The sequence below is a fragment of the Leptidea sinapis genome, chromosome 9 (assembly GCF_905404315.1).
Source record: "Leptidea sinapis chromosome 9, ilLepSina1.1, whole genome shotgun sequence".
Classification (NCBI taxonomy): Eukaryota; Metazoa; Arthropoda; class Insecta; order Lepidoptera; family Pieridae; genus Leptidea; species Leptidea sinapis.
Window position 1 is genome coordinate 15666491 of NC_066273.1, and position 144179 is coordinate 15810669.

General features: G+C 41.4%; 2 protein-coding genes and 1 long non-coding RNA gene across 10 annotated transcripts in view; 1 reads left to right on the forward strand and 2 right to left on the reverse strand.

Moving 5' to 3' along the window:
• Positions 1-6315: 6315 nt before the first annotated feature.
• On the forward strand, positions 6316-59057 carry LOC126965903 (b(0,+)-type amino acid transporter 1-like). Of its 8 annotated transcripts, none has more exons than XM_050809680.1 (9): positions 6316-6436; positions 39842-40082; positions 40173-40442; positions 47484-47609; positions 50533-50677; positions 51388-51615; positions 53909-54005; positions 55958-56279; positions 58858-59057. In XM_050809680.1, exons 2-9 carry the CDS (start codon positions 39851-39853, stop codon positions 58920-58922), a joined length of 1485 nt encoding a protein of 494 aa, XP_050665637.1. In that variant the 5' UTR covers positions 6316-6436; positions 39842-39850; the 3' UTR covers positions 58923-59057. The 8 variants fall into 8 exon arrangements, with proteins under 8 accessions (XP_050665637.1, XP_050665638.1, XP_050665640.1 ...); XM_050809681.1 differs by having other exon boundaries at positions 6332-6440; XM_050809679.1 differs by having other exon boundaries at positions 6361-6513.
• On the reverse strand, positions 34516-35974 carry LOC126965926 (uncharacterized). The gene is made up of 2 exons (XR_007729632.1): positions 35316-35974; positions 34516-35211 (listed from the first exon to the last, which is right to left on the reverse strand). It is a non-coding gene; the product is annotated as an uncharacterized LOC126965926 (long non-coding RNA).
• A 75765-nt stretch (positions 59058-134822) lies between the features above and the next one.
• Positions 134823-144179, reverse strand: part of LOC126966114 (uncharacterized) — a 22007-nt gene continuing 12650 nt past the window's right edge. Inside the window, exons 2-3 of the mRNA XM_050809988.1 lie at positions 135199-135273; positions 134823-134826 (exon numbers count right to left, since the gene is read on the reverse strand). Of these exons, the coding sequence (XP_050665945.1) occupies positions 134823-134826; positions 135199-135273 (79 nt within the window). The remainder of the gene's footprint in view (positions 134827-135198; positions 135274-144179) is intronic.

Sequence of the window (144179 nt, forward strand, 5' to 3'; positions counted from 1 at the left end):
TGTGTGCAAAAAGTCTTGCCCTGCCCTTTCAATCATATTCAATCGCTCTCTAAGTGAAGGTATCTTTCCACACAGATGGAAAACAGCATACATCGTGCCTGTTCACAAAAAAGGTAGCAGGATAATGATTGAGAACTATAGGGTATCTCAATGCTATGCACTGTAGCTAAGTTACAATTCAATTTATCATATAATTGCTAAATCCATTCCTCATGAACAGCACGGTTTTCTCAGGAGGCGATCGACTTCCACTAACCTGGCGTGCTTCACCAATTATGTACTTTCTAACATGCAACGTGGTGGTCAGGTTGACGTGATCTACACTGATTTTGAAAAAGCTTTCGATCGTGTGGATAATGTCATCCTTCTCCACAAACTGCAGCTCCTTGGAATTCATGGAGATTTACTTCGTTGGGTACAGTCGTATCTTTCAAATAGATCTCAAGCGGTTGTAATTGGTGGTTACAGGTCTGATCTCGTTGATATTCCCTGCGGTGTACCACAGGGTTCGCATTTAGGGCCATTGTTTTATAATGCATATCTCTATGATATCGGTTCCTGCTTAGCTAACTCTGAATATCTTATGTATGCTGACGATAAGAAGATATATCGTAGTATAAAATCTATAAATGACTGTCAGTTGATGCAAAAGGATCTCGACTGTCTTTTTGAATATTATAAAAGAAACAACATTACAGTCAACATACTCAAATGCGTGCAAATCAGTTATACGCGTAAATCAAAGCCCTTTGTCTATAACTACACCTTAAATGGCACACTTTTACAGAAATCCAAACTTGTTCGCGACCTCGGAGTATATTTTGATCACAAAATGTTACTCTGCGACCACATTAACAACATAGCAAAAAAAAGCATAAGAAATCTGGGCTTTGTCTTGCGCACGTGCAAACCATTTTCTGATATAGAACCTATTAAAGTTATCTACTATGCATATGTCAGGAGTATTCTGGAATATGCTTGTCCAATATGGTCTCCACAATATATAATTTACAATGAACGCTTGGAACGTATACAGAAAAAATTCTTAAACCACCTAAACTACCGTAAAAAATTACACACCGGCTCTTATTATGACAGTTGTAAGGCGCACAAACTATTAACGTTGGAGCAGAGACGCATTTTACTTGATATGAGCCTACTATTTGATATTGTGAACAGCTTTGTTGACTGTGATAAATTGACCTCTAAAATATCATACTGTACACCGTCAACCCGCACGAGGCACACGAATCTACTATATGAACCACTACACTATACAAACTATTCCAAAAACACTTTCATATCACGGGCAATACATACTTACAACACAACCTTCAGTCACGTAGATCTTTTCAGCATAAATAAATCTAAATTCAAATCAGAACTCATAGCTACTTTCAATGATACATCTAAGTAACTGATGCACTAACATAATATATTAATATGTTTATTTATTTTACCACATATAGTATACATATTTATGTATTACCTTTTATGTATATATTTAGTAACAGTTTTTTTTTTATGTATTGAAACGACCTATATAATCTCAAGATAAATCTCATTTTTGTTTAGTAGGTATCGCACCATGTTGAAATTTTTCGGAAACCGTAATTTAATATAATATAATATAATATAATATAATATAATATAATATAATATAATATAATATAATATAATATAATATAATATAATATAATATAATATAATATAATATAATATAATATAATATAATATAATATAATATAATATAATATAATATAATATAATATAATATAATATAATATAATATAATATAATATAATATAATATAATATAATATAATATAATATAATATAATATAATATAAGGGAAACCTGTTATTGGCATTATTATTGTAAAATATTATTAGTTATTTATCTAATCTGTAATATGCTGTTGGTTTTCTTAATAAAATAAAATAAAATAAAATAAAAATAAAATAAAATAATAAAGATTTATACAGATGTAGAGATCAAATTTCTGTAGAAAGAAAAAAATGATCAAAATCGAGTCAGGGGGATGTAAGAAGAGAAATAGAATAAGTCCCGATTTTTTTGGAATTTTTTGTTTCTCTGTCTGTTTGTACGGGTTAATCTCTGATTGAATTAATACAGTTACAAAAAAAGTCAGACCTATGAATGTTGGTCAAATGTTTTCCTCAGCTAGAAAAGAACTAATGACCTTCGAACGGCTGCACCGATTTTCATGAATCATAGCTAAAATCATTGTGGATCAATTCACCTTTCAAACAAAACCAAACTAAACCATAATCGAATTATCCATTTGATAGCTGTGATGTCACAGAGAGACAAACTCAGGTAAGACGTTAAACTTATAATACCCCTAATTTTATGCTGGGGGTTAAAAAGTCGTAAGTTAGAACCTTTTTCTTGGATGATCGAATCGAGTTCACTACATACACACTACACACTACATTACTTACATAACTTAAGGAGGGTAAAAATGTTAATTGAAGGAATAATTACATATAAATAAACTAAACCTTTGAAGGTGGACTCAGACCTGAGAAAAATGGGCGCAAGAAACCCAGTGGGCTTTTTTTTAAATATAAAAATATGGATTACAATGTGATATCGTACAATAAACATTCATAATTAAAGAGCCTGAGGGTGTTCGCTTTATTCCCAGTCCGTGGTGTCATTAAGAAAATCGTTCCCATACAAACGTTTTTTAACAATTCTTTTAAATTTCGTAACACATTTGTTTTTCTGGGATCATATTGTAGAAGCATATACATCGCCCAAGAAAATTCAAATTCAAATTCAAATATTTTTATTCAAAATAGGATGTGAAATCACTTATTGAAAGTCAAAAAAAACTACCACCCATTCCAAAGCCTCAGCATTGCCTCAGGCCTGAGAAGAATGGGCGCAACAAACTCAGCGGGCTTTTTTTTTTCATCAAAAATTTGTTTTACAATTAAAGTAACATTTACAAAGTAACATTGTACAATTAAACTTATTATTTAATAGCCTGAGGGCGGTCGCTCCATTCCCAATCTGTGGTATCATTAAGAACGTCATTTATGTTATAGTAACCTTTACCACACAAACGTTTTTTAACAATTCTTTTGAATAACGTAACACCTTTGTTTTGAACATTTTCTGGGATCTTGTTGTAAAAGCATATACATCGCCCCACAAAAGACTTACTAACTCGACTAAGCCGAGTAGTAGGCATCATCAGTTTATGTCTGTTCCTGGTGTTAACATTATGGTTATGACAGTTTCTGGCAAATTCACTTATGTGCCTATGAACATACATTACATTATCAAGAATATATTGAGAAGCAACAGTCAAGATGTTAATTTCTTTGAATTTTGCTCTCATTGATTCTCTAGGACCTAGGTTATAAATAGCGCGAATAGCCCTCTTCAGCAGCACAAATATTGTATTAATATCAGCATAAAAAAATCATCAAAAGTCAGCAAAAGACTTACTAACTCGACTCAACCGAGTAGTAGGCATAACTAGTTTATGTTTTTTCCTCGTGTTAACATTATGAACGTTTCTAGAAAATTACTCAATGTGCTTATGAACATACAGAACATTTTCAAAAATGTATTGAGAAACAACAGTCAAAATGTTTACTTCTTTAAGTTTTTCTCTTAAGGATTCTTTAGGACCTAGGTAAGCCAAAATACATAAGCAAGCTCTGACAAAATTGTTCGTTTTCTTTATACCAAGAGTGTGAATTCCATGCGGACGAAGTCGTGCGCACCACCTACTAACAGTTAACAATTAATAATAAGTAATAATAAGGACAGTTTGTAATTTAGCGTTTATAGTTTAAAGTTCTTTTTTTATGAAAATAAGGGACGAAACGAGCAGTACGTTCAGATGATGGTAATTGATACGCCCTGCCCATCATAATGTAGTGCCACTCAGGATTCTTGGAGAACCCTAAACATTCTGAGCGGCACTACAATTGCGCTCGTTACCTTGAGACAAGATGTTCAGTCTCATTTGCCTAGTAATTACACTCTCGCTCGGAGTGACTTCCCCTATTGCATAATGCTGAAGTCTATCCCTACCATTATACTCCAGCTATTCACGAAGAGGAACCTAAAATCGCCATCACCATCGGCTGCCGGCGTCATGTAGATCTTAATACCAGAAGTTTGAGTCATAGTTCTATCCCTGTTCTTAATATTTTAAACTTACCGCGTATGTTCAGGGTACTATTGTTTCATTGTTATTCAACCGGCTACCTGAAAGTGGACCAGCAGCTTTCTCACTGGGTGGAGTATTCAGGTCGTGGCTGATGGTTGTTGCTCAAACCTTAAGACAGTGAGCGCCAGTGTATCCCAAGGCTGGGTGCTATTTCCTACACTATTTTTTCTGCATATCAATAATATGGATGCATCAATCCAATATAAATTGTAATGCCGATGACACTTTTATCTTCAATTTAACCCTAAGAAGAATTAAGTTTGAGCATTAACTACTAAGAACTCCATTGAAATCTGTAAGGCAAACCAAATTCGGCTTCAAAAAAAACAGCGGGTCATGAATAGAACAACACAATACTTCAAGTCGGCCCACATTCTAACACTCTACAAAGCGCCACATATTATCGATTATTCCACTCATCTCCATTTTGATGCACCCCAGTATCATGATTGAACCATTCGACCTCGTGCAACCCAGAGCTACTGCATTTTTGTGGATCCTGTGCTCAATGAATGGCGAGATCACTTAGCGTTGCGTAGAGACGTCGTTTCATTGTGTGTCTTCTACCGTATTTATCACTGGAAGTGTTTCGAAAAGCTCTTTGACCTGATTCCCGCTTAGCAATTCACTTCATACTACACGCTATAAACATGTGTCACATTTCCTAACAGAGCTGTTTCAACTTTAACACGCTTGTCACGTCATGAAATTTTAACTCATGCCTTCAGCGTAGCCTGGAGCATCGCTTAGGCTTTATTTGATCGAAATAGATGCACGGAGGAAAAAGTTATATTGATCCAAAGATTAACGGTCGATGATTAGAGGTCGGGACAACATGAAATCTACATATCAATACCACAGTTACAAAAAGTAAGAATTCAGAAAAGGTTTTCCAAAAAAAAGAACTCGAGTTGTTACTCCATGAAACTAAAATATTCTAGACTTATATATTGGAAGTAATAGGTAAACTGCATTCATTTATCGCCTTCTCTCTCTGTGGTAATAGTGGGTTATCGTTTATGGAACAATTCCTCATCCTAAGCTTAGTGAATGTTAGACTTGTTAAACTTTGGAACTGAGGTATCAATATTATCGGACGACGTCGGAGGCAGCAGCTAGTACAAAGTAAATAAAACATTATCATAAGAATGTAGATCTAGAGATGTAAAAAGGCTACATGATAATGACGTGTTTATTTCGTGGTTTGCAGCTTGTTCGTTTTGTAATATAATACTTTATTATCAACTAGAGTAGTTATAAAATGCAACGCAATCGTTAGAATTTGTCTTTGCATTACTTACTAAATTACATCACTTTGTGATGCTTTCGTTCAAATTTATCTTTGCATTATTATGTTCTCATCATTTTTGCGGGCTTATGGTACTATACAAATTAGCTAGCTAATCTACGCGTAAACAACAGGAATTTGACGGCATAAGTCATTTATTTTTTCATAATTGCTTTCTTGAAATTTTTTTATACCAATTAATTTGCCTCACAATCTAGATTATCTGTGGTCAAATAATAAGATTTACAGTAGAACTATTTTGAAGCGAAGGTTTTAGGCGGACGTTTGGGCGGGGCATAAAAAGAATGGGGAAGGGTATCGTGAGAGGTGACTAAGGGCCTTTACCAGTGGGAGGCTTCTCTGTAGATGATGCGTGTTAGATTATGGGTAAAACAACGGCGCGTTTTTCCGCCTTGTAGTAGTAATGTGTAAGCATTATTGTGTTTTGGTCTGAAGGGCGCCGTAACTAGTGAAATTACTGGGCAAATGAGACTTAACATCGTATGTCCCAAGGTGACGAGCGCGAACCCAGAAATTCTGAGCGGCACTGCATTATAATGGGCAGGTCGTATGAATTACCATCAGCTGAACGTCCTGCTCGTCTCGTCCCTTAGTGTCATAAAAAATGTATTAGACTCGAGTGATTATCACCAATCACCACTCACCAGATGAGACGATTAACAGTCAACAAGCTGCTTCACATTGAGTTCAATAGGAGGACACAAATACAAACAATCGCATTACAGTTTATTGATTTAACCTAACGATGTTTGCGTTATAACAACAAACACGGACATTCAGTCTCCAGTCACCACTCACCAGTCCGCATTCGATATCTTATCGAGAAGTGTGTGAGATATTTATATAAATGAAAACGATAGTAGAAGCAGCACTCGAAAACGGATTACGGAGCAGTCCTTGATACTGCGTGAAGTGAGTAAGTCGTATGTTAGTATTATGATATACTTGGTTTACGTGAGTGTATTCGTTTTAATCAAATAACTAAAAAGGTAAGGATTTATTTATTTTTTACAACTGTGTCAAGGAACATTGAATTTATTATTACTAATTAATGGCTACTCTGAAACTGTTCGAATTTTTAAAATGAATAATTGTTTTGTACATTTATAATAAAATTGTACTAAGGTAAGAAAGAGTGCCTTGTCAGTACATGAAATTTTTTTTTCAATGAAACAACACTCGTAGAATACGTTGGAAAAAATTTATGGTTTACATATTATTTTCTGTTTGTTTGTGCAAGTAAAATCTCAGAAATGGCAAAACTAAATTATGTAAAAAAACCTTAACATTTATGTTTTTTTCCAATTACAGTCAGTTCACTGACGAATAGTTTGGTGTTAAATACGCGGACGTATTCATGGTCGCCATTACGTTTAAATAATTTACTTATTGGCACTAATTTAGAAAAAAAATCATTACCTTCTCGTACTGGTAGATAAGAAATAGTAAATACAGCGATACAAATTACAAAGTAATGCCACAAAATGTTAAAGTCTACAGTGAATGAATGTAAATTGTTGTGATAAGAGATTACGCGCCAAAACGAGGTAGAGCTGAATGCTTTAGGGTTGCCAAGTGTACTCTAAGATAGAGTATTGTGCTCTTTTTCTTCTATAAACCTTAAAAAGTACGCTGTAATACTCCTTGCAGATTGTTTGGGTGGTTTGGCACAAGCCAGACAAGCGCATTCCTAAAAAAATGCTTTTTTACATAACTAATATATAATATAAATATAATATAACACAAAGCAAAAGTTTTTGAAGGTAACAAATAGGTATAATATCAAAATCGACAAATTTTTAAAAACAAAATATAAACACGGTTATTTTTCACACACATTTACAATCTCTGAAAAACTTGTATAGAACTTTAGATAGCAAAATGATGATAGATATAGTGTGTATTACCATTACTGATGTAAAAACAAAATATAGTAAAAACTAAGATGGCAAATTCCAAGAATACATAAGAGTCATATCACATAAGAGGTACAAGATATACGTATTATACGAAACAGTTTTCGAACTGGTTATTGAATTCCTGCCTTAGACTACGGTATTCTATAAGCATTTAAATTGTGTAAATACTGCAAGTTAGTGGATATGAAGTGCTCGAATCTGAATATTATCAGAAAGGATCAAATCATTTTAAACATAACAAGATCGTATGTACACATTATTGTCAGCAATAAGTCTAAAAATAAAAGTGTTTCAAATGACAGAAACTCTACATAAATACGTTTTATTGTGGCTTGTGGTCAAACCTCGTTATTTATTTTATTACTTTTTAGTTATTACGCACAATGATGCCATTCCTTCAGGATTTTTATATAAGTAGGTATTTTTTTAAGATATTCATATTTAGCATTAGGTTCACCATAACTCATAATAATTTTCACCATTGATTTAGAATATACTTATTTGGACCTGTACCTAGATGGGATTTAATACTATTATGATAAAACCATTAGTCTCGGCTGTAGAGCGCAGCCAATTTGCATTTGCAAAAGCATTTGGTGAGAGCGTGGCATAAATAGTATACCTAATCAATCCTTTGACAGAGTACGAATGATCATGGTCAATGGTGCTGAAAGGTTCACGGAAGATGCTAATCAATCACATACATCAAAGAGTAGTTTTTATACGGAGAACATATTAGCTTTTGAAACTAAAAACGAAATATATAGTATAAACATGGTGTCCATTGCGTTAATTGTGGTGCGTGGTCGTAAAGGAATTTATTCAAATAGAAAAAATCATGAAAGTCAAACGGCACTAATTAATATATACATAATACACTCGATCACCTCAAGCGTTCAAAATTTGCCAACAAGCCATCTATTTTTTCAAAAAAGGATCCTTGAAAAATATTTTAGATACCAATTAAACAACTACCAGCATTTCGGAAAGAAAATAAGCTCTGGACTCTGACAGAAGAAATTACGCAAAAAACTGTCCGACTATTTTTATTTTGCGGTCTATTAATAAGAATACATTATATAAGTAACTACTAAGGGCAATCATAATCTTACTAGTCCCAGGCTGCCACATCGTTTAGATAATCTGTAGTTGAATGCAATAAAGGACAAACATATTACATGTACGTATCTAGCTAGTACCAATATATTATCTACCATATTACCAATCTTGATTCCTCATTAACATAGCGTAACCTCTTCAGATAGTAACATTACCTACTCATGTTGTTATGCGAAAGTATGAAATGGAAAACAACTTTTGGAGCTTTTTTATGAAATGACTTAAGGCGCTATAGTACTAAAAAGTAACATTTATAAAAATCTACTTAAAATACTTCTACAAATACTACGGTTCCAATTTTTTGACATGTTTATCTTCATTTTTTTATCTAAATTATCGCTGTTTCGAAAACACGATTACGAAAAAAAATCTCGATAGATTTATTTTTTTATAAATAGTTTTTTATTTGAATTGTTTATATTATCATAAAACTATGATAGCTATAAACACAAAACTTATTTTATTCAAACAAGTACAAAGCGGGAATCATAGTAAAAAAATAATGATGATGCGACAGCGTATTTGTTGAAATATATAGGTAAATGTAAGTCGGAAAGTACTAAAATAAAATTTACGTAATATTATTTTGAATATTATGCCACACGGGATTTTTGTATATATATGTACTTTAGGGAAGTTAGATAAATCCAGGATGACCGCCGCACAAAATTATGATTTCATCAATATGGATATCGTGTCCGAGGTTCTCGAGGGTGTAGAGACGATTTTGTGATCATTTTTGAAATCCAAGATGGCCGCCGCACAAAATTATGATTTCAGCAATATGGATATCGTGTCCGAGGTTCTCGAGGGTGCAGAGAACGATTTTGTGTCATTTTTGAAATCCAAGATGGCCGCCGTTCACGGTTCATATGATGCGTATTCTCGAACAATATCGAACGTCAGTTGTTGGGTGATGCTGGTCAGCAAAATCTTGACGTCTGGTTAAGTTGACGACTTAAAACATAACCCTTTTAGAAGTAGTAGTAATATTTTACATTTGGTAAAACAATATGGTAACTTCTAGCGAGGTTGTCGGTCAAATAGCGTTGACGCGCGCTCCGATCCAATTATGGTTCAGTTATCGTTCTACAGAAATTATAGATGAAAGAACGTGGATAGGATCGGAACTTAACATCAACGATTTTGAAATTACGAGAATAGCACCCAAGGAGGTTCATCTAATTGTAAGTGCTTACTACTGCCTGATGGCAGAAAGCCCATCTAATGCCCGCTGCATACGTAACGATATATTGTAGCGATTTCGGCATCGATCGTCAGTTCTCTGCAGAAGCTTGCGCATGAAACATGTCATCCATGATGGAAGTCGATGACGTACTTGCATTTATTGTTAAAAAAAAAGTCGCGGATTATGTGGTGCAAAGACGTAATTTTCTTATAACTACCAACTTATTAACGGCCGATCCCAATATACTTTCTACAGTCGGAGATAAATTACCACCTTGTACTGTCAGTAATTAGCTGTCAATAATCTGAAGCTGTCCCAATATACTCGATAAGTCATTCTTATCGCCTTATATTGGGATGCGTGAATTGCAATTTCCATATAAACTTCTATCGCTGGAAAGCTATATGTCCTCCCGTTGACTGACAGCGTCTAAGGCTAAGGTGAGCTACCGTCGATAAGTTTATTGGGACAGAAAAGTCTACCAATAAGTAGGCTACAACCGGAGATGACTGAATATAGGGAACGGCCGTAAATGAGTTGAAATTCGCTTCCAAAGATTAGCAAAACTATTTAAGGATAAGCGAGGATGAATACCACTAATAAAGAAACAAGACACTGTAATAAGAGATTCAATAAGTCCTCAAAATTATCTGCTACGATTTTTAGCTACAGGACGTCCCTACGAGTGTACGAAGTTTTGTGCAATAATATCATCGCAAGCTTACATCGACACGCGACGATAGAACTGTGCAAAGGCAATCGACAACGATTTATCTAATAGTAATTGAAAAACCGCTACGAACATTAGATCCGCCATGATTTGTCATACACACCGACCGATAGATCTGCGCAAATTGGTTTGCACAGATTAATCACCACGATATATCGTTACGTTTGTAGCAGCCATAATCGGTATGAAGGCATGCACTGGTATATGAATTATACATAAACTGATAACTACTTATTCAGATGTCTGTGAGTAGTAATTATCTACATAACATGGCTATAAATCTTTATTATTAAATAACATTGGCCAGCCACGTTGTTCACCTATCTGCTGATAAATAATTTTAAATAAATAATTAGAAGTGTGTCAACTGACAATTAATTATTATCGTATTTCTCTTTGTAATTACAATCAATAAAATATAATATAATAATAACGGATAACTGATAACAGTCGTAACAAAGTGTTATAATAAGCAACACTAAACTCATTTTTGTAATCACGTAAGCGTCCCAAACGGTCATTAAGTCTATCCTTTTTTTATTTTCATAATCTACAACTACGTGGTGTTTAGTTCAAATCTCCTTTCTAACCCTATTCTTGTTTTAATTTTATTATCTTCTTAACTTATTAGTTAAAATCTCTTTTAGAGGTTAAGAATAAAATATTTTATTCGCCGCCAGACGAGATGTCCTCTAGCGGCAAGCCATCCCGCCCACACAAAGGCCTACAAATTTTATTTTAATCTACAAATAAATTTTCATTCAAAGTCATAGCGTACAAATAACATTTGTATCATGTGTAAGTATTTTGAGAACATTCTAGGGTTCCTTACAGAAACTGTAACCAATTCTATTACTAAGATCTGTTCGTATATTGGTTTGTAAGCGGGATGTATGATCATTTATGTGAATTACGGCTATAACTTCTATAAAATTAAATGCCTTTTTTTAATGCTTAATGCTTTATAGTAATTGTATCACAGTGTAATCTTTAAATGTGAGTCCCTCTCGCACTTGGCCAGTTCTTTTTGTAGATCCGTTCAACAAATTGTTGATGAGGATACCTAATTATTTTTATTTCTATATCGATTTACCCAAACAAATTATTTTTTGCAGACTATGTATTCCAAGTAGGTACCTATGTAAACTTTTTATGTGTAAGGGGACAAAATATAAGCTTGTGGTGACGACGAAACTTGTCACATTGCTATTATATCTGGACGTACTATAATGAAATTGTGGCTGTGTTCAGAAACACTCAAGTTATTTCTACGATACTTACGCAAAAACGATTAGTTCTTTAGAATTCATTTTGTTTTACTTACAGAATTTAATTGACTTTAACACACACTTATTCAGTGTAATAATTTCATTCGTGTAACCACACTTTATGGCGATAATCCGAAATATAACACACATGTGCATAATAATATTACACACACGTGCATATAAGAGGTATCCCTACAAAGTTAAGTTAGTACCTAACTGCAAATTATTTGCTGCCACACAGATCACAACGTACAAAAACTGTTAATCCGACTATAAAGGAGGAAAACAATATTTTGTGTCTTGCCAGAGTTTCTGTTTTGTTTGTTGGTTTGGATGGTCACACTTAAATTGCAACACGTCAGTATTACACCATCGATAAGAAAATATTTCAACGAATAGAAAGAAAGCACACACACTTTTTGAAAAAAGCTGATATTTTGACGGGTGAATTTTCGATTGAAAATAAGGGTTCTTTTCCGATATTTGAGTCAAAATAAGGTGAAAAAATAAATATTTCAATTCAAATAAATCACAGTGTATTTGGGACATAAAAAAGGACCTTTTTACAATATTTTGTGAAAAAAAAATATTTTGTATAAGAAAGGCCAAGAATACCAAAAACTTGGTTTTTTTGAATTTTTCTCATAATCTTGGGAGGTTATGTGAAAAAAGTGTGAAAACAAAAGTTTTAGATATTTTTATTACCGTAAACTTTCCCATTTAATTTTTTGCCATAGGACTTGTTGTTTTCTCGGAAATCGAGGTAAACCATTTTTTATCCTAAAACACCCCCCCCCCCCTTTTTCCACCTCCCGACCTCAGATCGCCCGTAATTTATTTTTCCTTTCATTTTTGTTCCTTTTCCAATCAATTTCATCCTACTATTATTTTTTTTCACATTTTATCATTTTCAAAGGCTTCTGCACTGGTCTAAGGTGGTAATTGTGTAACATGTTGATACGTACTGAACGGATATCAGAAAACATAAAATTTCGTTAGCAAGTACGGTTTTTAGTTAAGATTTTCCTTCAGTTTTAAATACTTAGATTTATAGAATGGATAAGCATATTAATACGTGACAAAGAATACCATAATATTAGAAATAATGTGAAAAATGTTAATATTATCACTATAATCAGTAAAATCAATCAGTATCTAGCAGTAGTAAGTTCAAATTATCTCGGAAAAAAGGCCAAGCTATACCGCCATGTTCTTCTGCTTTTTAATTTGTCTGGGTTATAGGATTGTTCGATAAGCGATCCTAACAATATAGAGAACTACAGGCCTATTAGTTTACTGGCAAACATATATGAATTATTTTCCTTAATAATCTTAAAAAGGATAATACAACAAATTGATAACGAAGAACCTGTAGAACAAGCTGGATTTCGCTCAGGTTGCAGTACAATGGATCATATTCATACCTTAGAACAAGTTTTCGAAAAATATAAAGAGTAAAATAGACCACTTTACCCAGCTTTCGTTGATTTTAACAAAGCATTTGATAGTATTAGTCATGATTCAATTTGGAATGCATTTAAATGCCTTAATGTACCTAAAAATATCAGAACATAATAAAACAAACAACAAGCAAGTATCATTCGATAAAAATTTCAACGAAGAAGAAGTCGAAAGAAGAAGGAATATAACCTGGAAAAAATTTTGGTCTTTGAAAGAAATTCTAAAGGGAGATTTCAATCTAAAGCTATAGTTTACACATGCTTATTACCTTGTCTTCTATATGGATAACGAATAAAGTAAAACCAAAAATTAGAACGACACAGAGAGCAATAGAAAGAAGCATATTGAAAATAAGAAAAATTCAAAAGATAATAAATGTTCTAATTAGACAAAGAACAAAAATAAAAGATGCACTGACCCACGTTAAATTTATTTAAATTTAGCTTAATTATGTAATTTAGTATGGGAATAAAAGGCTTTTTTATTTTATTTTATTATAGGATTTATTGTCCCTTTCGGGAGTACTGGCGTGTTAGATACAATCTATACTCCATCGTAGCAAAAAGCAGTTAGGAAACAACAATCACAGATAAATAATTATCATCTACTCATAGGTAATATTTTGCTGTGCGTCAACTATTAAGTTGCATGTTAATACCGTGAATGTTGCCACATGGCAACTTATGTGCCGTGTTGCCAGCTGCGATTGTGACATACTTAGATAAACACGCGATATTATGTATTTAATTGTAGATTAAAATTGTTAAGATAAATTATTTTGGCAATTTATTACGTAATGTTTACTTGCGTCGAGTATTTTTCCGTATCGAAGGTAGATATTGTGGTCACGTTGTTGCTGGGTTACCACGATTTGTATTCGAGTTTTTGATCTCAACAATACTCTTTGCGATGCTTTCATTGGGCTCTCTCGCTGTAAGCTAAACTAATGCGCAATAGCAAATTGGTGACAGCTGAGGACCAGTCAAAATAAACGAATGCCTTAGTCTCCCACGATCTGTTACTAGATAAGCTTGAATTAGTCTGTATTCTACACTTCAGTGGATAGCATCACACCTAAGGAACAGGCAACAACATGTTATTATTGATAAACTAGATGAAAATGGAGATATGGTCCCTTTCTTGTTCGAATACAAGCACAATAAATGTGGCGTTCCACAAGGAAGTGTGCTGGGCCCTATCCTATTCTTACTATATATAAATGATATTATTAACATAACCAAACATCAATGTGTGATATTTGCTGATGATATCACAATCGTTGTAGCGTCAGAAAAAAATAATAACTGTATCAATAAAATTAATAACACTATAAACAAATTAATACAAAGGCTTGACATAAATAATTTAAAAATAAATCTTAATAAATCCATATACATCAATTTCAATAAATTTTATGATCCTAAATACAATATTCAACTAAATATAACAACAATTAAAGAAGTAGCACATATAAACTATCTAGGAGTAGTAATAGATGTGAATTTCAATTGGAAAGAGCAAGTAGATAATATATCTAAGAGAATAAATAAGTAAGTGTATGCACATAAACAAGTCAAAAATGTAACAAGCATAAAAACTACTATCATGAATTATTACGCACATGTAGAATCGCTACTGCGCTACGGGATTATATTATGGGGACACAGCACAGATATAAACAGAGCATTTATTGCTCAAAAAAGTGTATTAGGGCAATGTACGGGATGCATCCTGAGCAATCGTGTCGACCCATATTTAAAAAACAAGGATTGTTACTCTTGACCTCGCTTTAAATTTTCTAAATAATGTATGTTTGTAGAAAAAAATAAAGCATTTTTTAAATCAGCTAATGATTTAAATCCGCGGAACCAACGTGATCCACAAAGACTTGTTCTACATGATGTTCCCAATATTACTAAATACATAAATATAATATATTAATACATAATAAAAGTCGTGTATGCAATTGTGTTCGTATTTAATATATAATATTATAATAAGTTACCGAGTAGCATTAAAAATTTATATTCTAGATTATTTAAGAATAAGCTATATAGTTAGCTAAATGATTTTAATTTTTATAATGTTAAGGAATTAATGGATAAGAAATTCTGATTAAATATTTGCATGCTAGGAATAGTGCTAGCAAAACATATAAGCTCATTATTACCATATTTTAACACCATTGTATACTATGTTTTTTGCAAATTAATATACACAATTATTACGAATTCTACGTATTTCAAAATTAATATAGCTTTTCTTTATTTTCTTTATAGTTTCATTTTGTATTTATAAATTTTTGAAGTAAAACTTCTTTAGGCGCGACTTGAGGGTAGCTCAAATATTTTTTCTGACGGAAGTAACACTCCGTACAAACAAGTCAGTCAAACAATTTTTTAATCGTTAAAATTGAACGATTTGAAATAATATTTCGAGTTGCGAGGTAATATTTAATGAAAATCTCCAAGTTCATCTGTTTATTTATATTGTAATTAATAAATTATTTATAGAACTTCAGAAATTTTCTGACGATTTGCGACATTATTTATATACTTATTCAATTATCTTATTTACTAAGTGAAAATTTTTAAATTTTGAATGTGATATTGACGAATTTTATATACAGTATGGATTGCATACATATTATTTGAAATAAATGAAAATATAAGTCATGGTCCACAGAAGTATAGTAAAATTAATTAAGACACCTAAATTATAATATATCTCCTTATAATTCCTATTGTTAATTATTATTAAGTTTTACTTCAATCGCGCGTTAAGATTATACGAACACGCACACACTTGTTTGTATATATATATGTGTGTGTCAGTTTGTTTGTTTCGGCTACTCTCCTTTTCGGAATCAGCTAAATCGATTTTGCTTTTAATAATTTATCAGGCAACATAATATAGATACAACATAATACAGGATTAGCAATATCAATAGATCGCTTGAAGCGATAAGTAAGTAGATATTTACCTTTGGTACAAAACACTATAGCGTCTATCTACCTCATTTAATGTAAGTAACTGAAATACAAGGTAAGTATATATATTTTTGCTTAGACATTATGATTTACATTTTATACTATGCAAGTACTGTTTATGTACTATTTTGCAAGATTAACATAATATTAGAATGTCACCTAAATGCGGGAATGCTTATAAAGTCCTGAGTTATCAAAATAAATTGAATTAACTCTGACACTGTGAACCAATGACCGATTGTAGATTGGCTGATATATACAATGAGACAATTTGAGGCAATTTAAAAATAGAATCGATTCAACGATCTTCTAATTTAAGATATCTTCCGAAAATAAAAGAAAAAACTATTCCGTTCGATGTCATAGTAAAGTGGAACATTAGTAGGTAGAGCACACCAAATACAAAACACACCTTATTTCCATTAAATTGAGAGACAGTGACATTTCCACCTAAGTATGTGTTGATATATCACGATATCTTCGGAACCATAAAGCCCAGAGACTTGAAATAATAAAATTGGCACACTTTTACACAAATAATCTTGCCCCAAATTAGGCATAGCAATCTATGGGCACAAGACAACGATATATTTGATACGATATACTTACATATACGTACATAAATACATATAAACATGACTCGGAAACAAACATCCATATTCATTATATAAATGATTGCACCTAGCGGGATTCGTACCCGAGACCTCTAGCTTAGTAGTCAGGGTCACTAACCATTCGGCTATATCGGTCGACTTTGGTATAAATATTCTTTTCGTGGAGTAGAGGTTGACTAAGAACAGAAATTTTCAAAATTAGAGTTTTTTTTTATACTTACCAAATTTATAAGTTTTTTTTATTATGAACAGAACAACGCCTGTCGGGCTAGCTAGTTTTCTATATCTATACATATAAATAAAATTGGAGTGTCTGTTTGTAATATTGAAATAACCGTTTTTTTCAACATGTATATAAATAAATATACACCAAAATATATTTTTTTTAATTTTTGTCTGTCTGTTTGTTCCGGCTGGACCGATTTTCACAGGACTTTTATTAGGAGCTAACTGATGTAATAACTTAGGCTACTTTAGAAGAATTCTTTTGGTTTACAAAAATAATGTTGCAATGTCCATGAAACGGTCTCACTCTAAAAATGATTTATATGGCAAAACGTTTACCGGGTCAGCTAGTTATATAATATATTTAGAGATTACCACCTATGTATTGACTCATCACAATATCTCTGGAACCATACGATGTAGACGCTTGAAATTTAGAAGGAATATCCCTTTCGTCGGGTAGAAGTCAGCTAAGAACGGATTTTGCTAAATTCCATCCGAAAGGAGGGTTGCGAAGTGGGGTTAATACATCTATATATACATATACATAAGAAAGTCGTGTTAGTTACACTATTTATAACTCAAGAACGGCTTTACCGATATGGCTGAAAATTGGTGAGGAGGTAGCTTAGAGCCAGGAGACGGACATAGGATATAATAAGTCATAAAATATAAAAAAAAATACAAAAAAAATATTATAAAAAAAAATATTTTCTGATACATTTTGTATGGATTGACATTTTAATGACATCTCGAGAATAGAAAGAATTCAATAAAGTTTTTTGTTAGTTTCACGCTACATGAGTTATAAAATACAACTGACAGTGCACGTCATGTTATTCAAGTTGACCGGTTGGTGTGTTTGTTTCGAGTTTCTATTAGCTTATTGTGCCGATATTATCATTAACAATGTCACGACCAAGACGATCAAATTATTCCCGACAAAAATGTAATGCAACTAGGATTCGAAATATTGCGAATGAAAAGACTGAAGAAGAACAAGAAATTGCTTGTGAAAAGAACCGCGTTAGTATGGATCGTCTTCGTGCTATGATTCACAAGAGCAAATCGTAGCAGCCCGTAAACCGGATCGGCTGGCAATACGAAATCGTCCAGTAAAACCTCAGAGATCAACAACTTATAGATAATTTTCGACGCACAAGAAGAAGTTTATGAAGTACTGATTTGTATCAAGCAGCGTTTCGATACGATTGCAGTACTAATACTGTACTGTAGTACTGCTTGCATACTAGCTTCCGCATTGGGCCGATGGACGTTGTTTGCGAGTATTCTGCGGAGAAACGCAAGAATTGTGCTGCCATGTTCTAGAAAACACTCAAAAATACAATGTTTGTTTCCAAATGACCTCATTTGGGGCAGACATCTAAGAACGAGGATTTAATCCGACATTCAAGGTATTTATTTATTTACATACTTACACACAATACAGTAAAAGAATAACATATGTACTATACTTATTCCTATGTATTGTGTATGCTAATTCTAAAAAAAGAGTTTATAAATCAGTAATACGGGTTTTGCTTTTGATATTGTAGATATAAGGACAAACTCATCATCGTATTGGATCACTGCAACCTCTCGAAGATGCACAGCTTAAATTTTTACAATTATACTTCATGGGCAACATGGACAAATAACTTGATCGATGTCAAGAGATCAATGCAGCAATGATAATAGCAATTCTTCAGATCTGCAGCAACTACTTTATGAACATTTTGCATGACGAGTTAGCCCGCAAATCTTTAATATCCGATCCGTCTCGCATTCGCCCTGACCATTCAAATCTTAAGGCCAATTCTTGAAAGTTTGTGGTATGAATCAAGACAATCCATTTCCGAAGTTCAATCTATATATATATAAGAGATTTCCACGTATATAGTCACACATCACGATATCTCTGGAACAACTAGAGCTAAAGACTTGAAATTTGGTAGGAATATTCTTTTCACCGAGTAGAGGTCAGCTAAGAACGAATTTTCCAAAATTCCATCCGCAAGACTTTTTTTTATTATGAACAGAACAACGTCTGTCAGATAGTTCATTATAAAATAAATGTTTGCCAAATTCTTAATGATATAAAGATGGAGGTCTCCATTACTATTGTTTTGATATTTATTTATTTTAATAAATATGTCATATAAATGTAAGTATCGTAATTGAACTTCCAGTTTGAATTCACCTAATCATTTGTTGTAAACGCGTTAGATACACACCAATCATCTGGGACCATCAACTAAGACAGCACTAATTCAAGAAATATATTAAAGCTTCTATGAAATGGAAGGCTTATTATAGTATAGTAGATTTTTGTTCTTGTCTGCTTCTGTGCATGCTCTAATTTAAGAGATGGGCTGGGAATTTCTTATCAGTTCTTCTTCCCATGTCAACGTACCTTTACGAACTGATGTAGTTTCATAATATTTACCAAGTGTTGTTGCAATATATTATGTTATAGTCACTCGCTATGGTAAATAAATATAATTCTATTTAATGTTTATTGTTAATCTTCTGTGTACCCACTCCCACATCTGCTGGTAATAATATACCAATAACCCACGCGCTTACATGTACAATATGCATTTGACCGACAAGGGCCAGATAACGTCAACAAATAAAGTAACTGTATTCAATACGATATAAACTATCTAACCGATACGACAACAAAACTACATGATTGTATTTCCAAAGACCACTCAAGATGAAGTTTCAGAGACAATAAACACTATGGTATAATAACACTTTGATTATTTGTAGGCGTTTTATGTTCAAAACTAGTGAACCCGACATACTTTGATCTTTCTAAGTAACAATAAGTTTATTATGATTTACTTATTAAATTCCATCACGGTGAACCTATAATATATAGACGCACACACACACACACACACAACACATAAACACATACTATGTACTACTAGCTGACCCGACAGACGTTGTTCTGTATATAATAAATAAAATAATGTTTTTATATGAATTTGTCAATAATATATCATAACATCAAAAATTACTTCGTAAAATATGCACCTCGATCTACATCTCGAGTTTTAGCGAGACTAACGAACAGCAATTCATTTTTATATATACAGATTATGCGATAAAGTGTCTGTATACAGGATGCTTTTTTGAGAAGGTGATGGCCAAGTCGGAAACTACGAAACTTAGAGAAAAGTCGTAAAAGGAGTCATGCCCTCGATGTATAAGAAACCAATAACTTCATATTTAGTCTTTTAAAATTTATTGTACTTTTGACGGAATCAACCCGAATGATTTTTCAAAAAAAATACAGCCTGGGTTATTGAACCAATGGACTCTGTTGCTGCTTGAACTTTGGAAAGAAATGTATTACTAAAAATGAAAGGAAATACAAAATATTTTATTTTATTATTTTTACATGGAAGAAAACTCACCTCCTATTCAAAATTTTTGTTAGAAATCTTGATTAATTTTTGTTGATATTCTATCGAGGATAAATTCTGTCATGGTATCAAATGCAGTAAGGTCATTAGAGGGACGTATAAACTTATGCATTGGAGTCAACGGAAACCATGTTGAGCAACTTATTAATTAGGTAAAAGTGAGATATGAAAAGCAAATTGTATAATTTTTCCATTTCCTCACATTTACATATTAATTTATTTCTTCCACGAATGTCATTAATGTGAGTCAACTCGTATAAAGGGTTATCTCTACAATAGCTCTAGGACACGGTGGTTCAATCGTTACCTAGTATATCGTTGTAGCGGATGTACTGGCAAGCCTAGTCCAATGTCACTCTAGCCACTACCCACCAGCCAAATACTATCTCTCTTACCAATAACTTTCATAATATAGTTATTATTAGTAGTATAGTTACGATTAGATCGAAATATCGGCTTCAAATAAATAAAATTTATGCATAAATTGTGGTTATGGCAGGGCTGCGGAGGCGGCGAGAAACTCTTGTTACATATAATCAACACTATGATACTCCGTTTTGAAATCTGCCTCTCTGAAATAATTGGTGACCCCATGTAGAGACCCGTACATATTTCGAACCGTTCGAGAGATCGCGACCCACTGTGGCCATCGCACGGGCGCACGACTCGCTCGCCGTGCCCGCCTTAGGCTAGGGTTACTATGGATACGAGTTCTGACGAAAATTTGTTCTGACGCGTTCGTCGTTACCAGTGTAAGCACTGTCATTGGATACCAGGCATTTGTTTCTTCTGACGAATCCGTCAGAACTCGTCAGAACAATTTTTCGTCAGAACTCGCATCCATAGTAACCCTAGCCTTAGGCCCCCGTCACCGCGCATTCAGTGTGGACGCACACTAAGCCTTCAGATCGGTGTGACTTTGTCGCTCGCACAGCGTTCTGTCAAAGCGTATTATTTTATTTGTAGCAATAGATTACTTATAATTAGGATGATTTGAGTGAATGTATCAGAAAACTACTGAAACAAGCTTTAAGACTATCTTATAAACAAAATAAGGATCAGAACTTGACGAGGGAGTAGGGTGCCGTATGGAACACTCGGTTTTGGTGTATCTGAACAATTATGTGCCCTGGGGGCACTGCCGATGTGGGAAGGTGAAGAAGGAAATTGCCGAGAACGAATCCATGTTTTTTGAGTTTGCGACTCACGATTTTTAGTCGGAGCAGCCATAATTCTTATCGCACCGATGATTGTCTCGTCCTTGTGATTCCTTTGGTGCTGCAAGAGATCTTCGGCGAGTTTCGTTTGTCATCCTATTCCATAAACAATCGAACTAACAAGTGAATGTTAGGGTGAAGGTTTTACATTCAACAACAAGACACGCATTATAAAGTAAAATTAAAAGTACAAGTTACAACCTTTTGGTTGTCCACAATATGACAAGTCTCATTCTGAGCTATGTAGGTATCCTTGAGTAGCGAATGCATTTCGCATTTAAAATCGTATAATTTAACGATCATTTTATGATTTTGGCTAAGTATGTATAGTAGTAGTTTTACGCAAACAAGTTTAGTACGTCATTTACAATTTCTGTAGAGACATGTCGTAGAATATTTTGTGTATTATAAACGTGACAAAATAGTACAAATAATACGAGCCGGTAAGGCGTTTTCTCGTCATTCGTGATATTTTGATCATTGTATAGAACACGTACAGCCTTACAAACAAATAAAATAATAATAAATATGTTTAGTCAAAGTTATCCAGTGAACTACTGGATGTCAACAGAGTGATCCACTTGACTTTGGCATCATTAAGATTAGAGTATTGTCCCTCGACCTCTGACACTGGAGACAGCAGGTGCCTCTCACATCTCTTTTGGTATATAAAAAGCAATAAACAAAAGACGCTGTGTAATATGACACGATATAAATGAAAACTTTATCACGGCGAGGTGATAATAATACAAAATATAATTTCTTATGAATTTAATTGATCTGGTAAACTTTGCCGTGACTTATTTTTGTTTCATTTGTATTGTGCTCTAAGCATTAAATCATTATTGAAAAGTAACTAAAATATAATAATTATAAAACGATTGCCTTGCATTATAGATTTGTTAAATAAGTAACAAGCTCCGTCAACTGCATAGTTTGTGGTGCTTTCATAAAAAATTGGGTCATTCGACTCATTCAATTGTACTCGTAATGTTTACTTCAAACACCGAGCGAGTCGCGCTTAATAAAACCGAGCCGGCTAACGTATTAGTTGAGTGATCAAAAGTAGATTGTATCTCTCGAGCGCAAAATATATTCTGCGTAAGTAAAAATTGAAATTTAGTTTAGAATGAAATGTCAAATCACTGACATAAGTTTGAAATGGTAGTAATTATAGTACTAGTAGTATTCTACTTAGGCAATCCCACCTCTTATTACGTAGTATTTACATTCTTTTTGACAATAGTTTTGTATTCTTCTAGAATTACAAAGAATCGGTCAATATTAAAGTGAAACTTTTATTACATCGTCTCAAACTTTTTCGTCTGTGTGTTGCATGTCGCGTGACGGCTGGGCGGCGCCTATAGTGCATATCATATTGGATGCAATTGCGTTCGGGTGGAAGAGTAGGTTCGAACCCCACACACTTGATAAAGGTTTTTTTTATTTTATGAAAATGTAAAGCATATCTAAATTTGTTTTTTTTCTATGCTGATATTAATACCTATGTTATTATGTGAAATAAGTTTCACTTGCATCGTGGTTTCATAAAACCACACAATTACTTTTTTGTTTTTGTGTCTGTCTATTTTACTAACAGTAAATCATCCGACTGAGAATACTTTGGATTTTTTGGTTGGAATCCATCAGACATACTCTTCAGATAAGCTATTAATTTCGATTATGTTTCCAGTTTTACATCGTTATTAGAACTGACTGTTGATTTTAGCATAGAGTAGGTACTCCAAACAGTGAAAGGTTGTTTAGTTTTGGCTAAGTACTGGAAATAGGCCAAAAACACGGATTAAAAAAATTCTTGCCGCAATAGGCTTTCATATATTTCTTCCGGGATTTTGCAGGTAATAGAGTATCGATCACATTTCTTGCTTCTAATACTTTCAGGAGTTAATTATATACTTTCATTATCAGTTAAAGAACTTATTTTTCAAAACAAAACTATGAATTTCTAACAATCCGTGAAAATAGATGAAAACGCGCGCTGTAAGTCGCGCGTCTCTAATTTGGTTTTCTCTTTTTTTATTCATTTCCATTTGTCTTTATTTTTGACAACTGTTTTCCAATTTTTACCAGGTATTTTTATGCTATCCCCGCGAGTTACCGGTCTTTCTTTCTAACACCAGCAAGGCCCGCGTCAACAACGTCAGTCTTGAAGTCCATCGGTCATCGCTCATCCTGGCTCCATGGCCTGCCCAGCGCCACTTTATACGGCCTGTATTGTACGAGTATTAAATTCCTTTATTGTCCATGCCTTTATTCTTAGTATTTCGATTTGGATTTATTGGTTACCGTGTCAAGCAGTAATTTTTTTTGTCTCACAAAGTAATTTCTCTGACTTCGAGACTCGTCAGGTGTTGCTTGAGTTGATTATCGCTGTTGCAATCAAACTAACGAACGGCCGCGTCAAGTATTCGTCGAAATATTTTATTTTCATTTGCAGAATTTTTAGTATCAATGTGCGTCTGCATAAATCATTCGCAGCAGGCTTTAAAAAAAAAGAGTAATTCCACGCAATTGCAAAGCGGATAAATCAATCTGACAGTTTTGCAATTCGATTCCTGGTAGTGCAATTGTTAATGCTAAATGCATTTGCATCGTTAGTTAAAAACGAACCGGTTTATGTTGGTATGTATGACACGTGCTTCGTGCATTGAAAGTGTCATATTCAGTTATTACGCAGTAATTTAATCACTGACAAGATATATACATACAGGCGGGGACAGTAACGATTTGTTCAATATTCATGCTCGAACAGTCTGCTATTCTTTTCAAAAAAGATTTTATATTTCATTAAGTACCCTGTCGTTGATCACAAGATGGCTTGCTTAATATCTATTTTGATTTTTTTGATTTGATATTTTGAGTTCGTCATTTAATTAAATTAATGATGTGCCTTCAGCCTATTGCTTACGAGATATGATGTCATTTAATTGTTAAAAGTAATATTTCTCATTGTCATTTAAAACAGAAATAGATAGAACAGAAGCATAAATACCCACTATCGTATACAAAGGTATAAGAACTTACGTCAACTCACAGATTTACATATTATACTAGCTGACCCAGCAAACGTTGTATTGTCTGAGAATCGGACATCTATTTTTCATCCCCCTAAATGTTAAGGGTGGTCCACACATTTTTTTTTTTAATTTTTTGACATTTTATTTAAATTTCAACAGTTACTTTATCGCGATTTTAATATCGGCAATACAACTTTGCTGGGTCAGCTAGTAGTAATATATATATATATATAGTAGTTGAGAAATTAAATCACTTTTATGATTTTCTTATGAGTTTCCAGCAAACCAATCGTATTAAAGAACATAAACTAAGTAATACTTATGTGGCGGTAATATGGAATTTAATTAATGATGGATAAAGGTAAACGAATGGTGAGTTCGATAAATCAAGTAAAATTTATTTTAAAGAATTATTAATAAAAATTTAAGAAGTCTGTTATTTAGAGACTGATTTAGAATATTTATTATTAATTCGGAAGGGATACTTCCGATTAAAAAAAATCGGCTAAGCAATCTGATAATGGATGCTATGATTTATGGTTAAGTAAAATGGTTTTGGTTTTTTCAACACGAATCAAGCAGTCGCATACAGATGTAAGGTCAATTATTTGTACAGATTAAATTTATTTATTTAACACCATCAAGACAAACACTAACAAAAGTGTAATAATATTATTACAATAAATAATAAATTCTAAGTGTAGGCTTGATTATAGGTGTTACACACATTTCAAAAACAAAGACACAAACATATTTAATTAAAATGAATGCAAACATTATCGGAACATTTAGAAATTGAATTAAGGCGCTATAGTCCTAAAAAGTAACATTTTTAAAAATCTACTTAAAATACTTCTACAAATACTACGGTTCAAATTTTTTGACATATTTATCTTCATTTCTTTATCTAAATTATCGCTGTTTCGAAAACACGATTACGAAAAAAAATCTCGATAGATTTATTTTTTGAAAAATAGTCTTCTTTATTTGAATTGTTTATATTATCATAAAACTATGATAGCTATAAACACAAAACTTATTTTATTCGATAGTTTATTAGTATTTATAAGTTTTCATCGTGGGATTTATCAATACGCTTTGTGAATTATTTTATGTTAATTTTTTTCGTAATAAACCAAACGCGACGCCTTGGTTGCATGCTCGCTCAAGCCAGCAGTACGCCCGTGACCACTGTCAAGGAAGGTACTGCGTTCGTGTCTCTCGGGCTCACATTACGTAAGATTTTAGCAAACAAGTACAAAGCGGGAATCATAGTAAAAAAATAATGATGATGCGACAGCGTATTTGTTGAAATATATAGGTAAATGTAAGTCGGAAAGTACTAAAATAAAATTTACGTAATATTATTTTGAATATTATGCCACGCGGGATTTTTGTATATATGTACTTTAGGGAAGTTAGATAAATCCAAGATGACCGCCGCACTAAATTATGATTTCAGCAATATGGATATCTTGTCCGAGGTTCTCGAGGGTGCAGATAACGATTTTGTGATCATTTTTGAAATCCAAGATGGCCGCCGCACAAAATTATGATTTCAGCAATATGGATATTGTGTCCGAGGTTCTCGAGGGTGCAGAGAACGATTTTGGGATCATTTTTGAAATCCAAGATGGCCGCCGCACAAAATTATGATTTCAGCAATATGGATATCGTGTCCGAGGTTCTCGAGGGTGTCGAGGACGAATTTTGAGTCGAATCGTTATCTGCTGTCGATCATAATTTTGTGCTGCGGCCATCTTGGATTTCAAAAATGATCCCAAAATCGTTCTCTGCACCCTCGAGAACCTCGGACACGATATCCATATTGCTGAAATCATAATTTTGTGCGGCGGCCATCTTGGATTTCAAAAATGATTCCAAATTCGTTCTCTGCACCCTCGAGAACCTTGGATACGATACCCATATTGTTGAAATCATAATTTTGCGCGGCGGCCATCTCGGATTTCAAAAATGATCCCAAATTAGTTCTCTGCACCTCCGAGAATCTCGGATACGATATCCATAATGTTGAAATCATAATTTTGCGCGTAGTATAACATTTCTCTCATACGTCGATAAAAAAGATTTACTTCAAAAATGCATAAAAAATATTATCACAGTAATTCCGTACTCTAGCACAACTGTAAGTTTTAAAAAATATTACGCGGTCCTTCTGGGTCGGCGGTCGTTGACCCGCATCGCTCGGTTCGTTCTCAGCCATGCCCGTCGCCCGTGTCCATGCGTACCTATCGAATCTAACGTTCGCGCAATTTTTACCTAAAGTGTTGGGAAAACCTCGCCTTAAACGTAAATGAATAAGAAATCAATAATATTATATAATAATTAAAACATGCATCATTTCACAATTATATAAAACAGACTTAAACTTATCAGTATTTATAAATTATTTGAATAAAATATACTTTTTGCCTATAATTTACAAAAAAAAATAATATGAATATAAATGAAATGAATTATGAATGAATAAAATTTGTAACCAAAATTTATGAACGATGCGGCGACTAATACCCGCGTCGTAACTCGGGTATCGTCCGAGCGCTCTTTCCAACTGAGCCGGTTGGCTCAGGTGGAAAGAGCAGTTGGCTTAATTTTACGTTACAAATTTACTTTGTGTAATTAGTACCAGAAGTGAAGATTATCACTTTAAAAATAACAAATTGTATAAATCATTTGGTGAAGGTCTTATAAGTAGGTAACTACTTATGTATTGCACGGATCAAGACAAAAGAGTTAAGCTAAGCTAAAACCGACCAAACTTAAGAAGAGACCTTTTTCATATTTAGGTATTATAATTCTAGAACAACATGGTACCGTCGCGCTAACGTGGGCAAGACAGTCTTTAGTACAATAACGACAACAAATGACAACTGTAGCTCCGACACCGACTAAAAATCGTGGGTTATAAAACTCAATTTTCGCTTTTTGTCTTAGGTTTTACTAAAACCAAACAATCAATATTAATTTAAGTACGTACTAACAAAGTATTTTTGAATCACTTATTGAAAGTGAATCTAAAGAATAAGCGCATTAAATTCAGCAGGACTGTTTTTGGAATAACATTAATATTTAATAATTTTTAGAAATGGGAGAGTCACGCAGCCGTCTTTTGACGTCAGCACAATCGGGCCAGACTCGTCCGGGTTAATTACCACACTCGCACAGAATACCGGCGTGAAGTGCCGATATGTTTCGCATAGGTTAGTGTCGAGGACCGGAGGCCATTCCCCCCCCCCCCCCCATCCCCAACAAAGATTATGAAAGCGGTCCCTAAAGAGATAGTACCCCCAGGAGGGTACCGGCTCTACCAGAGTCGGAGAATCCCTCCCCGAGCACTCTAGCTCGGGCTGCCCTTCGTATTCTGGGGAGGGCACAGTACCGCGCATGACCACGGACAAACGAGGCAGTAACACCACGGCACCCCGCTCCACACTCAACGTGGACTTTTGCAATATCAGGGGAATTCACTCCAACTTAAACGCCGTCCACCACCACCTTGAGACGGCGAAGCCGGCCTTGTGTTTCCTTACGGAGACGCAGATATCTCGACCTAGCGATACGTCATATTTAACGTACCCCGGGTACAAAATTGAGCACAATTTTTTGCCTCATGCCGGGGTATGTGTGTACGTTAGGGAGGATATCTGCTGTCGCCGTCTCGGCAATTTTGAGGGTAGGGACCTGTCCACTCTCTGGCTCCGCGTAGATTTAGAGGACCGCGTCCGCATCTATGCGTGTGTCTACAGGTCCCATAGTGGTAACGTAGAAACCGATCATCTCATGGGCTGCGTTCAAGCGGCAATTGACGACGTGCTTGCACAGATCCCCTCCGCTGAAATCGTAGTCTTGGGTGATTTCAACGGGCACAATGCCGAATGGCTTGGATCACGTACCACAGACTACGCAGGGCGATCTGTGCATAATTTTGCATTGGCGTACGATCTATCCCAATTGGTTGAGTCGCCAACGCGGCTCCCGGATGTGGATAGCCACATGCCGTCCTTATTAGATCTTCTGCTGACTACACATCCCGATGGTTACCAGGTCATTGTCGACGCCCCTCTCGGAACGTCCGACCATTGCCTGGTCAGGAGTGTAGTGCCTATACGACGCCCACGTCGCAGACCACCAGCGATCCGCCGCGTTTGGCACTACAAGTCAGCAGATTGGGGTAGGATGCGTTCCTTTTTTGCATCCTACCCTTGGAGCAGGGTTTGTTTCCCTTCGGATGATCCTAGTGCCTGCGCCGTTGCAGTAGCCGATGTGATACTACAGGGCATGGATATTTTTATACCATGCTCTGTAGTACCGATCGGTGGCAGATCACAGCGCTGGTTCGATGCGTCAGTTAAAGCAGCATCTGACTGCAAAAAACAGGCGTATTGAACTTGGGTTGCGGCGCTGGGCACAAAGGATCCGAACTGCATAGTTCTAAAGAGGAAATACAACCGTGCTTCCAGATTTTTTAAGCGGCAAATCGCCCGTGCAAAGTCAAAACACGTCGTCAAAATCGGCGAGCAGCTTTCCAGTTACCCGACCGGAACACGCAAGTTCTGGTCGTTGTCGAAAGCTGCTCTTGGTAACGTCAGCCAGCCGTCCATGCCGCCGTTGCACATGAGGAATGACACCCTGGCCCATACGGCAAAAGAGAAAGCCGATCTCCTGTGCGCTCTTTTCGCCTCCAACTCGACTCTTGACGACAACGGAAAAACACCGCCGACCATCCCGCGGTGTCAGAGCTCTATGCCTGAAGTACAGTTCAGACAGAAAACTGTTAGGCGAGCTCTGTTTTCGTCGGACGTCAGGAAGTCGAGCGGGCCGGATGGCATTTCTCCAATCGTGCTTAGAACGTGTGCCCCTGAGTTGATGCCGGTGCTAACGCGTTTATTCCGGCACTCTTATTCCAAAGGCGTAGTCCCTGACTCATGGAAGTCAGCCCTTGTCCATCCGATCCAAAAAAAAGGAGACAGTTCGGATCCGGCAAACTACAGGCCTATTGCTATTACCTCCCTGCTCTCCAAAATCATGGAGAGCATAATTAGCCGTCAGCTCTTGGTATACCTAGAGGGTCACCAGTTGATCAACGACCGACAAAACGGGTTTCGTCATGGTCGGTCGGCAGGTGATCTTCTGGTATACCTAACACATAGATGGGCTGCGGCTATTGAAAGCAAGGGGGAAGGCCTGGCAGTTAGCCTGGATATAGCGAAGGCCTTTGATCGTGTATGGCATAAGGCGCTCCTCTCTAAACTTCCATCATTTGGGCTTCCCGAGAGCTTGTGCAAGTGGACCTCCAGCTTCCTCACTGGGCGCAGCATACAGGTCGCTGTCGACGGACATTGCTCGAACCCGAAGCCCGTGAATGCTGGAGTGCCCCAAGGCTGTGTGCTATCTCCTACGCTGTTTCTTCTGCATATCAATGATATGTTGGACACCTCCAACATTCATTGCTATGCAGATGACAGCACTGGTGATGCCGTATACACGGGCCATGCACGTCTCTCTCGGGAAATCGTCGACCAGTGCTGGGAGAAACTTGTGTCTTCTATCGAGTCCTCTCTTGAGAAGGTCGCGGAATGGGTTAAATTGAACCTTGTCCAATTTAACCCCCAGAAGACTCAAGTTTGCGCGTTTACCACTAAAAAAACCCCATTTGTCGCATCACCGCTCTTCGACAACACTTCCCTAAAAGCCTCGCCTAGTATCGGAATACTGGGTCTCGAAATCTCGAGCGATTGCCAATTCCGTGGCCATCTGGAGGGCAAAGCCAAATTGGCTTCAAAGAAACTGGGCGTCATTAATAGAGCACGGCAATACTTCAAGCCGGCCCACATTCTAGCGCTGTACAAAGCGCAGGTCCGGCCACACATGGAGTATTGCTGTCATCTCTGGTCTGGCGCACCCCAGTATCAGCTCGATCCATTTGACCGCGTGCAACGCAGAGCAGCGCGAATTGTCGGGGACCCAGTACTCTGTGAATGGCTGGATCACTTGGCGTTGCGTAGAGACGTCGCTTCATTGTGTGTCTTCTACCGCATTTATCACGGGGAGTGTTCCGAAGAGCTGTTTTACCTAATTTCTGCCGCCGAATTCCACCTTCGCACGACACGCCACAAGTTAGGATATCATCCTCACCATCTGGATGTGTGGCGGTCCTCCACAGTGCGGTTTACATGGAGCTTTCTTCCACGTACTACAAAGCTGTGGAATGAACTTCCTTGTGCGGTGTTTCCGGGGCGATACGACATGGGTAACTTCAAAAAAAGCGCGTACACCTTCCTTAAAGGCCGGCAACGCTCCTGTGATTCCTCTGGTGTTGCAAGAGAGTATGGGCGGCGGTGATCACTTAACAACAGGTGACCCGTAAGCTCGTATGTCCTCCTATTCCATAAAAAAAAATATACCAGTTGACCCGACAGACGTTGTACTGTGGTATAATAAATAAAATAATGATTTTTTTTTAAGAATTTGTCAGTAATATATCATAACATCAAGAATTATTTCGTAAAATATGCTCCCTGTTGTTGCAATGAAATTCTTTTACAGCAGAACTGTCAAACCGTGCGTCAATAAATTTTCTCATAGAAAATATGTCCATACAAAACAAATATCGGACGACGGGGGACACATCAAAGGAAAAACAAAGTTGTTGTTTTTTTTTAATTCCGAACACTTTCATATTTATTCACCTTTTAAACCTTCCCTGGACTTCCACAAATAATTCAAGACCAAAATTAGACAAATCGGCCCAGCCGTTCTCGAGTTTTAGCGAGACTAACGAACAGCAATTCATTTATATATATATATATATAAATAGATAAGTTATTTATCATTTATAATGTTAATATGAAATGGTGTATGGTATAATATAATTTAATAGAATTTGTGAATGAATACCTACTATGAGAAATTTAGTGACCGACCCAATACATACTTTGTACCTACCTATCTTGTTCAACAGTACCATTTCATGAAACTTTCCGTGTGGGTCTGATTTGCACTTGACTGAGTTTTATGAAACGAAAAAACGTCATGAGCTGATAGTTATAACGGCCATGATAGCGTGCCCGGTGCCGCCATGACCTAGCCCCTAGGTAGGCGATAGCTTTGTAGCTGTACCTACAACCAATAATATCAATTAATACAAATGTCTAATACCTAACTTGTAACGTAGCATTATAGATCGTAGAAATAGTAATCGTGCATAATAACTGTAATAAGCGTATGCCGAAATATTCGTTCTGACAAGAACATTTTATTTTATATAACGTAGTATTAGCTCTGATAAGAACCATTTCATAATGCTGTATATCAACTCATAGAATCATACAGATCACCAGTAGTCATCGCAGTGAAGTTTCAAGCATCGTACTTTCTCTCGACGATCGCAGACATACTCACGTGATCAGTCATATGCTCCGCGTTACACAACCGCACAGCAAGGCCGAGTGTCCTCGAATGACGCGTCGGGACTCGGGCGTCGATCGCTATTCATGCAATTTTAATCAATGACCAATAGCGTAGGTGCGGAATGCTCATTGACATCGTATGATCGAGGTTCGACGCGAGTTTACACAAACTGCGATAGCATTAGTTTTAGAGCGTGATAGAACACATAATATTATTCTCAAATTTTATTGAATGAAACGTTTTACTATTGGTTAAAATGTAAGCTCTAGTATTGGTGTGTATTTTCTGAACTTGTAAATATTTTTTAAGTAACCATTGTAATTGGGTAACTAGTTTTAAGGATTTTGTATATATATCGTGTAACTTTTTAATAAATCATATCTTCCATATATCTTCCACATATTCCTCACAGTCAAGCAGTTGTTTTATTTAATCGCCAAACGCTCAGTCTCTAAAGCTTCATTAAACTTCGTTTATAATATTACTTAAGGGCGCACCCTACGGCATATAGCATGGCGAGATATTGATCTATATCAACACTTAAGTATATATCAATCACGTTGAAACAAATATAATATGTTAGACTATCATAAACAGAAACATGATGGCAAAACTATTTCGTCGATTGGCAAAAAAATTACTCAAATCAACATTAATCCAGCATTTAAAAAAAATAAAAGTATAGTTAATACTTAATTTACCGTAAGGATCATCTAACGCAGATCTTAAAAACAACTTGTACCTACTACATTTATTAAATTTAAAATACTTCATAAAGGTCGGAACGCATCACTTGACACCTGATGTTGATTGTTGCGGAGCCTCTTGCCCGTTTGCCCCCTCGTAAATTATGTTACAACGGGATAAAGCAGAATTTTATGTCACGGGTGCATCGTGAGCGTAATAAAGTACTGTATTGTTAAATCCCAAGCGTTTTTGTACCAACTGCGTGAAAATAAGAACAAATTTATAAGAATAACTAAAACCGTAGGTAAACAACGCACGTGTCAATTTTAGTTGGAATTTGTAAAATTTTAATGCTTTTTTTGTTTTTATATATTATATCGTCGATTAAAAATAATTTATTTTCGGTTATTAATTTAAGACAGGTTGCAATAAACATTTTTGTTATTCTAGTGTTCCAAGTACTAACTAATTCAGCCCCTAGAGCCTGAATTAAATTCAGTACAATATTGTGTCAGTTTTTAGAGGCTTTGAATAACTTTTAAGTCGACATTACTGGTCTCTGATATGTCATTTTTGAGCAGGTGGTAAGAAATAGTAGATTAATAGCTAAGGGTTGTAAGGCATCAATTGCAGCCCGAGTGCGCTCGTGCGCCTATCGTCCGAGGGTGCAATTGATTCACCGCGCCAAATGTCAAAAATGTAGATGCGAATATTTTATTAAATGGAGAGGTGGTAAAACCAGTGGAATCTGCTATATTTCTTGGCATTACTCTTGATTCCAAATTGCAGTGGGGCCCCCATATTGAAGGATTGGCGAATATGCTTAGTTCTGCAGCATATACGGTTAAGAAAATTAGACGGTTAACTGACATAGATACGGCGAGATTAGTATACTTTAGTTATTTTCATAGTATTATGTCCTATGGTATATTGTTATGGGGCAGTGCGGCCGATATTAATACTATCTTTGTGCTGCAGAAGACGGCTATTCGCGCGATTTATAACCTAGGTCCTAAAGAATCATTAAGAGAAAAATTTAAAGAAACAAATATTTTGACTGTTGCTTCTCAATACATTTTTGATAATGTTTTGTATGTTCATAAGCACATAGAGGAATTTTCTAGAAACTGTGACATTCATAATGTTAACACGAGGAACAAACATAAACTTGTTATGCCTACTACTTGGTTGGGTCGAGTTAGTAAGTCTTTTGTTGGGCGATGTATGATATGCTTCTACAATATGATCCCAGAAAATGTACAAAACAAATGTGTTACGAAATTTAAAAGAATTGTTAAAAAACGTTTGTGTGGGAAAGGTTATTATAGCATAAACGATTATCTTAATGACACCACGGACTGGGATTAAAGCGAACACCCTTAGGCTCTTTAATTATAAATGTTTATTGTACGATATTACATTGTAATCCATATTTTATATAAAAAAAAGCCCGCTGAGTTTGTTGCGCCCATTCTTCTCAGGTCTGAGGCAGTCTCTTTTGAATGGGTGGTAGTTTTTGACGTTCAATAAGTGATTATAAATCCTATTTTGAATAAAAATATTTGAATTTGAATTTGATGCTTACACCCGAGCTCACAACTCTGCTTTACATGTCGATTGTGAGGTAAGTAGAAAAAAACTGGCATTACAAATAAAACATTTTAACTACGAGTATTAGTTAAAATTTATAGTGAAATGAGACCATTTTAAAATTTTAGGTACAGGTGTTTTTGGGTATGTTAATAGTTTGAGATTGTGATATTTGTTGGTAATGGACAAAATCTGATGGGATGAAGCTTTCTTCAGCAGAAGTTGATGGCTGCGGATCATCTCTTGAGAAAGATGTTTCATTTTTTTGGAAACTGAATAGTTTCCGTTATTTGGTTGGTAATTTTACTTTTATTTTGTATGGAATCTTCAATGAATCCTTCAGCCACCTTCCTGGATTTCCAACCACCGTGCCTTTTTATAGTGGTTAAGTTAGCCCCAGCATCAGCTAAAAGTGTAGCCGATGTTCTCCGGAAGCAATGACCTGTGTACAATTTGGGTTTGCTTACTTTAAATAACTTGCAATTTGCTTCAGCATACTTCTGATGGTATTTTTTCCAATAACTTGTTTGTAGCATTTGCCTTGGTACTTCAAACGAAATTGGTTGGTGTTTACATTTTCAGGACGAAGATTTCTGTATTTTTGTACGAATTCAGAGAATTCTTGAGGAACTACAAGTGTTCGGTGAATTTTACTTTTTGTGTTGGGTAGTTTAATAACTTACAATTGTCCCTGTTGTTCTATGTTTTCTATTGTTATATTTGTCAATTCAATACCTCGGCATGCGCCAGTTATACCGAAGATAAGAACCACCTAAAACAAGCGAAATATAAAAATAAGTATGTTTTATAGGATTGTAAGAATTTAAAAGATAAATGATAAAGTATTACCATTATGTAATTTGTTTTTTTAAGTACCTTAACAGATAAATATATGTCATCAGGGGCTTCTTTTATGAATGTTTCACGTCTTGCGATGTAAAAACCTTTGATTTTTTGCTTTTGTGCCCAGCTGATTGTCTTTTTAGAAAAGATGATTAAATGAACAATTTTAACATTGAATAAATGCACCACAAACTAGATGGCTGCAGCTTTTTTGATACTCACTAAAGTATGTTAAGAATACAGTCTCAGATAAAGACTTTACTCGTTTTTCTTTTCGCCATTTCATGAACTCGTCGTAAGTTTTCAAATATCCCTCTTTAGAACTTTCAGGCAAAATATTGTTAATTGCTGCTTCAGCTTCCATTTTCATTGAATCGGGAATGCAGAATATATCTTCATCACTTGCAGAACCCATGTTTTTTTCCTTATTATCACGTAATTATAAAAAAATCCCAAAAACAAACGTAATTTAAAGTAAAAGTTTTCTATTCCGCCTTTTTTCATCTTTTTTAAGTATTTTTAATTATTTTGTTTCAAGAACGAAATTGAGCTTCGCCGTTCGATATTTAAAATTCATGACTATTATACTTATACGAAGACAGGGCTAAATAGCGAAGCGACCTCTTTTGTCATTGGGCTGAATGCATGATGTCTATTGCCAGTATGATGGTTAGATGTACGCGAACTTTTTGAAAGAGTGAAGTTTTTTTTTAAATTACTTACCGCCCTAGGGCTTTTCTAGCTACATTATTACCCTAGAGCGCTAATTGGTCATCTACAAGCCCCATTTGGGGGTAATAAGGTCCTACTTACCGAATATGAGAAATGTAAAAATCTTTTATGGTGAAATCTGTACAACTTATATACTACTGTTTGTATGATGTCATTGGGGTCGAAACAAATTGAATACAAACTCCGTATTTTATGAATTATGGAATTCCTTTGTCAATGCGCAAGGCTTTCTTTACGTGAGATTGAGTTAATTGTCCTAAACTATGAATAAAGTAATGCCTGATGACAAAATGTGGGGCTGACCTAAATAGTATTTATCGTATGAATTTTAAGTAGATTCACTATGGCTACGTATTTCATTAGGTTTTTATCACTTTTACTGTATTCGATACAGTCGTGGCCGTTGGTTCATTATCAGATGTTAATTACTAATAGTTGATAAGTGATGTATCACGGGACTTTGATGTATATTCATGATTGGAAAATATAATTACAGATTCGCACGGAATCCTTATTTTTATACATCCACAGAAGATTTGAACCTGGTTTAATTGTAAAAGTTATTTCTATTAAAAATACTGCGCGAAGTGTGTTCTGAATCGGAATAATAATTGTTATTTGAACTTTCATCAATATTATTATTTTCTCTTTAGTGTGAACTCTTTAAAAGGAGAAACGAAGCCTTATTAGATCACCTGGTTTCTATCAGTCAAGATTCTTGAGCATAGAAATCTAAATAAGTTCCTTGACACTCTACAGGGCAGGTCATTCGAAACTTATAAAGCCTAGTACTAAACCTACTTCCCATTGACCTAGAATAATGTAATTTGACAAAACACACACAATCTCACAAGGCTTTTGTAATAAGTCGTCTCCATTAAATAAGTAATAAGAATTATTATAATGCCTTCGTGACACAAAAGTAACTTCCAAATTGTCTATTTTACTTTAACAGACACGCCTTTGTAATTGTACTAAAAGCCGCTAATTAAAATTAACTGAAAAACATTTTAAAGTTAAAATAGTGTTCCTAAATAACGATCTTTGACACAATACGCTAATAGGTTTACATAAGTATAATAGAATTTCTGCACTACCTTGAATTTGGCACGTATTGAAACCGTGATACAATATATTAATAATCACGTTTTATTGTCAAAACAAAGCATAGAGTAAGTTATCACTAATATGTTTAGTGTCAATGTCGCATGGGTCAGCATGACGCAATAGGCACGAATCTAATGCCTATATTAAATAATATAAGGGGAGAGAGTGACGGAAGGAAGTATCTAACTACCTACCGAGTTAAGTACCCTTCTTGTACTGTTAATTAGTCAATAAATGTATAGTCACGCATGTCTGAAATATAGAGTAGCAAAATTTACGTTATAATAATAATAAAAAACAAAGTCTACGATAGGTGGTTGGGTTGGAAAAGCTTTAGAAGCCCGCGACATCGGCAAAAGTATAACAGTTTGCCGATGGCGCCATGACGTCAAACGATAATTGTTTAAAGACACTTTTGGAATCGATTCTCTTTTCTTCTATATTTTTTTTCGCCGTTATTCGTTATATTATGTAGAACAGTAAAATCCATATCGTGCGCTCTCGAGAACTCAAGAATTAAATATTAATTACTTTGTGCCCCTTTCTGTATGGTTATGGTTTGTAAAGCGGCCTTAATACAGATAAGTGCAACCCTGTTTCACTGCGATCTATGTTCTATGGTCATAATTGCCCCTTTCTGTAACTCGGACAACGTGAAGTATACTAACAGTTTTTGAATAATATTGTGAACATTTCTTTAATTATGGACGAAAATCGATAAAGTCTTAAAAAATCTAATTGATTAAGTTTTCAATTATTACAATTACTATAATAATAAAGTGAAACAAATCTTATAGCTAGTTATATATATAGAATACTATGATTACAGTAAATTAAAACTATCGTAATGGGGAAGTGTACTAAGGATACTAGCACCAAAATAAATAATATATCATAATAATAAATACATATATCATAATAATTTAGGTAAAACTTTTGTTGCGCAAAAATATAGATTTAATTGCTTTGCTAAATTGTTAATATAGCACTGATAAAATAATCTGTAATAAAAGTACTTACTTCAAAAAATATATCTAAAATACCCAAAATATTGTATACAAATTGTTGAAGCTTATAATGCTGTCCTGTCAGTCGACATTGAATTAAAAAGTAGAGTATGATTTTTAAATGGAGAGTTTGTTACAACGAACTCTATTCATTGTGACATAAGGTCTCACAGCTTTGTTATGATTAAAAGTATCACCATACATAAAAATATTTTCTATTCTTAAAGCGTATTTCGATATAAATATTAGTAACTTATTAGTAAGGCTTTCTTCTGAAACATCGCTCTCTCAAATACTCTTATACTATCTAGTCATTTGGGAGGACGTTCAAAACCGCGTCAATTTCCTTCTGAATGATGGTGGTGCTTTTGTTATTGCTCAGTGAAAATATTGCTTCTAAAAGCAATTTTGCTTCATTGCGTTGTTGATTTAAAATGTTCTCATGCCCCAATTGTTGACTAATGAGACGTTAATAGCTACTTGAGTTTCCAGTTGACAAAGCACTTCCGCCGGTGTGTTAAATGATAGACTTCCTCTCCATTTTGAGAGGAATGGAGACGAAGTCTCATTTCGGTAAAAGTTCACTTACTACTAATACGCTGCCAACCCAATGTTTGTTTCACAATCACTAGAACTTAAGTAATGTACTAGGTAATGCATGGAGCATTACCTAATACATTACTTGATTATCCATACCAATTGTCGCATTAATTATAACTTAAAAATACTATTATAATAATAGCACATAATTTAAAACAACGTTGTATATCATTTTAAATTTATTTTTTACTTAAACCTAGTTAACTTAATTTAAAATCATGTCATTATTCCCTGTCATTCTCCCAGATAGGTCCCATTAGGAAAAATTTGATGTGATGATGAAATGTATGAGTAATTTTTGTTTTTGCAACTACATACCAAACATTTCTATACAAAAAGTATCATTTGGTGAATTAGAACTGATGTTGAAGACACAGATGGCCACCGGTATTTTTAGAGGTATTTCATATGACAAATCAAATTAAATCAATCAAAATCACTTTATTCATATAGGTCAATAATACTTAAATGTCAAAAGTATTATTTTCGTTTTACATTTACTATCAGGTTAAGTTGAACTTTAATGAGAAGAAGTGGGAAGTTAGCTGAGTCCGTACAACGGTACAAGATATAACACTATAAAAACTAAATAACAATACCAAAATTCGACATTATAGTTGTTTTATTATTTCTTGTTCTTTACAAACTTTGTTATTTTCGCCCAGACAAAGGAGGAAATAAACTACGATGGGAAGGAGGTGGTGAATGGTTAGAACATTTTTTGGTGATACAGCCATTACACAAAAAAATAATTACCAATGTAATACTAAGTAACTATTTATTGAACCTATAATTTCCTATCACGCGATAGTGCTATCGGCCTATCGATATTATATTATTATATTATATCTACTTGATAAGAATTCGAGTTCATTCACAGCTCAATCGAACATAGGTATCTACTTAAACAATACTGTCCATTCGAACCGAGACGGGTCACTTGTTTTGATTATAATTATAATATTAATTGTAGTCAGTTTTACATGGTAGCTACCACCTAGTGAAACAAGAAAAAGGTTTATAAAGAAAGGTTTCTACCTCAGTTAGAGTCCGCCATGATTAAAAAAATAAATGAATTTTATCCATCTTATCTATATTTTTTTTTTGTTATAGGACTACAAGATGACAACAAGTGAAAAAGCTCTTGAAAAAAACGAGAATAATATAAACCTTGTTAACGGCAGCACGGTTAAATTGAAACGGGAACTAGGGTTATTCTCAGCCGTAAATTTAATACTCGGGGTAATGATAGGTTCCGGGATATTCGTCTCGCCGGCATCTGCACTCAAGCATTCAGGATCCGTCGCTGTTTGTCTGATAATATGGATTATTTCTGGTGTCATATCCTTACTAGGTGGGTGTAGGTAAGATGTGTATTTTAAAAATTACCCAAAATTATTTGCTTCAATAGTAAATATCTAATACAACGATGTTTTACTTTCAGGAGCATTGTCTTTTGCCGAGCTTGGCACTGTACTTGGTCAGTCCGGAGCTGAGTATGCGTACTTCCGTGAAGCGTTTGGAAAAATGCATAAGTTTTGGGGACCTCTGCCTTCATTTATCTGTGCGTGGATTTACGTTGTAATATTGCGGCCAGCTGAAGTTGCGATTATTGTAATGACTTTTGCGGCATATGCTATTCAGCCGTTTACATCAAACTTGGACGCGGATTATAAAGATTTAACCATAAAACTAACTTCAATATCTGCGTTATGTAAGTTCTTAATACTTTATATAATTTACTAAAATATTTATTTATACTTAAAAATTGCTTTTTAAGAGAGGAGCGTGCGGGTCACCTACAGATGGTGAGCATTGAGCTCTGAGCACGTAATTAGTTTGTGAGTATAGAATAAGACTGACGCATCATGTTCGGATATGTAAGGGTCGGATAAGTCAGCTCAGTTGTTATTCATATTATTTACCTCGCCTTGATGAAGTTTTCACTTCTGTTGTAGGGTTAACAACACATTCTGTTGTTATGTATAGTATGTATATTTTAGGTTTCATTTAGTAAGATCATAGGAATCTAAATAAGAGGATACTAGAATATTATACGTACTCATTCTTTACGGGACAACTGTCGCCTTTGTACCCATAAATACATCAGATTGCTACGTGCGCTTGCAACGTTCCAGATATTGAGAGACTTGTGACTTGCTTACTCACTTTAACACTTATAAGTTACTTCATTTAAAAGAATTTGGCTTTACTAGGGGACGCTTGACTACGGATACAGGAGTTGAACTCATCAGGAATATTTTTGAGGCCTGGGAGGAATCACAGAATGCACTTGGTATCTTCTGTGATTTATCTAAGGCTTTTGATTGTGTTCAACATTCAACGCTGGTCAGGAAGCTATGTCACTATGTTATAAGAGGATCTGCGCTCGATCTTCTGATCTTATATTAAAATAATAGGATTCAGAGGGTCGATATGAATGGCAGGAGATCTCCTGGGACTCCTCTCGGTATGGGGGTACCACAAAGGTCTATTCTAGGACCCTTCCTTTTTTCTAATTTATATAATTATCTACCTAACCTTGTAGAAAAAAAAACTGACATCGTGTACTGGTTAAGCGCCAATAACTTATTGTTAGTCATAAAACCAAATATATTAAATTTACCGCGCCAAATGTAAAAAAATTGGATGCGAATATTTTATTAAACGGAGAGATGGTAAAATCAGTCGAATCTGGTGTATTTTTTGACATTACTCTTGATTCCAAATTGCAATGGGGCCCCCATATTGAAAGATTAGTGAATAGGCTTAGTTCTGCAGCATATGCGGTTAAGAAAATTAGGCGGTTAACTGACATAGATACGGCGCGACTAGTATACTTTAGTTATTTTCATAGTATTATGTCCTATGGTATATTGTTATGGGGCAGTGCGGCCGATATTAATACAATCTTTGTGCTGCAGAAGAGGGCTATTCGCGCGATTTATAACCTAGCTCCTAAAGAATCATTAAGAGAAAAATTTTAAGAAATAAACATTTTGACTGTTGCTTATCAATACATTTTTGATAATATTTCGTATGTTCATAATCATATGAGGAATTTTCTAGAAACTGTGACATTCATAATGTTAACACGAGGAACTTGTTATGCCTACTACTCGGTTGGGTCGAGTTAGTAAGTCTTTTGTTCGGCGATGTATATGCTTCCACAATATGATCCCAGAAAATGTACAAAACAAATGTGTTACGAAATTTAAAAGAATTGTTAAAAACGTTTGTGTGGTAAAGGTCACTATAGCATAAACGATTTTCTTAATGACACCACGGACTGGGATAAAGCGAACACCCTCAGGCTCTTTAATTATAAATGTTTATTGTATATTGTATGCATACATTTATATTAAAAAAAAAACCCGCTGAGTTTCTTGCGCCCATTCTTCTCAGGTCTGAAGCAGTCTCTTTTGAATGGGTGGTAGTTTTTGACGTTCAATAAGTGATTTTGAATCCTATTTTGAATAAAAATGTTTGAATTTGAATTTGATCAAACTTAGTATAAAGATGGCCTAGAGCTTGAAAAACGACATAGGCTACCTTTTATTGCAAAAAAATGAGCGGGTTGAAATAGGGGATGGCAGTTTCTATGGAAATTATCGAAGATAAAACCATGAAACTTTGAATTTAGGCACTTGATATTCTTTTTTTATGGAATAGGAGGACAAACGAGCGTACGGGTCACCTGTTGTTAAGTGATCACCGCCGCCCACACTCTCTTGGAACACCAGAGGAATCACAGGAGCGTTGCCAGCCTTTAAGGAAGGTGTACGCGATTTTTTTAACGGTACCCATGTTGTATCGTCCCGGAAACACCGCACAATGAAGTTCATTCCACAGCTTTCTAGTACGTGGAAGAAAGTTCCTTGTAAACCGCACTGTGGAGGACCGCCACACATCCAGATGGTGAGGATGATATCCTAACTTGTGGCGTGTAGTGCGAAGGTGGAATTCGGCGGCAGAAATTAGGTAAAACAGCTCTTCGGAACACTCCCCGTGATAAATGCGGTAGAAGACACACAATGAAGCGACGTCTCTACGCAACGCCAAGTGATCCAGCCGTTTACAGAGTACTGGATCCGACAATTCGAGCTGCTCTGCGTTGCACGCGGTCAAATGGATCGAGCTGATACTGGGGTGCGCCAGACCAGAGATGACAGCAATACTCCATGTGTGGCCGGACCTGCGCTTTGTACAGCGCTAGAATGTGGGCCGGCTTGAAGTATTGCCGTGCTCTATTAATGACGCCCAGTTTCTTTGAAGCCAATTTGGCTTTGCCCTCCAGATGGCCACGGAATTGGCAATCGCTCGAGATTTCAAGACCCAGTATTCCGATACTAGGCGAGGCTTTTAGGGAAGTGTTGTCGAAGAGCGGTGATGCGACAAATGGGGTTTTTTTTTAGAGGTAAACGCGCAAACTTGAGTCTTCTGGGGGTTAAATTGGACAAGGTTCAATTTACCCCATTCCGCGACCTTCTCAAGAGAGGACTCGATAGAAGACACAAGTTTCTCCCAGCACTGGTCGACGATTTCCCGAGAGAGACGTGCATGGCCCGTCTAATAAGAATTATTAATTTATAAACATTCGTTTGAGCATTTTTGAAACTTTGACTTACTTGGAGATGAAATAGAGACTGTCCACAATAACAAGAAATATACCATAAGAGCGTTGCCAGCAGCGGAAAGAGCAGTTTGTATGTGTATTATTTGAAAAGTATCCAAAAGAAATTGCCCAAAATATTTATTTAATGCGGACGAAGTCGAGGGTAATATTTAGTTTTCCATATTTTTCATTACTTAGTCACTTTATTTTTTATCGGTTCACCAGATCCATGATTTAACTAATCATTGGACATAATATGTGAAATCGACACATGGCCTATAGGTCTAGATACCAGGCCATAAACTCCAAAAAAAGAAAATCGACACATTTGACGCTGAAAGTTTGATATTTGACATTGACATATTGCCGATTACGTAGTGCCCAGTGCCCACTGCCGAGTGCCGAAATACGAAAATCCAAATATTAAATGGTAACGGACAAATCATAAATGGCAAATTAGTGTTGTTCAAACTTTAAAAATAAATTGATTACAATAATCAACTTAGTTGCAACTTGCATGTCCATCATTTGAACTTAAGGATAAAATATTTCAGTCTTACTTTAACTTAAATATGAACCGGTGACGATTTCAGTGTCTTAATTTGTTTGTTTTTATGAAACTTTAGAGTTTAGTGCAGTGATTTAAGAAAGATTGATTCCTAGACAGCATGGGTGAGGAAATAAATACTGAAACTAATAACATGTTATTAGAAGAGATCAAGAGAATACAAGAAAAATGTTTCGATGTATGCAACGTTTTTCAAAATTCACGGATAGATATAAGAAATAGTGGCAGCGTTGTGGATAAAGCTTTGTCGTACGCACACGGACTAAGCATAGAAATCCAAAATTCAAATACATCAATATACGCCGATCAAAACCTAATAGCAAGTCAATTCTTGTCAGAAATTAAAACCAAAAGCGATCAAGTTGACGAATTAATTGCATTTACCACAGGAGCCATTAATGATATAGATCGAGAAATTGCAAGGTATGTTTTCATTTTATTTCTAAACAGTCAAATACTACTAGTTTAAGCTCTTAACACATCTATACTACCAACTTCTGTTTGTGCCAACTGTTTTATAGTATCTACCCATCAGTCTGCATTAATTGTTTCTGTGTAAGGCTGCTTTCAGTTTATTTTATTAATATTTTTATGTCATTAGTTACTCTTACTTGTCACACAACTAGAACTTCACAATGGCATTCATTTAATCAAATTTTCAGAGTTTCAAATCTTACAAGAACAGCCAAGGCGGCATTGACTCAGCCTAGGATTGTCCACAGAGATGTACATCCTGAACATATGGAGAAGGCAAAGGAAACATTCCATATACTCAAGACTGAATTGCAAGGGCTCATAAAGGCCTTATATCCTTCATATGCTGATGATGTTATGGAGTTCATTAGGGTGAGTTGGCAATAACAGCAAATATAATTTTAATAGTGTAATAAAATCATCCAGGTTGCTGTCACACTAAATGGCATGACACCCTTCTGTTGTTATAGTTTTGGATATCTTCCATTTAATAATTACATGTATTATGCTAGCCCTAGGTGATATAATACAGCTCTGTGTCAAATCATAATAATTATTGCCATTCATAAGATAGAGCCCAATGATAGGCAGTGGAAAGGAGGTTAGTAATTGGTTTTAATGGTAAATAAACCCTTTGGTGATGATGTGATTCCTCTCAGCTATATTTTGTACTTTCATTTCCAACTTCTTCATGTTGTTTATTATTTTCTTTCTTCCTCATATTACAGGAATTAATGATGGAGCAACTCAATGAAGAATCAAGTGGATATCTTACAGTTACTAAGAGTAACTTCAGAATTGTTACATTGCTATCTGATATGAACATCCTGACAACTAATCCATACAATAAGTCTGAAGTAAAACTTGCCTATTATTAGAGAGGTACTTGACTTTCCTTGTTGTGTATTACCAGGTAGATATTTAGCACAGAATGAATTTGTAAACTTCCACAGTTATAAGTTAGGCACTAGTTCTCTTATTAATAAAAACTCTTAAATGTCAAAATGTTGAAATCCATTGCAGCTTGAAATTGTTTTCTTTTATTCTCTATAATTTAGGAAACAAATAGTGCTCTGAAAAATTTGTGAGAGAAGGAAATAATATGTTTATTACTCAAATTTATTTTATTGTATAATAAAATTATATATTCTAAATTTATTTTTATTGCTAGGCCAGTGGTTATCAAAATAGATTCCTCATTGGGAATGTCCCAATATAAATATGTGATCTATTGATCACAAGGTAAACTATAAAAATATTATTTTTATTTAGTCTTTTACTTTATTATCTTTGACAAATTTTATGTTAGATAATTTGTATGTGTGTAATACCATTCTGTTTTGAAAAGAGCAACTTTAGAGTTTCTTGCATGTTCTTCTCTATGAAAATCTGCCTTCCAAACAAAATGTATGCAAAAATGACATGTTTCAAGGGTAATTTACTTACGAAATAAAATATTTTTGATTTGATTTATTAAATCTTACAATATTTTGATTTACAATGACACCTGGTAGGTGGATAGAAAGTATCTAATTTGAACTAAAAATTGATTGACAATAAGGAATTCAAAACTGCTCTTGAGATTACTCCACCAGCATTCTTAAGACCTAAGGGGGTTCCATTTCAGCTGGAAGACATCCACTGCTGGACAAAGGCCTCCCCCAAATATCACCATGGTGATCAGTCCTGTGCTGGCCTAATCCAACCTACCCACCAAGGGGGTTACTGCTAAGATAACACATGGTCTATAAATCTTAATAATTATATATTAGCAAATTATCTTGAAAACCTTTGACATTGGAGGGGGTAGTCTCCAGAATTACCATATATTCATAAAAATAAAATTTTTCTATGTTAATTATTCTATAATATTGTAATCCAAGGCAAACCTACAAACCACACTTAAATATAATATAGTTAAATGAATGATAGTCAGTTATAGTTACAACATGTGAGGTTTTAGTACACTCTCATTTTTCTTTTTTTTTTCACTCATATTTCAGTACTAAATAACTGTAATATTATACTATTTACGGTGTATGGTATAAGAAAAATATTTAAATACAAATTTCAGTTTAAATATATCCCAAGACATCAATAGAGTCCAAAGAGTTACCCATGACATCTACAAAATACCGATTCAAATGGTCATAGTGACATCTGATTGAAGATACCTTTTAGTAGTTTCTTTGAGATTTCTCCTTAAAGTTATTTATATATTAGGTTTTATTAATTGTTATAACCTAAAGCTTGCATTTTTTTATGAATTTATGAAGAAGCTGTGGCATATTTTATTTACACATTAGTATCTAAAAGTTTGTCTTCATCATTCCTTAATTAGTAAAAATGGAGGTTGGAACTGGGTTGTATGGTTAATACATTTTTTTTACTTTTTAAATAGGAACATATTTAGTAGTTCTCTTAATTCAAGATATTTTTGATATGAACACCTTTGTGGGTTTGATGATGCTGAAAACACAATACAAAGTGGTAGAAATTACATATAAATATAATTTGTATAGTATTTGTAAATAAATCATCCACATTACTATTCATTATAATATTGTGAGGACAAAAATTGAATTTTTTAAATGACCAAAATTGGGTGTGTTGTGGCTGCCATAAAAATGCCAATAATAGTTGTTATTAAAATAAATGTATGCTAAGTGATGATGTTTTTTTATAATCAATAAATTTTGTAATGAATATAAGTTGTTTTTATTTTTTTTCTCATTACATTTGAGAGTTATGGACTCTGCATCATTTGTCTTTCTATGTTTTTGCATACATTTCTTTATCTGATGTTCTTCTAAATGACTAATCCGATTACAATGAAATTTTGTAAATTATTCAAAGCCTTAACATATATTAAAATTGGTGGTTTCAATCATTGGACTTTAGTTCAGTTCAGTCATATTTCTTCAAATACATTAATTTAAAAGGAATAAAAATTCAATACATACTCAGGAACAATAAACTACGTACTTACTGTAATTAAATTATACACCAATACTTTTTTAAGGGGAATAGTAGCTGCAGGTTCTATAATCAAATCCTAGTTATTGCTAGTTTCTATCTTCATATTTTTTCTGTTACAGTTATAATGACATACATAAATATAACCAGTGTAAAGCTGTTTGTAAAAGTTCAAAATGTGTTCGGCATTTGCAAGGTTTTCGCATGTCTCATTGTAATTGGAGGAGGAATCTATGAAATGGCAAAAGGTAAGTATTTACTACTATCTATGTACAGAGTGAGTAACCATCAAAGTATCCATTAAATTTTAGGTGTGGGTGCCGGTGATAGTATAAGGTGGGTGAGATATTCTATTTCTCATAGTGACAAGCTCAGTAATAAGTAATACATTTAAAAAAATCATTACCTTTTTTCTCTTTTTCTTTTATATGAGAGGGGGCAAACGGGCAAAAGGCTCACAGGATGGGGAGAGGTGAGGCAACCGCCCGTGGACATCCGCAACAACAGGTGTGTCAAGAAATGCGTTGCCGGCCTTTAAGGTGGGAGTAGGCTTTTTTCTTGAAGGTCCCTAAGTCGTATCTGTTCGGGAAGACCGCTGCCGGTAGTTGATTCCACAAAGTGGCTGTGCGAGGCAAGAAATTTCGAACAAAACGCGCGGTTGTGGAATGCCAGACGTGTACGTGATGCGGATGGTACTTTGCACGTAATGTCCGGTGGTGGAATTCGGCCGCTGGAATCAACCCGAACAGCTCCTCTGAGCACTCCCCGTAATAAATGCGGTAGAAGATGCAGAGAGAACCCACATTATTCGAGCCGCTCTTCGTTGTATGCGGTCAAATGGAAGAAGCTGGTACTGGGGAGCACCCGCCCAGAGGTGAGAACAGTACTCCATATGAGGCCGAATTTGCTCCTTATAAAGTTGCAGGCGGTGGCTTTTAGTGAAGTACTGTCTCGCCTTATTGAGTACACCAAGCTTTTTTGAGGCCAGTTTGGCCTTCTCTTCAAAGTGACCACGGAACTGAACGTCGCTCGATATATCGACGCCAAGTATGCCAATACAGGCTGTGGCAGTTAGAGGAGTGATCTCGAATCGAGGGGATACGACAAAGGGAGACTTTTTAGTGGTGAACGCACAAACTTGTGTCTTCTTGGGGTTGAATTGAACTAAATTTTGTCGGCCCCATTCCGAGACTTTGCAAAGCATAGTCTCAATTTCAGACACAAGTTTTTTCCGGTTCTCGTCGACGCTATCCCGGGACATGTTGGCACGGCCGGTGTAGGAAGCTTACCCTGTGCTGTCGCCTGCATAGCAATGAATATTGCTGATATGCAGAAGAAACAGCGTAGGGGATAGCACGCAGCCTTGCGGGACACCAGCGTTTATGGGTTTTAAGTCGGAGCATGCACCGTTGATAACAACCAACAACCTTGATGCTCCGATCAGCCAAAAAGCTAGTGACCCATTTGCACAACTTCTCGGGAAGCCCATAGGATGGCAGTTTTGCTATAAGCGCTTTATGCCACACCCGATCGAAGGCCTTCGCTATGTCCAAACTCACCGCCAACGCCTCTCCCTTCGACTCAACCGCTTGCGCCCATTTATGGGTGAGGTATGCAAGAAGATGACCAGCTGAGCGACCCTGACGGAAACCGTACTGGCAGTCGATGATCGACTCCATTACTTTGGAGAAAATGGAGGTAATGGCAATGGGGCGGTAGTTGGACGGATATGAGCGAACACCTTTCTTAGGGATCGGGTGCACTAATGCCGCTTTCCATAATTTCGGGACTACGCCTGATGAGTAGGAGAGTCGGAAAAGACGGGTAAGGACCGGTGCTAAATAGTGATTAATAGTGATGTGTGTGCTAAATAGTGATTTACATTATTATAACACTAGAAATAAGGGATTGCGTTTAACTTATTTTTGTAGGCATTAGACACACACTTTATGTGTATGTTTTATTAAAAATGGCTCTGTGGTAAATCTTAGTGATCGGACAGCGTGTAACTAGATTATGATTATTTTATTGCAATAAGAATGACAGTACAATATTATATATTTTATAAAAAAGAAAGCTGGGAGAGTTTCTTGCGCCGCTTATTCTCTCTCAGAACGCCATTTGTACCCGAAGCAGTGATAGTTTTTGAAGTGACATCAAAAATGATTCTAAAGGAATCAATTCTGAGAAAATAAATGCCTTTCTTTAAGGGTCAATCACATAACCCGTATATTTTTTGCTCTTATAACTGAACCACCACTAACTAGTATGAAATTTACTGTGAGGTTTTTAAGGCGAAAAACGATTTAGCTCTTTTCTGGTAAAACGCGTATTCGAGTTTTCACTCCTAGCAGAGCTTGGTTCCCTATATACTACAATAGATAGGTACGGCATGACTCTGTTCTATCACTCCTATAGGAGTGTACAGAAACTGATTTTTTTTCAAATGCTACCATGAATGAAATTATTTTGATCATCTATCGGTGTCTTGTTGAAATGCTCCCCTTTCTAAATGATGTTTTGTTATTGATCAGATGATGGTAAGCGACCCATGCCTCCCATGAAGTCTCCTTAATACTAATATACAGAAGTGAAGTCATGTTTAGTTTGACCAGGAAAATATTTGAATCAAGTGTTTTTTTAATATTTATTAAAAATACAATGTAGTTTATAGCTTTAAATAAAATAACACACATTTAAACTTTAAGAAGCTTATCTGTGTGTGAAGCCGCTTGAAATTAAATTACTTACACAAATATTTAAAAACAAAAGAACAATCATTTTCATATACAGTTATTACAACATACCTCGATCTTATTTTAAACAAAGTTGTATACAAAATAATAAAAAATAATTACCAAGTAAAAATTAACAAATGAATTATTTATTTATTTATTAACTTGCTCTAGTACCATATATATTTTTGTAGATTTAGTTAATGACATGTTTGTTCCTGTAAATACAGGTATGGTACAGATAAGGCAGTCTTTGGATTTCTTGAAGGAATTTTGATTTTTTTGTATATTGTTGTATTGTACAACAGTTTTGAATTCAATCATCAATTACCCCAATGGGTAACACGATTGAATTCAAAACTGGGTGGGCCAATGCCCACGCCGTATAAATGCCTTAATCATTTTTACATGATCTACGATAAGTAATATCTTATAGGTAACACAGCAAACATTGAGAAGGGTTTTGAAGGGGAGAACATAAGCGCCGGAGGTATCGCCCTCGCGCTGTACTCAGGGCTATGGGCTTATGATGGTTGGAACAGCGTCACTGTAGTCACGGAGGAAATTATCAATCCGGGAGTGTAAGTATCCATATTATTAATATTCTGGATACACTAGCAGCACTTGGTAATGCGTGTATATCACTGGACCTGAGGGTGTACTTATTTGAAGTAAATGCAGCAATGTATACATAAGCCGGTCAGAACTAATTACGGTGTAATTTTTAGCATGTTCTTTAATTCGGTTTTATTTTTATATGACGTAATTTGTCTATTTGTAAACAAAGTCATTGGCTTTTGTATGTACGTAGATGTTTGTTTTGTCTGCAGTGTTCAGTAATTGTTCTACCTACCTACTCTTATCTGAGCTCTGCTTAAAGAGGAATAATTTCTCTGAGTAATTTCCATCAAAGTTTTTGAAAAGCTTCTTTGAATGTCTTTCGCCCTCGGTTCATAGTTAAGTTAGATAGACCTAAGCGTCAAATCAATTAGCTAAGAGATAAGATGAGACTTCTTTGCACAGGATGCCGGCTAGGTTATGGGTACCACAACGGTACTTTTTTCTGCCGGGAAGCAGTAATGTGTAAGCATTATTGTGTTTTGGTCTGAAGGGTGCCGTAACTAGTGATTACTGGACAAACCGAGACTTAACATCTTATGTCTCCGTTTGTCCAGTAAGCCCGCACATTTTTTTTTGCGTTTTTCAAGATTCCTGAGCGGCACTTCATTGTAAGTCATCATCGTCAAATCATGCCTTATGGTTGCCGTCAATGGCATGTCTGGTGTTCCAGCAACGTCCCCCTGAGCATATCGATCGCCGTGCCACTCATCACGGCGCTGTACGTGTTCATGAACGTGGCCTACATGTCAGTGCTGAGCTTCTCCGAGATGACGTCGGTGCCGGCCGTGGCCGTCGTGTTCGGCGACCGGGTCCTCGGGCCCGCCAGCTTCCTGATCCCGCTCGGGGTTGCCATCGCGACCTTCGGCTGTGCCATGAGCGTGCAGTTCGGGGTTTCCAGGTAATATAGCTCCCGTGGATCTAGCAGTGACTACCTACGAGGGCGGCACTGAAAATTTCGGGAATCAAGGAAGTGACACAACATTACTATTTAAAAATGTATTTATTGCTTTTCGAAGTTTCCTCCGCGAAATTTGACACATTTTTCCATACGATGGAACTAATCATTGAACAACCATTCCATTCGGAATTTGGGGTCTCCAAAATGGCTGTCTTGTAGGCGTCCACAGCTTCTTCAGGTGATGAAATCTCTGACCACGCAATTTATTCTTTATTTTAGGGAAAGTATAGAAATCATTAGGGCTTAGGTCGGGGCTGTACGGCGGGTGGTCTAATAATTCTATGTTTTCTTGCTCTAAAAACTCTTTTGTTCTGTGCGTGGTGTAAGAACTCGCATTGTCGTGATGGAGGATGACTCTGTGAAGAGCAAATGCGGCAATCATGCAATATTATTTGTATTTGACTCATGTCACTCGAGGCACTCCTGTTACAAAACACGTTTGGTCGATATGTTGTTATAATTATTGATACTCTTGTTACTCTTTGACAATAGTGTCATTTTGACCTAATTATATTAATGATTTCTCTATTATCTCTATAATACCTGCCTATAGAGATACGAAAATGTAAAAAAGAGCAAAGACCACAACATGACAAAAAACTCCCAAGAAGCGGCACTTCTACAAATAAGTGCTGCGGGGTTTGGAATAGGGTTGCCAACTATACTGTTTCCAACAGTATTATACTGTTTTTCACTAAATTATACTTTTTACTGTTGAACAAAAATAAAGTATACAAAATACTGTTTTCAGCATGCAAACACATTATGTGTTATACTTACTCGCTCACACTTTGTTTTATTTAGTGAGAGGGCGTTCACTGCTGCACAGCGTGACCGTAGCCACAAACAAATCACACCGAGTTTCTGAACGAATCTATCAATGTCAAATATTCATGACTGTCAGTGACAGACATACAAGTGTATGCGTTCTCGTTCTCATTCTCAGGACATATAACCTTTTTTTACGTGGACCGTGAATTACCTCATTTATTTTAATTTTAGTTATAATTGCGGTGAGGAATTTTTATGTATATTTATTATATGTATATTTAGGATGTATGAAGTTTTTAAACAAGATTAAATTAGTAAGTTGTGTAGATTAGTAAGTACAAAAAATATGTATTTAAAACAAAAAATAAATAAAATACTGTTAATTTTTCTAAAATACTGTTTAATATTCTTCACAGACCTGAATATACTTTATTTCTTGTAAAAAAAAGTTGGCAACCTTAGTTTGGAAGTAAAGAATATCTATATGTGCATTATTTGTAAAATTATACGTACGGTCTGTCCCAATATGCATGTAACTTATATTTAGTTCAAATATTTTTTTTAATATTTATTATCATTGATTATATCTTAAATAGTTTTTATTTCGCTGAATAATTAATATTAAATAAACAAAAGTGCAATACCTACGCACCAAATATAAATAATTGAAACGCAATGCTATTGGTTAAAGCGCAGTGTGACGTCAAAGTCTAGATACCTAATCATAATCAATGGTATGGTTCCTAGATATTATTTTTGGTGTTTAGCGATATAGTTACTTACTAAATTTTATGTTGGTTTTTTATTATTCAATGGTGGAATTCGGTGGCAGGAATCAAGTCAAACAGCTCTTTGGAACACTCCCGTGATAAATGCAGTAGAAAACACACAATTGATCGCTTCATCCCTACGCAATGCCAAGTTCAAGTCACGTCAAATAAAAAAAATACTTTATCTAGTGCACTTTTCGAAGTATATATACCCTATAGCTATTACTTCCCTGCTCTCCAAAATTATTGAGAGCATAATTAACCGCGAGCTCTTGGTATATCTATAGGGTCCCCAGTTGATCAACCACCGACAGCGTAGGGCTTTCCCTGTCGGTGTGCGGGCGACCTTTTGGTATACCTAACACATACATGGGTGTTGGCTATCGACAGCAAGGGGGAAGGCCTGGCAGTTTGCCTGGTTGTAGCGAAGTCCTTTGATTGTGTATGGCAGAAGGCGCTTCTCTCAAAACGAGGCTTTACTACAAAGCTGTAGAATGAGCTCCCTTGTATGGTGTTTCCGGGACGATACATGGGTACCTTCAAAAAACGCGCGTAAAAGAAGGTGCCTGAGAGGCCGGCAACGTTCCTGTGTTATCGTGATATATACTGATGATTCGATGTGTTCCTTTCTTGTCCGTTACATTCATAGTACTGCGGCGGAACTGTTATTAATGGTTCTGGTCTTTTCCCAGGGTGTGTTACTCGGCAGCTCGCGGGGGCCACATGCTGGAGGTGTTCTCGTTCGTGAACATGAAGCGCCTCACGCCGGCTCCTGCAGTCGCCTTGCAGGTTCGCACATATACATATATTACCAGGGATGCCAACCAACGCTTCAAACCGGTTTTAAATTAAACGGTCATTAATGGTTAAAACCGATTTGTATCTATTATTATGTTTGAGAAGTGATTTTAACCCTTATTAACCGGTTCAAATTAATTTTAATTTCGCGACAATCGATACGAGACAAACATATAACTTAACAATAACTAAAATGGTAGATCGTACGCTCGCCTTGTGGGGTCAATTGCTTTTCGCTGTCAAACTTAGTTCTTTATCTCTTTCTCTCTGTTAATTGATTTAGAGATAAAAACAGATTCAGAATAACCGTTCTTAACCTCTTTACTAAGCGACACATTTTTACTGAATTTAAATAATCAAAAACAGTAAAATATTGGTAAAAACCAAAACGAATTACCAAGTTATCTATGAACTTAACTGTTAACCGGTTCAAATTAATTTTCGGCCTTCACGCCAACATTGCTGAAAGTTAATGTGGTATGATACTGCCAGGTACACATTAAACAAACGGTGGCGAAGAAAGAAAAATTAAGTATAGGGAGAAGAGTGAAGGAGAACCTTTCCATGGCTTCCCTTCGCCGTTTCGTTCTTTGTATGTGGAAAAACATGGAGCGAGTAAATTAAAGAAGAAATGTGATGCCATCACATAGTTACTTTGTTACCGTGTGCAAAACAGGCATCACTAGGACAATATTTATAAATAAATAACTATAACTGTAGTATTATAGATTGCTGTAAAGGTGTTGTGTTGTGATGCTAATTATTATTATTCTCTTTATTACAATTTTATCTTATTTTCTACATTTATATATATATATATAAAATATTTATAAAAAACAATATTACAAATATAAATATAAAAAATAGAGTCCTGCCAACGTTGGTTCACGACAATTCCGCCGGTCGTTAGGGCGACAGACTGAGGAACTTCCGCACGATGCGTGCCGTTCTCAAAACAGCTGCTTTCTGTAACTGACCCTTTATCCAGTTATTAAGTGAGAGCCTCTTGAGATGATGGTCGAGGCTCTTTGCAATGAGACCGTTTACGGAAACGACTATTGGGACAATTATTGTTGAATCAACTTCCCACATGTCAGTAACCTCGTGTGCTAAGTCTAGGTACTTCGACAATTTGTCTATTATTATTATAATGATGAAAAATCAATTAAAGTAACTATAAAGGAAAGAGTTACATAAAAAAAGATTTTATTTTTCTGGAAGTACAATTATAGCGACACATAACAACAAAAACTACGGAAATATTAACAACAAAAGTCAAAACGTAAAACAAAGCAGCAATAGCACGAAACTATCACGACATGTACGTAACGATAATGAAACTGCAAACCGTACTGACGCCAAGGATGAGCGCGAGAAGGTGAAAGGAGAACGGGAGGGGACTTCACGTTCCAGCGAGCTCCAGAGATAAGGTGGCCGTGTAGTAGTATTATTATGATACTAGCTGACCCGGCAAACGTTGTTTTGCCATATAAATTATTTTTAGAGTTAGACCGTTTCTTGGACATTGCTTTATTTTTCTAAAATAAACGTAGCCTAAGTTACTCCTTATTACATCAGCTACCTGCCAATAAAAGTCGCCGGATTAGCCGGAACAGACAGACAGACAAAAATTGTAAAAAATGTTATTTTGGTGTATATATATTCATAATATACATTTAGTAAAAAACGGTTATTTCAATATTACAAACAGACACTCCAATTTTATTTAAATGTATTGATAATTCACACAATATTTTTATAAATTATAGCCTATATGTTATTCTGGTGTGTAAGCTATATTATTGCAAAGTTTCATCAAAATCCATTCAGTAGTTTTTGCGTTAAAGAAGTTCAAACATACATCCAGTCATACAAACTTTCACATTTATAATATTAATAGGATTAAGTGTCGTAGTGTAATATGTTACATCCCCTTGTTCCAGGCTCTACTGACATGCATATTTATTGTAGTTGGCAACATCTCGACACTGATCGAATTCGCAAGCTGGTTCCTGTGGTTCTTCTACGGCCTCGCCATGGTTGCGTTGCTCGTGCTGAGGAAGACACAGGCGGCCAGGCCCCGGCCCTATAGGGTGCCCACAGTAGTGCCGTGCTTTGTGTTGCTCGTCTCAATATTCCTGTCAGTGCTGCCAATTGTGCACGACCCGTCCATTAAATATTTAATGGCGATCGGTTTCATCGTTATCGGTGTGGCAGTATACACATTATTTGTGTATTATAAGAAAACGCCTAAATATTTATTAGGTAAGTGTTAAAATTTTTGTTTATAGCACGGGTCGACACACTAGAATGATGGTTGCCACGAAATATCACATGAATTTTGAAGTTCATGTAATGTCGACCTGGATATAATATCGAAGAAAAGAAGATTCCTTGAGAATCTCATTATATATCCAAAATGAAAATGAAATGAAATTTTAGACGTGATAACGTCTTTTTAAATCCATTAACACCGGCTGCGAACCACCCACGAATAATTAGTGTCACGTTCCACTTGAGCCAAGTGTGCGAGCGAGAGCGAGGAACAAGCGATAGAGAGACACGATCGGACTTAGCGCTCGTCTTGTGAGGGATCTTGTTCTTTGATCAATAAAAAAAAGTAGCATCGGTCGGCGAGTGCAGTAATTATAGGTTATGTTACAATTATAACTCGAAAATTATTATGACTCATATAAAACGGTGGTTTAAAAAGATTTTTCTTGTAACGTTATCATGTAAATTATCATCTGTAAACCGACCTTACAGACAACTAATTTATGGAACTTTCACTGGAATTCGTTATGTTTGTGTAAAATTTACGACAAGGGATAATAAACCCAAGGAACAGAAAAAACTAGTGGAAGTGGCACGTGGGCGTTACCCTGTCGCCACTATTGTGTACAAATGTACCTACACGAGGCTCAAGTGAGACCAGTCATTTGATGTCAAGTGAAGCATAATATCTTATCTTTTAAATATATCTTTTAAAATTTATATCTTTAAAAAATATAAAAATATGCCTACTTGTGGCATTTTTGAGTAGCCGCAGTAGCCGAAATCATAGCCGCAATAAAAAAATGTCCAACGAAGTGATTTCCTATCATCGGTAATAATAATTTTCCGATTTAAATACAATTAAAATTTTTTGTGTGTTGTGCAAAATATACAATTAAAAATGAACCATAATATTACGACGTATACACTACATTTACCTTTGCGCTTAATTGATGTAACTTATGTTAGAACAATTAATGTAAGCAATAACATTGTCTTGCTACTCAACAAGTGCATGCATGTGCATATCGATATAATTTTATCGAAATAAATTTTATCTTTATAAATTGTTTTTAAGTATTGCTCTTTTCCATACATCATGAGGGTGTAAGTAAGCAAAATATTATAATATGTAGGTAATTGTGTAGAAGAGAGACTACGATGAATTCAAATTAATAGTTTTAATTGTCTCTTAGGTACAGCTAATTGTTATTTAACAAATATGTGTAAGGTTCTAGTTAAATTAAATAAGCGTTAATTTTTAAATATAGACAAACATTTTTTTTAAATTAAATTTTAAAATTTAATTTAAAAAAAATATTAATATTTGACATGTATTGTGGTTCCACCGAAGTCGAGGTCAGGCAGGATAAGGTCGAGTCAAGGTGGAGTAGAAGAAAAATCACATCACATCACATCATGGTGTAGAGGAAATACGTCATAGAATTGTAAAAAATAGATCGAAAACCATGAATTCTGAGAATATTTGCCATTGTAGCATATGCACATCATAATATAAAATATCATATATCATAAGGCTAACAAGATTATTAATACTTCATAAATTCTTACAGCTTCTCTTTTTATTAATCATACGTTACTGCTTGTTTTGGAAATTTTCTTTCCGCACGCGCATCTCAGCTCTAACCATTAGACCGCGTACAACGCAGAGCTGCTCGAATTGTCGGGGACCCAATGCTTTGTGAACGGCAAGATCACTTGGAGTTGCGTAGAAACATCCCCGTTGCTTCGTTGTGTGTCTTCTATCGCATTTACCACAGGGAGTGTTCCGAAGAGCTGTTTGACCTGATTCTTGCCACCGAATTCCACCTTCGCACGTCACGTGATAAATTAGGATACCTACCATCCAAACCATCTACCAGTTGGAGGCTCCTTTGCATAGACGATTTTCAGAATATTTTTTCTAAAATACTCCAAAAAATTTCAAAAATCGGGTAGTTATTGGTTTCATGAATTTTTTGAAAATCAAGTTGACTATTCCTACGATGGCGTGTGTGTATGGATATATGTAAACCTTTAACCTATAACTTTGAACGGCTCGAACGATTTCATCGCAGTTTCATTCGCCATTCGAAAGGGATTGAATACAATTCAAAAATCTCAATACAACTACATGACTCTCAATACACTGCAAAATTTTCTAAATGTTTTTTTTTAATAGTTTTTAAACAGCTTTACCGATTTACTGGAAACTGCGTGAAAATCCATTTATTCATTCAAAAGTAACTGCGGTTTAAAAATTTATTCAAAATAGGGTTTAATTTAGCCTTTATCAGACTTTTGAACTCGAACAACTCAAAATAACACAGATTATATAACAAAATCGTCATAAGTACAATTTGAAGCGTGAAATTAACGGGAAGTTCGCCGTTTCTTAATTTTATTTATTCATTTTATCCCGTTCGGTCAAGGCAAGGGTCGTAGACCCATACATAGCCTTATGAATTGTAGAAATATATTCAGGTTTTTTCTACAAATATTACATAATATATTGTGAGTCACACAATAAATTTTAAATGTAACAACAGTCGCACTGTTCTTTTTTCAGAAAAATTTACATTCCTGATGCAAGTACTCTTTCAAAGTGTGCCGTCTAGCGACCGTCAAGACTGATTTTATATATTTAAAAATCATTTGTGTATGTTAAATATAAGACTCAGATTTTTAATTATTGTAAATAAAACAATATAAACGTCATCACTGAAAAAAAAATGTGATAAATAAAGATTAATAACTAAATAATAAAGAGTATTTATTTTATTTTCAATACATCCTAGATATCCCAGCTGATCCCATACTTTCCTCAATTGTTTTCTTATATGAATGAAGACAATCATGTGTACGACGCATGTACACATTTTAAGGTACTTGGGGTACCTTTTTTTAAGGAAATGGAGGACTAACGAGCGTACAGGTCACCTGGTGTTAAGTGATTACCGCCGCCCACATTCTCTGGCAACAACAAAGAAATCACAGGAGCATTGCCGGCCTTTAAGGAAAGTGTACACGCATTTTGTGAAGGTACCCATGTCGTATCGTCCCGGAAACACCGCACAAGGAAGCTCATTCTACAGGTTTGTAGTACCTACACTACCGAGGACCGCAATATTTCCCGATGGTGGGGATGATCAAAGAGAATTTAAACCCTACGTTCAAGAGACGGGAGTCCTATCCACAAACGGGAATGGCATCAAGCTCCGCCGTCTAATTAGGTCTATGGACTTAGACGTCCTAAGTCCCACCTCTCCAACACACTACCCGGATAACGTAGCACACTCTCCCGATATTTTAGACATCGCCTTGGTCAAGGGTGTCGCTCTTAATTTAAGGGCGATTGAACCACTCGATGACCTGGGCTCCGACCATCGTCCAGTCTCCCTCAAGCTCGGGCCCCATGCCCCCACCCCTACCACCACACAACCTAAAACCCTCACCAACTGGGAGGGTTATAGGGAGTCTCTTGCATCAACTTTCGATGCCCACAATTCACCGTATGCAATCTCGTCCAACTATTTCGATAGTACGGATAAGATTGACATCACGGTAAAAGCACTTACTCAAACAGTGCAGTCCGCTCTCCATGACAACGAGCGGGTGGTTAAGGTTAACAGCCATAAGCTCCCGCTTGATGTCATGAACCTCATTAGAGCCAAGAATGCAGCTCTCAGAAGAGCCGCAAAGTACCCAACGCCCAACTATAGGTCACGCGCTAACTTCCTCCAGAGCCAAGTTAGGTTACGTCGCTCCGAATTGAGGAATTCCAATTGGGATTCACTCATGGAGAACATATCCCCTTCACACCAGGCGTATTACAAAGTGGCGAAAGCCCTTCGTACTGACGCAATATTCCACACTCCGCCTTTGATACGCCCCGACGGCAGTACAGCTTTCGAGGACAGGGATAAAGCGGAGTGTTTTGCTGAAAGCATTGCTTTACAATGCTCACCCAGCACTTCTTCTTTTGAACCCCTCCACGTAGCGTCGGTGGAGAATGAGGTCAGCCGTCTGAACTCAATGCCTCTCACCGACGATCCCATTTCAACTTCTGTAGAGGAGGTTAAATCCATCATCCGTGGATTAAAACCTCGCAAAGCTCCAGGAGCCGACGGTATTTCCAACCTGGCGCTCAAACACTTCCCCGAGCAGGTGATCTTCTTTCTTGTCCTCCTCTTCAACGCCTGCCTCGACCACTGCTTCTTTCCAACCGCTTGGAAAGAGGCCATAGTTATAGGGATCCCTAAACCAGGAAAACCCCTCAATATCCCCTCCAACCATCGCCCCATCAGCCTCCTCAAGGCTATGGGGAAAGTCTTCGAACGGGTTATTCTGTTCCGTATGAGAAAACATCTCTTTCCAACGGACGGCCCTCCCTTAATAATAAATCAACAATTCGGCTTTCGTGCTAAACACTCTTGTCCTCAGCAAGTCCACCCCATTGTAGAGTACATCTACAGCGGGTTCTATCCCAAACGTAAGAAGACAATCGCTGTCTTCTTCGACGTCGCCAAGGCTTTTGACAAAGTCTAGCATGAAGGCCTAATATATAAACTCCACGCTCTAGGCCTCCCATCCCGATTAGTCCGCATAGTAGCTTCTTATCTTCACAAACGTACCTTTCGTTTCAGACACGAAGGTGTCCTCTCCTCCCCTCGCCTGCTCACGGCTGGGGTACCACAGGGCTCAGTGCTCTCACCACTTCTATACATATCGTATACCAACGATATTCCCATCCCTAGAAATGGAGTCCAACTCTCTCTTTTCGCTGACGATACCGCTCTCTACGTCCAGTCCCAACAGATATCTTCAGTCCTCTCCAGGCTCCAACGCTCAGTTAATGAGCTAGGTGACTGGTTTAGGAAATGGCGTATTGAGGTCAACCCGGATAAAAGCTCCGCAGTCCGTTTTGATTTTAAGCGCAGACGCTTCTGCCGGGATCGACCCATTCATCTATTAGGCTCCCCTATCCCCTTCAGGTCCACAACCAAGTACTTGGGTGTGACCCTCGACTCCCAACTCACCTTCAGGCCTCACGTCAAGAAGGTGACCGGAACCGCCCGCTTCTATCTGTACCGCCTAAACAGTATGTTAGGTAGGCACAGTAAAATGTCTTTTAGGAACAAGCGAACACTCTTCAAGGTTTGCATTCGACCGGTTATGACTTACGCCGCTCCAGTTTTCGCTCATGCGAAACCCAATATTATAGACAAACTACAAACAGTTCAATCCATTTTCTGCCGTAAGGCTGTCAATGCCCACTAGTGTGTTAGAAACGCAGACCTTCACCGGGACTTAGAGCTCCCCACCATCCAACAACACCTTAAGTGCTTGTCTGAAACTTTCTTTAAGTCCTCAGACAATCACCCAAATCCCCTGATTAAGGAGGCAGTGGATTATACCGCCTCCCCTCCTTCACGTTATCAAGTCAGGAGGCCCAGACACGCCCTCTCCGATCCCCCTAACAAACTCTCGTCTGACCTGGAACGCCTCTTGGCATCCGGGGACAATCAGACGCATTTAGATTCACCTCTATTTTGTGATCATCCTTCTGATGTGACTAGTCCCAATTAGATAGCACCCTCTGTGCAATATCCCAGCGGAAACTCCATAGGGAGTGCCGCTTGCGCCTCTCTCTCCCCATGAGAAGGTCGCCTTCGATGTAGGCTTAGAGGGCACCTGCCCAAAGCCAACTGCAGGTGGTGTTTAGTGGGTAGGCACGTAGGTTTTCACGTGAGTCCCACATAACCAACGCAGACTTAGGCTGCGTTGGTATGCATGAGCATTCACCACCTCCCTCCCGTCGTTATCCCGGAGGGTAGCCCATTCCCTTGCTTGGGCGCAAAAAAAAAAAAAGAGACGGGAGTGCCATACAAAATAATGAAATGTCGCTTGTATTGTATTGTATTGTGCTAACTCTTGATACCAACATAATCAACTAATGACGTAATATCAGAGCTGCCAATATAATAAATATATAGGGTTGGAATCAATCCAAAATTTTTATCGATAAATTACTTATAGATTGAAACTTCTTTTGGCGCGATGGAGAATAATGATGAGAGTGAATTTGTACGATGCGCGCGCACACCGACACCTGAATTCTACATCGTGAAGTTAGTTCTAGGTGGCATGAAAATCGATAACTATGTTCAAGTTGTATATTCTAGTATTTTTATATTTAGAACACGTGTTTCGTAACAGTACAATTAAACAGTGTAAATAAATAAATATTATTTTGGTGTTTTTATTATATCAATTTCATATACGACGGTGATAGTATTTACTAATAATTTATTAGTACGAGGGCGGCATTGAAAATTTCGGGAATCAAGGAAGTGACACAATGACAGGATGATGCGGCGGTTGCAGTTCTCTTTACGGAGTTCAGAAACGACCTGTGGCAAACAAATGCTAGCATACCATTCTGCATTAACCGTTCTTTATCCCTCAAGAGGAATAGTCGCAACATGGCCGGTTTTGGAGAGAAACGTGGCCACCATTTTTTTTTGCAACACCGAGTGTTGAAAAGGACAATTTTTGTTGGCTTTAACTCATTTTCGAACACCCAAACTCGTGACTGGTTTTTGTTTCGGGTTCGTACGCGTATATCCAGGATTCGTCACCTGATACGATGTTGTATACAGCATTTGAGGATCCTGCGTGGTATCTTTCGAGAGTTCTGATGCACCAAGTAACGCGAGCCGCTTTTTGCTCTTCACAGAGCAAACGCGGTATCCATCGGGAAAACAACTTTTTCACACCTAATTGTTCATGCAAGATTATCTGTATTTGACTCATGCCAATGTCTAAAGTTGCCTGAATTTCGCGGTATGTCACATGTCGATCTTCCTCAATCAGCTTACGCACAGCATCAACGTTTTCTTTGGTGACTGCAGTTTTTGGACGACCTTGACGGGGATCACCACTGAGTTTGACACGTCCACGTTGAAATTCAGCAAACCAGCGATAAATTGTGGTTTTGGGTGGGGCTTCATCACCAAATGCAGAAATCATCCGGTCAACACACTGTTTTTGTGTTAAACCACTTCGAAAGTCATAATAAATCATCGCTCTATAATTTTCTCGAGTCATTTCCATTTTCTTAACGACTAAACAAGTTTGAAAAGACCTTGTGACAAGACCGAGAATCTTTTTTTAAATAAATAAATGGTATTCGATTTTCATAATGGTATTCGAGTTTCGAAAACCAAGGAGTTTTTAATTAAAAAGATTTTAATATGACAGGAACAGTGGAAATATTGCATTCCCGATACTTTTAGTGCAGCCCTCGTATATCTATATAATATATTGAATATTAGTGATAAAAATGATTTGAATAAACTGTTTTGTATACATTTGAGGTTAATTGTCCGTATGTATAATTTATTTGCATCGTTAATTAAAAATTATTACACTATTATTTTAAAAAATTTTTTTTTTTCGTTTTGTTTTATTTCTGCTTTTTCTTTATCCATTTTTTTTTTTTGAGAGGAGGAAATACGGTTACGTATTTACGACCCGGAACGGGGCGTAATATGTCGGACTCGAGTGTCCGCGTAAGCGGACACCCCATACCGACTGAAACCTCCTCTGTGCTGTTAGCAGCCCTGTCTTTCACAGCGAAGTAGGACGTGGGCCGTGGAGGCCGCAAGGACTACGCAACAACAGTCGCGGGGCGTCTCCTAAGGAGACTCGAACCTCAGACCGGCTGTGTGCTTGTGGGAAGGAGAGAGAATGAAAATGAAGATGAAAGATGAAAAGGTGATAAGAACACACTCGCCGGCTAGTGTGGTGATGTTTTGTGTAATGTATGTAAGTGTGTATGTATGTGTTTATGATTGTATGTATGTGTGTTTGTATGTATGTACGTAGTGTAAATGTTTGTGTGCATGTATATTTGTGTTTGTGTCTGTTTGTGGAGTGTGTTTGTGATTGTGTAAGTGGTGTATGTCAGTCCGTCAGTCAGTCCGTGTGTGAGCGAGTGTAGTGAAGCGATTACAGGACGAGGACTAACGTCTCGTCGGGTATCAAAACAATGTGTGGTGTATCTAGGGTGCGGGCCGCTGGCCATCGTCAGAGCGACGAGTGACAGTGGTTTGCGGTGGTTGACCGCGCCTACGCCTGCGAAGGCGGTGTGTGCGTGTCTGTGTCGGTGTTTGTGTGGGTGTCGCGTTCGCGATGGTGATGTCGTCATCCGGGTCTACCGTTACGTGTCTGCGACGTCTTATTGGGTTGAGACTATGGTGAAGGGGGGTGTATCCGCATGCCTTCCTAACCAAGATGTTGGGATGGTTAGGCGCCTTGTCAAAGAAGCGTCGCGAGATCTCTTTAAAGTGTTGAGCTATCGTCGGTAGCTCTAGGTCGCGGTGAAGGTCAACGTTTCGGATGAACCACGGGGCTCCGGTTGCCATGCGCGTGAATTTATTTTGAACTACTTGAAAACGACGTAAGTAGCTCGGTCGGGTGTGCGCGAAAACGACGCTTGCGTATGACAGTATGGGCCGTACGATGGTTTTGTACAGCGTCACTTTGTGTTTGAGCGGAAGTTTGCTTCGCCCACACACAAGTGGATAAAGGCGACTGAGGACAAATCGGGCTCTATTGCATACCGTATCAATATGTTTCTTGAAGTTCATATTGCTGTTGAACGTGACTCCTAAGTATTTGTAATCCTTCACCCACGGTATGGGTGTTTCATACAATTTCATGACGTCGGTCGGTCGTTTTTTAGCGCGGATGCTATTCGCGTTACCGAAGAGTACCGCTGTGGGGTTCACTTCAATCCGCCATTTTCTGAACCAGTTGCCTAGTTCATCGACGGCGGCTTGAAGCACTTTAATGTTCCTGCTCAAGGTTGAGCGGTTCAATAGAGCGGAGCCAAAGTAGAGTGCCGTATCGTCAGCGTACTGAGCGAGCTGGACACACGGAAACTTGGGAGTGTCGCTCGTGAAGAGCGAGAAAAGAGTGGGAGAGAGTACTGAACCCTGTGGCACGCCAGACCTGATGGGTCTGGGTGAGGATAGGGTGCCCTCTACTCGATATCGGAAGGAGCGATCAGTAAGGTAGGCTCGTATGATGCGCACGAGCCTGTCTGGCACTCCCAGTTGATACAGCTTGAATACTAAGCCGTTGTGCCATATCTTGTCGAATGCCTTCGCGACATCGAAAAACACGGCTGCCGTGGTAGCGTGAAGTTGACGCCGTACGAGAATGTACTCGGTGAGTCGGTGAGCCTGCTGGGGACACGAGTGAGTGGTTCTGAATCCGAACTGTATGTCGGGTATCAGGTTGAGCTCCGCGATGTAATGATTAAGACGCGCGAGAATTAATCTTTCGTAAAGTTTCCCGATCGAGTTAATTAAGCTAATAGGCCTATAGCTACTCGGATTAGCTTTAGGTTTATTGGGTTTTGGGAAACCGATAACTATGGAATCTTTCCATTGTTCGGGGTACGCGCTATTAGACAATAGAATATTAAAAATGGTAACCAATAAAGTAATAAGAGTCGAGGGTAGGATTTTAAGAACCCTATTGTTTATAGTGTCGGGCCCCGAGGCCTTCTTGGAGTGAAGCTCCTTAATGATTAGCTTCACCTCTTCATAAGAGGTGGGTTTTATTACATCGCCTGAAGGGCTCAGAGCTGAGCGACGTTCAACTTCACGATCAACTTCGTCAACGTGTGTCGGGTCGGCTGCTGCATTTGGAGAGCACTGACTCTCGAGGCTATCGGCGAGGCATTCAGCCTTCTCATCGTCATCGAGCGCCGGCTGCAGTCCCGGTCTGTCCAAAGGAGGCATGACAGTGGGCGGCTCCTGTTTGAACACGCGAGGCAGCTTCCAGAAAGCCACATGTGATGGCTTAAGGTTGCCGAGCAAGCGGTCCCAACGTTCGCCGCGGAGTTCCGCGATGTTCCGCTACGTTCTCGTACCACCCGCTGTAGGTAGCGGAGGTGGCGCCTATTCTCGACCGACGGATACCTATCGTAAAGTCTAGTGGCTCTGTGCTTCTATGTGAGTAGATTCCTGACCTCTGGAGGCAGGTTTAGGCGATGCGGTTGCATCGTCGGAACCTGCCTGGAGCAGGCCTTGATCCTTTTCTGTATATGTGACGTCACATGAGAGATAGCACTGTGAGCCGTGTCGACCGAGTCGATGACGTCCGGTATAAGGTCAAGGTCGTCGGACTTGATAGACTCGAGATCCTTTTCCAGCCGTTGCCAGTCGATCACTGTTTTCGTCGGTGGTTGAAAGTTAACCGGTGGGCCTAGATTTAGGACGACGGGCCGGTGGTCTGACTCTAATTCGTGAAAAACCTCGATTGAATTTACATTGAGCGTTACGTTTTTAAGTAACGCAACGTCTAGAATGTCGGGTCGGTGCGCGACGTTATCCGGATAACGTGTTGGTTCGTCGGGTGCTATTACTGAAAAGTTCAGCGTGTTTGTCAGCGAATCTAATAAGATTCCGTTTCTATTTGTGGCTCTACTGTTCCAGCTGGAGTGTTTGGCGTTAAGATCGCCGCTCACTATGACTGCGGCCCCGTGGCCGAGTAATGCTTCTACATCTGTGTCTAATACTTGTTTGTTAGGCAGAAGATAAGCTGAAATAACAGTGATCGGCTTCGCTGTGGTGATTCGCCATACTGACTCGGATGGCAGAGGCCTCGATGTTAGTGAGGACCGGAGGATCTATAGGTATGCAGTGTAGAGACCTTTTAAAATAAATGAGGGTACCGCCCATATGGGTGGTGCGATCATTCCTGACTAAGTTATAATTAGCGATACGCGGATCGCGTATACGTGGTTTTAGAAATGTCTCTTGCACAAGAATAGATCTAATTGATGTTCGTGAGCGAACTCCTTCACCAAGTCTAGTTGTGTCTTAAGGCCTTGGGCGTTAAAATACGCTATACGGAGCGTATGTGGTTTAACCCGTCCGCTTGCGTAATTAGGCATCGCGAATGTTTTTATACTTTCGCCCTATATCGGTGAGGGCACGGAATATTTTGGCGTTGTCTGCCATAACTTGCAGTAGCGACGGCGGGTCGTCCCGGCTAGCCTCGAGCCTGCTGGCCAGGGCTGTGATTTCGTCAATGTCGAACAGCTCTGAAAGCTCAAACATGAAGGCAAAGGCGCTGCCGCCTTGGTTGCTTGTTGACGCGAACGCGGGCGCCGGTGGCCTCGGTCGCGGGACCGACGCCGCCAGGTGGGACGCTAGCGGTGGCCGGAGGGGCGCGGGGACCGCGAGAGTGGCCTCTGTGGCAGCTTTGGCAGCCGGAGGAGACCTCGCCCAGGCGTTTATCTTAGGAGGCGGCGCAGGTTTGAAAGTCGGAGTGAACTCCACCTTCTCTGCTCTGCCTTGCGGCTGGCGGCGCCCTGGGTGTGGCTTGTGTTTGGGTGCCTTGGGACACCCGCGATAGCTCGCGGGGTGCCCCTTCTCCCCGCACAAGACGCAGGCCGGGGGCTCCGCGCATTGCGCTGGTCGAGGGCACTCCGGCGTGCCATGTTTGCCGAGGCACTTCACACACCTCGGGCCCCCCGCGGTTGCGAGGAGCTGAGGCCCGGATGCCCTGAAGGGAGCAAACCGATTTTATATTAAAAATTTCCTTTCCCTCTTGCGTGAGGTCTAGGACGACGAGAACCATGTTAAATAGTTGTTTGTTGTTGGTGCCGCGTATACGGTGCACTTCGTGTGTAGGGTAACCCTGCTCTTTGAGGTCCGACAGAATGTCGGCCTCGTCTATCTCTCTCGGGACGTTCCTAATAACGACCCTCAGACGCTTCTCCTCAGGCAGGGCGTACGTGTGGAAACCCACACTCAGCTCTCTAAGAAGAGATGTCAAGGCGCGGTGGTCCGCAACCTCTTGGGTCTCTAATTTGATAAGAGATTGGTACGCCCTCGCCTGGAAGGAGAGCGTCTTTGGGATCCTATTTTTGATCACCAACCAGCGGCCTCGGTCTCCTATAAAAATAGGGGGCGGGCGCTTGGTCGGAGGCTGTACGCGGGCTTTAGCGGGCGCGGGCGCGGGAGTGGAGATATTCGTGGCCGCGGCTTTCTTGGCGGGCGTGCCATTGACAGAAGGCGATTCGCGACCGCGCTTCTTTTTACGGCTCACGGTGGTGAAGCCGTCCGTGTCCGACGCGCCATCACCGCTCTCGACGGTAGAGCGGTTTTCGGCTGAGCCGGTGAAGCACTGGAAGCCTGAGGGGCTTCCGTGCGGTCAAGAGTGACCGCAGGGACCTTAGGGGTCGCCTGCGCGTCAAAGTAAGCCTGAAGGACAGGCGGGCGGGCTGATCGGGTGATCACTTTTCTCGGTTTGACCGAGGCCACGGAACTAACATCGGAGATGTTGCCTAATTCCATTTCGGATTCCCCGTCGGAACCCGAAACGTCAGACGACGAGTTATAGTTTTTGGATTTCGCTTTAATAGCGGCATCCACAGTCTCGTTGATTGTTTCTTTCATTAGCGGAGCGATCTTCTCCGTGGAAAACCTATCTAGTAGGGCGCTTAGAAGGCCCTCGTCGGCAACCATTGGTGAAGCCATGATTCTTTATCCAAAAAGAATTTAGCCATGAAAATTCTCTTACTCCCATCTTACTAGTCAGATTTTAAACCACATATTTTGTACAATTTTTTATTACATCGTATAGCTTAGAAAGTCTTACGCATTTATTCTATAAATAATTAAGCAGACCCTGAATAATACACGAATAAAGTAAAAGAAAACGAAAATTCGTAACAAAAAAAATGTGAGCCGTCACGGGACGCCTGGCAGATGTGAAACATCGACATTATTTTGTAAAAATAATATGCAGAAAAGAACATATAGGAACTAAATATGTCATAATGATAAAATAAAATATTACGATTTTTTTCCAGATAAAGATGACTATTTATTGAATAAACATTTATTTTCATTAAATACAAAAATTTACGAATTTATTTCAAATCGTGACTACTTAATTCGTTTAATCAGTGACTTCGGTAATAAACTGGCCTTCAAAAGTAAGTATCACACATTTAAAATTGGGATAACGTTTAAGGTTCACAAGATATGCTTTCGAAATAAAAAGGACTCCAAAGAGAATTTAATTTTGTACATAAAAACTTTATAGTCGGTAATCTTCTTTTAAGAATTGGCTGAAAAAAAACTTCAAAAACAAAACCATTCCTTTTTCAAAGTGGACGTTTCCGAATTACAATTTTACCATTCACATTTTTCTTTCTGTTTTAAATTTATTTCAAGATCGATGGGTCTTGTTTTAAAAATGTATGCTAAAAAGCACATAACATTTATTTATCATGCCTCTTTCAGTTGAAAAATGTGCTAGGATCATGGCTTTTCTGGAACTAGGCATCAGTATACGTCGCACTGCAAGAATGGTGGGTGTGACGGTACGAACGGTCCAGAAGGTAAAGCGAAGGTACGAAGAGACTGGACACCATCTGAGGAGACCTTGTATTGGCAGACCCAGGTGTACCAGTGCCCGAGAAGATCGTTATATTATTTCCACTGTGTTAAGAAATCGCCACCAAAATGCAGTTGAAGTCCAGCAACAGCTACTTCAGACCCGGAGGGACTACATTAGTGACAGTATAGTGAGAAGAAGACCTGCTGAAGCAAATTTGAAACCCCGAAGACCAGCGAGTGGCCCAAAACTCGAGAGACAGCATCGAGTAGCGAGACTGCGATACGCCCGTGAACACATGCAGTGGGATGAAGAAGAATGGTCAAGAATTTTGTTTGCAGATGAGTCTCGATTCTCCCTTTACACTTCTGATGGAAGGCGAAGTGTTTACAGGCGACCTGGTGAGCGATACCTTCAAGCCTGCATCTCAGAAAGAGTCCAATACGGTGGAGGCAGTGTACATGTATGGGCTGGCATATTTTCAGAAGGTCGCACAGAGCTAGTAGCCATAGAAAATGGCACCCTCACTGGGCAAAGATATGCTCAAGAGATTCTCAATGAGTATGCAGGGCCGTATTTAGCAAATATGGGTGATGGATCGATGCTGATGCATGATAATGCCCGGCCACACACGGCTCATATCGTACAAGAGTATATTCAGGAGGTCGGTATCAGCGTGATAGCTTGGCCATCAAGAAGTCCTGATCTCAACCCGATTGAACACGCCTCGGATGAGCTTGGGAGGCTAGTCAGAAATCGCAGACCACCACCAGTAGGTGGTGGTAGGGTAGTAACCCTCTCTTGGTAGAAGAATGGGAGAATATTCCCCAACATCGGCTCCGAAACCTAGTGTTTAGTATGCCAAACCGGCTCGAAGCTGTAATCAGAGCTCGAGGAGGCAATACCAGTTATTAATAATTAAATAACATGTAATACATTTTAGTTGTTTTTTTTACACTAAACTAAAAATGTCTATTTTTACTGTTTTATCTTTTTTAAGTTAAAAATGTTACTAATGTATAATTTTAGTTTCTAAGAATGAAAGCCTATAAAATTTGCAACAAAACGTTTTTAATCTTAAATCTCTACCTTCTATAGTAAGGAAAAAAAATTAGTTTGAAAAGTGTGATACTTACTTTTGCAGGCCAGTGTAGTTATATTCGATGTTGCCTCTGAGGACGGTATTACTGTGACAAGGCGACGCGTCGCCACGCCAGAATTCGGTTTTCCGTGCGGCTATAGATATGATTTCAGCAATATGGATATCGTACCCGAGGTTCTCGAGGGTGCAGAGAACGATTTGGTGATCATTTTTCAAATCCAAGATGGCCGCCGCACAAAATTATCATTTTAGCAATATGGATATCGTGTCACAGGTTCTCGAGGGTGCAATGAACAATTCTGTGATCATTTTTGAAATCCAAGAGGGCTGCCGCACACAATTATGTTTCCAGCAATATGGATATCGTACCCGAGGTTCTCAAGGGTGCAGAGAACGATTTGGTTTATTTTTCAAATCCAAGATGGCCGCCGCACAAAATTATGAATTTAGCAATATGGATATCGTGTCCGAGGTTCTCGAGGGTGCAGAGAACAATTCTGTGATCATTTTTGAAATCCAAGAGGGCTGCCGCACACAATTATGTTTTCAGCAATATACGTATCGTATCCGAGGTTCTCCAGGGTGCAGCGAACGATTTGGGATCATTTTTGAAAACGAAGATGGCCACCGCACAAAATTATGATTACAACATTATGGGTATCGTATCCGAGGTTCTCGAGGGTGCAGAGATCGATTTTGTGATCTTTTTTCAAATCCAAGATGGCCGCCGCACAAAATTATAATTTCAGCAATATGGATATCGTGTCCGAGGTTCTCGAGGGTGCAGAGAACAATTCTGTAATCATTTTTGAAATCCAAGATGGCCGCCGCACAAAACTATGATTTCAGCAATGTGGATATCGTGTCCGAGGTTCTCGAGGTTGCAGAAAATAATTTTGGGATCATTTTTAAATCCGAGATGGCCTCCGTGCAAGATTATGATCACAAAAATATGGGTATCGTATCCGAGGTTCTCGAGAGTGCACAGAGCGATTTTGTGATCAGTTTTGAAATCCAAGATGGCCACCGCTCAAAATTATGATAACTACATTATGGGTATCGTATCCGAGGTTCTCGAGGGTGCAGAGAATGATTTTGTGATCATTTTTCAAATCCAAGATGGCCGCCGCACAAAATTATGATTTCAGCAAAATGGATATCGTGTCCGAGATTCGCGAGGGTGCAGAGAATGATTTTGTGATCATATTTGAAATCCAAGATGGCCTCCGCACAAAATTCTGATTTCAGCAATATAGATATCGTACCCGAGGTTCTCGAGGGTGCAGAGAACGATTTGGTGATCTTTTTTCAAATCCAAGATGGCCGTCGCACAAAATTCGAGGGTGCAGTGAACAATTCTGTGATAATTTTTGAAATCCAAGAGGGCTGCCGTACACAATTATGTTTTCAGCAATATGGGTATCGTCTCCGAGGTTCTCAAGGGTGCAGAGAACGATTTTTTGATCATATTTGCAATCCAAGATGGCCGCCGCACAAAATTATGATTTCAGCAATATGGATATCGTGTCCGAAGTTCTCGAGTGTGCAGAGAACAATTCTGTGATCATTTTAGAAATCCAAGATGGCTGCCACACACAATTATGTTTTCAGCAATATGAATATCGTTTCCGAGGTTCTCGAGAGTGCACAGAACGATTTTGTGATCATTTTTGAAATCCAAGATGGCCGCCGCTTAATATTATGATAACTACAGTATGGGTATCGTATTCGAGGTTCTCGAGGGTGCAGAGAACGATTTTGTGATCATATTTGAAATCCAAGATGGACGCCGCACAATATTATGATTTCAGCAATATGGATATCGTACCCGAGGTTCTCGAGGGTGCAGAGAACGATTTGGTGATCATTTTTCAAATCCAAGATGGCCGCCGCACAAAATTATGATTTTAGCAATATGGATATCGTGTCCGAGGTTCTCGAGGGTGCAGAGAACAATTCTGTGATCATTTTTGAAATCCAAGAGAGCTGCCGCACACAATTATGTTTTCAGCAATATGGATATCGTACCCGAGGTTCTCGAGGGTGCAGAGAACGATTTGGTGATCATTTTTCAAATCCAAGATGGCCGCCGTACAAAATTATGATTTAAGCAATATGGTTATCGTGTCTGAGGTTCTCGAGGGTGCAGAGAACAATTCTGTGATCATTTTTGAAATCCAAGATGGCTGCCACACACAATTATGTTCTCAGCAATATGAATATCGTAATTGTAATATCCACTGAATACAATCTATACACTGAATCACAAAATATGAAAAGAAATGAACAATTAAATCTTCTAGAAAGTGTTAAAGATATACTTGGGAATTTAACAAATATAGGTACTGGTTATTGTATCTTTTTTATTTTTAAGAAATATATAAAATTCAATTAAAAATATGTTTCTACTATTAAAAAAAACAATGCTATTGTATTTATATAAAATAACTTTAACTTAAATAACATGAAGCAGAATCCCAGAAGACAGGAGCATATATCATAGAGTCACCACAAGTAGCGGCTGATTACGCACGTGGCCCATCCTTTGACCATTTTTTAGGAAAAGTAACGACCCACCACAAGCAATGTAACCACAACAAATGTATATAAGCACGATAAAGCGTGCCACAAGAACTCAACCAAGTAACATATCTGTATCTACATTATGTTTGATTGAGAAACATTAAGTATGCTGGTGATTCAGTTGCAGTCTCTTTAAAAGTGTCTAACTTTGAAACAAGCACATCGGGGCGTCTTCCCAATACACAATCTTATACCATGACTGTTTCTTAAAAAATCAAATTATCTTTATTTGCAGGATAGGGTAGAAAGATAACATGGTGCTGATTTGTTATAATTATTAGTGTTCTTATCCAAACCCATAAGGCATGCAAACTTATAAAACTGTGCTATGAGTGTGTCAGTTAAACAAGTATGGCGAGAAGCATTATGCCTGCTAGATTGTATCAGCGAATCATATTATATTTCCGAAGCATTCGCAAGGTCAAGAAGTGAGGGTGAATTTTATTTTCTATAGGTAGGTATATAAGGGAGGCGCGCACCGGTTTGGCATCGTGCGTGCCATGCAGGGAAAGTATCAACAGTGGCAAAAGTATTCCCGCCGACAATAATTATTCACGCTCCTTACATAGCCAGCCATGGTGTTGGTCAGTGATGGATTGTTGAAGAGGGCATAGTCTAGTTTCATTACAAAGATTATTTTTTTGGCTTATAAGTTTATATCCCAGTTATGGTATCAGACGGTGTAGTGGGTAGGCATTGACATATTTGATCAAATTGGTAAATACCTACGCCAAAAACCATGTAGGTACTCTGTTTCACCTGATTCCTGCCGCCGAATTCCATCTTCGCACGACTCGCCACAAATTAGGATATCATCCGAGCCTGGCGCAACTCTCTAATAAACTCGAATATGTATGGCATTGCACTAAAAATAATGGCGGCAAACGCTGTCTCGCTCTAACATATATTCGACTCTTTTGTTTCTTTTGGTTTACGTGTCATGTGACATGTCATTCATTCAAAATAAAAGTGACTGTTAACAATTTTGATGTGAAACATCTATAGCCGCACGGAAAACCGAATTCTGGCGTGGCGACGCGTCGCCTTGTCACAGTAATACCGTCCTCAGAGGCAACATCGAATATAACTACACTGGCCTGCAAAAGTAAGTATCACACTTTTCAAACTAATTTTTTTTCCTTACTATAGAAGGTAGAGATTTAAGATTAAAAACGTTTTGTTGCAAATTTTATAGGCTTTAATTCTTAGAAACTAAAATTATACATTAGTAACATTTTTAACTTAAAAAAGATAAAACAGTAAAAATAGACATTTTTAGTTTAGTGTAAAAAAAACAACTAAAATGTATTACATGTTATTTAATTATTAATAACTGGTATTGCCTCCTCGAGCTCTGATTACAGCTTCGAGCCGGTTTGGCATACTAAACACTAGGTTTCGGAGCCGATGTTGGGGAATATTCTCCCATTCTTCTACCAAGAGAGGGTTACTACCCTACCACCACCTACTGGTGGTGGTCTGCGATTTCTGATTAGCCTCCCAAGCTCATCCGAGGCGTGTTCAATCGGGTTGAGATCAGGACTTCTTGATGGCCAAGCTATCACGCTGATACCGACCTCCTGAATATACTCTTGTACGATATGAGCCGTGTGTGGCCGGGCATTATCATGCATCAGCATCGATCCATCACCCATATTTGCTAAATACGGCCCTGCATACTCATTGAGAATCTCTTGAGCATATCTTTGCCCAGTGAGGGTGCCATTTTCTATGGCTACTAGCTCTGTGCGACCTTCTGAAAATATGCCAGCCCATACATGTACACTGCCTCCACCGTATTGGACTCTTTCTGAGATGCAGGCTTGAAGGTATCGCTCACCAGGTCGCCTGTAAACACTTCGCCTTCCATCAGAAGTGTAAAGGGAGAATCGAGACTCATCTGCAAACAAAATTCTTGACCATTCTTCTTCATCCCACTGCATGTGTTCACGGGCGTATCGCAGTCTCGCTACTCGATGCTGTCTCTCGAGTTTTGGGCCACTCGCTGGTCTTCGGGGTTTCAAATTTGCTTCAGCAGGTCTTCTTCTCACTATACTGTCACTAATGTAGTCCCTCCGGGTCTGAAGTAGCTGTTGCTGGACTTCAACTGCATTTTGGTGGCGATTTCTTAACACAGTGGAAATAATATAACGATCTTCTCGGGCACTGGTACACCTGGGACTGCCAATACAAGGTCTCCTCAGATGGTGTCCAGTCTCTTCGTACCTTCGCTTTACCTTCTGGACCGTTCGTACCGTCACACCCACCATTCTTGCAGTGCGACGTATACTGATGCCTAGTTCCAGAAAAGCCATGATCCTAGCACATTTTTCAACTGAAAGAGGCATGATAAATAAATGTTATGTGCTTTTTAGCATACATTTTTAAAACAAGACCCATCGATCTTGAAATAAATTTAAAACAGAAAGAAAAATGTGAATGGTAAAATTGTAATTCGGAAACGTCCACTTTGAAAAAGGAATGGTTTTGTTTTTGAAGTTTTTTTTCAGCCAATTCTTAAAAGAAGATTACCGACTATAAAGTTTTTATGTACAAAATTAAATTCTCTTTGGAGTCCTTTTTATTTCGAAAGCATATCTTGTGAACCTTAAACGTTATCCCAATTTTAAATGTGTGATACTTACTTTTGAAGGCCAGTTTATTACCGAAGTCACTGATTAAACGAATTAAGTAGTCACGATTTGAAATAAATTCGTAAATTTTTGTATTTAATGAAAATAAATGTTTATTCAATAAATAGTCATCTTTATCTGGAAAAAAATCGTAATATTTTATTTTATCATTATGACATATTTAGTTCCTATCACAATATGTTCTTTTCTGCATATTATTTTTACAAAATAATGTCGATGTTTCACATCTGCCAGGCGTCCCGTGACGGCTCACATTTTTTTTGTTACGAATTTTCGTTTTCTTTTACTTTATTCGTGTATTATTCAGGGTTTGCTTAATTATTTATAGAATAAATGCGTAAGACTTTCTAAGCTATACGATGTAATAAAAAATTGTACAAAATATGTGGTTTAAAATCTGACTAGTGAGATGGGAGTAAGAGAATTTTCATGGCTAAATTCTTTTTGGATAAAGAATCATGGCTTCACCAATGGTTGCCGACGAGGGCCTTCTAAGCGCCCTACTAGATAGGTTTTTCACGGAGAAGATCGCTCCGCTAATGAAAGAAACAATCAACGAGACTGTGGATGCCGCTATTAAAGCGAAATCCAAAAACTATAACTCGTCGTCTGACGTTTAACCTAGGGTACGATATCCATATTGCTGAAATTATAATTTTGTGCGGCGGCCATCTTGGATTTCAAGACTCATCCCAGAATCATTCTCTGCTCCTTCGAGAACCTCGGATACGATACCCATAATGTTGTTATCATAATTTTGTGCAGTGGCCATCTTCGTTTTCAAAAATGATCACAGAATTGTTCTCTGCACCCTCGAGAACCTCGGACACGATATCCATATTGCTGAAATCATAATTTTGTACGGCGGCCATCTTGGATTTCAAATTTGATCACAAAATCGTTCTCTGCACCCTTGAGAACCTCGGACACGATATCCATTTTGCTGAAAACATCATTGTTTGCGGCAGCCCTGTTGGATTTCAAAAATGATCACAGAATTGTTCTCTGCACCCTCGAGAACCTCGGCCATGATATCCATATTGCTGAAATTATAATTTTGTGCGGCGGCCATCTTGGATTTGAAAAAAGATCACAAAATCGATCTCTGCACCCTCGAGAACCTCGGATACGATACCCATAATTTTGTAATCATAATTTGTGCGGTGGCCATCTTCGTTTTCAAAAATGATCCCAAAATCGTTCGCTGCACCCTCGAGAACCTCGGACACGATACGCATATTGCTGAAAACATAATTGTGTGCGGCAGCCCTCTTGGATTTCAAAAATGATCACAGAATTGTTCTCTGCACCCTCGACAACCTCGGACACGATATCCATATTGCTAAATTCATAATTTTGTGCGGCGGCCATCTTGGATTTGAAAAATAAACCAAATCGTTCTCTGCACCCTTGAGAACCTCGGGTACGATATCCATATTACGGGAAACATAATTGTGTGCCGCATCCCTGTTGGATTTCAAAAATGATCACAGAATTGTTCTCTGCACCCTCGAGAACCTCGGCCACGATAACCATAGTGCTAAAATAATAATTTTGTGCGGCGGTCATCTTGGATTTGAAAAATGATCACCAAATCGTTCTCTGCACCCTCGAGAACCTCGAATACGATACCTATTATGTTGTCATCATAATTTTGCGCGGCAGCCATCTTGGATTTAAAAATGATCCCAAAGTTGTTCTCTGCACCTTCGAGAACCTCGGACACGAAATCCTTATTGCTGAAATTATAATTTTGTGCGGCGGCCATCTTGGATTTGAAAAAAGATCACAAAATCGATCTCTGCACCCTCGAGACCTGAAATCAGAATTTTGTGCGGAGGCCATCTTGGATTTCAAATATGATCACAAAATCATTCTCTGCACCCTCGCGAATCTAGGACAAGATATCCATTTTGCTGAAATCATAATTTTGTGCGGCGGCCATCTTGGATTTGAAAAATGATCACAAAATCGTTCTCTGCACCCTCGAGAACCTCGGATACGATACCCATAATGTAGTTATCATAATTTTGAGCGGCGGCCATCTTGGATTTCAAAACTGATCACAAAATCGTTCTGTGCACTCTCGAGAACCTCGGATACGATACCCATATTTTTGTGATCATAATCTTGCACGAAGGCCATCTCGGATTTAAAAATGATCCCAAAATTATTTTCTGCACCCTCGAGAACCTCGGACACGATATCCACATTGCTGAAATCATAGTTTTGTGCGGCGGCCATCTTGGATTTCAAAAATGATTACAGAATCGATCTTTTCACCCACGAGAGTCTCGGATACGATACCCATATTGTTGTTATCATAATTTTGCGCGGCGCCCATCTCGGTTTTCAAAAATCATTACAAAATCGTTCTCTGCACCTTCGAAAACCTCGGACACGATATCCATATTGCTGAAATTATAATTTTGTGCGGCGGCCATCTTGGATTTCAAGACTAATCCCAGAATCATTTTCTGCTCCTTCGAGAACCTCGGATACGATACCCATAATGTTGTAATCATAATTTTGTGCAGTGGCCATCTTCGTTTTCAAAAATGATCACAGAATTGTTCTCTGCACCCTCGAGAACCTCGGAAACGATATCCATATTGTTGAAATCATAAGTTTGTACGGCGGTCATCTTGGATTTCAAATTTGATCACAAAATCGTTCTCTGCACCCTTGAGAACCTCGGACACGATATCCATTTTGCTGAAAACATCATTGTTTGCGGCAGCCCTGTTGGATTTCAAAAATGATCACAGAATTGTTCTCTGCACCCTCGAGAACCTCGGCCATGATATCTATATTGCTGAAATCATAATTTTGAGCGGCGGCCATCTGGGATTTAAAAATGATCCCAAAGTTGTTCTCTGCACCTTCGAGAACCTCGGACACGATATCCATATTGCTGAAATTATAATTTTGTGCGGCGGCCATCTTGGATTTGAAAAAAGATCACAAAATCGATCTCTGCACCCTCGAGAACCTCGGATACGATACCCATAATGTTGTAATCATAATTTTGTGCGCTGGCAATCTTCGTTTTCAAAAATGATCCCAAAATCGTTCGCTGCACCCTCGAGAACCTCGGACACAATACGCATATTGCTGAAAACGTAATTGAGTGCGGCAGCCCTCTTGGATTTCAAAAATGATCACAGAATTGTTCTGTGCACCCTCGACAACCTCGGACACGACATCCATATTGCTAAATTCATAATTTTGTGCGGCGGCCATCTTGGATTTGAAAAATAAACCAAATCGTTCTCTGCACCCTTGAGAACCTCGGGTACGATATCCATATTGCTGGAAACATAATTGTGTGCGGCAGCCCTCTTGGATTTCAAAAATGATCACAGAATTGTTCATTGCACCCTCGAGAACCTGTGACACGATATTCATATTGCTAAAATCATAATTTTGTGCGGCGGCCATCTTGGATTTGAAAAATGATAGCCAAATCGATCTCTGCACCCTCGAGAACCTCGGGTACGATATCCATATTGCTGAAATCATAATTTTGTGCGGCGGCCATCTTGGATTTCAAATATGATCACAAAATCGTTCTCTGCACCCTCGAGAACCTCGGACACGATATCCATATTGCTGAAAACATAATTGTGTGTGGCAGCCATCTTGGATTTCAAAAATGATCACAGAATTGTTCTCTGCACCCTCGAGAACCTCGGACACGAAATCCATATTTTTGAAATCATAATTTTGTGCGGCGGCCATCTTGGATTTCAAATATGATCACAAAATCGTTCACTGCACCCTTGAGAACAATTGTGTGCGGCAGCGCTCTTGGATTTCAAAAATGATCACAGAATTGTTCTCTGCACCCTCGAGAACCTCGGACACGATATCCATATTGCTAAAATCATAATTTTGTGCGGCGGCCATCTTGGATTTGAAAAATGATCACCAAATCGTTCTCTGCACCCTCAAGAACCTCGCGTACGATATCCAAATTGCTGAAATCATAATTTTGTGCAGCGGATATCTTGGATTTCAAATATGATCACAAAATCGTTCTCTGCACCCTCGAGAACCTCGGACACGATATCCATATTGCTGAAATCATAATTTTGTGCTGCTGCCATCTTGAATTTTAAATATGATCACCAAATCGTTCTCTGCACCCTCGAGAACCTCGGGTACGATACCCATATTGCTGAAATCATAATTTTGTGCGAAGTCCATCTTGGATTTCAAATATGATCACAAAATCGTTCTCTGCACCCTCGAGGACCTAGAATACGATACTCATAATGTTGTCATCATAATTTAACGCGGCGGCCATCTTAGATTTCAAAAATGATCCCAAAATCATTCTCTGGACCCTCGAGAATCTCGGACACGATATCCATATTGTTGAAATCATAATTTTGTGCGGCGGCCATCTTGGATTTGAATAATGATCACAAAATCGTTCTCTGCACCCTCGAGAACCTCGAATACGATACCCATAATGTAGTTATCATAATTTTGTGCGGCGGCCATATTTGATTTCAAATATGATCACAAAATCGTTCTCTGCACTCTTGAGAACCTCGGACATGATACCCATTTTGCTGAAAACATAATTGTGTGCGGCAGCCCTCTTGGATTTCAAAAATGATCACAGAATTGTTCTCTGCACCCTCGAGAACCTCGGACACGATATCCATATTGCTAAAATCATGATTTTGTGCGGCGGCCATCTTGGATTTGAAAAATGATCTCCGAATCGTTCTCTGCACTCTCGAGAGCTTCGGGTAAGATATCCATATTGCTGAAATCATAATTTTTTGCGGCGGCCATCTTGGATTTCAAATATGATCACAAAATCGTTCTCTGCACCCTTGAGAACCTCGGACACGATACGCATATTGCTGAAAACATAATTGTGTGCGGCAGCCCTCTTGGATTTCAAAAATGATCACAGAATTGTTCTCTGCACCCTCGAGAACCTCGGACACGATATCCATTTTGCAAAATTCATAATTTTGTGCGGCGGCCATCTTGGATTTGAAAAATAATCACCAAATCGTTCTCTGCACCCTCGAGAACCTCGGGTACGATATCCATATTGCTGAAATTATAATTTTGTGCGGCGGCCATCTTGGATTTCAAGACTCATCCCAGAATCATTCTCTTCTCCTTCGAGAACCTCGGATACGATACCCATAATGTTGTTATCATAATTTTGTGCAGTGGCCATCTTCGTTTTCAAAAATGATCACAGAATTGTTCTCTGCACCCTCGAGAACCTCGGACACGATATCCATATTGCTGAAATCATAATTTTGTACGGCGGCCATCTTGGATTTCAAATTTGATCACAAAATCGTTCTCTGCACCCTTGAGAACCTCGGACACGATATCCATTTTGCTGAAAACATCATTGTTTGCGGCAGCCCTGTTGGATTTCAAAAATGATCACAGAATTGTTCTCTGCACCCTCGAGAACCTCGGCCATGATATCCATATTGCTGAAATCATAATTTTGAGCGTCGGCCATCTGGGATTTAAAAATGATCCCAAAGTTGTTCTCTGCACCTTCGAGAACCTCGGACACGATATCCATATTGCTGAAATTATAATTTTGTGCGGCGGCCATCTTGGATTTGAAAAAAGATCACAAAATCGATCTCTGCACCCTCGAGAACCTCGGATACGATACCCATAATTTTGTAATCATAATTTGTGCGGTGGCCATCTTCGTTTTCAAAAATGATCCCAAAATCGTTCGCTGCACCCTCGAGAACCTCGGACACGATACGCATATTGCTGAAAACATAATTGTGTGCGGCAGCCCTCTTGGATTTCAAAACTGATCACAGAATTGTTCTCTGCACCCTCGAGAACCTCGGACACGATATCCATATTGCTAAATTCATAATTTTGTGCGGCGGCCATCTTGGATTTGAAAAATAAACCAAATCGTTCTCTGCACCCTTGAGAACCTCGGGTACGATATCCATATTACGGGAAACATAATTGTGTGCCGCATCCCTGTTGGATTTCAAAAATGATCACAGAATTGTTCTCTGCACCCTCGAGAACCTCGGCCACGATAACCATAGTGCTAAAATCATAATTTTGTGCGGCGGTCATCTTGGATTTGAAAAATGATCAACAAATCGTTCTCTGCACCCTCGAGAACCTCGAATACGATATCTATTATGTTGTCATCATAATTTTGCGCGGCAGCCATCTTGGATTTAAAAATGATCCCAAAGTTGTTCTCTGCACCTTCGAGAACCTCGGACACGAAATCCTTATTGCTGAAATTATAATTTTGTGCGGCGGCCATCTTGGATTTGAAAAAAGATCACAAAATCGATCTCTGCACCCTCGAGAACTGAAATCAGAATTTTGTGCGGAGGCCATCTTGGATTTCAAATATGATCACAAAATCATTCTCTGCACCCTCGCGAATCTAGGACAAGATATCCATTTTGCTGAAATCATAATTTTGTGCGGCGGCCATCTTGGATTTGAAAAATGATCACAAAATCGTTCTCTGCACCCTCGAGAACCTCGGATACGATACCCATAATGTAGTTATTATAATTTTGAGCGGCGGCCATCTTGGATTTCAAAACTGATCACAAAATCGTTCTGTGCACTCTCGAGAACCTCGGATACGATACCCATATTTTTGTGATCATAATCTTGCACGAAGGCCATCTCGGATTTAAAAATGATCCCAAAATTATTTTCTGCACCCTCGAGAACCTCGGACACGATATCCAAATTGCTGAAATCATAGTTTTGTGCGGCGGCCATCTTGGATTTCAAAAATGATTACAGAATCGTTCTTTTCACCCACGAGAGTCTCGGATACGATACCCATATTGTTGTTATCATAATTTTGCGCGGCGCCCATCTCGGTTTTCAAAAATCATTACAAAATCGTTCTCTGCACCTTCGAAAACCTCGGACACGATATCCATATTGCTGAAATTATAATTTTGTGCGGCGGCCATCTTGGATTTCAAGACTAATCCCAGAATCATTCTCTGCTCCTTCGAGAACCTCGGATACGATACCCATAATGTTGTAATCATAATTTTGTGCAGTGGCCATCTTCGTTTTCAAAAATGATCACAGAATTGTTCTCTGCACCCTCGAGAACCTCGGAAACGATATCCATATTGTTGAAATCATAATTTTGTACGGCGGTCATCTTGGATTTCAAATTTGATCACAAAATCGGTCTCTGCACCCTTGAGAACCTCTGACACGATATCCATTTTGCTGAAAACATCATTGTTTGCGGCAGCCCTGTTGGATTTCAAAAATGATCACAGAATTGTTCTCTGCACCCTCGAGAACCTCGGACACGACATCCATATTGCTAAATTCATAATTTTGTGCGGCGGCCATCTTGGATTTGAAAAATAAACCAAATCGTTCTCTGCACCCTCGAGAACCTCGGGTACGATATCCATATTGCTGGAAACATAATTGTGTGCGGCAGCCCTCTTGGATTTCAAAAATGATCACAGAATTGTTCTCTGCACCCTCGAGAACCTCGGACACGACATCCATATTGCTAAATTCATAATTTTGTGCGGCGGCCATCTTGGATTTGAAAAATGATCACAAAATCGTTCTCTGCACCCTCGAGAACCTCGGATACGACATCCATAATGTTGTAATCATAATTTTGTGCGGTGGCCATCTTCGTTTTCAAAAATGATCCCAAAATCGTTCGCTGCACCCTCGAGAACCTCGGACACAATACGCATATTGCTGAAAACGTAATTGAGTGCGGCAGCCCTCTTGGATTTCAAAAATGATCACAGAATTGTTCTCTGCACCCTCGAGAACCTCGGACACGACATCCATATTGCTAAATTCATAATTTTGTGCGGCGGCCATCTTGGACTTGAAAAATAAACCAAATCGTTCTCTGCACCCTTGAGAACCTCGGGTACGATATCCATATTGCTGGAAACATAATTGTGTGCGGCAGCCCTCTTGGATTTCAAAAATGATCATAGAATTGTTCATTGCACCCTCGAGAACCTGTGACACGATATCCATATTGCTGAAAACATAATTGTGTGCCGCATCCCTGTTGGATTTTAAAAACGATCCCAAAATTATTTTCTGCACCCTCGAGAACCTCGGACACGATATCCACCTTGCTGAAATCATAGTTTTGTGCGGCGGCCATCTTGGATTTCAAAAATGATTACAGAATCGTTCTTTTCACCCACGAGAGCCTCGGATACGATACCCATATTGTTGTTATCATAGTTTTGCGCGGCGCCCATCTCGGTTTTCAAAAATCATTACAAAATCGTTCTCTGCACCTTCGAGAAACTCGGACACGATATCCATATTGCTGAAATTATAATTTTATGCGGCGGCCATCTTGGATTTCAAATATGATCACAAAATCGTTCACTGCACCCTTGAGAACAATTGTGTGCGGCAGCGCTCTTGGATTTCAAAAATGATCACAGAATTGTTCTCTGCACCCTCGAGAACCTCGGACACGATATCCATATTGCTGAAAACATAATTGTGTGTGGCAGCCATCTTGGATTTCAAAAATGATCACAGAATTGTTCTCTGCAACCTCGAGAACCTCGGACAGGAAATCCATATTTTGGAAAACATAATTTTGTGCGGCGGCCATCTTGGATTTGAAAAATGATCACCAAATCGTTCTCTGCGCCCTCGAGAACCTCGGGTACGATATCCAAATTGCTGAAATCATAATTTTGTGCAGCGGATATCTTGGATTTCAAATATGATCACAAAATCGTTCTCTGCACCCTCGAGAACCTCGGACACGATATCCATTATGCTGAAATCATAATTTTGTGCTGCTGCCATCTTTGATTTCAAATATGATCATATAATCATTCTCTGCACCCTTGAGAACCTCGTACACGATATCCATATTGCTGAAAACATAATTGTGTGCGGCAGCCCTCTTGGATTTTAAAAATGATCACAGAATTGTTCTCTACAGCTTCGAGAACCTCGACCACGATATCCATATTGCTGAAAACATAATTGTGTGCCGCAGCCCTGTTGGATTTAAAAAATGATCACAGAATTGTTCTCTGCACCCTCGAGAACCTCGGCCACGATATCCATATGCTGAAATCATAACTTTGCGCGGCGGCCATCTCGGATTTAAAAATGATCCCAAAGTTGTTCTCTGCACCTTTGAGAACCTCGGACACGATATCCATATTGCTGAAATTATAATTTTGTGCGGCGGCTATCATGGATTTGAAAAATGATCACAAAATTGTTCTCTGCACCCTTGAGAACAATTGTGTGCGGCAGCCCTGTTGGATTTCAAAAATGATCACAGAATTGCTCTCTGCACCCTCGAGAACCTCGGACACGATATCCATATTGCTAAAATCATAATTTTGTGCGGCGGCCATCCTGGATTTGAAAAATAATCATAAAATCGTTCTCTGCACCCTCGAGAACCTCGGGTACGATATCCATATTGCTGAAATCATAATTTTGTGCGGCGGACATCTTGGATTTTAAATATGATCACAAAATCGTTCTCTGCACCCTTGAGAACCTCGGACACGATACCCATATTGCTGAAAACATAATTGTGTGCGGCAGCCCTCTTGGATTTCAAAAATGATCACAGAATTGTTTATTGCACCATCGAGAACCACCATTCTCGATGGTGCAATAAACAATTGCACCATCGAGATTCACCATTTTTGAAATCCAAGAGCGCTGCCGCACACAATTGTTCTCAAGGGTGCAGTGAACGATTTTGTGATCATATTTGAAATCCAAGATGGCCGCCGCACAAAATTATGATTTCAAAAATATGGATTTCGTGTCCAAGGTTCTCGAGGGTGCAGAGAACAATTCTGTGATCATTTTTGAAATCAAACAGGGCTGCCGCAAACAATGATGTTTTCAGCAAAATGGATATCGTGTCCGAGGTTCTCAAGGGTGCAGAGAACGATTTTGTGGTCAAATTTGAAATCCAAGATGGCCGCCGTACAAAATTATGATGTCAGCAATATGGATATCGTACCCGAGATTCTCGAGGGTGCAGAGAACGATTTTATGATTATTTTTCAAATCCAGGATGGCCGCCGCACAAAATTATGATTTCAGCAATATGGATATCGTACCCGAGATTCTCGAGGGTGCAGAGAACGATTTTATGATTATTTTTCAAATCCAGGATGGCCGCCGCACAAAATTCTGATTTTAGCAATATGGATATCGTGTCACAGGTTCTCGAGGGTGCAATAAACAATTCTGTGATCATTTTTGAAATCCAAGAGGGCTGCCGCACACAATTATGTTTTCAGCAATATGGGTATCGTGTCCGAGGTTCTCAAGGGTGCAGAGAACGATTTTGTGATCATATTTGAAATCCAAGATGTCCGCCGCACAAAATTATGATTTCAGCAATATGGATATCGTACCCGAGATTCTCGAGGGTGCAGAGAACGATTTTATGATTATTTTTCAAATCCAGGATGGCCGCCGCACAAAATTATGATTTTAGCAATATGGATATCGTGTCCTAGGTTCTCGAGGGTGCAGAGAGCAATTCTGTGATCATTTTTAAATCCGAGATGGCCGCCGCACACAATTGTTCTCAAGGGTGCAGAGAACGATTTTGTGATCATTTTTCAAATCCATGATAGCCGCCGCACAAAATTATAATTTCAGCAATATGGATATCGTGTCCGAGGTTCTCGAAGGTGCAGAGAACAACTTTGGGATCATTTTTAAATCCGAGATGGCCGCCGCGCAAAGTTATGATTTCAGCATATGGATATCGTGGCCGAGGTTCTCGAGGGTGCAGAGAACAATTCTGTGATCATTTTTGAAATCCAACAGGGATGCGGCACACAATTATGTTTTCAGCAATATGGATATCGTGGTCGAGGTTCTCGAAGCTGTAGAGAACAATTCTGTGATCATTTTTAAAATCCAAGAGGGCTGCCGCACACAATTATGTTTCCAGCAATATGGATATCGTACCTGAAGTTCTCAAGGGTGCAGAGAACGGTTTGGTGATAATTTTTCAAATCCAAGATGGCCGCCGCACAAAATTATGATTTTAGCAATATGGATATCGTGTCCGAGGTTCTCGAGGGTGCAGAGAACAATTCTGTGATCATTTTTGAAATCCAAGAGGGCTGCCGCACACAATTATGTTTTCAGCAATATGCGTATCGTGTCCGAGGTTCTCGAGGGTGCAGCGAACGATTTTGGGATCATTTTTGAAAACGAAGATGGCCACCGCACAAAATTATGATTACAACATTATGGGTATCGTATCCGAGGTTCTCGAGGGTGCAGAGAATGATTTTGTGATCATTTTTCAAATCCAAGATGGCCGCCGCACAAAATTATAATTTCAGCAATATGGATATCGTGTCCGAGGTTCTCGAAGGTGCAGAGAACGATTTTGTAATGATTTTTGAAAACCGAGATGGGCGCCGCGCAAAACTATGATAACAACAATATGGGTATCGTATCCGAGGCTCTCGTGGGTGAAAAGAACGATTCTGTAATCATTTTTGAAATCCAAGATGGCCGCCGCACAAAACTATGATTTCAGCAATGTGGATATCGTGTCCGAGGTTCTCGAGGGTGCAGAAAATAATTTTGGGATCATTTTTAAATCCGAGATGGCCGCCGCGCAAAATTATGATTTTAGCAATATGGATATCGTGTCCGAGGTTCTCGAGGGTGCAGAGAACAATTCTGTGATCATTTTTGAAATCCAACAGGGATGCGGCACACAATTATGTTTTCAGCAATATGGATATCGTGGTCGAGGTTCTCGAAGCTGTAGAGAACAATTGTGTGATCATTTTTAAAATCCAAGAGGGCTGCCGCACACAATTATGTTTTCAGCAATATGGATATCGTAAACGAGGTTCTCAAGGGTGCAGAGAATGATTTTATGATCATATTTAAAATTCAAGATGGCAGCAGCATAAAATTATGATTTCAGCAATATGGATATCGTGTCCGAGGTTCTCGAGGGTGCAGAGAACGATTTTGTGATCATATTTGAAATCCAAGATATCCGCTGCACAAAATTATGATTTCAGCAATTTGGATATCGTACCCGAGGTTCTTGAGGGTGCAGAGAACGATTTGGTGATCATTTTTCAAATCCAAGATGGCCGCCGCACAAAATTATGATTTTAGCAATATGGATATCGTGTCCGAGGTTCTCGAGGGTGCAGAGAACAATTCTGTGATCATTTTTGAAATCCAAGAGCGCTGCCGCACACAATTGTTCTCAAGGGTGCAGTGAACGATTTTGTGATCATATTTGAAATCCAAGATGGCTGCCACACACAATTATGTTTTCAGCAATATGGATATCGTGTCCGAGGTTCTCGAGGGTGCAGAGAACGATTTTGTGATCATTTTTGAAATCCAAGATGGCTGCCACACACAATTATGTTTTCAGCAATATGGATATCGTGTCCGAGGTTCTCGAGGGTGCAGAGAACGATTTTGTGATCATATTTGAAATCCAAGATGGCCGCCGCACAAAATTATGATTTCAGCAATATGAATATCGTACCCGAGGTTCTCGAGGGTGCAGAGATTGATTTGGCTATCATTTTTCAAATCCAAGATGGCCGCCGCACAAAATTATGATTTTAGCAAAATGGATATCGTGTCACAGGTTCTCGAGGGTGCAATGAACAATTCTATGATCATTTTTGAAATCCAAGAGGGCTGCTGCACACAATTATGTTTCCAGCAATATGGATATCGTGTCAGAGGTTCTCAAGGGTGCAGAGAACGATTTTGTGATCAAATTTGAAATCCAAGATGACCGCCGTACAAAATTATGATTTCAACAATATGGATATCGTTTCCGAGGTTCTCGAGGGTGCAGAGAACAATTCTGTGATCATTTTTGAAAACGAAGATGGCCACTGCACAAAATTATGATTACAACATTATGGGTATCGTGTCCGAGGTTCTCGAAGGAGCAGAGAATGATTCTGGGATTAGTCTTGAAATCCAAGATGGCCGCCGCACAAAATTATGATTTTAGCAATATGGATATCGTGTCACAGGTTCTCGAGGGTGCAATGAACAATTCTATGATCATTTTTGAAATCCAAGAGGGCTGCCGCACACAATTATGTTTCCAGCAATATGGATATCGTACCCGAGGTTCTCAAGGGTGCAGAGAACGATTTGGTTTATTTTTCAAATCCAAGATGGCCGCCGCACAAAATTATGAATTTAGCAATATGGATGTCGTGTCCGAGGTTCTCGAGGGTGCAGAGAACAATTCTGTGATTATTTTTGAAATCCAAGAGGGCTGCCGCACTCAATTACGTTTTCAGCAATATGCGTATTGTGTCCGAGGTTCTCGAGGGTGCAGTGAACGATTTTGGGATCATTTTTGAAAACGAAGATGGCCAGCGCACAAAATTATGATTACAACATTATGGGTATCGTATCCGAGGTTCTCGAGGGTGCAGAGATCGATTTTGTGATCTTTTTTCAAATCCAAGATGGCCGCCGCACAAAATTATGAATTTAGCAATATGGATGTCGTGTCCGAGGTTCTCGAGGGTGCAGAGAACAATTCTGTGATCATTTTTGAAATCCAAGAGGGCTGCCGCACCCAATTATGTTTCCAGCAATATGGATATCGTACCCGAGGTTCTCAAGGGTGCAGAGAACGATTTGGTTTATTTTTCAAATCCAAGATGGCCGCCGCACAAAATTATGAATTTAGCAATATGGATGTCGTGTCCAAGGTTCTCGAGGGTGCAGAGAACGATTCTGTGATCATTTTTGAAATCCATCAGGGCTGCCGCAAACAATGTTTTTTTCAGCAAAATGGATATCGCGTCAGAGGTTCTCAAGGGTGCAGAGAACGATTTTGTGATCAAATTTGAAATCCAAGATGACCGCCGTACAAAATTATGATTTCAACAATATGGATATCGTTTCCGAGGTTCTCGAGGGTGCAGAGAACAATTCTGTGATCATTTTTGAAAACGAAGATGGCCACTGAACAAAATTATGATTACAACATTATGGGTATCGTAGAGCAGAGAATGATTCTGGGATTAGTCTTGAAATCCAAGATGGCCGCCGCACAAAATTATAATTTCAGCAATATGGATATCGTGTCCGAGGTTTTCGAAGGTGCAGAGAACGATTTTGTAATGATTTTTGAAAACAGAGATGGGCGCCGCGCAAAATTATGATAACAACAATATGGGTATCGTATCCGAGACTCTCGTGGGTGAAAAGAACGATTCTGTAATCATTTTTGAAATCCAAGATGGCCGCCGCACAAAACTATGATTTCAGCAATGTGGATATCGTGTCCGAGGTTCTCGAGGGTGCAGAAAATAATTTTGGGATCATTTTTAAATCCGAGATGGCCTTCGTGCAAGATTATGATCACAAAAATATGGGTATCGTATCCGAGGTTCTCGAGAGTGCACAGAACGATTTTGTGATCAGTTTTGAAATCAAAGATGGCTGCCGCTCAAAATTATGATAACTACATTATGGGTATCGTATCCGAGGTTCTCGAGGGTGCAGAGAACGATTTTGTGATCATTTTTCAAATCCAAGATGGCCGCCGCACAAAATTATGATTTCAGCAAAATGGATATCTTGTCCTAGATTCGCGAGGGTGCAGAGAATGATTTTGTGATCATATTTGAAATCCAAGATGGCCTCCGCACAAAATTCTGATTTCAGTTCTCGAGGGTGCAGAGATCGATTTTGTGATCTTTTTTCAAATCCAAGATGGCCGCCGCACAAAATTATAATTTCAGCAATAAGGATTTCGTGTCCGAGGTTCTCGAAGGTGCAGAGAACAACTTTGGGATCATTTTTAAATCCAAGATGGCTGCCGCGCAAAATTATGATGACAACATAATAGGTATCGTATTCGAGGTTCTCGAGGGTGCAGAGAACGATTTGGTGATCATTTTTCAAATCCAAGATGACCGCCGCACAAAATTATGATTTTAGCACTATGGTTATCGTGGCCGAGGTTCTCAAGGGTGCAGAGAACGATTTGGTTTATTTTTCAAATCCAAGATGGCCGCCGCACAAAATTATGAATTTAGAAATATGGATATCGTGTCCGAGGTTCTCGAGGGTGCAGAGAACAATTCTGTGATCAGTTTTGAAATCCAAGAGGGCTGCCGCACACAATTATGTTTTCAGCAATATGCGTATCGTGTCCGAGGTTCTCGAGGGTGCAGAGAACGATTTGGTTTATTTTTGAAATCCAAGAGGGCTGCCGCACTCAATTACGTTTTCAGCAATATGCGTATTGTGTCCGAGGTTCTCGAGGGTGCAGTGAACGATTTTGGGATCATTTTTGAAAACGAAGATGGCCAGCGCACAAAATTATGATTACAACATTATGGGTATCGTATCCGAGGTTCTCGAGGGTGCAGAGATCGATTTTGTGATCTTTTTTCAAATCCAAGATGGCCGCCGCACAAAATTATGAATTTAGCAATATGGATGTCGTGTCCGAGGTTCTCGAGGGTGCAGAGAACAATTCTGTGATCATTTTTGAAATCCAAGAGGGCTGCCGCACCCAATTATGTTTCCAGCAATATGGATATCGTACCCGAGGTTCTCAAGGGTGCAGAGAACGATTTGGTTTATTTTTCAAATCCAAGATGGCCGCCGCACAAAATTATGAATTTAGCAATATGGATGTCGTGTCCAAGGTTCTCGAGGGTGCAGAGAACGATTCTGTGATCATTTTTGAAATCCAACAGGGCTGCCGCAAACAATGTTTTTTTCAGCAAAATGGATATCGCGTCAGAGGTTCTCAAGGGTGCAGAGAACGATTTTGTGATCAAATTTGAAATCCAAGATGCCCGCCGTACAAAATTATGATTTCAACAATATGGATATCGTTTCCGAGGTTCTCGAGGGTGCAGAGAACAATTCTGTGATCATTTTTGAAAACGAAGATGGCCACTGAACAAAATTATGATTACAACATTATGGGTATCGTATCCGAGGTTCTCGAGGGTGCAGAGATCGATTTTGTGATCTTTTTTCAAATCCAAGATGGCCGCCGCACAAAATTATAATTTCAGCAATATGGATATCGTGTCCGAGGTTCTCGAAGGTGCATAGAACAACTTTGGGATCATTTTTAAATCCCAGATGGCCGACGCTCAAAATTATGATTTCAGCAATATGGATATCATGGCCGAGGTTCTCGAGGGTGCAGAGAACAATTCTGTGATCATTTTTGAAATCCAACAGGGCTGCCGCAAACAATGATGTTTTCAGCAAAATGGATATCGTGTCCGAGGTTCTCAAGGGTGCAGAGAACGATTTTGTGATCAAATTTGAAATCCAAGATGGTCGCCGTACAAAATTATGATTTCAGCAATATGGATATCGTGTCCGAGGTTCTCGAGGGTGCAGAGAACAATTCTGTGATCATTTTTGAAAACGAAGATGGCCACTGCACAAAATTATGATAACAACATTATGGGTATCGTATCCGAGGTTCTCGAAGGAGCAGAGAATGATTCTGGGATGAGTCTTGAAATCCAAGATGGCCGCCGCACAAAATTATAATTTCAGCAATATGGATATCGTACCCGAGGTTCTCGAGGGTGCAGAGAACGATTTGGTGATTACTTTTCAAATCCAAGATGGCCGCCGCACAAAATTATGAATTTTGCAAAATGGATATCGTGTCCGAGGTTCTCGAGGGTGCAGAGAACAATTCTGTGATCATTTTTGAAATCCAAGAGGGCTGCCGCACACAATTATGTTTTCAGCAATATGCGTATCGTGTCCGAGGTTCTCAAGGGTGCAGAGAACGATTTTGTGATCATATTTGAAATCCAAGATGGCCGCCGCACAAAATTATGATAACTACATTATGGGTATCGTATTCGAGGTTCTCGAGGGTGCAGAGAACGATTTTGTGATCATTATTCAAATCCAAGATGGCCGCCGCACAAAATTATGATTTCAACAATATGGATATCGTGTCCGAGATTCTCGAGGGTCTAGAGAATGATTTTGGGATCATTTTTGAAATCTAAGATGGCCGCCGCGTTAAATTATGATGACAACATTATGAGTATCGTATTCGAGGTCCTCGAGGGTGCAGAGAACGATTTTGTGATCATATTTGAAATCCAAGATGGACTTCGCACAAAATTATGATTTCAGCAATATGGGTATCGTACCCGAGGTTCTCGAGGGTGCAGAGAACGATTTGGTGATCATATTTAAAATTCAAGATGGCAGCAGCACAAAATTATGATTTCAGCAATATGGATATCGTGTCCGAGGTTCTCGAGGGTGCAGAGAACGATTTTGTGATCATATTTGAAATCCAAGATATCCTTTGCACAAAATTATGATTTCAGCAATTTGGATATCGTACGCGAGGTTCTTGAGGGTGCAGAGAACGATTTGGTGATCATTTTTCAAATCCAAGATGGCCGCCGCACAAAATTATGATTTTAGCAATATGGATATCGTGTCCGAGGTTCTCGAGGGTGCAGAGAACAATTCTGTGATCATTTTTGAAATCCAAGAGCGCTGCCGCACACAATTGTTCTCAAGGGTGCAGTGAACGATTTTGTGATCATATTTGAAATCCAAGATGGCCGCCGCACAAAATTATGATTTCAAAAATATGGATTTCGTGTCCGAGGTTCTCGAGGGTGCAGAGAACAATTCTGTGATCATTTTTGAAATCCAAGATGGCTGCCACACACAATTATGTTTTCAGCAATATGGATATCGTGTCCGAGATTCTCGAGGGTGCAGAGAACGATTTTGTGATCATATTTGAAATCCAAGATGGACGCCGAACAAAATTATGATATCAGCAATATGGATATCGTACCCGAGGTTCTCGAGGGTGCAGAGATCGATTTGGTGATCATTTTTCAAATCCAAGATGGCCGCCGCACAAAATTATGATTTTAGCAATATGGATATCGTTTCACAGGTTCTCGAGGGTGCAATGAACTATTCTGTGATCATTTTTGAAATCCAAGAGGGCTGCCGCACACAATTATGTTTCCAGCAATATGGATATCGTACCCGAGGTTCTATAGGGTGCAGAGAACGATTTGGTTTATTTTTCAAATCCAAGATGGCCGCCGCACAAAATTATGAATTTAGCAATATGGATGTCGTGTCCGAGGTTCTCGAGGGTGCAGAGAACAATTCTGTGATCATTTTTGAAATCCAAGAGGGCTGCCGCACTCAATTACGTTTTCAGCAATATGCGTATTGTGTCCGAGGTTCTCGAGGGTGCAGCGAACGATTTTGGGATCATTTTTGAAAACGAAGATGGCCAGCGCACAAAATTATGATTACAACATTATGGGTATCGTATCCGAGGTTCTCGAGGGTGCAGAGATCGATTTTGTGATCTTTTTTCAAATCCAAGATGGCCGCCGCACAAAATTATGATTTCAGCAAAATGGATATCTTGTCCTAGATTCGCGAGGGTGCAGAGAATGATTTTGTGATCATATTTGAAATCCAAGATGGCCTCCGCACAAAATTCTGATTTCAGTTCTCGAGGGTGCAGAGATCGATTTTGTGATCTTTTTTCAGATCCAAGATGGCCGCCGCACAAAATTATAATTTCAGCAATAAGGATTTCGTGTCCGAGGTTCTCGAAGGTGCAGAGAACAACTTTGGGATCATTTCTAAATCCAAGATGGCTGCCGCGCAAAATTATGATGACAACATAATAGGTATCGTATTCGAGGTTCTCGAGGGTGCAGAGAACGATTTGGTGATCATTTTTCAAATCCAAGATGACCGCCGCACAAAATTATGATTTTAGCACTATCGTTATCGTGGCCGAGGTTCTCGAGGGTGCAGAGAACAATTCTGTGATCATTTTTGAAATCCAACAGGGATGCGGCACACAATTATGTTTCCCGTAATATGGATATCGTACCCGAGGTTCTCAAGGGTGCAGAGAACGATTTGGTTTATTTTTCAAATCCAAGATGGCCGCTGCACAAAATTATAATTTCAGCAATATGGATATCGTGTCCGAGGTTCTCGAAGGTGCAGAGAACAACTTTGGGATCATTTTTAAATCCCAGATGGCCGACGCTCAAAATTATGATTTCAGCAATATGGATATCATGGCCGAGGTTCTCGAGGGTGCAGAGAACAATTCTGTGATCATTTTTGAAATCCAACAGGGCTGCCGAAAACAATGATGTTTTCAGCAAAATGGATATCGTGTCCGAGGTTCTCAAGGGTGCAGAGAACGATTTTGTGATCAAATTTGAAATCCAAGATGGCCGCCGCACAAAATTATGATTTCAGCAATATGGATATCGTGTCCGAGGTTCTCGAGGGTGCAGAGAACAATTCTGTGATCATTTTTGAAAACGAAGATGGCCACTGCACAAAATTATGATAACAACATTATGGGTATCGTATCCGAGGTTCTCGAAGGAGCAGAGAATGATTCTGGGATGAGTCTTGAAATCCAAGATGGCCGCCGCACAAAATTATAATTTCAGCAATATGGATATCGTACCCGAGGTTCTCGAGGGTGCAGAGAACGATTTGGTGATTATTTTTCAAATCCAAGATGGCCGCCGCACAAAATTATGAATTTTGCAAAATGGATATCGTGTCCGAGGTTCTCGAGGGTGCAGAGAACAATTCTGTGATCATTTTTGAAATCCAAGAGGGCTGCCGCACACAATTATGTTTTCAGCAATATGCGTATCGTGTCCGAGGTTCTCAAGGGTGCAGAGAACGATTTTGTGATCATATTTGAAATCCAAGATGGCCGCCGCACAAAATTATGATTTTAGCAATATGGACATCGTGTCACAGGTTCTCGAGGGTGCAATGAACAATTCTGTGATCATTTTTGAAATCCAAGAGGGCTGCCGCACACAATTATGTTTCCAGCAATATGGATATCGTACCCGAGGTTCTCAAGGGTGCAGAGAACGATTTGGTTTCTTTTTCAAATCCAAGATGGCCGCCGCACAAAATTATGAATTTAGCAATATGGATATCGTGTCCGAGGTTCTCGAGGGTGCAGAGAACAATTCTGTGATCATTTTTGAAATCCAAGAGGGCTGCCGCACACAATTATGTTTTCAGCAATATGCGTATCGTGTCCGATATTCTCGAGGGTGCAGCGAACGATTTTGGGATCATTTTTGAAAACGAAGATGGCCACCGCACAAATTATGATTACAAAATTATGGGTATCGTATCCGAGGTTCTCGAGGGTGCAGAGATCGATTTTGTGATCTTTTTTCAAATGCAAGATGGCCGCCGCACAAAATTATAATTTCAGCAATATGGATATCGTGTCCGAGGTTCTCGAAGGTGCAGAGAACAACTTTGGGATCATTTTTAAATCCCAGATGGCCGACGCTCAAAATTATGATATCAGCAATATGGATATCATGGCCGAGGTTCTCGAGGGTGCAGAGAACAATTCTGTGATCATTTTTGAAATCCAAGAGGGCTGCCGCACACAATTATGTTTTCAGCAATATGCGTATCGTGTCCGAGGTTCTCAAGGGTGCAGAGAACGATTTTGTGATCATATTTGAAATCCAAGATGGCCGCCGCACAAAATTATGATTTTAGCAATATGGACATCGTGTCACAGGTTCTCGAGGGTGCAATGAACAATTCTGTGATCATTTTTGAAATCCAAGAGGGCTGCCGCACACAATTATGTTTCCAGCAATATGGATATCGTACCCGAGGTTCTCAAGGGTGCAGAGAACGATTTGGTTTCTTTTTCAAATCCAAGATGGCCGCCGCACAAAATTATGAATTTAGCAATATGGATATCGTGTCCGAGGTTCTCGAGGGTGCAGAGAACAATTCTGTGATCATTTTTGAAATCCAAGAGGGCTGCCGCACACAATTATGTTTTCAGCAATATGCGTATCGTGTCCGATATTCTCGAGGGTGCAGCGAACGATTTTGGGATCATTTTTGAAAACGAAGATGGCCACCGCACAAATTATGATTACAAAATTATGGGTATCGTATCCGAGGTTCTCGAGGGTGCAGAGATCGATTTTGTGATCTTTTTTCAAATCCAAGATGGCCGCCGCACAAAATTATAATTTCAGCAATATGGATATCGTGTCCGAGGTTCTCGAAGGTGCAGAGAACAACTTTGGGATCATTTTTAAATCCCAGATGGCCGACGCTCAAAATTATGATATCAGCAATATGGATATCATGGCCGAGGTTCTCGAGGGTGCAGAGAACAATTCTGTGATCATTTTTGAAATCCAAGAGGGCTGCCGCACACAATTATGTTTTCAGCAATATGCGTATCGTGTCCGAGGTTCTCAAGGGTGCAGAGAACGATTTTGTGATCATATTTGAAATCCAAGATGGCCGCCGCACAAAATTATGAATTTAGCAATATGGATATCGTGTCCGAGGTTCTCGAGGGTGCAGAGAACAATTCTGTGATCATTTTTGAAATCCAAGAGGGCTGCCGCACACAATTATGTTTTCAGCAATATGCGTATCGTGTCCGATATTCTCGAGGGTGCAGCGAACGATTTTGGGATCATTTTTGAAAACGAAGATGGCCAGCGCACAAAATTATGATTACAACATTATGGGTATCGCATCCGAGGTTCTCGAGGGTGCAGAGATCGATTTTGTGATCTTTTTTCAAATCCAAGATGGCCGCCGCACAAAATTATAATTTCAGCAATATGGATATCGTGTCCGAGGTTCTCGAAGGTGCAGAGAACAACTTTGGGATCATTTTTAAATCCCAGATGGCCGCCGCTCAAAATTATGATTTCAGCAATATAGATATCATGGCCGAGGTTCTCGAGGATGCAGAGAACAATTCTGTGATCATTTTTGAAATCCAACAGGGCTGCCGCAAACAATGATGTTTTCAGCAAAATGGATATCGTGTCCGAGGTTCTCAAGGGTGCAGAGAACGATTTTGTGATCAAATTTGAAATCCAAGATGGCCGCCGTACCAAATTATGATTTCAACAATATGAATATCGTTTCCGAGGTTCTCGAGAGTGCACAGAACGATTTTGTGATCATTTTTGAAATCCAAGATGGCCGCCGCTCAATATTATGATAACTACATTATAGGTATCGTATTCGAGGTTCTTTAGGGTGCAATGAACGATTTTGTGATCATTTTTATAATCCGAGATGGCCGCTGCACAAAATTGTGTTTTCAACAATATGGATATCGTGGCCGTTGTTCTCGAGGGTGCAGAGAACAATTCTGTGATCATTTTTGAAATCCAACAGGGATGCGGCACACAATTATGTTTTCAGCAATATGGATATCGTGGTCGAGGTTCTCGAAGCTGTCGAGAACAATTCTGTGATCATTTTTAAAATCCAAGAGGGCTGCCGCACACAATTATGTTTTCAGCAATATGGATATCGTGTACGAGGTTCTCAAGGGTGCAGAGAACGATTTTATGATCATATTTGAATTCCAAGATGGCAGCAGCACAAAATTATGATTTCAGCAATATGGATATCGTGTCCGAGGTTCTCGAGGGTGCAGAGAACGATTTTGTGATCATATTTGAAATCCAAGTTATCCGCTGCACAAAATTATGATTTCAGCAATTTGGATATCGTACCCGAGGTTCTCGAGGGTGCAGAGAACGATTTGGTGATCATTTTTCAAATCCAAGATGGCCGCCGCACAAAATTATGATTTTAGCAATTTGGATATCGTACCCGAGGTTCTCGAGGGTGCAGAGAACGATTTTGTGATCATATTTGAAATCCAAGATGGCCGCCGCACAAAATTATGATTTCAGCAATATGGATTTCTTGTCCGAGGTTCTCGAGGGTGCAGAGAACAATTCTGTGATCATTTTTGAAATCCAAGATGGCTGCCACACACAATTATGTTTTCAGCAATATGGATATCGTGTCCGAGGTTCTCGAGGGTGCAGAGAACGATTTTGTGATCATATTTGAAATCCAAGATGGACGCCGCACAAAATTATGATTTCAGCAATATGGATATCGTACCCGAGGTTCTCGAGGGTGCACAGAACGATTTGGTGATCATTTTTCAAATCCAAGATGGCCGCCACACAAAATTATCATTTTAGCAATATGGATATCGTGTCACAGGTTCTCGAGGGTGCAATGAACAATTCTGTGATCATTTTTGAAATCCAAGAGGGCTGCCGCACACAATTATGTTTCCAGCAATATGGATATCGTACCCGAGGTTCTCAAGGGTGCAGAGAACGATTTGGTTTATTTTTCAAATCCAAGATGGCCGCCGCACAAAATTATGAATTTAGCAATATGGATATCGTGTCCGAGGTTCTCGAGGGTGCAGAGAACAATTCTGTGATCATTTTTGAAATCCAAGAGGGCTGCCGCACACAATTATGTTTTCAGCAATATACGTATCGTATCCGAGGTTCTCCAGGGTGCAGCGAACGATTTGGGATCATTTTTGAAAACGAAGATGGCCACCGCACAAAATTATGATTACAACATTATGGGTATCGTATCCGAGGTTCTCGAGGGTGCAGAGATCGATTTTGTGATCTTTTTTCAAATCCAAGATGGCCGCCGCACAAAATTATAATTTCAGCAATATGGATATCGTGTCCGAGGTTCTCGAGGGTGCAGAGAACAAGTATGTGATCATTTTTGAAATCCAAGAGCGCTGCCGCACACAATTGTTCTCAAGGGTGCAGTGAACGATTTTGTGATCATATTTGAAATCCAAGATGGCCGCCGCACAAAATTATGATTTCAGCAATATGGATTTCTTGTCCGAGGTTCTCGGGGGTGCAGAGAACAATTTTGTGATCAAATTTGAAATCCAAGATGGCCGCCGTACAAAATTATGATTTCAACAATATGGATATCGTGTCCGAGGTTCTCGAGGGTGCAGAGAACAATTCTGTGATCATTTTTGAAAACGAAGATGGCCACTGCACAAAATTATGATTACAACATTATGGGTATCGTATCCGAGGTTCTCGAAGGAGCAGAGAATGATTCTGGGATCAGTCTTGAAATCCAAGATGGCCGTCGCACAAAATTATAATTTCAGCAATATGGATATCGTGTCCGAGGTTCTCGAAGGTGCAGAGAACGATTTTGTAATGATTTTTGAAAACCGAGATGGCCGCCGCACAAAACTATGATTTCAGCAATGTGGATATCGTGTCCGAGGTTCTCGAGGTTGCAGAAAATAATTTTGGGATCATTTTTAAATCCGAGATGGCCTCCGTGCAAGATTATGATCACAAAAATATGGGTATCGTATCCGAGGTTCTCGAGAGTGCACAGAACGATTTTTTGATCAGTTTTGAAATCAAAGATGGCCACCGCTCAAAATTATGATAACTACATTATGGGTATCGTATCCGAGGTTCTCGAGGGTGCAGAGAATGATTTTGTGATCATTTTTCAAATCCAAGATGGCCGCCGCACAAAATTATGATTTCAGCAAAATGGATATCGTGTCCGAGATTCGCGAGGGTGCAGAGAGTGATTTTGTGATCATATTTGAAATCCAAGATGGCCTCCGCACAAAATTCTGATTTCAGCAATATAGATATCGTACCCGAGGTTCTCGAGGGTGCAGAGAACGATTTGGTGATCTTTTTTCAAATCCAAGGTGGCCGTCGCACAAAATTCGAGGGTGCAGTGAACAATTCTGTGATAATTTTTGAAATCCAAGAGGGCTGCCGCACACAATTATGTTTTCAGCAATATGGGTATGGTCTCCGAGGTTCTCAAGGGTGCAGAGAACGATTTTTTGATCATATTTGCAATCCAAGATGGCCGCCGCACAAAATTATGATTTCAGCAATATGGATATCGTGTCCGAAGTTCTCGAGTGTGCAGAGAACAATTCTGTGATCATTTTAGAAATCCAAGATGGCTGCCACACACAATTATGTTTTCAGCAATATGAATATCGTTTCCGAGGTTCTCGAGAGTGCACAGAACGATTTTGTGATCATTTTTGAAATCCAAGATGGCCGCCGCTTAATATTATGATAACTACACTATGGGTATCGTATTCGAGGTTCTCGAGGGTGCAGAGAACGATTTTGTGATCATATTTGAAATCCAGGATGGACGCCGCACAATATTATGATTTCAGCAATATGGATATCGTACCCGAGGTTCTCGAGGGTGCAGAGAACGATTTGGTGATCATTTTTCAAATCCAAGATGGCCGCCGCACAAAATTATGATTTTAGCAATATGGATATCGTGTCCGAGGTTCTCGAGGGTGCAGAGAACAATTCTGTGATCATTTTTGAAATCCAAGAGAGCTGCCGCACACAATTATGTTTTCAGCAATATGGATATCGTACCCGAGGTTCTCGAGGGTGCAGAGAACGATTTGGTGATCATTTTTCAAATCCAAGATGGCCGCCGCACAAAATTATGATTTAAGCAATATGGTTATCGTGTCCGAGGTTCTCGAGGGTGCAGAGAACAATTCTGTGATCATTTTTGAAATCCAAGATGGCTGCCACACACAATTATGTTCTCAGCAATATGAATATCGTAATTGTAATATCCACTGAATACAATCTATACACTGAATCACAAAATATGAAAAGAAATGAACAATTAAATCTTCTAGAAAGTGTTAAAGATATACTTGGGAATTTAACAAATATAGGTACTGGTTATTGTATCTTTTTTATTTTTAAGAAATATATAAAATTCAATTAAAAATATGTTTCTACTATTAAAAAAAACAATGCTATTGTATTTATATAAAATAACTTTAACTTAAATAACATGAAGCAGAATCCCAGAAGACAGGAGCATATATCATAGAGTCACCACAAGTAGCGGCTGATTACGCACGTGGCCCATCCTTTGACCATTTTTTAGGAAAAGTAACGACCCACCACAAGCAATGTAACCACAACAAATGTATATAAGCACGATAAAGCGTGCCACAAGAACTCAACCAAGTAACATATCTGTATCTACATTATGTTTGATTGAGAAACATTAAGTATGCTGGTGATTCAGTTGCAGTCTCTTTAAAAGTGTCTAACTTTGAAACAAGCACATCGGGGCGTCTTCCCAATACACAATCTTATACCATGACTGTTTCTTAAAAAATCAAATTATCTTTATTTGCAGGATAGGGTAGAAAGATAACATGGTGCTGATTTGTTATAATTATTAGTGTTCTTATCCAAACCCATAAGGCATGCAAACTTATAAAACTGTGCTATGAGTGTGTCAGTTAAACAAGTATGGCGAGAAGCATTATGCCTGCTAGATTGTATCAGCGAATCATATTATATTTCCGAAGCATTCGCAAGGTCAAGAAGTGAGGGTGAATTTTATTTTCTATAGGTGGTTAGGTTAGGTTAGGTTAGGTTAGGTTAGGTTAGGTTAGGTTAGGTTAGGTTAGGTTAGGTTAGGTTAGGTTAGGTTAGGTTTTTTTTTTTTTTTTTAATTTACTAACTAGTGGCCTACCATCCCTGGCGACTTGCGTCCCAGGGCCGAGGAACTAGCTACGTCTACTTCCTCCCTGCCATTGAGCTGCAGGGTTTGGGGGTGGCGTTTCATTTATTTATAAACTATATAATTCTTACATACTAAGACTTAAGACTAAACATAATAATCAAAAAATTTTAAGTGCACATATTATAACTATTAACCTACTCAAATATACAACTATAATTTAACACACAATTTCTTAACATATTTTTTTTTTTTTTTTTTGCAGACAAAGGTTGTATCCAGGTCCCTATACTTGATATAGGGAACCTTTATATACATTATACACATTTTATTGATTATACAAATACTACATGAGACTATACAAATACTTATAATACTATATTACTTATACTAACAGACTTTTAACATTTTATACATACAACTTACGGACTAGGTTATTTTAATTTTTATATTACTGCCATTTCGTGGCAGCACGTCAGCTAGGATTTTTGTACAAAATTTTACAAGAGCGTCTCTCCACGGCTTCACCATAAGGGCTGGAAGGTTTGCCTCAGTAACGGCCATTCCGCTTTCCACCTCTAGGTCGCATCTCCACCGGCCGAACCTGGGGCATTCGAGCACCAGGTGCAATGCGCTTTCGTCGGTACGACCGTCGCAAATGCACACTGGGCTATCCTTCAGGCCAAACCGGTGGAGATACGCCGAGAAGCCGCCATGGCCCGTGATGATTTGGGCCATCAAAGCGGAGAAAGGGTCCTCCCTAACCAACTTATAAGACGCCACGACGTCTGGCAGAAACGCTTTTGTGACACTCGCGGTTTGACCCGTGGTGTAGCGCTCCTGCCAGACCTCGAGGGTCTTGGCTCGGATCTTACGGCGAAGAGTTGAAATCGGCACTCCATCGTATGCAGCCCTCAATTTCGAATGGAGCGCCGCGTCCTTCGCCAAGTGATCAGCCCTCTCGTTCCCCTCAATACCTACATGCGCCCGAACCCAGCGGAACCGAATGGTTTTACCCATTTCTCGAGCCCGCCGGATCAAGTTTTTGATTTCGAAGGCTATCGGGTGGAACGAGATCGATCCCTTAGCAGCTCCAGCGACGACCTGGAGTCACTAAGGATCTCGACCTTCATGTCGGGCATCTTCAAGATGTCCTCGATAGCCTTCGAAATTGCGCACATTTCGGCTTGGAAGACAGAGCAATAATTCTCCAATTTGAGTTTTCTTGCTCTGACTTCCAAGCCTCGCCGCCTGTATGAGATGCCGGCTCCAACCCTGCCCTGTATCTTGCTGCCGTCGGTGTAGACTTGCAGGTAACCTTCTCCTTCTCCTGGGTCATCCTGCACCTCTACCACGTCGGTCTCGGTCTGAGTTTCCTCGAGACAACAGAACTCTACCTCAGGAGCGAGGGCTGGATGGGGAGCATCCAGGAAGCTAACCCGCTGTTCAGCCTTCCTGTCTGCCATATCATCAATGTCCTCACCCCTTTTATATCGGTACAATTCTGCCGCCTCTCGGATCCTCAGGTCGAGTGGCAAGATACCTGACAGGATCAGCGCCGCACTCAAACTGGCGGTTTTGTAGGCCCGGCTGATCTTCCGCGCGAACCCTCGCTGAACTGCGTCCAGCAATTTCCGCACTCCGACTTGATCTACGGCTGGGACCCAGACGCTTGAAGCGTAAAGTACGATTGGCTCCACAGCGGCGATGTAGATGGTCCTCACCACCTCTGGGTTCAGACCCCAGGTTGTCTTGGCCGCCCTTGACAATTGGCCATAAATGGCCGTTGCCTTTCGGCAAACGTCGGCGACGTGCGGCTTAAGAGACAACCTGTGGTCAATAATAAGACCCAGGATTTTGGTTTCTGTGACCATCTTTATACTTTCGCCGCCCATGGTGATCTGAATAGGTGTTATTTTCAGTTTCTTGGTAATCACCATGGCGTTGGTCTTGTGTGGAGCAAATCGCAGCTTGTTGTCCAAGCCCCAGTCGTAGACCCGCCGGAGGACGGAGTTAGCGGTCCGCGCGATAGTCTCCGGAGAGGAGCCCGAGAAGACGAGCACTACGTCGTCGGCGAAGGCTTGCACGCGTAGGCCCTCTTCCTCGAGGGCGCCCAGCAACGGATCAATCAGGAGGTTCCAGAATATGGGCCCCCCAATCGATCCCTGAACGCACCCCTTGGTTGTGGGCCTCACGCACTCGGCGCCCGCATAACGAATAACGACCTCGCGGTCATTGAGGTAACTGCACACGGTGGAGTACAGATTTCGGGGGCATTTCCTGGCGGCCAGCTGATGTTTAATAGCTGGCCACCAGGCGCTGTCGAATGCCCCCTCTATGTCTAGAGACACCATCAATACTACCCTCTTTGCCCTGACCTCAGCTCTGATGTGCTCGATCAAGGCAAAGAGGGCATCTTCAGTGCTCCGCTGTGGCATAAAACCGAATTGGCCCGGGTTAATCGTCGGCAGTACGTGCCACTTTATCCGGCGTACCATCATCTTTTCCAAAGTCTAACCGTGGACTGACAAAAGTCCAATCGGACGGTAAGACTTTGGATGATGGTAGTCGGATTTCCCCGGTTTGGGAAGTGTCACGACTGCCGCACGCTTCCAGGGCTTCGGGAAGTATCCCACAGCGAGGCACCTGTTGGCTATCTCTAGGAAGAGCCGTTCATCTGCCTCAATGCTTTTTGCACTGATGTCTGCCGTAAACGCATCCGATCCAGGAGCTTTGCGAGCACTGAAGTCATGAACCGCCTCCCTGAGTTCCGCAATGGTGAAGGGCGGATCATCCGCTGCACAGGCTAACTCGCACAGCGGACGGTCCGCTCCCCTCCTTATTGCAGAATGTACGGGAGTGTCATCCTCCAGCCTGTCGTCCGGGAAGAACGTAGCTGCAAGGAGTTCTGCACTTTGCTTGGGATCAAGAGTCACTCCGTCTCTCACAAGAAGTTTGTCTTCTTGCTTTTTCGAGCTTTGACGGAGGACTCTGTAGATTCCGTCCCACAGGCTTTCGCCTGTTTGCGCGGTACAGTACTCCTTCCAGCTATGGGTCTGCGCCGCTTGCGCGGCAGACTCATATTTCTCCCTAGCTTCTAGGTACTGTCGAATGACGAATTCCCTCCTTGTTGGGGCCGCGCAGCGTATGCGTCTCTTTTTAGTGACCGCATCTCGCTGCAGGACCCGAAGTTCGGAGGTCATCCATGGAGGTTCATACTTCAGTGTTCGGTTCAGCTTTGGGATCGCGGCCTCACACGCTTGTCGGACCGCCTCCTGGTATTCGAGGACAACGTTTTCGATGTCCTCGGGGGCGGTTATGGCCGACACTCTTTCCACTCGGATTTGGCGGCTTTCGAACTGTAGGATAAGTTCCTTCCGGAACTTATCCCAGTTTGCCTTTCGCGTGTTATATATCCGAGTGGTTGGTGCTGGGCCGGGTGCTTTCGCACGACCAGCGCGGAGGCCTATCCTTAGAGCGTTGTGATCGGAGCTTACCATAGCGGGGTCCACCCACCAGGATTCCATCCTTGGCAGGATACTTTGGCTGCACACCGTAATGTCGACTCTGCTTGTGCAAAGCCGACCTCCTCGAACCACTTGGAAGGTGGGTTCGGTTCCGGTATTAAGGATGTGCAGCTGATGATCATCAAAGTATCCAGCCAATTCAGCTCCCCGGTGATCCTCGTCCGTGCTACCCCACCATGGGCTCCACGCGTTGAAGTCACCTCCGATCACAACACTCAAGGTTCCCAGCTTGGATCGGACGCTGGACAGACGTTCCAGGTATGGATCCAGGGGTTTGTCCCCTTCCAGGTAAGTGGACACTATTCCAAGTGTCCAGTCGGAGAACTCTATGGTGATTGCCACTATGTTCTCCGACTGGAGGCTCGGGTCACACCTTACCTGGAGGTCTTTATCAAAGACCGCTATTGCGGCCTTTGCGGGGTTGGTCCTAGTTATCCCCTGGTCCATTTGATAGACGCGAACCCCTGGGTATCGCTTCAAGGCACCTTGACTACCTGTATAGGGTTCCTGCAGCAGTGCCAGGCTTACCTTCTGGCTGACAGCTTCTGCCATCAGCTCATCGGTTGCCAATCGCTTCCGCTGCAGGTTTACCTGTATCATGTGCCTTGAAGCAGCATCCTTGGGCCCGCAAACTCCTGGATTTATCACCGCGGTGCCCTCAGCAGTAGCTCACGCCAAGGCGGGCAATGGCATCCCATTTCCGCCTCACCGGACAGTCACCGCTGAATGCACCGTGGTCCGTCTTGTCCAGCTTAGCGTGACGGCAGTTAATGCAGCTGGGCGGCTCCCCCACGACATAGTCGGGGCATTCGCTCCTGACGTGTGGTCCCCCGCAGTGACTGCAAAGGTCAGTCGACTCTTTGCAGTGGCGCCGCCCGTGCCCAAAGGCTAAACACTTTGAGCACTGGATGAGCGGCGAGAAGTCCTCCACCTTCGACCTCTTGAGATCAAGGTGGACAGACCCCCCGTCGACCATGCGACGCCACAGCTGAGGGGCCACCCGCAGGATCACATGTGCGAGGTGCGGGTTTCGGCACCTGCGGCGGAAACATGTTTCCATTTTTTGGTGGTCCTTTTGGAGGCCTGTGAAGAGCTCTTTGTTTTGGGCCTTTAGGGCCGCGGTGACCTCATCGTCCTTTAGGCAAGAGAGCACGTCCCTGATGATTATCATCGGGTCCCTCCCCCTCGCCTCCTGAACTTTGAGGCCCGAATTTGCCCCAAGCCGCTTCTTCACAGCCTCCACCTCACTCTTTGTGCCGCAGGTTAGCACCACCTTCTTATTCCGGACTTTGCGGACACTGTCCACCTTTGTACCGGTCTTTGTCGGGTCGACGGCCACTCTAATCTTGGTGACAACATTGTCACTAGTGTCCTCTGGCGAGTCACTAGTTACCATGATTGAGTGGCCGGACTTAGCCGGCACTTTGGCAGCCATCGCCGCATAAGAAAGTGATGCTTGAGCCTGTACTGGCTCCTCCAGGAGCTTTGATGACTTTGCTCCCAGAGCTCGCACCTCCGCAAGCATGTCCGTTGCCTCCCTACGCATGGATTTCAGTTCTTCCACCAGGGAGCCCAGCTGCAGGGGGGGTGGAGAGGGGCTGGCCTTGATGTTGTCAATCTGTTTGATGACATCAAACTCGACCACACGACGGAGTGCCTCCAGCTCCTTCCGCAACTCCGCCGTTTGCCCCCCACATCCGCCCTATCCAACCGGTGCGTCAGGAGCTCTATCTGCTCCGCGTGGCTGGACTCCCTCCTGGAGATATCCTCTGCGTGCCTCTTCTTTAAATTTTCGACCTCTAATTGGAGGTCACGCCGCACACTGTTCACTTGCAGTGTGGCCTCATACAAAAAGTTGAGGCCTTCGATCACCGATGTTTTGATCGAGCCTTTTATATTGCCGGATTTTTCCAGGTCGTCCTTCGCCCGCTGGTAAATCCGGTTGGCGTCCTTTAAGAGAGCGGAAGTGGGGCTCTCGGGTCCCCTGGCGCTGCTAGATCGTCCACCGGATGGCGGAGTGTGAAAACCCGACCCCGCCTCCCATTGGTGTGCATGCGCCATGGTTGCACTACCCGGCTTACTACCTGAGCCCGCACCGAACTCGCTCCCAGCAAAGGAGGACACCTCCCCCGCCTCGGACCTACGGGTGGTTGCTGTTTTGACCTTTCCAGGGTCCGAGGATGGCCGTCGTGTGACCGTTGCTGAAGCAGACGTGTCCCTCTCGCCTGCTCTGATTGATCTTAAAATCCTGCTGGGCGCTGACGTGGCTGATCAAACTATTATTAACGATAACAATTAAGATAAACAATTAATAGTATAACGATAAAAACAAATGTAACAGAAAACACAAAAAATAATAATTACAAATTTACAAAAAAAAAATAAAAAAAAAATTTTTTTTTTTTTTTTTTCAAAATGTACAAATTTCACCGTGACCAATAGGTAGAGCTAGGTCTCCCGATTCCGACAAGCCCAAACACGGCTATTCCACGGTGAAATACAAGTCTAAAACAACTGTACAAAAGTAGTAATTTTAAAAAATCTTATAATTAAAAAACAAATAACAATTTTGCAATTCTGCCGGGGCCAATCGAAAGAGCTTAAAATCGCGGTTTAGGCGAGCCCAAACTCGACTACCCTAGCTGCCTTGGTCCCTGATATAGGGCCAAGGGGGGTGAGGTAAACCGGGGGGGAGGGGGGGGGGGGGGGAAGGTTTCGTGGGGAACAATAATGGGATAGGGAAGATTTTGTTAGAGGGGGGGGGGGTTAGAGGAGATGACAGTTAATTGGTTAGTAATGACATGTAGGGGGTTACGAATTAGTAGGGTGTAGATTTGGTTGTACCTCAATTGTTGCCCCGCGATTTCGTTGACCTTCGGCGATGTGGTGTGTGACCGGCGTTATAGTTCGGCAGATCCAAATTTTCAAAGTTGTCGTATCATTGGTACGAAGTGCCAAAGTGCGCTAGATGACTGATGACAGTTAGGTTAGGTTAGGTTAGGTTAGGTTAGGTTAGGTTAGGTTAGGTTAGGTTAGGTTAGGTTAGGTTAGGTTAGGTTAGGTTAGGTTAGGTTAGGTTAGGTTAGGTTAGGTTAGGTTAGGTTAGGTTAGGTTAGGTTAGGTTAGGTTAGGTTAGGTTAGGTTAGGTTAGGTTAGGTTAGGTTAGGTTAGGTTAGGTTAGGTTAGGTTAGGTTAGGTTAGGTTAGGTTAGGTTTTTTTTTTTTTTCTAACTAGTGGCCTACCATCCCTGGCGACTTGCGTCCCAGGGCCGAGGAACTAGCTACGTCTACTTCCTCCCTGCCATTGAGCTGCAGGGTTTGGGGGTGGCGTTTCATTTATTTCAACTATATAATTCTTACATACTAAGACTTAAGACTAAACACAATAAACAAAAAATTTTAAGTGCACATATTATAACTATTAACCTACTCAAATATACAACTATAATTTAACACACACTTTCTTAACATAAATCAATGCATTTTTTTTTTTTTTTTTTTTTTTTTTTTTTTTTTATTGCAGACAAAGGTTGTATCCTTTATATACATTATATACATTTTATTCATTATACAAATACTTATTATACTACATGTGACTATACAAATACTTATAATACTACATGACTTATACTAACAGACTTTTAACATTTTATACATACAACTTACGGACTAGGTTATTTTAATTTTTATATTACTGCCATTTCGTGGCAGCACGTCAGCTAGGATTTTTGTACAAAATTTTACAAGAGCGTCTCTCCACGGCTTCACCATAAGGGCTGGAAGGTTTGCCTCAGTAACGGCCATTCCGCTTTCCACCTCTAGGTCGCATCTCCACCGGCCGAACCTGGGGCATTCGAGCACCAGGTGCAATGCGCTTTCGTCGGTACGACCGTCGCAAATGCACACTGGGCTATCCTTCAGGCCAAACCGGTGGAGATACGCCGAGAAGCCGCCATGGCCCGTGATGATTTGGGCCATCAAAGCGGAGAAAGGGTCCTCCCTAACCAACTTATAAGACGCCACGACGTCTGGCAGAAACGCTTTTGTGACACTCGCGGTTTGACCCGTGGTGTAGCGCTCCTGCCAAACCTCGAGGGTCTTGGCTACAAATACTTATAATACTACATGACTTATACTAACAGACTTTTAACATTTTATACATACAACTTACGGACTAGGTTATTTTAATTTTTATATTACTGCCATTTCGTGGCAGCACGTCAGCTAGGATTTTTGTACAAAATTTTACAAGAGCGTCTCTCCACGGCTTCACCATAAGGGCTGGAAGGTTTGCCTCAGTAACGGCCATTCCGCTTTCCACCTCTAGGTCGCATCTCCACCGGCCGAACCTGGGGCATTCGAGCACCAGGTGCAATGCGCTTTCGTCGGTACGACCGTCGCAAATGCACACTGGGCTATCCTTCAGGCCAAACCGGTGGAGATACGCCGAGAAGCCGCCATGGCCCGTGATGATTTGGGCCATCAAAGCGGAGAAAGGGTCCTCCCTAACCAACTTATAAGACGCCACGACGTCTGGCAGAAACGCTTTTGTGACACTCGCGGTTTGACCCGTGGTGTAGCGCTCCTGCCAAACCTCGAGGGTCTTGGCTCGGATCTTACGGCGAAGAGTTGAAATCGGCACTCCATCGTATGCAGCCCTCAATTTCGAATGGAGCGCCGCGTCCTTCGCCAAGTGATCAGCCCTCTCGTTCCCCTCAATACCTACATGCGCCCGAACCCAGCGGAACCGAATGGTTTTACCCATTTCTCGAGCCCGCCGGATCAAGTTTTTGATTTCGAAGGCTATCGGGTGGAACGAAGATCGATCCCTTAGCAGCTCCAGCGACGACCAGGAGTCACTAAGGATCTCGACCTTCATGTCGGGCATCTTCAAGATGTCCTCGATAGCCTTCGAAATTGCGCACATTTCGGCTTGGAAGACAGAGCAATAATTCTCCAATTTGAGTTTTCTTGCTCTGACTTCCAAGCCTCGCCGCCTGTATGAGATGCCGGCTCCAACCCTGCCCTGTATCTTGCTGCCGTCGGTGTAGACTTGCAGGTAACCTTCTCCTTCTCCTGGGTCATCCTGCACCTCTACCACGTCGGTCTCGGTCTGAGTTTCCTCGAGACAACAGAACTCTACCTCAGGAGCGAGGGCTGGATGGGGAGCATCCAGGAAGCTAACCCGCTGTTCAGCCTTCCTGTCTGCCATATCATCAATGTCCTCACCCCTTTTATATCGGTACAATTCTGCCGCCTCTCGGATCCTCAGGTCGAGTGGCAAGATACCTGACAGGATCAGCGCCGCACTCAAACTGGCGGTTTTGTAGGCCCGGCTGATCTTCCGCGCGAACCCTCGCTGAACTGCGTCCAGCAATTTCCGCACTCCGACTTGATCTACGGCTGGGACCCAGACGCTTGAAGCGTAAAGTACGATTGGCTCCACAGCGGCGATGTAGATGGTCCTCACCACCTCTGGGTTCAGACCCCAGGTTGTCTTGGCCGCCCTTGACAATTGGCCATAAATGGCCGTTGCCTTTCGGCAAACGTCGGCGACGTGCGGCTTAAAAGACAACCTGTGGTCAATAATAAGACCCAGGATTTTGGTTTCTGTGACCATCTTTATACTTTCGCCGCCCATGGTGATCTGAATAGGTGTTATTTTCAGTTTCTTGGTAATCACCATGGCGTTGGTCTTGTGTGGAGCAAATCGCAGCTTGTTGTCCAAGCCCCAGTCGTAGACCGGCCGGAGGACGGAGTTAGCGGTCCGCGCGATAGTCTCCGGAGAGGAGCCCGAGAAGACGAGCACTACGTCGTCGGCGAAGGCTTGCACGCGTAGGCCCTCTTCCTCGAGGGCGCCCAGCAACGGATCAATCAGGAGGTTCCAGAATATGGGCCCCCCAATCGATCCCTGAACGCACCCCTTGGTTGTGGGCCTCACGCACTCGGCGCCCGCATAACGAATAACGACCTCGCGGTCATTGAGGTAACTGCACACGGTGGAGTACAGATTTCGGGGGCATTTCCTGGCGGCCAGCTGATGTTTAATAGCTGGCCACCAGGCGCTGTCGAATGCCCCCTCTATGTCTAGAGACACCATCAATACTACCCTCTTTGCCCTGACCTCAGCTCTGATGTGCTCGATCAAGGCAAAGAGGGCATCTTCAGTGCTCCGCTGTGGCATAAAACCGAATTGGCCCGGGTTAATCGTCGGCAGTACGTGCCACTTTATCCGGCGTACCATCATCTTTTCCAAAGTCTTACCGTGGACTGACAAAAGTCCAATCGGACGGTAAGACTTTGGATGATGGTAGTCGGATTTCCCCGGTTTGGGAAGTGTCACGACTGCCGCACGCTTCCAGGGCTTCGGGAAGTATCCCACAGCGAGGCACCTGTTGGCTATCTCTAGGAAGAGCCGTTCATCTGCCTCAATGCTTTTTGCACTGATGTCTGCCGTAAACGCATCCGATCCAGGAGCTTTGCGAGCACTGAAGTCATGAACCGCCTCCCTGAGTTCCGCAATGGTGAAGGGCGGATCATCCGCTGCACAGGCTAACTCGCACAGCGGACGGTCCGCTCCCCTCCTTATTGCAGAATGTACGGGAGTGTCATCCTCCAGCCTGTCGTCCGGGAAGAACGTAGCTGCAAGGAGTTCTGCACTTTGCTTGGGATCAAGAGTCACTCCGTCTCTCACAAGAAGTTTGTCTTCTTGCTTTTTCGAGCTTTGACGGAGGACTCTGTAGATTCCGTCCCACAGGCTTTCGCCTGTTTGCGCGGTACAGTACTCCTTCCAGCTATGGGTCTGCGCCGCTTGCGCGGCAGACTCATATTTCTCCCTAGCTTCTAGGTACTGTCGAATGACGAATTCCCTCCTTGTTGGGGCCGCGCAGCGTATGCGTCTCTTTTTAGTGACCGCATCTCGCTGCAGGACCCGAAGTTCGGAGGCCATCCATGGAGGTTCATACTTCAGTGTTCGGTTCAGCTTTGGGATCGCGGCCTCACACGCTTGTCGGACCGCCTCCTGGTATTCGAGGACAACGTTTTCGATGTCCTCGGGGGCGGTTATGGCCGACACTCTTTCCACTCGGATTTGGCGGCTTTCGAACTGTAGGATAAGTTCCTTCCGGAACTTATCCCAGTTTGCCTTTCGCGTGTTATATATCCGAGTGGTTGGTGCTGGGCCGGGTGCTTTCGCACGACCAGCGCGGAGGCCTATCCTTAGAGCGTTGTGATCGGAGCTTACCATAGCGGGGTCCACCCACCAGGATTCCATCCTTGGCAGGATACTTTGGCTGCACACCGTAATGTCGACTCTGCTTGTGCAAAGCCGACCTCCTCGAACCACTTGGAAGGTGGGTTCGGTTCCGGTATTAAGGATGTGCAGCTGATGATCATCAAAGTATCCAGCCAATTCAGCTCCCCGGTGATCCTCGTCCGTGCTACCCCACCATGGGCTCCACGCGTTGAAGTCACCTCCGATCACAACACTCAAGGTTCCCAGCTTGGATCGGACGCTGGACAGACGTTCCGGGTATGGATCCAGGGGTTTGTCCCCTTCCAGGTAAGCGGACACTATTCCAAGTGTCCAGTCGGAGAACTCTATGGTGATTGCCACTATGTTCTCCGACTGGAGGCTCGGGTCACACCTTACCTGGAGGTCTTTATCAAAGACCGCTATTGCGGCCTTTGCGGGGTTGGTCATAGTTATCCCCTGGTCCATTTGATAGACGCGAACCCCTGGGTATCGCTTCAAGGCACCTTGACTACCTGTATAGGGTTCCTGCAGCAGTGCCAGGCTTACCTTCTGGCTGACAGCTTCTGCCATCAGCTCATCGGTTGCCAATCGCTTCCGCTGCAGGTTTACCTGTATCATGTGCCTTGAAGCAGCATCCTTGGGCCCGCAAACTCCTGGATTTATCACCGCGGTGCCCTCAGCAGTAGCTCACGCCAAGGCGGGCAATGGCATCCCATTTCCGCCTCACCGGACAGTCACCGCTGAATGCACCGTGGTCCGTCTTGTCCAGCTTAGCGTGACGGCAGTTAATGCAGCTGGGCGGCTCCCCCACGACATAGTCGGGGCATTCGCTCCTGACGTGTGGTCCCCCGCAGTGACTGCAAAGGTCAGTCGACTCTTTGCAGTGGCGCCGCCCGTGCCCAAAGGCTAAACACTTTGAGCACTGGATGAGCGGCGAGAAGTCCTCCACCTTCGACCTCTTGAGATCAAGGTGGACAGACCCCCCGTCGACCATGCGACGCCACAGCTGAGGGGCCACCCGCAGGATCACATGTGCGAGGTGCGGGTTTCGGCACCTGCGGCGGAAACATGTTTCCATTTTTTGGTGGTCCTTTTGGAGGCCTGTGAAGAGCTCTTTGTTTTGGGCCTTTAGGGCCGCGGTGACCTCATCGTCCTTTAGGCAAGAGAGCACGTCCCTGATGATTATCATCGGGTCCCTCCCCCTCGCCTCCTGAACTTTGAGGCCCGAATTTGCCCCAAGCCGCTTCTTCACAGCCTCCACCTCACTCTTTGTGCCGCAGGTTAGCACCACCTTCTTATTCCGGACTTTGCGGACACTGTCCACCTTTGTACCGGTCTTTGTCGGGTCGACGGCCACTCTAATCTTGGTGACAACATTGTCACTAGTGTCCTCTGGCGAGTCACTAGTTACCATGATTGAGTGGCCGGACTTAGCCGGCACTTTGGCAGCCATCGCCGCATAAGAAAGTGATGCTTGAGCCTGTACTGGCTCCTCCAGGAGCTTTGATGACTTTGCTCCCAGAGCTCGCACCTCCGCAAGCATGTCCGTTGCCTCCCTACGCATGGATTTCAGTTCTTCCACCAGGGAGCCCAGCTGCAGGGGGGGTGGAGAGGGGCTGGCCTTGATGTTGTCAATCTGTTTGATGACATCAAACTCGACCACACGACGGAGTGCCTCCAGCTCCTTCCGCAACTCCGCCGTTTGCCCCCCACATCCGCCCTATCCAACCGGTGCGTCAGGAGCTCTATCTGCTCCGCGTGGCTGGACTCCCTCCTGGAGATATCCTCTGCGTGCCTCTTATTTAAATTTTCGACCTCTAATTGGAGGTCACGCCGCACACTGTTCACTTGCAGTGTGGCCTCATACAAAAAGTTGAGGCCTTCGATCACCGATGTTTTGATCGAGCCTTTTATATTGCCGGATTTTTCCAGGTCGTCCTTCGCCCGCTGGTAAATCCGGTTGGCGTCCTTTAAGAGAGCGGAAGTGGGGCTCTCGGGTCCCCTGGCGCTGCTAGATCGTCCACCGGATGGCGGAGTGTGAAAACCCGACCCCGCCTCCCATTGGTGTGCATGCGCCATGGTTGCACTACCCGGCTTACTACCTGAGCCCGCACCGAACTCGCTCCCAGCAAAGGAGGACACCTCCCCCGCCTCGGACCTACGGGTGGTTGCTGTTTTGACCTTTCCAGGGTCCGAGGATGGCCGTCGTGTGACCGTTGCTGAAGCAGACGTGTCCCTCTCGCCTGCTCTGATTGATCTTAAAATCCTGCTGGGCGCTGACGTGGCTGATCAAACTATTATTAACGATAACAATTAAGATAAACAATTAATAGTATAACGATAAAAACAAATGTAACAGAAAACACAAAAAATAATAATTACAAATTTACAAAAAAAAAATAAAAAAAAAAAAATTTTTTTTTTTTTTTTTCAAAATGTACAAATTTCACCGTGACCAATAGGTAGAGCTAGGTCTCCCGATTCCGACAAGCCCAAACACGGCTATTCCACGGTGAAATACAAGTCTAAAACAACTGTACAAAAGTAGTAATTTTAAAAAATCTTATAATTAAAAAACAAATAACAATTTTGCAATTCTGCCGGGGCCAATCGAAAGAGCTTAAAATCGCGGTTTAGGCGAGCCCAAACTCGACTACCCTAGCTGCCTTGGTCCCTGATATAGGGCCAAGGGGGGTGAGGTAAACCGGGGGGGAGGGGGGGGGGAAGGTTTCGTGGGGAACAATAATGGGATAGGGAAGATTTTGTTAGAGGGGGGGGGGTTAGAGGAGATGACAGTTAATTGGTTAGTAATGACATGTAGGGGGTTACGAATTAGTAGGGTGTAGATTTGGTTGTACCTCAATTGTTGCCCCGCGATTTCGTTGACCTTCGGCGATGTGGTGTGTGACCGGCGTTATAGTTCGGCAGATCCAAATTTTCAAAGTTGTCGTATCATTGGTACGAAGTGCCAAAGTGCGCTAGATGACTGATGGCAGTTAGGTTAGGTTAGGTTAGGTTAGGTTAGGTTAGGTTAGGTTAGGTTAGGTTAGGTTAGGTTAGGTTAGGTTAGGTTAGGTTAGGTTAGGTTAGGTTAGGTTAGGTTAGGTTAGGTTAGGTTAGGTTAGGTTAGGTTAGGTTTTTTTTTTTTTTTCTAACTAGTGGCCTACCATCCCTGGCGACTTGCGTCCCAGGGCCGAGGAACTAGCTACGTCTACTTCCTCCCTGCCATTGAGCTGCAGGGTTTGGGGGTGGCGTTTCATTTATTTCAACTATATAATTCTTACATACTAAGACTTAAGACTAAACACAATAAACAAAAAATTTTAAGTGCACATATTATAACTATTAACCTACTCAAATATACAACTATAATTTAACACACACTTTCTTAACATAAATCAATGCATTTTTTTTTTTTTTTTTTTTTTTTTTTTTTTTTTTTATTGCAGACAAAGGTTGTATCCAGGTCCCTATACTTGATATAGGGAACCTTTATATACATTATATACATTTTATTCATTATACAAATACTTATTATACTACATGTGACTATACAAATACTTATAATACTACATGACTTATACTAACAGACTTTTAACATTTTATACATACAACTTACGGACTAGGTTATTTTAATTTTTATATTACTGCCATTTCGTGGCAGCACGTCAGCTAGGATTTTTGTACAAAATTTTACAAGAGCGTCTCTCCACGGCTTCACCATAAGGGCTGGAAGGTTTGCCTCAGTAACGGCCATTCCGCTTTCCACCTCTAGGTCGCATCTCCACCGGCCGAACCTGGGGCATTCGAGCACCAGGTGCAATGCGCTTTCGTCGGTACGACCGTCGCAAATGCACAGTGGGCTATCCTTCAGGCCAAACCGGTGGAGATACGCCGAGAAGCCGCCATGGCCCGTGATGATTTGGGCCATCAAAGCGGAGAAAGGGTCCTCCCTAACCAACTTATAAGACGCCACGACGTCTGGCAGAAACGCTTTTGTGACACTCGCGGTTTGACCCGTGGTGTAGCGCTCCTGCCAGACCTCGAGGGTCTTGGCTCGGATCTTACGGCGAAGAGTTGAAATCGGCACTCCATCGTATGCAGCCCTCAATTTCGAATGGAGCGCCGCGTCCTTCGCCAAGTGATCAGCCCTCTCGTTCCCCTCAATACCTACATGCGCCCGAACCCAGCGGAACCGAATGGTTTTACCCATTTCTCGAGCCCGCCGGATCAAGTTTTTGATTTCGAAGGCTATCGGGTGGAACGAGATCGATCCCTTAGCAGCTCCAGCGACGACCTGGAGTCACTAAGGATCTCGACCTTCATGTCGGGCATCTTCAAGATGTCCTCGATAGCCTTCGAAATTGCGCACATTTCGGCTTGGAAGACAGAGCAATAATTCTCCAATTTGAGTTTTCTTGCTCTGACTTCCAAGCCTCGCCGCCTGTATGAGATGCCGGCTCCAACCCTGCCCTGTATCTTGCTGCCGTCGGTGTAGACTTGCAGGTAACCTTCTCCTTCTCCTGGGTCATCCTGCACCTCTACCACGTCGGTCTCGGTCTGAGTTTCCTCGAGACAACAGAACTCTACCTCAGGAGCGAGGGCTGGATGGGGAGCATCCAGGAAGCTAACCCGCTGTTCAGCCTTCCTGTCTGCCATATCATCAATGTCCTCACCCCTTTTATATCGGTACAATTCTGCCGCCTCTCGGATCCTCAGGTCGAGTGGCAAGATACCTGACAGGATCAGCGCCGCACTCAAACTGGCGGTTTTGTAGGCCCGGCTGATCTTCCGCGCGAACCCTCGCTGAACTGCGTCCAGCAATTTCCGCACTCCGACTTGATCTACGGCTGGGACCCAGACGCTTGAAGCGTAAAGTACGATTGGCTCCACAGCGGCGATGTAGATGGTCCTCACCACCTCTGGGTTCAGACCCCAGGTTGTCTTGGCCGCCCTTGACAATTGGCCATAAATGGCCGTTGCCTTTCGGCAAACGTCGGCGACGTGCGGCTTAAGAGACAACCTGTGGTCAATAATAAGACCCAGGATTTTGGTTTCTGTGACCATCTTTATACTTTCGCCGCCCATGGTGATCTGAATAGGTGTTATTTTCAGTTTCTTGGTAATCACCATGGCGTTGGTCTTGTGTGGAGCAAATCGCAGCTTGTTGTCCAAGCCCCAGTCGTAGACCCGCCGGAGGACGGAGTTAGCGGTCCGCGCGATAGTCTCCGGAGAGGAGCCCGAGAAGACGAGCACTACGTCGTCGGCGAAGGCTTGCACGCGTAGGCCCTCTTCCTCGAGGGCGCCCAGCAACGGATCAATCAGGAGGTTCCAGAATATGGGCCCCCCAATCGATCCCTGAACGCACCCCTTGGTTGTGGGCCTCACGCACTCGGCGCCCGCATAACGAATAACGACCTCGCGGTCATTGAGGTAACTGCACACGGTGGAGTACAGATTTCGGGGGCATTTCCTGGCGGCCAGCTGATGTTTAATAGCTGGCCACCAGGCGCTGTCGAATGCCCCCTCTATGTCTAGAGACACCATCAATACTACCCTCTTTGCCCTGACCTCAGCTCTGATGTGCTCGATCAAGGCAAAGAGGGCATCTTCAGTGCTCCGCTGTGGCATAAAACCGAATTGGCCCGGGTTAATCGTCGGCAGTACGTGCCACTTTATCCGGCGTACCATCATCTTTTCCAAAGTCTAACCGTGGACTGACAAAAGTCCAATCGGACGGTAAGACTTTGGATGATGGTAGTCGGATTTCCCCGGTTTGGGAAGTGTCACGACTGCCGCACGCTTCCAGGGCTTCGGGAAGTATCCCACAGCGAGGCACCTGTTGGCTATCTCTAGGAAGAGCCGTTCATCTGCCTCAATGCTTTTTGCACTGATGTCTGCCGTAAACGCATCCGATCCAGGAGCTTTGCGAGCACTGAAGTCATGAACCGCCTCCCTGAGTTCCGCAATGGTGAAGGGCGGATCATCCGCTGCACAGGCTAACTCGCACAGCGGACGGTCCGCTCCCCTCCTTATTGCAGAATGTACGGGAGTGTCATCCTCCAGCCTGTCGTCCGGGAAGAACGTAGCTGCAAGGAGTTCTGCACTTTGCTTGGGATCAAGAGTCACTCCGTCTCTCACAAGAAGTTTGTCTTCTTGCTTTTTCGAGCTTTGACGGAGGACTCTGTAGATTCCGTCCCACAGGCTTTCGCCTGTTTGCGCGGTACAGTACTCCTTCCAGCTATGGGTCTGCGCCGCTTGCGCGGCAGACTCATATTTCTCCCTAGCTTCTAGGTACTGTCGAATGACGAATTCCCTCCTTGTTGGGGCCGCGCAGCGTATGCGTCTCTTTTTAGTGACCGCATCTCGCTGCAGGACCCGAAGTTCGGAGGTCATCCATGGAGGTTCATACTTCAGTGTTCGGTTCAGCTTTGGGATCGCGGCCTCGCACGCTTGTCGGACCGCCTCCTGGTATTCGAGGACAACGTTTTCGATGTCCTCGGGGGCGGTTATGGCCGACACTCTTTCCACTCGGATTTGGCGGCTTTCGAACTGTAGGATAAGTTCCTTTCGGAACTTATCCCAGTTTGCCTTTCGCGTGTTATATATCCGAGTGGTTGGTGCTGGGCCGGGTGCTTTCGCACGACCAGCGCGGAGGCCTATCCTTAGAGCGTTGTGATCGGAGCTTACCATAGCGGGGTCCACCCACCAGGATTCCATCCTTGGCAGGATACTTTGGCTGCACACCGTAATGTCGACTCTGCTTGTGCAAAGCCGACCTCCTCGAACCACTTGGAAGGTGGGTTCGGTTCCGGTATTAAGGATGTGCAGCTGATGATCATCAAAGTATCCAGCCAATTCAGCTCCCCGGTGATCCTCGTCCGTGCTACCCCACCATGGGCTCCACGCGTTGAAGTCACCTCCGATCACAACACTCAAGGTTCCCAGCTTGGATCGGACGTTGGACAGACGTTCCAGGTATGGATCCAGGGGTTTGTCCCCTTCCAGGTAAGCGGACACTATTCCAAGTGTCCAGTCGGAGAACTCTATGGTGATTGCCACTATGTTCTCCGACTGGAGGCTCGGGTCACACCTTACCTGGAGGTCTTTATCAAAGACCGCTATTGCGGCCTTTGCGGGGTTGGTCCTAGTTATCCCCTGGTCCATTTGATAGACGCGAACCCCTGGGTATCGCTTCAAGGCACCTTGACTACCTGTATAGGGTTCCTGCAGCAGTGCCAGGCTTACCTTCTGGCTGACAGCTTCTGCCATCAGCTCATCGGTTGCCAATCGCTTCCGCTGCAGGTTTACCTGTATCATGTGCCTTGAAGCAGCATCCTTGGGCCCGCGATCTCCTGGATTTATCACCGCGGTGCCCTCAGCAGTAGCTCACGCCAAGGCGGGCAATGGCATCCCATTTCCGCCTCACCGGACAGTCACCGCTGAACGCACCGTGGTCCGTCTTGTCCAGCTTAGCGTGACGGCAGTTAATGCAGCTGGGCGGCTCCCCCACGACATAGTCGGGGCATTCGCTCCTGACGTGTGGTCCCCCGCAGTGACTGCAAAGGTCAGTCGACTCTTTGCAGTGGCGCCGCCCGTGCCCAAAGGCTAAACACTTTGAGCACTGGATGAGCGGCGAGAAGTCCTCCACCTTCGACCTCTTGAGATCAAGGTGGACAGACCCCCCGTCGACCATGCGACGCCACAGCTGAGGGGCCACCCGCAGGATCACATGTGCGAGGTGCGGGTTTCGGCACCTGCGGCGGAAACATGTTTCCATTTTTTGGTGGTCCTTTTGGAGGCCTGTGAAGAGCTCTTTGTTTTGGGCCTTTAGGGCCGCGGTGACCTCATCGTCCTTTAGGCAAGAGAGCACGTCCCTGATGATTATCATCGGGTCCCTCCCCCTCGCCTCCTGAACTTTGAGGCCCGAATTTGCCCCAAGCCGCTTCTTCACAGCCTCCACCTCACTCTTTGTGCCGCAGGTTAGCACCACCTTCTTATTCCGGACTTTGCGGACACTGTCCACCTTTGTACCGGTCTTTGTCGGGTCGACGGCCACTCTAATCTTGGTGACAACATTGTCACTAGTGTCCTCTGGCGAGTCACTAGTTACCATGATTGAGTGGCCGGACTTAGCCGGCACTTTGGCAGCCATCGCCGCATAAGAAAGTGATGCTTGAGCCTGTACTGGCTCCTCCAGGAGCTTTGATGACTTTGCTCCCAGAGCTCGCACCTCCGCAAGCATGTCCGTTGCCTCCCTACGCATGGATTTCAGTTCTTCCACCAGGGAGCCCAGCTGCAGGGGGGGTGGAGAGGGGCTGGCCTTGATGTTGTCAATCTGTTTGATGACATCAAACTCGACCACACGACGGAGTGCCTCCAGCTCCTTCCGCAACTCCGCCGTTTGCCCCCCCACATCCGCCCTATCCAACCGGTGCGTCAGGAGCTCTATCTGCTCCGCGTGGCTGGACTCCCTCCTGGAGATATCCTCTGCGTGCCTCTTCTTTAAATTTTCGACCTCTAATTGGAGGTCACGCCGCACACTGTTCACTTGCAGTGTGGCCTCATACAAAAAGTTGAGGCCTTCGATCACCGATGTTTTGATCGAGCCTTTTATATTGCCGGATTTTTCCAGGTCGTCCTTCGCCCGCTGGTAAATCCGGTTGGCGTCCTTTAAGAGAGCGGAAGTGGGGCTCTCGGGTCCCCTGGCGCTGCTAGATCGTCCACCGGATGGCGGAGTGTGAAAACCCGACCCCGCCTCCCATTGGTGTGCATGCGCCATGGTTGCACTACCCGGCTTACTACCTGAGCCCGCACCGAACTCGCTCCCAGCAAAGGAGGACACCTCCCCCGCCTCGGACCTACGGGTGGTTGCTGTTTTGACCTTTCCAGGGTCCGAGGATGGCCGTCGTGTGACCGTTGCTGAAGCAGACGTGTCCCTCTCGCCTGCTCTGATTGATCTTAAGATCCTGCTGGGCGCTGACATGGCTGATCAAACTATTATTAACGATAACAATTAAGATAAACAATTAATAGTATAACGATAAAAACAAATGTAACAGAAAACACAAAAACTAATAATTACAAATTTACAAAAAAAAAAAAAATTTTTTTTTTTTTTTTTTTTTTTTTTCAAAGTGTACAAATTTCACCCTGACCAATAGGTAGAGCTAGGTCTCCCGATTCCGACAAGCCCAAACACGGCTATTCCACGGTGAAATACAAGCCTAAAACAACTGTCCAAAAGTAGTAATTTTAAAAAATCTTATAATTAAAAAACAAATAACAATTTTGCAATTCTGCCGGGGCCAATCGAAAGAGCTTAAAATCGCGGTTTAGGCGAGCCCAAACTCGACTACCCTAGCTGCCTTGGTCCCTGATATAGGGCCAAGGGGGGTGAGGTAAACCGGGGGGGGGGGGGGTAGAGGAGATGACAGTTAATTGGTTAGTAATGACATGTAGGGGGTTACGAATTAGTAGGGTGGAGATTTGGTTGTACCTCAATTGTTGTCCCGCGATTTCGTTGACCTTCGGCGATGTGGTGTGTGACCGGCGTTATAGTTCGGCAGATCCAAATTTTCAAAGTTGTCGTATCATTGGTACGAAGTGCCAAAGTGCGCTAGATGACTGATGGCAGTTGTCACTTGTCAAATATTTTACAAAACCTCGTGGCTCCGCGTGCTTCCTTCTCCCATACAAAGCCAACGAGGTTATGAATGGCACACTTATCTTAAGGATATCTTCGCAATCCAATGTCCGATTGTCTTCAAATTTGGATTGCTGGACAGGTCTTGATTGGAGCTCCAGGAATTAGCGATGCGTTTCTTGATCGCTGCAGCGACGACTCGGGGCAGTTGGCTCAAAGTCCAGGCCCTGTAACTTTGGAGCGCGCTGCACAAAACTTTCACAAACACTAATCCTGGTGATTTATAAGCTTACAAAACACTGTACCAAATTTCACAACGAAATAAGCACTTTTTACCACTTAAATTATTTTTTGAAGCGGAGCTATATGTAGACGACACGATAGTTGGGTCAAAAGTGGGGTTAGGTTAGGTTAGGTTAGGTTTTTTTTTTTTTTTTTTTTTTTTTTACTAACTAGTGGCCTACCATCCCTGGCAACTTGCGTCCCAGGGCCGAGGAGCTAGTTACGCTACTTCCTCCCTGCCATTGAGCTGCAGGGATTGGGGGTGGGTAATCATTTATTAATAATATTTTATATTTACATTCTCTTACACTTATGACTAAATACACGATTTTAATGAACTTTTTAAATTATATCTTAATTATGTCTCTATACATTTTTAAAGGGAGTCACTGTGTTGTATAAGGTCCCTATACTTAATATTATAGGGAACCTTTCTATACATTATTTACAAATTTAATTATTAATACTAAAGATTAAAAAGAAAACAAAAGACACGTATTATTTACAATTCCTAGGCTATTTAATTTTTTACTTTTATGTTGCTGCCGTTCCTCGGCAGCACATCGGCTAAAATCCTATGACAAAAAATTTCAAACTTTATCCGTAAAGGCTTTGAAACCAAGGCTGGTAGGTTGGCCTCCACGACGGCCACCCCACTTTCAATCTCAAGGTCGCATCTCCACCGGCCGAACCTAGGGCATTCGAGCACCAGGTGCATTGCGCTTTCGTCAGTTAGACCGTCGCAAATGCACGCTGGGCTATCCTTTAGTCCGAACCGGTGGAGATACGCCGAGAACCCGCCATGGCCCGTGATGATCTGGGCCATCAACGCGGAGAAAGGCTCCTCCCTAACCAGCTTGTAGGCCGCCGCGACGTCCGGCAGGAACGCTTTAGTGACACTTGCGGTTTGACCCGCGGTGTACCGCTCCTGCCTTGTGCCCTCCCCAGTGTTCTGGAAGACCCTTGTGCCTTGATAGTCCTTCATCCTTGAACTACCACCTATATATGGCTCTTGCACCATTGCCACAGCTGCTTTCCGCTTGGCGCCTTCGATTATGAGTTCATCAGTGGCGAGTCTCTTTCTTTGTAAATTGCTTTGTATGACTTGGTATTTCTTTTTAACGTGATAGGGGTTAGGTTAGGTTAGGTTAGGTTAGGTTAGGTTAGGTTAGGTTAGGTTAGGTTAGGTTAGGTTAGTTTTTTTGTTTTTTTTTTTTTTTCTTTCCTACTCGGCCTACCCCCCGACACTCGTGGTGCGGGTCGTTGATCTATCTAATCACTCTTCTACCATTCATACTTCTCTTAATAAAACAATTTTAACCTTTATTTGTAGAATCCTTCCTACTTAAATCTAAGACTTAGGCTACTATTTACATGATATGAAACATACGCTGCATCACGCGCTCCGTGTTGCGCGCACCGCAGAACAGAGCGCCTGCACTTTACCGGCAATATTCTCGATTAATATTTATGGGCGAGCGGGGTTTCGCTGTTCTGCGGGACCCGCTTCACTTTCGCTTTTGTTTATTTCTTTTACATAGCGTATTATTTTTTCACAATACTTTTCCAGATGCGATCTGTGACTGGTTAGTATTTCGGGTAACCTCTCCTGAGTAACCCTCATTCCAATCTCGTGTTCCAGATCGCACCTGGAGGATGCAAATATCGGGCAGTCAAGAAGAAGGTGCTCTACAGTCTGTTCACTGTCGTCGTCACAGATACAAGATGGATTGTTTCTGACTTTGAATCTGCATAGATAGTGTGCAAATGCTCCATGTCCAGTTAGAATCTGCACCATCTGGGGGGTGAAGCGCTTCTCCTTAAGTAATTTATACGCTGATCTTATGTTTTTAATAAATATTTTTGTCACCTGTGCTGTTTCACCTCCCAGATAGCGCTCATTCCATGTTTTCAAAGTACTCAGTCTTTTTTGTCTTTTTATGTAGGACAACGGGTATGCTGTATATTCCATACGTGTCTTGGATTTGTCGGCCGCCTCCTTTGCTAGCATGTCTGCTCTTTCATTTCCCGGCGTGCCGATGTGTGCCTTAACCCAAAAGAGCTCTATTTGGGTATCGTTGCTCCGACATTCCTCTAATTTTCGACGAATAGCCGTCACCTGGGGGTCGAGACATTGTCCACTCGCTATGGCCTCCAGCGATGACATTGAGTCACTATATATTTGAGTGTCACATTTTTTGTGAGTGGCATGTGTGACTGCACTTCGCAAGGCTGCTAGTTCAGCTTGGTAGACGGTACAGTATGGTGCCAGTTTTATTTTCCTACTTGTGACCTCTCTTCCGTCTTTCCATTCCGACATTAGGTTAGGTTAGGTTAGGTTAGGTTAGGTTAGGTTAGGTTAGGTTAGGTTAGGTTAGGTTAGGTTAGGTTAGGTTAGGTTTTTTTTTTTTTTTTTTTTTTTTTTTAATAGACAAGCACCCTCGAAGGTGATGTCTCGCGTGGTTCGTCCTTCCATCAATCGGAAGGAATTGTGATCCTATTTTTGTAAAATGATCTGGATTTATTGTGCTGATCATATTAATTTATACATTATCTATATTTTATAGCTGTTACTCTTACTTATTACTATTACGATTGTTACATATTTATTCTATACTGTTCTACTTATATTAATTCTGTACTTGTTGTTTTACTTGGGCGAAAAGTATACTAAAACATTTTTACAAAATTCCTTATAATTATTAGTTTATTAGTACGACTACATTAGGGCATATTTCAAAGTGATATTTGATAGGCCATATTTTTATTAATAACGACACCAACGTGCGTATTGCTTACTGTCACAGTGAAGATTTTACCAGTCACCATTAAAACATAGATGATACAAACATACACATGAGTACCAGCGGTTTTTTTTTTTTTTTTTTTTTTTATTATTGTTATTATATAAATAATAATTTTTTTTTTTTTCTTTTTCCCCGCTGTATACCCTGCCGTGCGTATAAGACTTATTACTATTACATATTTTATCTTGCTTGATATCATATAACTTTTTAATTTCTACAATAGCGTGGCATAGCATGCCTTGTTTATCTATAACTTATAGATATTACAAGCATTACCGTTCATCAAATATTTATTTTTCACCATTACGATAGTTTTCATGAGAGCAACAATTTCCATAGCCAAATCATTGCACTCATGCATTACATAGATACATTTACTACACGACTATTTTTAGCAATTTGATGTAATTTATACAACCGTTACAAATACATATTATTTTAATTATTATTATTTATTTTATTTCAATCAACATACTATATATCAGTATATTCTATACCTTGTATAAATGCTTTTACACATTTTATATGTTTTAAATAAAACTGTGTACTTTTGTTACACATTACTATATTTACATGTTTTTATTTGCTATTTACTTTGGCTAAGTAATTGATTGATACAAGGGATGTTTTTATATTTATCTTATATAATAAAGTATATGCTTTTCTATATTCGTTAGTATATTTATTTATATACCTATATAATTAAAATTCTTTATCATAATTAATTGTTCAGTTATTAGTAATAAGATCTATAAATATATTTTTATCTTGATTTTTTTTTCTCTCCGATTTTATTTTTCCATTTTCTAATAATTAATGTTTGCAACTATTAAGTTCATTGGATGACATCTCGGATAATAATTGATATTTATGTATTATACAATTAACGATTGCTTACTTATTTATTTATGTTACTTATTTATTATATAGTTATAATTATATACTTTTTAATTGTAGGTATTGATACTTTATGTACTGATATACTGCAACAACTCTGATTTAAAATTATTTTATAACTTATACACTTTAAAGTGTTACTTATAATAATTTATAACTAATTTGTTTATTTAGGAGATATGAATATTAGTAGTATGTCACACTCAACCTGGCAATTGCGTCCCATTTATGCCGGACCGGGCATTCAGCACTGAAGGCCCCGTGGTCCGTCCTTTCGAGACCCGCCGCCCGACAGTTGGTACAACACGGCTGTTCTCCCACAAGGTAGTGTGGGCAGTCATGACGTAGATGAGTGCCTCCACAATGGCTGCACAGACTGGAGGCTTCTTTACAGTTCCGGCGACCATGCCCAAATCCAAGGCAGCGGGTGCATTGAATAACAGGGGAGAAGTCCGTCACGGTTGAGCGTTTCAGATCAATATGGACTGAACCTTCCGATGTCAGTCTCTGCCATAACCTTGGGGCAACCCGTAATATATGTTAGGTTAGGTTAGGTTAGGTTAGGTTAGGTTAGGTTAGGTTAGGTTAGGTTAGGTTAGGTTAGGTTAGGTTAGGTTAGGTTAGGTTAGGTTAGGTTAGGTTAGGTTAGGTTAGGTTAGGTTAGGTTAGGTTAGGTTAGGTTAGGTTAGGTTAGGTTAGGTTAGGTTAGGTTAGGTTAGGTTAGGTTAGGTTAGGTTAGGTTAGGTTAGGTTAGGTTAGGTTAGGTTAGGTTAGGTTAGGTTAGGTTAGGTTAGGTTAGGTTAGGTTAGGTTAGGTTAGGTTAGGTTAGGTTAGGTTAGGTTAGGTTAGGTTAGGTTAGGTTAGGTTAGGTTAGGTTAGGTTAGGTTAGGTTAGGTTAGGTTAGGTTAGGTTAGGTTAGGTTGCGGGGTCCTGAAGAGCATGGCTCTGTATGGGGCCCCCATCTGGGCAGATGCCTTAAAAAGAAAAGGCAATGGGTCACTCCTCCGCAGGCCGCAGCGAGTGATAGCGAACCGCATAGCCAGGTGCTATCGGACGGTATCATTTGATGCGGCTTTCGTTATTGCGGGCACTCCGCCCTGGGCCTTGGAGGCTCGCATGAGCGCCGCCCTATATCGCCTTAAGGCGGAAATGGGCGGCGAAATTTGGAGGGAGCGCGAGGCGTCTGTAAGGCGCGCGGCTGACGCTGCCATTATGCGGCAGTGGCGGGAGGAACTTGAGTCCTCCCAAGTGGGCGCGCGCACTATAGGCGCCATTCTTCCAGTCCTAAGTGACTGGAAGAAAAGAAGAAAGGGAGAGATTTCCTTCCGCCTGGCACAGGTGTTTTCGGGCCATGGCTGCTTTGGACGATATCTGTGCCGGGTTGTGAGGAAGGAGGTATCGCCTCGGTGTCATCACTGTGATGACACCGAGGAGGATACGGCCGATCACACCCTCCGGAATTGCGCCGCGTGGGAAACGAGGCGTCAAGACCTGAGGACAGTGCTCGGCCAGGACCTCTCGCTGCCTGGCATGGTCAAGAGCATGCTGGACAGCGAGGAGTCCTGGAAGGCGGCTTCCTCCTTCTGCGAGCACGTAATGCTACAGAAGGAGGAAGCCGAAAGAAACAGAGAGAGGGCATCAGTTGCCCTTCAGAGGGCAGCAGGGCGGGGCAGGAGGGGGAGAGGGGTCCAAGAAGACCTCTCAACCCCAGCCCCTAGCAGCCAGTAGAGGGCCACTGATGGCCTCTTCCCCGAGGTTCTCCGGTGAAATGCCCTGCAAAGATCCCGGAGAACCTCTCAAAAAGGGGAACTCTCTGCTTTCGAGGAGGTTTTAGTGGGTATTACCAAACTTGGCCAACTTCTAGCTACGTAGAAGATGGTCTAAGTGGTTGAGTCCCACACTCCCTGTGCCACATAGTGCACAGGGGTAGTACGTAAATGTATTTCCTCCTCGTTAAAAAAAAAAAAAAAAAAAAAAAAGGTTAGGTTAGGTTAGGTTAGGTTAGGTTAGGTTAGGTTAGGTTAGGTTAGGTTAGGTTAGGTTAGGTTAGGTTAGGTTAGGTTAGGTTAGGTTAGGTTAGGTTAGGTTAGGTTAGGTTAGGTTAGGTTAGGTTAGGTTTTTTTTTTTTTTTTTTTTTTTTTTTTTGCGACTAGTGGCCTACCTCCCTGGCAACTTTCGTTCCAGGGCCGAGGAGCTACTAAGCTACTTCCTCCCTACCATTGAGCTGTAGGGTTTGGGGGTGGTTTATTATTTATTTACAAAGTTTATTTACAGTCGCTTACACACTAATACATATTTTCATTACATTTCTTAAATGATATTGATCTTATAACTAACAGATTTTACATATATATTTATTTTTATTCCTTTTATTAGCTTTTTAATATAATACAAATTCTTAACACTATCTTAACCTAGGCACACATTCTTACAGACTATTGGTAGTAAAAAGGGCCCTATGCTCAGTCATAGGGAACCGTGCTTTACTTATTTATTGCTAAAATTTTTATTCTTATCTATTTCCTACCCTACTTTTTATTTACACACATTATATTCTAAGCTTTTTTACATTTATATTGCTGCCGTTCTTCGGCAGCACATCTATCAATATCTTGAGGCAAAATGCCTCAAGTAGTTCTCGTTTTTCTAACAATAATAAGGGGAGGTTGGCCTCCAGTACGGCCACTCCACTCTGGACCTCAAGGTCGTACCTCCACCGACCGAACCTAGGGCATTCGAGCACCAGGTGCATTGCGCTTTCGTCAATATGACCGTCGCAAATGCACGCTGGGCTATCCTTCAGTCCGAACCGGTGGAGATACGCCGAGAAGCCACCATGACCCGTGATGACTTGGGCCATCAGAGCGGAGAAGGGTGCCTCCCGCACCAGCTTGTAAGCCGCCACGACGTCTGGCAGGAACGCCTTTGTGACGCTTGCGGTGTGACCCGCAGTGTAGCGCTCCTGCCAGACTTCGAGGGTCCTGGCTCTTATACCGCGGCGAAGAGTCGAAACCGGCACTCCATCGTATGCAGCCCTCAACTTCGAGTGGAGCGCCGCGTCCTTCGCCAAGTGATCAGCCCTCTCGTTCCCCTCAATACCTACATGCGCCCGAACCCAGCGGAACCGAATGGTTTTACCCATTTCTCGAGCCCGCCGGATCAAGTTTTTGATTTCGAAGGCTATCGGGTGGAACGAAGATCGATCCCTTAGCAGCTCCAGCGACGACCTGGAGTCACTAAGGATCTCGACCTTCATGTCGGGCATCTTCAAGATGTCCTCGATAGCCTTCGAAATTGCGCACATTTCGGCTTGGAAGACAGAGCAATAATCCTCTAACTTGAGTTTTCTTGCTCTGACTTCCAAGCCTCGCCGCCTGTATGAGATGCCGGCTCCAACCCTGCCCTGTATCTTGCTGCCGTCGGTGTAGACTTGCAGGTAACCTTCTCCTACTCCTGGGTCATCCTGCACCTCTACCACGTCGGTCTCGGTCTGAGTTTCCTCGAGACAACAGAACTCTACCTCAGGAGCGAGGGCTGGATGGGGAGCATCCAGGAAGCTAACCCGCTGTTCAGCCTTCCTGTCTGCCATATCATCAATGTCCTCACCCCTTTTATATCGGTACAATTCTGCCGCCTCTCGGATCCTCAGGTCGAGTGGCAATATACCTGACAGGATCAGCGCCGCATTCAAACTGGCGGTTTTGTAGGCCCGGCTGATCTTCCGCGCGAACCCTCGCTGAACTGCGTCCAGCAATTTCCGCACTCCGACTTGATCTACGGCTGGGACCCAGACGCTTGAAGCGTAGAGTACGATTGGCTCCACAGCGGCGATGTAGATGGTCCTCACCACCTCTGGGTTCAGACCCCAGGTTGTCTTGGCCGCCCTTGACAATTGGCCATAAATGGCCGTTGCCTTTCGACAAACGTCGGCGACGTGCGGCTTAAAAGACAACCTGTGGTCAATAATAAGACCCAGGATTTTGGTTTCTGTGACCATCTTTATACTTTCGCCGCCCATGGTGATCTGAATAGGTGTTACTTTCAATTTCTTGGTAATCACCATGGCGTTGGTCTTGTGTGGAGCAAATCGCAGCTTGTTGTCCAAGCCCCAGTCGTAGACCCGCCGGAGGACGGAGTTAGCGGTCCGCGCGATAGTCTCCGGAGAGGAGCCCGAGAAGACGAGCACTACGTCGTCGGCGAAGGCTTGCACGCGTAGGCCCTCTTCCTCGAGGGCGCCCAGCAATGGATCGATCAGGAGGTTCCAGAATATGGGTCCCCCAATCGATCCCTGAACGCACCCCTTGGTCGTGGGCCTCACGCACTCGGCGCCCGCATAACGAATGGTGGCCCGCGTAACGATGGTGGTGGTTAGGTTAGGTTAGGTTAGGTTAGGTTAGGTTAGGTTAGGTTAGGTTAGGTTAGGTTAGGTTAGGTTAGGTTAGGTTAGGTTAGGTTAGGTTAGGTTAGGTTAGGTTAGGTTAGGTTAGGTTAGGTTAGGTTAGGTTAGGTTAGGTTAGGTTAGGTTAGGTTAGGTTAGGTTAGGTTAGGTTAGGTTAGGTTAGGTTAGGTTAGGTTAGGTTAGGTTAGGTTAGGTTAGGTTAGGTTAGGTTAGGTTTTTTTTTTTTTTTTTTTTTTTTTTTTTTTTTTTTTTTTTTTTTTTTTTTTACCTACTCGGCCTACCCCCCGACACTCGTGGTGCGGGTCGTTGATCTAGCTACGCATACATCTTTCTGGCATTCGTCTCAAATAAATACAGTTTTATTTATTTGTAGGTATGGTATGATGATGTTACACACATTACAATAACTTACATGGCTAAGATACATCAGTTCTGTCTTGCAATTTATGCGACATATTTATAATTCATTTTGCATTTTGAAGTTTGTTGCGTGCCCCGCGAGGCAAATTTTTCCCACTTCACCGGCAATATTCTTCATTAATATTTATGGGCGAGTGGGATCCCGAAGTCTCGCGGGACCCGCCCCACCCTCACTTTTGTTTCTTTCTTTTACATATTTTACTATCTTTTCGCAGTATTTCTCCAGATGCGACCTGGAATTGAACAATATTATAGGCAGATTTATGCGGGTTATCTTTTTGCCTACCTCGAATTCCAGATCGCACCTGGAAGATGCGAAGATCGGGCAGTCAATTATTAGGTGTTCCACCGTTTGGTCGCTGTCATTGTCACAGTTGCAGGTTGGGTCCGTTTTAATTTTGAATCTATTTAAGTATTGTGCAAATGCCCCATGTCCTGTCAGAATTTGCGTCATCTGGGGTGTGAAGCGCCTGTCCTTAATTAATTTATATGCAGTCTTTATGTCTCTAATAAACATCTTGGTTACTTGTGCTGTTTCACTTTCCAGATAACGTTCGTTCCATTTTTGCAAGGAGTTTGTTCTTGCCTGTCTTTTTAGGTATGACAACGGGTACGCGTCGTATTCCATGCGAGTCTTCATTTTTTCTGCTGCCTCCTTTGCGAGCGTGTCCGCTCTCTCGTTCCCCGGAGTGCCAATATGTGCCTTCACCCAGAATAGTTCTACTTCAATTCCGCTTCTTCGGCATTCTTCTAGGTTACGGCGAATCTTTGCTACTTGAGGATTGAGCGATCTTCCACCCGCTATGGCTTCTAATGATGACATGGAATCGCTGTATATCCGCGCGTTCCGCTTTTTATTTGTGACATACGCTACTGCGCTTCGAATAGCCATCAGTTCAGCTTGGAAGACGGTGCAGTACAATGCTAGCTTCAGTTTCTTGCTTGTGACCTCTGTTCCGCCTTTCCATTCTGACCAGGCTGCCCCCACCCCTGTTTCTGTTTTGCTACCGTCTGTAAATATTTGTACCCCTCCGTGATCGTCTATTTCCCCGGGATCATTTACAATCGAGTAACTTAATGTTAGTTGTTTTGCTGGGTGTGGGAGATCAGTGAATGGAGTTTTCAGCTCTATATCCGTGTCCTCCGGTACTATGGGGGATATCCCTCTCCTTGCCTCGTACATTTCCGCGGCTTCCTTGACGCGTAAATCGAGGGGCAGAATACCCGCTAATAGAGAGGCGGCGTTCAAGGAAACCGTCCGATATGTTCTGGAGATCTTCTGCGCAAAACTTCGCTGTATTCTGCTGAGATGTGTTTGCATGCAGACCTTTTTCGCAGCTGGAGCCCATACAGCTGCAGCGTACAATATAATTGGCTCGATTACAGCGGTGTAGATTGTGGCGATTATCTCCGAGTTTAATCCCCAGTTTATTTTCGCGGCCTTGGATACCTGCTTATATATATTAATAGCTTTTTGACATTGAGCTTTTATATGTCTGTTAAAAGTAAGTCCCGCATCAATGTCCACTCCCAGTATTTTGATGTGGTCTTCCATAGTTATGGGAGTCTTGTCCATTAATAAATGTGGAGTGTCAAATTTAAGCTTTCGTGTAACAACCATGGCTTTCGTTTTGTGTGGTGCAAATTTCAATTTATTTGTCACTCCCCATCGATGAACGCGAGCTAGGATGTCATTAGCTTTTTTCTGGACCTTCTGTCCCGTCTCCCCATTGAAGATCAGCATGACATCATCCGCAAAGGCTTGCACGTATTCTCCGGTACTTTCTAAATCTTTTAGTAGTGGGTCTAATATCAAATTCCACATCATTGGTCCGCCTACGGATCCTTGCACACAGCCTTTTGTGGTTGCTTTTTCTATTATTTGCCCCGCATAATTTAATTTGATCTTCCTTTTGTCTAGGTAGCTATCTATGACTTTTCTTAGGTTTAGCGGACATTTCTCCTCTGCCAAACGGGTTCTGATTTTAGGCCACCAGGCGTTATCGAAGGCGCCCTCTATGTCGAGTGATACGATCGTAATTATCTTTTTCTCTTTCAGCTTTCGGCGTATGTGTTCAACTGCGGCATAGAGGGCGTCCTCTGTACTGCGCTGTGGCATGAAACCGTATTGTTGCTTACTGGTTCGTGGCACGAGGTGCCACTTCAGTCGACCTACTACAATCTTTTCATACACCTTCCCCAACAAGGATAATAGCCCAATCGGCCTGTATGCCTTGGGGTCGGTGTAGTCGGGCTTTCCTGGTTTTCTTATTACCACGACTGAGGCCGTCTTCCATCTTTCCGGGAAATATCCTAGATCCAGGCATTTATTCACTATCGCCAGGTATATGTGTGGAGCCGCTTTTATTGCTTTCACACATATATCGGCTGTGAAGCCGTCTTCCCCGGGGGCCTTTTTCGGGTGAAAACTGAGAGCTGCATTTTGGACTTCTGACATGGTTATAGGGGGGTCGCAATCTATATTGTAATCCTCACTATTTACCTCTTCGGCCATTTTCCTCACTGTTCTGTGCTCTTCAGTTTCACCTTTTTCGTCGTCATCTGGGAAGAATGTTCTAGCCAGTATTTCGGCGGACTCTCTTTCGTCTCTGAACTTTCCATCTACCCGTAGTGGTAGGTCTTCCTTCCTTTTTTCCGTTTTTCTGATGATTCTATTTAGTTTGTCCCACATCGTTTCTTTTTCCTGCTGGGTGCAAAACTCCTTCCAACTTGCAGTCTGTGCATCTCTAGCTTCTTTTTCATACTTTTGGTTAGGTTAGGTTAGGTTAGGTTAGGTTAGGTTAGGTTAGGTTAGGTTAGGTTAGGTTTTTTTTTTTTTTTTTTTTTTTTTTTTTTTTTTTTTTTTTTTTTTTTTTTTCCTAGTAGGCCTACCACCCTGGCAGCTTTCGCTCCAGGGCCGAGGAACTACTAAGACTCTACTTTCTCCCTCCCATTGATCGGTAGGGGTTGTGGGTGGGTTACTAATTTATTAAGTTTTTATTTATTTTATCGCTTACAAACTAACAATATTATTTCTAATACCTATCTGCTATTATATGAAATATTTACAGTTTTAATTACTTAATACTATCTTATTCTAGGCACGTCTACTTAAAGGCTAAGGTTGTATAACAGCCCCTATGCTTATGCATAGGGAACCGTTTTATACAATTAATGCTACTTCTAATAATAAATTTACATAAGTTTAACCTAACACTTTATTGTGGCTTTTGTATAATGTATACATTATTTACATTATACAGCCTATTCAATACTAAATATAAATATAAGAGAAAAGAAAAGAAAAAGAACACAAAACTAATATAATTATAATTTAAGCTGCTTAATATTAATATTGCTGCCGTTCCTAGGCAGCACATCCGCTAGGATTTTATAGCAGAACGACTGGAACAGCTGCCTAGTGGGTCGCGTTATGAGATGGGGTAGGTTTGCCTCTAGTACTGCCACTCCGCTCTGCAGTTCCAAGTCGAACCTCCACCGGCCAAACCTAGGGCAGTCGAGCACCAGGTGCAATGCGCTTTCGTCCGTTTGACCGTCGCATATACACACTGGGCTATCCTTCAGGCCAAACCGGTGGAGATACGCTGCGAAACCGCCGTGGCCTGTAATGACCTGGGCCATAAAAGCGGAGAAGGGCTCCTCCCGTACCAGCTTATAAGACACCTTTACGTCTGGCAGGAACGCTTTTGTAACACTTGCAGTTTGACCCGCGGTGTAGCGCTCCTGCCAGACGCCAAGGGTCCTGCCTCGGATGTTGCGGCGAAGAGTGGAGACCGGCACTCCATCGTATGCAGACCTCAACTTCGAATGGAGCGCCGCGTCCTTCGCCAAGTGGTCAGCCCTCTCGTTCCCCTCAATACCTACATGCGCCCGAACCCAGCGGAACCGAATGGTTTTACCCATATTTCGGGCCCGCCGGATAAGGTTTTTAATTTCGAAGGCTATCGGGTGGAACGAAGATCGATCCCTTAGCAGCTCCAGCGACGACCTGGAGTCACTAAGGATCTCGACCTTCATATCGGGCATCTTCAAGATGTCCTCGATAGCCTTCGAAATAGCGCACATTTCGGCTTGGAAGACAGAGCAATAATTCTCTAATTTGAGTTTTCTTGCTCTGACTTCCAGGCCTCGCCGCCTGTATGAAATTCCGGCTCCAACCCTGCCCTGTATCTTGCTGCCGTCGGTGTAGACCTGCAGATAACCCTCTCCTTCTCCTTGGTCACCCTGCACTTCTACCACGCCGGTTTCGGCCTGTGTCTCCTCGAGGCAACAGAATTCTACCTCAGGAGCGAGGGCTGGATGGGGAGCATCCAGGAAGCTAACCCGCTGTTCAGCCTTCCTGTCTGCCATACCATCAATGTCCTCGCCCCTTTTATAGCGGTACAGTTCTGCTGCCTCTCGGATTCTCAGGTCGAGTGGCAGGATACCTGACAGGATCAGCGTCGCACTCAAACTGGCGGTTTTGTAGGCCCGGCTGATCTTCCGCGCGAACCCACGCTGAACTGCGTCCAGCAACTTCCGCACTCCGACTTGATCTACGGCTGGGACCCAGACGCTTGAAGCGTATAGTACGATTGGCTCCACAGCGGCGATGTAGATGGTCCTGACCACCTCTGGGTTCAGACCCCAGGTTGTCTTAGCCGCCCTTGACAATTGGCCATAGATGGCCGTTGCCTTTCGGCAAACGTCAATGACGTGCGGCTTAAAAGACAACCTGTGGTCAATTATAAGACCCAGGATCTTGGTTTCAGTGACCATCTTTATGCTTTCGCCGCCCATGGTGATCTGAATTGGTGTTAGTTTCAGTTTTTTGGTGATCACCATGGCGTTGGTTTTGTGTGGAGCAAATCGCAGCTTGTTGTCCAAGCCCCAGTCGTAGACCCGCCGGAGGACGGAGTTAGCGGCCCGCGCGATAGTCTCCGGAGAGGAGCCCGAGAAGACGAGCACTACGTCGTCGGCGAAGGCTTGCACGCGCAGGCCCTCTTCCTCGAGGGCGCCCAGCAACGGATCAATCAGGAGGTTCCAGAATATGGGCCCCCCAATCGATCCCTGAACGCACCCTTTGGTCGTGGGCCTTACGCATTCGGCGCCCGCGTATCGAATAATGACCTCCCGGTCGTTGAGGTAGCTGCATACGGTGGAGTATAGGTTTCCCGGGCACTTCCTGGCGGCCAGCTGGTGTTTAATAGCTGGCCACCACGCTGTCGAATGCCCCCTCTATGTCTAGAGACACCATCAAAACTACCCTCTTTGCCCTGACCTCAGCTCTGATGTGCTCGACCAAGGCAAAGAGGGCATCTTCAGTGCTTCGCTGTGGCATAAATCCGAATTGGGCCGGATTTAGCGTCGGCAGTACGTGCCACTTAATCCGACGCACCATCATCTTTTCCAAAGTCTTACCGTGGACTGACAAAAGTCCAATCGGACGGTAAGACTTTGGATGATGGTAGTCGGATTTTCCCGGTTTGGGAAGTGTCACGACCGCCGCACGCTTCCACGGCTTCGGGAAGTATCCCACAGCGAGGCACCTGTTGGCTATCTCTAAGAAGAGCCGCTCATCTGCTTCAATGCTCTTGGCACTGATGTCAGCTGTGAACGCATCCGATCCAGGCGCTTTACGAGCGCTGAAATCGTGAACCGCCTCCCTGAGTTCCGCAAGGGTGAAGGGCGGATCGTCCTCTGTGCAGGATAACTCGCGCAGAGGGCGGTCCGCCTCTCTCCTTATTGCGGAATGTACGGGAGAGTCGTCCTCCACTCTATCGTCCGGGAAGAACGTAGCTGCAAGGAGTTCTGCACTTTGCTTGGGATCAAGAGTCACTCCGTCCCTCACAAGAAGTTTATCTTCTTGCTTTTTCGAGGTTTGACGGAGGACTCTGTAGATGCCGTCCCACAGGCTTTCGCCTGTTTGCGCGGTGCAGTACTCCTTCCAGCTATGGGTCTGTGCCGCTTGTGCGGCAGACTCATACTTTTCCCGGGCGTCGAGATACTGGCGGACGACGAAATCCCTCCTAATTGGGGCCGCGCAGCGGATGCGATTCTTCTTAGTAACCGCATCGCGCTTCAGGGCCCGAAGTTCGGAGGTCATCCACGGAGGTTCATATTTCAGCATTCGCTTCAGCTTTGGGATTGCGGTCTCACACGCTTGGCGAACCGCCTCCTGATACTCGATGACAACGTTTTCGATGTCCTCGGGGGCGGTTACGGCCGACACTCTTTCCACTCGGATCTGGCGCTTTTGGAGCTGTAAGATTAGTTCCTTTCGGAACTTATCCCAGTCTGCCTTGCGTGTATTATATATCCGAGTGGTTGGTGCTGGGCCGGGTGCTTTTGCACGGCCAGCGCGGAGTCCTATCCTTAGAGCGTTATGATCGGAACTGACCATGTCGGGGTCCACCTTCCAGGACTCCATCCTTGACAAGATACTTCGGCTGCACACCGTAATGTCGACTCTGCTTGTACAGAGCCGACCTCCCCGAACCACTTGAAATGTTGGTTCGGTACCGGTGTTGAGGATGTGCAGCTGGTTGTCGTCGAAGTATCCTGCCAATTCGGCTCCCCGGTGGTCCTCGTCTGCGCTTCCCCACCATGGGCTCCACGCATTGAAATCCCCTCCGATCACAACACTCAAGGTTCCCAACTTGGATCGGACGCTGGACAGACGTTCCAGGTATGGATCCAGGGGTTTGTCCCCTTCCAGGTAGGCGGACACTATTCCAAGTGTCCAATCGGAGAACTCTATGGTAATTGCCACTATGTTCTCCGACTGGAGGCTCGGGTCACACCTAACCTGGAGGTTTTTATCAAAGACCGCTATTGCGGCCTTTGCGGGATTGGTCTTACTAATCCCATGGTCCATCTGAAAGACGCGGACCCCCGGATACCGCTTCAAGGCACCTTGATTACCTGTGTAGGGTTCCTGCAGCAGTGCCAGGCTCACCTTCTGACTGACAGCTTCCGCCATCAGTTCATCGGTTGCCAATCGCTTCCGCTGCAGGTTTACCTGTATCATGTGCCTCGAAGCAGCATCCCTGGGCCCGCGACCACCTGGATTTATGACCGCGGTGCCCTCAGCAGTAACTCACACCGAGGCGGGCAATGGCATCCCATTTCCGCCTCACCGGACAGTCGCCGCTAAATGCACCGTGATCCGTCTTGTCCAGCTTAGCGTGTCGACAGTTGACACAGCTGGGCGGTTCTCCCGTGACATAGTCGGGGCATTCTGCTCTCACGTGTGGCCCCCCGCAGTGGCTGCAAAGGTCCGAAGACTCTTTGCAGTGGCGCCGCCCGTGTCCGAAGGCTAAACACTTCGAACACTGGATGAGCGGCGAGAAATCCTCCACCCTTGATCGTTTTAGATCGAGGTGGACAGACCCCCCGCCGACCATGCGGCGCCACAGCGGAGGGGCCACGCGCAAGACAAGATGCATAAGGTGCGGATTGCGGCACCTTCGACGGAAGCATGCCTCCGTCGTTTGTTGGTCTTTGTGGAGGCCTTCAAAGAGCTCCTTGTTCTGGGCCCTAAGGGCCGCAAGGACCTCCTCATCCTTGAGGCAAGAGAGGACATCCCTGATGATTATCATCGGGTTTTTCCCTCTCGCCTCTTGGACTTTGAGCCCTGGATTGGCCCCTAGCCGAGTCTTAACGGCCTCCACTTCACCTCGTGTGCCGCAAGTTAGCACCACCTTCCGGTTACGTACCATGCGGACGCTGTCCACTTTGGCACCGGTTTTTGTTGGGTCGACGGCCTTTCTTATTTTGGTGACCACATTGTCACTGGAATCTTCCGGTGACTCACTGGTCACCACAATCGAATGACCGGACTTGGCCGGTGCCTTCGCGGCCATCGCCGCGTAAGAAGGCGGTGCCTGGGCCCTTGCGGGCTCCTCTAGGAGCTTTGACGTTTTTGCTCCCAGATCGCGCACCTCTTCCAGCATCTTGACAGCATCTTTGTGCATCGTCTTCAGCTCTTCCAGAAGGGAGCCCATTTTCGCAGCGGGTGGGGGGGGAGATTTATCTTATTCATCTCCGCTATTACGTCGAATTCGACAACTCGGCGGAGTGCCTCCAGTTCTTTGCGCAACTCCGCCGTTTGCCCCCCCACATCTGATTTCTCAAGCCGCTCCGTCAGCAGAAGCATCTGCTCCATATGGTTGGACTCCCTCCTAGCGATGTCCTCCGCATGTCTACGTTGCAGTTGCTCGACCTGCAGAAGGACATCGCGCCGCGCACTGTTAACCTGAAGGGTGGCCTCGTAAAGAAAATTGAGGCCATCCATAACAGTTGCTCTTATGGAGCCTTTCAGGTTCCCAGACTTTTCTAGTTCCTCCTTGGCACGCTGGAATACCCCGTTCGCGGTCTTTAGAAGGGTCGCGGTCGGACTCTCGGGCTCCCCAATGCTACCACGCCTTCCTCCAGATGGCGGGGTGCGAAAAGCTGCATCCGCCTCCCTTTGGAGCGCCTGTGCCAGGGTGCCGCTTTCGGATTGCCTAGATCCCGATCCCGCCCCAAACTCGCTCCCGGAGAAGGTGGAACCCTCCCCAGCCTCGATACGACGGCAAGGTACTGTTTTGACCCTTCCGGGGTCCGAAGATGGCCTTTTCGCGGTCGCCGCGGAGATCGTTTCGCGGTCGGTGTTCCGGAGTGTTCGAGTCGATTTTGGATTGTATGTCGACGACATGGTGCTGGGGGAACGGCAGCTAAATATTATAACCAATTACAAAATAATTATAAAAACCTTAAATATATATACTATTATAATTTATCTACCTAGATCTAACTAATCTGGGAACGGTGTCAAAAGGAATATGGGGGGTGGGTGGGGGGGGGTGATTGTTAAGTGGGATTTATGGTGTTTTTTAATTTTACTAGATGCTAATGTGTATACTATAAAAGAATCCGGTGTCAAATTTGCAAACGAAGGCACTGTTTAAAAGATATAAATTATTAGGAATTTGAAAATTTCAAAAGTTAGCAAAATTTTGGGATAATTTATAAAAACTGGAATTTTGAAATTTTGAAAAAAGGGTTTGGTAGAGGGCTTTAAAAGGAAAAGGACCAGATATACACACTGTGTATATCCAGGCCTGGGGTTAAAAATGAGCTAGGACGCACCGTTCCCGAGATATCCCGGATTTTCAATCCAAATCTTCCCGGCGGGCTGGTGTCGCCTGGAGGTGTCCGATCGTGCTGTTCGAAGCGGCGGCTTATTCCTTGTCTTAGGAGCTTTCCAACGACGTAGCGCGCGCTGAGCTGCTCCTGCTGGATCCCCGACCTCGTGCCGCGTGGTTTCACTGAAAATTGGCGATAAAATCGCCACCAGTGGCCGGAAAAATCTGGATGAGGTGTCCAAAGATACGTCTCAATGAGACCTATCGTCCAATAAAATGAAAAGTATAGGTTACCGCTTTGGTTTTCTAGTTATTTACGTTTGAACGCTGCCTTTTGACGGTTATTAATGTTTTACTTGTATAACTTTTTTTCCCCAAGCTTGATCTGAGCGCACGATGTGTCGCTGTAATGAGCTTTTCACGGCGCGTCTGACGGTGTATCGCACTTATGGGGGCAACAACGGTATCACATACCTCGTGCCACGCCCTTTTTTCCTTTTTCCCGGATATCTCCCGAATCCGTGCTCGAAAAAATCTGGAATATGGCTCAAAATGTGCAGCTCAATGAGGCGCACCGCGCGCAATCAAGAAAAAGATGGGGAAAAGATCTTGTTAAGGCAGCGTTCGCACTTTAACACCACTTTTTTACACAATTTAAAGTTTTTTACACTTTTTTGTCACTTTGTTCACTTGGATTTTAGAAATATTTATATTGCTAGATCCGCCGTCGCGAGACGCGTCTTTTGATATGCCACACTAATAGATTTGCAACAAAAATACCAATAATTATATTTTACGATTGCGGAGCGACTCGAATTTACTGCGTACTCGTCAGAGGTGCGAAAGAGACTGAGGTTAGGTTAGGTTAGGTTAGGTTAGGTTAGGTTAGGTTAGGTTAGGTTAGGTTAGGTTAGGTTAGGTTAGGTTAGGTTAGGTTAGGTTAGGTTAGGTTAGGTTAGGTTAGGTTAGGTTAGGTTAGGTTAGGTTAGGTTAGGTTAGGTTAGGTTAGGTTAGGTTAGGTTAGGTTAGGTTAGGTTAGGTTAGGTTAGGTTAGGTTAGGTTAGGTTAGGTTAGGTTAGGTTAGGTTAGGTTAGGTTAGGTTAGGTTAGGTTAGGTTAGGTTAGGTTAGGTTAGGTTTTTTTTTTTTTTTTTTTTTTTTTTTTTTTTTTTTTTTTTTTTTTTTTTTTTCTGTCCGGGAGCTTTCATGTCCCGGCCCGCGAGCTAAACCCCCGATGTTAGTATCGGGGCCCTTCGGTATCTTTATTATCTTTGTAGTACAAACTTCAATTATTGACAATGTCTTATCCTTGTATATTTACATTTGGACTTATTCTATTTTGTTTCTTATAATCTAATACATAAATTTTAATGAACTCATCTTACAACGTCTGACAGTATATCAACTTAACTACTTAACTTATCTGTTTTTTTTTTTTTTTTTTTTTTTTTTTTTTTTTTTTTTTTTTTTTTTCAATATCTTTCTTTTTATATCTTTCCTTTGTAGTGTAGCATTTTCATATCTTTCTTTTTATCTTTATATATAATTTTTTTTTTTTTTTTTTTTTTTTTTTTTTTTTAATATTTTGTCTTACAATCTAGTACATTACTTTTAAACTTAACTTAATATTTCTGATATTATATAACTTAAACTTATCGTTATTTACATGTTTTCTATTAATACTTAACTAGTTTTATTTCTTTTTATTACTTTATTGACTATGCTTTTACAAAACTCTATAAATATACACTGATATTTCTTATTGCTAATTAAAATACTAACATTTTCTGAATTTATATCTATCTCTAGTTTTTGTTCCGTCTCATATCTTTCTTTAGCGTGAATTGGACACTCCAGTAGGACGTGTTCAACGCTTTCAGCCTTTCCGGGTTCGCATGGGCATGATGGGTTCTCTTTACACTTGAATCTATGCAAATATGCAGCGAACCCACCGTGACCCGTTAGTGTCTGGGTTAAAACTCCAGTCGTCTCTATTTTTCTAATAACTTTATATGCAATTATTGCATCCGGGAAGAACATTCTCGTCGTGCCTGCAGTGTCACTGTTTTTATATCTCCAGTTCCATTTTTCAAGCGACTCTAATCGTATTTGTCGCCTAACAAATGAAACTGGGCAGAGGTCGTATTCAGGTTTCTTTTTTGAATTAGTTGCCTCTTTTGCTAGCTGGTCAGCACGCTCATTTTCCAGTAGCCCTGCATGAGCTTTGACCCAGAAAAAGGAAACTGATTTGTTGTGTTTTTGCAAAGTGTATATGTATTTCTTTATTTCTATGGCTAGAGGATGGGTAGTGTGGTGACTGGTGATAGTCTCAAGTGCTGATCTTGAGTCACTGTATATCCCGAAGGTGCTTCCCGGGTTCCTCTCTATTTCTCTCATAGCTTCGCGTATGGCAAAAAGCTCGGCCTGATATACTGTGCAGTAGGATGACAGCTTAAATTTTTTACTTTTGATTTCATTGTCGTCACTCCATTCGGACAGTGCTGCTCCGACTTTGTCTGCTATTTTGCTGCCATCCGTAAATATGCGCACTTGTTGGTGTTTATTTGCTTCAACCTCATTTTGATTTTCTAGGCAAACGAACTTCAGGCTCATACGTTCCGCTGGGTGAGAAAGATTTGTGTAGGGCTCCCTCCGCTCTACCTCCCTGTCGCAGAGTGCTGGCTGGGGTACACCCCTCTTTGCCCTATACAGAACGGCTGCTTCGTGAATCCGTAGGTCTAGGGGGAGTATCCCAGCCAGCACCAGCGCTGCATTGAGGGAAACGGTCCGGTATGCCTTGCACAACTTTTGCGCGAAGCCTCTTTGTACAGCGTTTAGGTTCTTTTGAACGCAGATTTTATCTGCTGCTTCCGCCCACGCACCTGCGGCATATAAGATGACTGGTTCTACTACTGCTATATAGATGGTCCTTATTATTTCTGGATGAAGTCCCCAACTTATTCGGGCTGTTTTTGCTAATTTTTTATAGAAGATTAAGGCTTTTTTACATATATTTCCGACATGACTATTGAAAGTGAGTTTATTGTCTATTGTGAGTCCTAAGATTTTGACTTCCTTAACCATGCAAATGTCGATCCCTCCAATGTGTAGACGTGGGGTATCGTATTTGAGTTTGTTGGTAAAAATCATCGCTTTAGTTTTTTGCGGGGCAAATTTTAACTTGTTCCTGACACCCCACGCCCGCACTAATTCGAGAGCGGCATTAGCATGGCCTTGGATTTGACTAGCGGTATCTCCATCGAATAAGAGAAC

Coding starts and splice junctions, on each gene's coding strand:
- LOC126965903 (XM_050809680.1), top strand. CDS start 39,851: ATGACAACAAGTGAAAAAGCTCTTGAAAAAAACGAGAATAATATAAAC. Junction 47,610..50,532: donor AATCTATGAAATGGCAAAAG/GTAAGTATTTAC, acceptor AATATCTTATAG/GTAACACAGCAAACATTGAG. Junction 56,280..58,857: donor AACGCCTAAATATTTATTAG/GTAAGTGTTAAA, acceptor TTCTTTTTTCAG/AAAAATTTACATTCCTGATG.